Genomic DNA, 112,004 nt, shown 5'->3' with positions numbered 1-112,004 from the left:
ATCCGGGTCACCTCGAACTCACCTCGACTCGACCCAAAAATTAATTCAATAAAATAATACAAAATAAACTCAAATTAAAATTAATGTTGATTCGAATTGAATCAGGCTCGACGAGGCTCGATCAATGCAATCAAACGCGTCCGATGGCAATTCGGGAGAAAAACGAGGTCAACAACTGTTTGGTATTGATTGAAGACTATAGATAACTCTGGTAAGGTTTTAAATGGATAGATTGAATAATTCTTTCCAAGTTAGATCTTGGGGCGTTACACTATCAAACCCTAGTGAGTTGGGCTGGTTAGTTTTCTTCCTCAATTTTCATGTCTTGAAGGGTTGCACCTCTTGGGTTGGTTAATGTGTTTCTCTTTGTCATTTTTGTGTATGAAATGAAAAGTGAAGCAAAGAGAGACAAGGAGAGAGTGAGAGAAAGAGACATGCACAAATCTCTACCAAATTTCATAATGAATTTCTTGATGTGGTGTGTATCCCTTTTTTTACTGTTTATTGTTTTTCCATGTTAAATTATGGTGTTTTTTTTTTCTACTGCATTTTCTATGTCTTATTAATGTTCATTGTGTGGTTTTACTTACCCAACATATATTATTAAGCAAACCATTATAATCTCTTAGATTGAGTATTTTAGATTCTAACTACGATTAAAGAGCATGCCACTCTCAAAGCAATAAATTATTACTTTCTATATGAAGGGGAGCTTGACTATTGACTTGAGATTCAAGAGAACTAGAAGCTTCAAAAATCCCAATGCCATATCGAACCCTCGTTGTCCAACTATTGTTATCGAACCATCAACAACAAAGCACCAACATCATCTCGCTTATGTTTGACCATCATTATCAAACCACCAGTGTGGTATAGTCGTCATTAGACCATAATAATCACATGTGTCAGACAATCAATATTTGATCACAATCGTTCAACCTTGATCTCCCAACCATCGACGCTTGATATAGAACCTCTAATCAATATTGTCTAACTACGATTGTTTGACAACTATCACTGAATTATAATTCTCTGATTATCGTTAATTTACTACAATCATTCAATCAATATCATCTAACAGTATAAATATAAAATTAAGATAAAAAATATTTCATGCACTACTGTGAAAATTCTAGCATGCAAGTTTAAGTTAATCTCATCAATTCTGTCAATTTGATGTTGCCGAAGTGAATCCTAGAAGGCCCGAGACATCGCCGTCTGCTCTCCACGCGACCGCTATTCCACCGGTGGCGAGTGGTTTAGTAAAGGAAGAAAACCCTAGCTTTCCGCAGTAATGGAATCCCTCCCCTTCTCCAAAAGCCTCTATCACTCCATCCCCCATCACCCAATCTCTTCCCGGCCTGCTTCCTCCATTTCAACGAAATCCTATACCCTAAAACCCTTCTCCTCCAAAACCCTAACCCTAATCCGCGCCTCCCACCGACCGCCCACCCCCAAAACCTTACAAGCCATCTCCTTCCTTCTCAAACCCGTCATCCTCTCCGTCACCGCTGCTTCCGCTGTTTTCCTCTCCCGCTACTCCCTCCCCTCCCTCGCCGCCGTTGTCCACCCTCCCCCCGCAGCTCAATCCGAAACCCTCCCCTCCACTGAAGAATCCAGTGAACAAATCCTCGAGCAGCATCTTGCCTCCAACCCCGACGACGTCGACTCTCTCCGAGCCCTTGTCCAACTCAAAGTTAAGCACCAGAAGCTCCCCGAAGCCATTGCGGTTGTCGACCACCTCATCCTCCTCGAACCCAGTGATCCGGACCTCCATCTCTTGCGAGCCCACCTCCATACCTACAGCGGTGATACAGAAAAAGCCAGAGAAGGATTCGAAGAGATTTTGTCGGCGAATCCTTTGGTTGTTGAGGCTTATCATGGGCTTGTCATGGCTGCTTCTCGCTCCCGTGATGTGAAAGAGCTTGATGGGATTGTGGAAAGGGTTGAGGAAGTTATGCAGCGTTGCAAGCAAGAGAATAGGAGGAGGGAGTTGAGGGATTTGAAGCTTTTGGTGGCGCAGGTATGGATTATTGAGGGAAAGTATCAGGAGGCTCTGAAGATGTATCAGGAGATGGTGAAGGAGGAGCCTCGAGACTTCAGGCCTTATCTATGTCGGGGAATTGTCTATACTTTGATGAGGAGGATGGACGAGGCAGAGAAGAATTTTAAACAGTACAGGAAGCTTGTTCCTAAGAACCATCCTTATGCTCAATTGTTTGAGAATAACTTGAGTGGGATTAATGCTGCCATAAAGAAGAAGGATGACAATGTAAAGGTTAGTTCACTGCAGAGCTAAGATATGAAGAGGGGACCTTTTTGTGGAAATTTTTGTGTGTGATCCTTGCCTGAAAAGTTTGTTTAAACTTGATTATTGAAGCTGGCATTTTTTGCTTTCCAGATTTCATTGCTATACCTTGAAATTACTGGCAAGTTAGTGTTTGAATAGAGGATTCATTGTAGTCAGGAGATTTTTTTTGCTGTTTAAAAATATCAAAACCAAGTTTGTGATGAATATTAAAACTATCATTCTATGGGAGGTATTAGCCTGTGCTATATGCTTCATGTGTGATAGTTGCTTTAGGAAGCCATTGCCATATACTCAAATTTGCGAGGCCCAAACTTTCAGGTTGTTTGGCTGAGAATAACGCACAAATTATCAATCGTGTGGGAAATAGGCGACATAAATTTCCATTAAACATTTAGATACTCTTGATATATAACTAGGAGAACATGGTCTATGCCAGTCACTGATTAGAAAACTGAGCCTAGCTTTCTTTTTAAGTGGTTCAGAGATCTACTTTTAGATCATCTCCAACCGAACTGCATACCACCGTATTCCGTCCGTCATTCGCTGCATTCGAACTGCAAATTTCACGCCAAAATTTGGTAGGTGAACAGTTGCATTGTTCACCTGCACCAAAAAAATTGCTTTGCAAATTTGCCTAAGAAGAGAAAAGCGTGCGAAAGAGGAGAGAGATGGTTACCTTAGCAGGAAGAGCGCGAAAGAGGAGAGAAATGGAGTTCGATTGGAGATGAATTACACCATTTTAAAGTTTTATCGCATTTTAGAGTGGAAAAGGGTATTTCGGTTGGAGATGCCCTTAGCCCAAAGTGTCTAGGAAAGATTATTTTTTTGACATTGAACTAATTTACCATGATACGGGTAAGTTTTTGTTTGTCCAGTAATGAATTAATAGCTTGGTGATAGAGAGATTAGAATATTTCAAATTTGATGTTATTTAGTTGGTGATGCTATGTTTTTCAGTGTAATTAAGAAATTTCCACTAAATAAGTTTGGAAAGTCTCCAAAACTTTTAATTTGTATCTCACTTTTTTCTACTCCATATTAAAGGAGCCTTTTAATTTTTATTTTAGCAAGTGATGGATCTTTGAGGTCTCAACCTCTTGGCAAAATGCCTTGTAGTTTATACACCTTACCTTGCATTCCTTAGGGTTCATTCCCTTTGGGTGAGCTTATCCTTAGTTTCGACTACTAAACTGGCTATGCCAATGCTTATGACTTTGAGACAATCACGTATCAAGACCTATTGTACTCAACCTTGCACCGTACTTCTAAGCCAAGATTAGTATGAATTGGTTGAGGTTACTCTGGTTGGCAGGCCCTCGGGCCTTTGAAGCACACATACTAGTCCCCTCATGCTTGTTTTGTTTAAGGCAAACTTTAATTCTCACTTTGACGAAACATAGCCCTTTCATATATTATGCTCTTCATTTATTCAGAATGTTTAATAAAAGACATGCTGTAGCTATTAATTAGACTCTCTGGATGGCGTAACATTCCGACTCTTTTTTGTTGGTAGACTGGGCTTAATGGCTTGATTATGGACAATGAAAACATGGATCTTGGTGGGGTTGATAATCTCTCTCATTGATTCCTCTTACATAAATGTGTCATTGAACCCCCAATTTAGAGTGCATTGATATTCTTAATTGGGAGTCAAACATTGGGCTCGAGATTTAATTAATTATATGGGCTTGTACTCGTGGGAAACATTGATACTCCATAATTTTCCTTTAAAACTTGGAAATTATGTTCAGTATCACTCTATACGGAGGAATTTCTTTGATTAAATATGTCTAAATAGCTGATGAGAGGTATATTGTTTCTTTCAAAATCTAGAATGTCATATCTCAGCTATGATATGGCTTCAAAAAACCCTTTTGCAATGGATACTCGAGGTCAACAAGATAATATTAACCTAAATATAAAAAAAAATGATAGCAAGTGGTAGTTAAATCATAATAATTTTCATTGTCAAAGTGGAAGCACTTGTTAAATTCCCGTACAACAACCATCAGATATATTGCGTGCCCTCACATTGACTAATTTACCTCACCTTGTTTGAAGAGGCTACCTGGGCATCAACTTTGTACCATTTATCACACATGCAATACTGAGGACATTTTGCATCAATGTGGAGGATAAAGTCTTGCCTTACATATAATTACTTAATGTGAAATCGACTGTTAAGTTGAAAATTTTGCGTACATCAGATATCGTTTGAGATTTTTTATGGAATACTTGCAATTTGTCTTTTCATAGGAGTTATCATTTCCAAGCAAGTTAAAGAAAATTTGTTGCTGCATGGCAGAACATGAACATGTTATGAAACCGTTAAGGTTGCCCATTTAGCAATTCAGACAACCATTTGACATCCGTGTATTCTGCTGTTATATAGAGTCTGTCATAAATACTTATAATACACAATAGTCGTGATGAGATAGCTGCAACATTTTTGCTTAAAATGTTCTATGTTTCACTCTTCTTGTTCCTCCATTCTAATACCATGTTGAATAGAATTTTATGAGTAACACTTCCTTCACTTCTCATTTCAAAGCTGCAAGAAATAGAAATATGTTGCTTTGCTAAACTTGGGGCACACTAAATTTTATCAATTAATGGCAAAGCATGAAATATAAACCATGTCCAACATCCATGAATATCTGTTTGCAGAACTTAGGATAGCAGAAACTAAACAAACAACCACAAAGAACTACCTTATATTAAAAGCTAAGATATGCACAAACATTAAGAAGTTTTTCATTAATGAAATACAAGTCTTTGCCACCTACAAAGAAACTTAAGCATCTTTTAAGCCATTATGCTTATTAGCCAGCTCTCTTTTAGAAACCATAACTTATTATCATCAAGTGTCAGAAATATCAATTGGTTCATCCTGTCAACTGTAAAGCTATAGAGCGAAATGTCTTTGTAAATAACATGATCAGTCGGTGACATGATTGAGCTCCCATCCCAAGCTATTCTCTCTGTTTTCAGCCCTTTCTACAGTTCCCACTTGTTTTTATGCTAGCTCATTTAGGCTTCGTTTGGAACGGCTTTCTTACTTCTTTATAAAGCTACTTATTAATACAAAAATATCTTAAAAGTAGGAAAAAAACAATGATTTAAAGCTGTACCAAATGAAACCTTAGTCTTTATTTGATCTTTTTCATATTCCTTCCTCATCAGGTGTGCAAAGTGTTTCATAGAAAATTTCTAGCATTTTTTATCGAATTATGCAGTTGGACGATTCCCACGTTCCTGGAACATAGATATTGCAAATCTTGAGGGTTTCTTTTTCAACCAATCCCAATATTTTGACAGGGCCATTCCCTTGGCTACTTTATCTGATTTCATAAAAAAAACTATAAAAAACAGCATTTCAACACAACGTAGATGTAGAATCATGAAAGGAATTCGCATAGAGAGAATTATTTGTCATAAATACAACAAAATGACACATGGTGAAATTATAAATTGCTATGAACAATTTTCGTTAAGGCACATATTTTCCTTTTTAAAGTCACATAAACCATATTATAAATATTTTTACATTAAGAGAAATGTTATAAATACATACAAATAGCACCTTGAGTGCAAATGGACATTATATATTTAGTGGGACAAAGGCTTGATGTTGTTGTTGTTGTTGTATAAAAGCGATATTTTGCAAATGATGGGCAGAAAGCACAGCAAAAAAATTTCATTATAAGAGCAAATTAGGTGAAAGTCGCAGCAAAATCTAGAGAGGCAATGTTGATGCATTACCAAAAAAGAATCTAGTAGCCTTTCATTCTTTGTGATTTTAAAAAGATATAAAAAAAGAAAAAAAAGTTCAAGCAAAGACTATCCGCATGCATATTTGGCTTAACCTTTGTTGATATTTATGGAAGCTCTTTCAATTTTTTGATTTGAGGCATCTGTTTCCTTAGATAATTTTTTGATTAAAATACTCTACAATTGATAAATGGCACAGTTGGAACATATCAGGAATTTCCCCATCATGTATGTGATAGAAATTAAGTTCTTTTATAACTTTTCCTTCTGCTCTGCAAGTAAATGAATGCGCTATTTTCAATTTTCGATTCTGCTTCTAGTTTGGATGAGTGAAAGATTTTAAGCTTTAGCAAAATATTCATTTTCCTTCATTTTTTTTACAATCAATTAACTGTTATTATCACCGCTTATACTGGAGCCCAGCATCATTGTTGTATGAGATGCTGTAAGAGCGTCCTGGTATAAACGATATTCTGCTGTTACAGTTTTTTTTTTTTTTTATTTAATGGAAATTATGATCAATAAATCACAATGTGGCTCGAATTTTTTATATCAGAACAATAATATTCTTTTTAATCAATGATCCATGAATTCTTTCACCCATCATTACAGATTCTTTCTCATGTCGGTTTGTTTATTAGTTATCCTTCGCAACTGCTGCAGTATTAGTAATTTGTTTTTTCAAAAGCTGAGAAGGATCTCCTATAGACTGCTTTGTTTGGGACGGCTTTCTTGTTATTTTTTAAAATAGCTTTTTAGTACAAAAATAAAAAATATTTTATTAAAAAGCTGCTTTAAAAAGCAGTAATAAAATCATCTCAAACGAAACCTTAAATGGCATGATGCTGCTTCTGCTGCAGGTTTTCTCTGTACTCACTAAGGTTTCGTTTGAAACGGCTTTTTTACTGTTTAAATCAGCTTTCTAGTATAAAAGTAAGAAAACTGTTTCAAAAGAAGTCTAAATTAATAACAGGGACAGAAGTTTACTAAGAGTTCCATCAATTTTCTTGCTTCTGGTACTGCCAAAATATTAGTTTGACAAGGCTGAGTCTTTCTTGTAAGTTGAACTTGTTTCTATGCTAAGGAATAGTTCTCTTCATGAGAAGTTATTTCTTAACACCCAATTTTCATGGTCAATAATGATTGAAGGATCATGATCGGGCGACGATTGTTAAATGATCTAGTTTGGCTATGTGGTCAGAGGTTCATAATTTGGTAATGATGGTTAGGATATCATAGTCGAGTTATAGTGGTTGAAGACTACAGTGGCTAATGTGGTCATCAAGTAGTGGTCTAACGGTAGTAGTCTAGTGATGATTCAATGCTAACAATCAAGTGGTGGTCTAATGATGGTGCTTAATTGGAGCTCCAAAATTCTTCAAGACGAAGTCCCAACACTTCTTCATGTAGAGGTGGCTATTTATAGATTTTTGAGAGTTGCATGTTATGTAAATTTAATCAAAATCCGGAACATTTCATGGAATGGTTCATATTAATTTGCTCAATCATTGATTTTTTTTTCAACATTTAAGTACTTTAATGATATCAGAATTAGATGATTTTTTGCTTGTTGGATTCTCATTTCATCCAGACACTTGATTTAGCTTTGAGCATGCAATATTTGGATATTGTTTGATTGTTCAATTAATATATTGAAGTTTATAGTTTCGCTTCAAATGCTTGTTTTGTGGTCATGTGGAGTCGGATCAAATCACATCTGGTGTTTGATGGATTCGTCTCACTGAGTCGTTTAATTTTGACTATCAGTTTGTTGAAATCAAAATTCATATGATCTTAAAATAAACTCCGAAACATTTTAATTTAAATATATATGAAGATTCATGCCTAATTAAACTGAATTTTTTATGAAGAATCAATTGTGTTTTGTAATTGTGATAATTTAAACAATTACATATTGATGCTCCCCCAATTCAAAGTTCACAACATTGTCTATTTAAACAATCCTATGAACCTATTGGTATTAGAATTGATATAGCTAAGATTTTGTTTGGGATAATTTCCTTATTGCTTTTTAAAGAAATTTTTACTACAAAAATTTCTTAAATTAAAAGTTTTTGTACCAGAAAGTTTCTTTTGAAAGCACTAAAAAGTTTTTCCAAATGAATCCTTAGAAACAACTTTTTAGTAAAATTTTTTAATTTAATTAATTAATAAATCAAAACACTAATTAAAATTTGATTAAATTCAAAATTATAATTATTAATTAAATTGATATTTTAACAACTTAATTAAATTAATCAAATAAGATCAATCCAATTCGGTTGTTGTAATTTTATTTTAACAACACAGACCCCTACCGTTGGATTTTATAATTAGCTCCGATTGGATTGATGTGATCACTACAGATTTAATAAAGGAATTAACTATGAATTAACTATTAAAAAGGAAAAAAATATACCGATTATAAAATCTTTATATGAAAATAATTTTATTTTTCTTTAAGTTAAATAAAATAATTTGGGGAGGCATTTATAAGAAAAAAAATAAAATGTTTATGGTACCATGGAGCAAGCAATTATAACAAAAAATAAGATTATGCCTATAAGAGTAGAAAAAAGGATTTGATTCAGTATCATTATTCATAACTTTTATTTAGGATTTATGATAGTTTTTTTTTTTTAAGTCTCTCTCTTAAAGAAATACTATTAAGTTTGCAACAAATCATTACTCGAAGATAAATCCTAATCTCCTATGCTACATGGCATTATTTATAACCAATGACAAACATTAATAGAATCATTTCAGGCAGATCAGGCCTCTAGGTTTTTTCATTTAGTACATTTTCACATAAAATTTTGGACGTCTTTTACAACTCCTCTATTATCTTTATGTGTGTTGAAACTTCGTACAAATACTCTGATAAAAACTCTATTATCAGTCGACCATCATGAATATCTTAACACTCAACAATAATGTAAGTTATCACATCACTAAATTTAAATGTTTGCATTAAAAGAAACGTCAAATGCTCAAATCTTTTATGATAAATCAAAGTGCAACATTCCAAGAGTGCAAATGATAAAAGAGGATTAAATTGAAAACTATCCATCAAATAAGTAATAAATCAAAAACATAAAAGCACTTACAAATCAGTTTGGTTTACTAATAAAAGCAATTAAATTTTATTCATTTAATATTAATTACTCTTTCATTAAATATTAATATTATTAGAAAAGATCTTTTTTTTTAATTAGATTTAAGGCAGAATACATTTGAGTCTTAATAGGATACAATAAAGATAAATGATTTAGGTAGCCAATCTCATGTAGTGAGATAAAAATTAGTTGTTATTGTTATTGTATTAATTATTGTTTGTGTTGGCTTTCCCTAGATCAATTACTAATTTCTATACTATTCTTTCTACTTTGTCATTGAAGTTGTCACATTTTGTTTCATTGACTTTATTAATAACTTTGCATGTATGAGGGGTTTTGGCTCCTAATTGACATATATTTTATTTGTGCATATTATATTTCGACACATTATTCTCAAAAAAAAAAAAAAAGAGGAGGAAAAGTGTATGCAAATTTCAATGATCATGACCAATATTTATTGTTGATTCCTCCATGATAAATGTGCATTATGCAATTACAATAAAATGTTGTGTGCTAGAAAATTTGAGTCGGTCGAGTCTGTGTTTTACGTCTTAGTAGTATATAAAGATTTAACACGTAAAGATGAAAGCTGTTGGAGCAGAAAATTTTTTATCCTCAACAACAGGGCTTTAGTTTTCCAATAGAGATTATAGAAATGGATGTCAATAGGCGAATAAATATACCTAAAAGCAGGGTCAATTTTTGTCAGTATTCTGGAGATGGTGGTGATTTCTGATGATAGTCATAGATGGCGATGATGGTTGTTGGCGGCGATAGCTCTTGGTGCTCGTTGGCGGCGTTGACTGGAAAATGTATGAGAGTTCTCTCTATAGCTCTCTCTCTCCTCCTATCTCTCCCTCTTATGTGAAGCCTAAAAGCCTATTTATAGGTTTTTTGGGAGTGACATGCTCCGTAAATATAGAAAAAATATAGGGCAAAGTCGGGGTGTTTCATCAAACGATCTATATTGATCATTTGATTATAGAACTTTCGTCAACCATTTAAATGCCTTAATGATGTTAGAATTAAGTGATTTTAGCTAGTTCGATTCATATCGTCTAGCCGCTCGATTCGACTATAAGCATGTCATATTAGGAGATTATTTGGTTACTCAATTAATGCTTAAAAGCTTCCAAATATGCTTCAGTCTCTTGGTTCGAGCCCATTTGGACTTCGATTGGGCCGATTTTGGTGTCATTAGGTTCATCTTATTGAGATGTTCAGTTTGACTGTAAGGTTGCTGTGATCGTAGTTTGGATTGTTCCAAATTTTAATTTTGAAAGTTTTTAGTTTAAGTATGCTCCTAGATTAGCGCCTGATAAGATTATTTTTGGTAATGTATCAAAAAAATAAGTGCAGACACTAATATATCCCCCTTCAAAAGGAAAAATGATTGTTGAAAGACTGTAATATAACTACCTCTGATATCAGATGGATCTGTTCAATAGCCTTCGAAGGATTACTTCTTCATTCTCTTTTGTTCTTAAGCTAAGCAAAGTAGCAATCTAAGATGCTTAGAATGATGTAATAAGCATTCTATTCTAAGAAAAATCCATAGCAGATATATTATTTTAATTTATAACATTTTTTTTCCAAATTCCTTTTTGTAAATTTCTTTCAACTTCTGCTGAAGTCTTCAAACTTATGTGCAGTATGTTAAATACAGCTGCATCTAATTCATAAGAAATTCAATTTGTTAGTACAATGTTATCATTTAAACTAACCTTTTTTAAGTGATTTGATCTTCATTTTTGTTCATAGTGAGAGAGACAAATAGCTATAGGAAACAGCCTTCCTTTCATGAATGGCCATTTGGAACCAGCTGGTCTTGAGCTCACTACAGGTAATGATATCTTTAGACCTTGCATTGAATAATATTATAATTTAAAGGAAAAAAATTGGCACTTTATATCTCCACATAAATTTATTGATGACTGATGATGAATTTTATAGTCATTGAATTTATTTTAAAATAAATTTAATATATAAATATAATGGTTAGAAAATTTTGGGCTTAGCTGGGCTGGGTTGATGGGCGAGAGTGGTTGGGAAACCCGTGGTTGGGAAACCCCAACCCATTTTTAATTCCTCTGGGGCGCAACTCCTTAAATTGGGAGAAAATAAGTGAGTGGTTTGGCACCTGTGGGGATGGTTGCCGCTAGGCCCGCCGAGAGATTAGTTGCTCCGCCAAGCACCTCCTCTATGGGGTGGCAGTGGGTAGATACCCCTGTTCAAAAAAAAAGAAAAAATCATCTTGATCAAATTCAAGTAAAGATAGTCAAGAAAAATCATTAAGTATTCCCATATTTTCTTGAAAGATTTATTCAATGTCTTCGAGCCCATAATTCTTCAACTGTTAGTCTGATAGCTGTAAATTGTTGAATTGCATAACATCACATCATTTTTTTTAATATATACTTTGCTTGAACATTAAGGCATCATTTGGGATGATTTTTTTTCTTGCTTCTTAAAGCGGCTTTCTAGTAGAAAAATTAAAATCTATGTACTTGAAAGCCGCTTTAAGAAGCAGAAAAAAAGCTGTCCCAAATGAACGTTAAGTTTTCTTCCATGCAAGCAAGCATCCTTAGTAAGTTCCATGCATACCCCCATGGAGATGCCTTAATTACTTTTGCATCAATATTCTCTTTATCCTCTTGTGATAAACCAAGAGCATAAAAACATCTTTGAAAGCAACATGCTTTATTTTTATTGTCTTGATTTCTTTTATTTAAAGAATTGGTCATCTAACTATATTTAATTATTTTTTTGTCGAAAGTTGATTGGAGCTATATTAGAGTTTGTGATCTGAATTTTGTTAAGATTGGGTTGGAAAGCTCGTGGGATATGTGGGGGTAGAAAAGGGATGCAATCACAATATGCGCCTTTGTTACTTTTCACAAATATTTCTATACTTGAAATTAGAGTTTTATGCTTATAGCTAGTGAGCTTTCAATTTTCTCTTGTATTTGTTTTTGATAGAGTGAATTCTTCTCTGTTTTTCGTGATTTTTTATTTGTCTAGAATTTTTCATGTAGTTTGCGTGTTTTTTTGCTTTATGTTTTGTTGTCTTTTTTTAATATTAATCTTACAGACATGTATAAAAGACAAATTGATATTGATTTTGGTAACTAGGGTTGTAAACGAATCGAGCTGAGTCGAGCATGTACTTGTTCATGTTGGTGTTCGTTTATTACTTGCTTGTTCATGTTCGTTTGAGTTCAATTCGAGCTTGATTCATTTAAGTTGATGAATGTTCATATTTGGTTTATGTTTGGTTCATGTTTGATTTGTTTTGTGCTTATCGAACTTTAAACAAATGAGCTCTATCAAGCTATAAACTAGTTCTACTTTTAAATATTCATTAGCTTAATGAACAAACATTTTATTTTCATTATTATGCTTATTATCTAACTAGAATCAAGAATCAAGCTTCTTATCAAACAAGAATTGAGCTTCTTATTGAGTTCCTAATGAGCTTCTTATCGAGCATGTTCACGAGCTTCAGACAATATTGTTCATGAACATAATGGGCCGAACACATAGTTGGTCAACCTTGTTTATTCAAGTCTAGAGTTCCATCTTGGGGAGTTGCTAGTTACATCTTGACTATCAAAAATTTTTGTTTTTTTTGAAAAGTTAGGGTGTTATTCTTGAAGCAAACGATTGATGTGTTGTCTTTGTTCAACTAGTGGAAGACTATGATTGAGAAAGAAACAAGGAAGCAGGTTAAACATCTCTTCATTTATAATGTCTTGGAGTTTTTTTTTAATGAGTTTAATACTCTAAGTCAGCAAGGATTGCTAGACAACTAAAATTTTTTTTGGATTATAAAATGTTGAGGCATCTTTTTGTGTAACGGTTGAAATTTCATTTGAAATTTTTCATACATAAATACTCCTAGGATGGGAGAGCCCCCCTCCCCTTCATGCGACGGGAATTAACACAAAGAAGATAAAATCGTGAATCTATTCGACCAAAGCGGATAATATCTCAATAATTAAAAGTTCAAGCTATTACAACAAAGTATTCATTGGATATTTCATGGGTGGAGATGATTGTGGTGGTACTTTAATGCATCTATAGTCACTTTCAAAGATGATATGTGCAATGTTCATCAAAGGGTGCCTCGTTGTAAGATAAAATATTGAAATATAAACTAAAGCGCTTTGGATAAAACTAATTAACATGAGGGACTAGAAGAAGAGCGTTAAATAAAACAATTACAATAAGCTTTGCATCTCATATATTACTTAATGAGAATGGATGAAAAACATTCATAAAACCAATATAAAAATAATTATAATTTTAAGTTGTAATCTAAATTTTGACCATAATTTTTGTGCGTGTATCACTGTTCTATTAAAAACACTAAATAATTTTTCTCATCTTGCCATTTGTCTCTATTGATTTCAAACAAATAGCTCTGATTCAATGGGTTAATGCTTATAATAGTTGACTTTTGATAGACTCTGATTTTGTTTCCATTGAACAGCTAATGAATAGCAGAGTTCTATATGCTGGTTGAATACTTGGATTATAATGATTAATGAATAGTCGGTTGTGCAAACACAATTGAAAATCAAATAAAAAATCACACAACCAACACAAAGAATATGATGATTTATGTGGTTCGGCGAAGATGCCTACGTCCACAGGGAGGGGATGACGATTTCACTATATTGAAGAATAAAAGGATTACAATTTGACTATCTCTAGCTCTCATACCCTTTACAATAGCCCTCAAATCCCATTATATAGATTTGAGGCAAGACAAAAAAAGGAAACCTTCCTAATCAAAGCATCAATTAAATCTTCTAATTTTGGTAGTAATTAGGATTTTAATTAATGCAATAATCAGCAACTTAAAAGCTTTCCACAATTTAGAAAGATTTTTAAAATCAAATCTAAATCAACAATACCCACCTCATTTTTCACTTCAAAAAGTGGAAGATGATAAACAGGCTCTAATATTAGAATGACTGCACCTAAATGGTTGCCTATGTACCCTACCTCCCAGAGGATCAAGTTGAGCGTAGTTTTTCAAAACAAGTGGACAATCAATCATGAGCTCTAATGTTCACTAGACTCATACAATAGGTGAACTTCTGAACTGATAGTACCTTTGTGAACATTTATGCTGGATTCTTTTTAGTATTTATCTACTTCAACTGGAAATTGTGTTAAGTAATCAAGTCTCAAACAAAATGGTACCTCACATCAATATGCTTGGTACAAGTAACAAGCATGAAAAACTAAATTTGTGGCTAAAAATAGTACTTTGACCATCACAAAATATTGTTAGAGACTTCTATCAACTACCAAATCTTCCAGTAAGCCCTACATCCATATTGCTTCCTTCATCGCCTTTGTGATTTCCATGTGCTCACAAAAATAGGCAAAACAACAATAGACTGAGTCTCCAACTGATTAGACCTCTTGCAAGTGTGAATAAGTAACCAATCGCAGACCTATGCTTATCAATGTCACCAATGTCATATGAGTTAGTATAGCCTACACATAAATCAGCAACAGACAATAAGTCTATATCAACTACACCCTTCATATATTTCAATATAATCTTCACAGCCTGCCAATGACTACTTCCTTGATCATGTATTAAATTGCTCACAACATCAACTGCTTGTGTTATGTTTGGCCTAGTGTAACAGTCCAAACTCTTAACTATCAATATATTGTCTGTTTTGGCTTAAGGACAGCACGATTTTATTTTATAAGTGCAACTTCCTAGAATGTCACCCATCCTATGATTTCTCCGAGATGAATACGCTTAACTATGAAGTTTCTTAAATGAAATTCCAATATTTACACCAAAAGGTGCCTCGTTGTTTAAGAGTTTAGCTTTTTTTACTTAAGAGATTTCACACCTAGCATAAACCTTGATGCACATCAAACTACTAACTACACTAGCATACGAAATCGATCGCATATCTTTTCTCTCTTGATCATTCTTATGACACTGATTTGATTTTGTACTCTTCTCTATTCATGAACTGATCAAACTTCTTGTACCACTGTCGTGGTGACTGCTTCAACTTATAAAAAGATTTGTCCAATCTACAAACCAATCTTTTGAGACACTATATCCAAGTGGTTGTAACATGTAGATCTCTTCCTAGAATTCTTCGTGTAAGAGCATAATTTTTCACATCGAGTTGCTCTAAAATCAGACCATAGTGTGATATAAGTGCTAAGAGAATATGGATCGAGGGATGCTTGACCACTAGGGAGAATACCACATCATAATCAATTCCTTCTCGTTGCACAAAGTCTTTTGACAAAAAATTAGCCGGTACTCAGCTCGTAAACTTGCGCTACACACGCGAATGGCCTGCACGCTTGTAGCTTCTTCATGCATAAACACATATGCATGCAAGAACCATTCTTACATGGAACCCTCCCGCGATCTGCCTGATACACGGGCTACGCTCTTGCACCATTCTTACTTCGCTTGAATGAACCACACCAATAGATTAATCTTCTATTCTTTATGCAGTCACCGAAATTCTATTGAACTCTAGCTCTGATACGAATTGTTGTGAAAAGACAGTGGAAAACCAAACCAGAAATCGCACAACCAACACAATGAATACGGCGATTTATGTGGTTCGGCGAAGATGTCTACGTCCACGGGGAGGAGATGATGATTTCACAATATTGGAGAAATGAAGGATTACAATTTGTCTCTCTCTAGCTCCCATATCCTTTACCACAGTCTTCAAACCCCATTATATAGATTTGAGGCAAGACACAAAAAAGGGAGCCTTCCTAATCAAAGCATCAATAAATTCTCCTAATTTTTGACAATAATCAGGATTTTAATTAATGCAATAATCAGCCACTTAAAAGCTTTAAAAAAAAAGAGCTTTTCACGATTTGGAAAGATTTCCAAAATCAATTCCAAATCAACAGTCATATAGCCAATCATTTTTTTTAATCTTAGGGCATCTTCAACCGGACTCCAAACGCCTGAATGGTGTCGCTCGCGAGTTCCAGCTGAACGGTAAAATTCCGCTATTTGGTTGCGGGTGAACAGTGGAACGTCAATATTGACGTTGCACTGTCATCTACTCTATTTTTCTGTCTCTACCGAACTTGCCCGAAGAAACGTGTGAAATGAAGAAAGACCGTTACCTTTGAAAAGGGGGAAAAATGGAGTTTGATTGAAGATGAATCACATCATTTTTTAGTTTCACGGCATTTTGAAGTAAAAAATGAGATTTTCGGTTGGAGATGGTCTTATATGGCCAATCACTTCATGATTATGCAAAACCCAATTTTGATGACGATGGACTTTCACCTCATTTCTCCTTTTTTTTTAAAAAAAAAGAACGCGTTTTGGTTTGATTATTTAAACTGGATATATTTATTCATTGGTTGAACAAACATCAGCAGAACTTCTAGCACTGCCATTTGTCAAATTATCATTTCTGTGCCAACTGTTGCATTGGCCTGTCTGTTTTGCAATCTCATTTTCGTTCCTTTCTATATCTTGCTTTGTTCTTTTCTTTAGCGGTTGACCAATTTCTCAAACACCACTGCCATTTGTCAAATGCCTCATGCGTATGTGTTGCTTAAACATTTCAATTTTGTCTCTCCAACATTTTAATAAAAGTTCATATATGACTATTTGGTCGTCATTGTGAAAATTCTATGATTTAAAACCTCAGAGAAGTTCATTATGACGTTGCTAGAACATAACAGCACAATACAACATAATCAAAGATGTTTAAGAATTCATTTGGATGACTTTTTTATTGTTTCTTAAAACAAAATTTTAGTAAAAAATTATAACTCCATTTTAAGAAACAATAAAAAACCCTACCAAAAGAAGCTTAAATCATGGAATTCGACTGAGAGAATAATCAGCTTGCATTTTGTTGACAAATGTCAAAACATCCTCTTTATAACACCAACATAAAAATGCTTCCTGCATCAACGCATCTTTGGTGCCCCTGTTCTCACAGATTTCGGAAGTTTCACCCTTTGTTTGTCATAACCAGGCTTGTTTTCCATCTCTGATACCGAGCTTATTTTCATTGATCTCTCATCAAGCCATGCCAGAATGTCAGAGAAGACGAGATGGAGATTCTGCTGAGACTCTGCAGATGTCAGTGCATGCCACATTCCTGGATATAATTTGAAGGTTTTGTCTTTGCTCTCGGCGGTGTCGTACAAGGCTTGGCTTACTGTCGGATCTGTCACCGTATCATCGCCACCATGAATTACCAGGAAAGGCAATGAGACCTGAGGAAATGAACATATTGAAATATGTTGGTCATTTTTTTCTAGACAATGAGAGATCTGTTACTTGACAGAAGGAATAAGAGGAGGATACTTGATGAAGGTTCTTCTCAATGTCTATGCTGATCATGAGAAGCTCTTTGGCAGTTTGTAGGCGAGGCTTCCCCTTGTAGCAAAAAGGATTACTTCTAATCTGCAGATTTGAATTGTCATAAAAAGTAACATAAGAAGATTAGTCATTTGCAGTCAATTTAGTCCTAGAATATTATATCGCTCCAATTTAGCCTCTCCGTTATACAAAATTAGTCCAATTTAGTATAAAATTGATCAGAATTTAATCCCAAAAGGTCATTTTAAATTATTTAATGGATTAATTACCTCATCTCTCCAATCTGGATTCTTGAATGCGCTCTCTGTGATGTCTTTGGAAGGAACTATCTTCCATTTTGGAATAACACTGCTCAGTTTTGTTAAGGTTTTGATGACCAGTGGATGTGGTTTCATCTCTTCAGCAATCTGTAAATATGCCAAATCAGTACAATAATACCTTCAAATTTAGAACTGTCATGTAGTTAAATTCTTGCTTCCTCTGCAAATTTCTACTAAGATGTACTCAGTTATCCTTTTTTGTTGAATAAAAATATTGGTTTACAAATGGAGAAAATAAGGATTATGATTGCAACTATTAACAAAAGTAGTTGCAAAATCATTATGAGAAAGCAACTTTTTTTAAAGCATCTATTAAAAAAACAGATTTCTTATACCTACTGTACAATAACATCTTTGATTGTGAAAACATGAAAAAAATAACAAGAAAATAATGACCAAATAACAATGCGACAGAAGAATAAAATAGCTAGGAAGTTGTCCCAAATGGATTCTTAGACTTTTCTCGCATTGAAGAAGCAAAGGGTTCTAAAGAGGAGAAAAGACCTTGCACATAGGAGCAACCAGAACCGCACCATGCCAGAAGGATGGTTTCTTCCTATGCAACATAAGAGCAACAGCTCCTCCCATGGATTCACCAAGTAGAAATCTCATCTTATTCCTGTTTACCATCATCTCTGAAAGTAGAAAACAACATCAAATTGGATTATTGCTTCAAGGAAAATAAGCCTATTAGTAGGAAACAGTAATTCTTACCACAAACAGATGTAAAATATTTAGAGCAATCATTGACAAGCTCATCAAAGCTTGGAATATAGCCCTGCAAGCCAGTGGACTTGCCATGTCCTCTGTAATCGATTCCATAGACGGCGAAACCAGCTTTCGCCAATCGAGTACCGGTGACTGAGCACAGAAAGAGAATTGTTAGCTCTTTAAGCAATCAGGCAACAAAACCTGAACTGTTTGAGCTAGAAAAACCATCCTCACCTCTCATTGAGATGCTACACTCCATGCCATATCCTTGTAACAAAATGAAAGCAATATATCAGAAGAAGAGAACATGAAGAAAAGATTACAAACTAAGCTTCTGTTAACAAACAGGATACCATGGCAGAGAAAAACCAGAGATTTCGGATCTCGTTTCTCCGGCAGCCATCGACAAGTAAACAGCCTCACCCCTTGTGAACCTGTTGTGAACTCCTATGAATTAGAAAAAAAAAAAAAACATTAGAGCTCTCTTAATTTCACTACCATTCAGCAAGTATAAAACTTTTTCTTTACAGTTTTACTTCTTTTCTCACCTCATCATACCTCGCACTTCCAATGCCTCCTGCCTGCAAATTTGACATCAGAAGCAAACAAAGCTATGAACTTCAGTTGAGAGTTGGATTAAGAGATCTTAAAAATCAAACAAAAGATATGTTGATTTGGTTTCTTTACTAGTACTAGTAGTACATACCATAGGTTTAAGCCTCCTTTGATGAAAAGAACAGGAAGACTAAAGGAGATTGCTTGAATATTGATCTTTAGTGTTTGCTAAGAGCTTGAGAGATGCTCTTTATAACGCATTAGGCATTAAAAAATTAATTAATTAATTAATTAATTAATACCTCCATTTGTTCTTATCAATGGTGAGGATAATGTCTGTAGAATTTTAAATTTGAGCGAGTCATAGTTTTTATAAACCTTTTGTCAGCTTCCTAATTGATCACCTCTTTGAGAAAATAGTTAGGTTCTACTCATAGAAGCAATTTTGATAGAAAAAAAAATAATTTTTAATCTTTCGACCAAATTTTAGTTTTTTTTTTGAGATAAAATTTTAATGCCCCATATATATACATGCATTAATATATTTAGATACAAATATGTTTATAATATCAATGTGTAATGACTGTTGCTATAGGAGTGGGTCAACCCGATTCAAACATTGAAAGAAATTCATGCATGCCTCTGTGTATATTAAGTGTTTAGGAATTTTCAAATTATTAAGTATTTATTTAAAATCTAGAAGAGTCTGGGAGACTGGGATGGAATTAAGAAAGAATAGAAAAGTCAATGGCAGAAAGCTCCTAACGGTACTGCGACAAGATGTGGTAGCGCTGTCCTATTTGATTGAAAGAATTTGGCTGAGGGAGTGTGTGGCGATGTAGCACTAAACTTTCTATTTGGAAGGAAAATGAGAGGCACTGAGAGTGCTGGAAAATATGAATGTTGTCGTACCGTTTTTTGTTTAGGAGCATTTGTAGTATTTAGGCCTAGCTCAATGGTGTTGCCTTGGAGAGCTGTGACGCTAAACACTCAAATGAGTTTTAATATATAAAATATCTAAATTCATTTTCATTCCTCACCTCACCACACACTCTGTTGTTGGATCGAGGAGAAGAGAAGAAAAGAGGGAGAAGAAGGAAGAGAGAGTAAGAAGAGGGAGAGATTCATAGGCCAAAATGCGAGATTTGTCTGTCGGGTATGTTGAAAGCGTTCATCTTGAGGTATGCTCCCAATACCCTATTTATGATTTCAATTTCAATGTTTGTATAAAAAGTTACGAGATAAAATATGATTTTAATGATTTTGAGAGATTTTTCACTATGTAAATTTTGATATGTTATAGAATGTTATATTCTGATAGTTTTGATTGTAAGATGTCAATTTTTTACTAGTTAGTTTTGCATGTATATAAATTATTGATTATTTTATGTTAAATATAATATTCCTAGCATTGACTATTGTTCATTAAAAGTCTTACAATAATATTTTAAAGGTCCTTATGAATTATTTTTCAAATGATAAATGACATGTGTTTATGGGAATTATACATGTATTACCTGTTGAAATGTCTTATTGGTGGCAAATAATGCATTTTCGTGTTCATTGTTAGTGTTATAATTTCGTATTAAACATACAAATTTTGCATGTGTATATCATGTTATGGTGGAAGTTCTATAATGGGAGATATCAAGGAGCACTACTAGAAATGTTATAAGGCCCTCTCTATTATATTATATTCTGTTATGTTTTGTTTATGTTTCCATCTACCTTGTGCATGTGTGAGAGGATCAAGAGAGATATACATGAAAGTGGAGCTATATGAGGAATGAGGCATGGGTCAGCTCCATTTGCTTTGTGCCTGTAGACTAATCAAGAGAAACATAAGTCATAGTAGAGTAATTAGTAGACATCATGACACATATATATCATAATTCATATGTTTCATGCAATGTTAAGTGAAATAACTTCAAATGCAAGTAATGTTCATATTGATAAGTACATATTGACACTCAAATGAAAGAACATGTTAATGTTTATAATATTTAGTTCAAACTACAAGTTATGAAATGTTATTTCTATGTATGTTCAAGTTCAAGTCATGTCTATGTTATTCTTCTGATAATGTTAAACACTAAGCATGAGTAAACTGATGTTATTGTTTTATGAGTGTTAAAGTTATTTTTTTGTTGCATTTATAAAAGTCATCCGAATTATTTATTTGTAAAACTACAAATATGAACATTGATCTCTATGATAGGATTTTTGGGATAGCCTACTGAGCATATCGTTGCTCACTCTGTGAAGAATTTGCTATTTTAGGAAATGGAAAATAAGTGGGTTGAGTATGAGTTGGTCAAATTGGAGTCTGTTAGGAGCTAGCGTAGTCAAGGTATTCTTTTCATAATCCAATATTGTTTATACATTTTGATGTTTAATAATTGTTCTCGACTATTGTAAATAATTCTTTTTGAAAAAAATATCGATTGCAATTATATATATCTTTTATTTTATTATAATTTATGATGTTTAGTGGCTTTGATATATTTTGCTTTGATGATGAGATAATTAGGATTAAGATTTAATTCTTCTAATAGATCATAGGATATGACACAATGTATATGCATATATGCTTTAATACAAATATAAATGTCTACATGATTGCAAGTATACATTTGTTTAGATATGAATTGAATATAATTAAGGTTTGAAGTATTTTTTAACTTTTAAATATCATTTCAGGGTTGAAAAAGAACATCATTTATTATGTTATTTGATGAAGTAGAATGGTATAATGTACGTTAGGAATAGTGAGTAATTCTACTCACTATCCATGTGTGTTTACGTACATGTCTACTTTGTTTCACAACCATCTGTCTGCTCTATCTCTATAGCTTCCCTCCCTATGCACATTCTCATGTGCCTGATTTTGTCGAGCTTCCTCTTAGCTGCCCGCCTCTTCATCACACATGTCTGGCTGACTTGATTAATAAAAAATATAAAATTAAGTGCTATGAATGTTAATGCCCTTTTTTATTATATAAATAAGTTAAAAATCAAGGTAGGTTGAAATTCTTTATTTTTTTTTAATTTTTTTATTCAAGCCGCATTGAGTTCAATGTGATTGATCATTTTTAGTTAAGTAATTATTAACCATATTTGAACAAATAAATTCTCGAGTTTAGTCGAGTCAGACTTAATTAAGATGGGTTCGAATCAAAGTTTCTATCTGAATGATAATTGAGTTCAATTTCGATCTATAATAATCGAGTTTGATCTTTTTCGTATAAGACATGAATCACATATTAACAAATCTTATTTTCATCATATTCATTTTAAGAGATTATAATGATAAATATATGACTAATATTAAAGTTCATTTGACCAAATTAATATTTAATCATGTATATTTATAAATCTTATACTTCAAAAAATTAATTATTTAACTTGTACGTTTGAGCAAGCGACTATCAACTCGTTGAGAACATATAAATTGAAGAGAAACATATTAGTTTTTTATGAACAAAATTCTACATCCTTCTTCATAAAAGCCTTTTTAATCTTTTGATCTTGGGCTAGTAGACGGCCCATTTATGAGATTTAATAAGGCTTTTTATGGGCTTCTACGATGATCCATTTCTAGACTTTTAATGTTGGGCTGCTCGGCTACTTGAACGCCAACCTTTGAAATGATTATTACTCTGCAACCTTTGAAATGATTATTACATGCAGAGTTTGGAGGGAAGAATCATTCGAATTCTGTGAGGGTACACATATATAGTTTTATTTTTTGCTGTATATTTTGTTGTATACTCACACGGAATTTGGATGATTTTCCTGTCCGAACTACAAACGTAATAATTTCTGCAATCTTTTACTGATGCGATAAAATAAACTTCCAGCAATGAAGCTACTCATTTGAAGGAGAATCCAATGACATATAATTTTCTACAATGTCTTATGTATTTATCACACATTTTTGCTTTTTTTGCCCTTCAATATTTACTCTAATGTGACTAAAAAAGATGTATTAAAGGATCGAGAGAAATTTTATTAGAGAATGAAAAAAAATTAGGACTCTTAGATCAGAAAGAGAACTCTTAGAAGTTAAAAAGGTACAATGCATGATCAATTATAATTGAAGGATATCATATTATTATTATTTTTGGAACAGGGTATTCACCCGTTGTCATCCCTGAAAGGGCGTTTGGTGGCATGACTAATTCTCGGCTGACCAACAAGAGGCACCCACTCCAAAAACCTTTTGGCATGCTCTTGTTGAGCTCCACTTAAGAGGCGCTACCGCTCGAGGGGAATCAAGAACGGGTTATGGGGTTCCCAACCGTACTCACCCATCAACCAAGCTAAGCAATGATGGGTATCTTATTGTAAGCTAACATAGGGGCGTCAATTACTTATCTAAATGTGTTTCATAAAATATTTGGCATATCACATGATTTAGGATTGCATTAAAGATGTTTGTTATTAGATAATTGAAATAGATATGAACGCGCCTAGAATTTCAATGGCTTGAAGAGATTTGGCTCAAGACTTCTTAAGAAGATTCATTCGGCACATTGTAAAATCGAAGCTAATGTAAAAAGACTCTCTTAGACCAGCAGCGAAAGACTCTCCCCCAAAAAAATTGATGAGTTCAAGCTCTGTTCAACTTTGAGCTTCACAAATTTAAGCTTCATTTGAGACAGTTTTCTTAATATTTTTTAAAATAATTTTTTTTATAAGAATATCTAATTAAAAAAATTATTAAAAAATGATTTTAAAATGCAGTAAGAAAACTGTTCCGAACAAAAAACAATTAAAAATAATCATTTGATCAATTTGACAAAACTAAATAAATTTCAATATTAATAGTTTATGATTTCTTTTGGAACAGCCTTTTAAATCAAAATTTTTAGTAAAAAAAATAAGGGAGATTTACATACATACCACTTAATACTATTCTATTTACATATTTAACACCTAAAATTTTAATATTACATACATACCACTCATAGTTCATTTTCATATCAAATATGAGCGATAGAAATGAAATATATGAGTGGACGGAAAGAAATATAAGTGGTATATTTGATATTAAAATAAATATAGGGTGTATGCATGTATATTAAAGTTTTAGGGTTAGATATGTAAATATGATGTTTATAAATGGATGTTATGTAAATTTCCAAAAAGAAATAAAAATATTGTTCTTAAATTTTACAAACCCAGTGCAATCAAATGTCCGACAGCAAGTGGCGGCCCTCAGTTGACTGATAGTTAATATTCTAATACCTCATTAAATACTAATGATTTTCATTAATTATTAACGCATTGATTAATTAAATTACGCAAGTAAATACCGTACATATTCAGAAAACTAACAACAAACGGCTCGATGGGCCAATCGTCGGCTTCCCTCTCTCCCAGTTCCAGTCATCTTCCAAAGCCCACTTTTCCCAATAAACGAGTTTTTTTCAAGATATTGTATAAGACTTTTTTTTTTTATTTGAACCATCACTTGTATATATAATAAATTTAATTTTATCAAATACTTTATAAATAATATTGTTGCGAGGCTAGAATATCAGCGGCGGTAGAGTTGTAATTTCACGTTCGAGCGTTGTACGAATATTCAACACACACAAACAGAAAATAAAAGAACACTATGATTTTTCGTGGAAAACTGAAAAGGTGAAAAACACGGGCCACCCCCAGTTGAAAAGTTTCACAGTGTTGCGTTAATTACAAGAACCTGATTCGTCCCACAAGTTGGAACATCAGATTACACTAGTTTCTCCTGAATAAAAACAAAGTTATGTAAAATCCCGGCGTTCGCCGAATTATCGGCAGAATTGCGGCGTATGAGGCGGCGGGAAGAACTCCGGCGGTGGTCATGGAGGAGCTGATGTCCTGCTTCTTTGCTTCTCTCTCTTCTCACTTGAATCCTGTGGAAAGACGAGGGCTCTATTTATAGGTAATTTTCTGGAGTACGTGACTTAGTAAATAAGTGTGAGATCAGGGAACAGAATAGGGAGTGGTCAAATGGACAGGTTGATGTTGAATCCTTCGATCGTGCGCATAGTTATGTGACATATTTGAAGGACCTATAGTGATGTCGGATTCGCAATCTTGGGCTCGTTTGTGATTCGTCTCGTCGAGACCGTTCGATTCGAGTATAAGCTGTTAAAATCGGAGACCGTTTGGTAACTCAAATTGTGATTTGAACCTTCCAACAACACTTCGAGTCTTCGATTCAGACTCATTTGGACTCGGATTGAGTTGAATTTGGTGTCATTGGGTTCGTATCTCCGAGACGCTTAGTTTGACTGTAAGGTCGCTGAAATAGAAGTTCATGTGCTTCTGGATTTAATTTTTTATTATAATCATATTTAATTATAATCAAATTTGATTCATTAACGTGTTTTGACATCATTAAATTATTTTAAATTTTTATAATGCCTGTAGAATACAATTAAATGAATGAGAATGTGTATTTATATTATTAGATTATTATATATATATATATTATAATCTAAATTTTTTCTTATTTATTTTTATAACTAATTATACTAAATATCTATTCATAAATATATATTTAATTAACGTTAATGAAAATTTTAAAGTGTTTAATGTTAGGATAATATATAAATAAATATGGAAAATTAAATTTAAAATATTAAATATAAAAACTTATTGATATGTATTCTTCTTAAATTTATTATATTACAGATAATAATATTAATAATATTATGCATAAGACATAAATATATAATTTTTATTTTTTATAAAATGGATTAAATTTTATATTATTATCTTCTTTTACAACGTTTTATGATATGATAAGTTTTCTGCAGATAGCCCAACTTTTGCTTTACGTTTCTGTCTTTTCCCCGTCCTATCTGCTCCGCCACCTGCTGCCCCGCTCCTTCCCCGATCCTTCCCCGCCATGCCTTCTCACCTTTTCCCTCCTCTTGCCTTTCCTTGATAGACCCCAACCCCTGCTGCTGCCGCAGCTTGCGATAGTGCTACGTGTACGCCTCCTCCGCCTACCATCATGGGGCTTGAGTCGTTTCAAGGTTCGTTCTTTTGATGATTTAGGATTTTGATTTCGAAATTAATGGATTGGTGGTTTCTATCTTGCAGCAGGAGGAGAAGGAGATCCGGAAATCACCCCAGAAACGCAATCAACTGGAACTCACATCGGCTCGCCGCTGCCGTCGCCCGGTCCTTCACCGAGAGCCGCGGCTCCAGCACTGGTGCTGTCGAATTCGGGAAACAGGATAGACCAAGCAGCGTGGAAGAAGAAGTACGTGAGACAGGTGACGGGGAGGCACAATGATACGGAGCTCCATTTGGCGGCGCAGCGCGGTGACGTGGGCGCGGTGCGGCAGATCCTTAGCGCGATTGATGCGTTGATGACGGGGACGTCGTCAGGGGCTGATTTCGATGCTGAGGTGGCGGAGATTCGGTCGGCGATGGTGAACGAGGTCAACGAGGTCGGAGAGACGGCTCTGTTCGTGGCGGCGGAGAAGGGGCACCTTGACATCGTCGTTGAACTGCTGAAATATACTGACAAGGAGGGCGTCACGAGGAAGAATCGTTCTGGGTTCGATGTGCTGCATGTGGCAAGCCGAGAAGGGCACCAGGGTTAGTATTGCTTTCTGTATTTATCATCTTTATCGCGGGTTTAAAGTTTAAGCCCTTTGTTTTTTTCAAGGAAAGCTGCTCTTTTTGTTAGTTTCTGCTATCAGTTTTGCTGTTTGCATTGAATTTTTTGTGGAAATTGGAGTTCTGGCGGTTCTCTTCTTCTATTGCATTTAGTTGCTGTTTGCAGTAGCGATTATTTTCCTTATATTTGATGCAGTCAAGAACAGAAGTGCATGATTGAAAGGAAGGAGGATTTTATTATTATGATAGAAAAACTTGAATGAGATATGGAAATATTCACTCGCCCAAAATTATGAGTACTCGTTCACCCATAAAACATAACAAAAATATTTTGATATTTAGATCAGTTGTAGACTCAAACATGACTACTTCATCCTGATTTTCTTCAGTTTTTTTGGTTATTTTAGAATTTGATCTTGTACTCTATTTCTAATCATAGCTCAGAATTAGTGAAAAATCAGTGTTCTAGAGCTGTCATATAAGGAAGAGAAACAAATAAATGGAATATTCTACACAAGAATGAGAAAGCTATGATTTGAAAGAACTTTTGTATGAGTGACAATCTGACAACTTGGGCCTCACGAAGTACACTTCAGTTACAACGAAAAGTTATTTTGTGTGGATGTCGAATGCCGGAGACCAGTCAGACTGCGTCACATTACTTCTTCCCTCGGTACTGCGGCTCGGTACTGCTTGGTACCGCACGGTACCACAGCTCGTACCGTTGATGTGGCTGCACCTGATTCGCCAATAATTTCTCAGTTACAAGGTCATTAATCACTACAAACTACAAAGTGAGGGAACCTAGATGCCCTTTTCTTTTTTTGTTTATTTTGTTTTTGGACTTTTGAGTGAATTTAATTTCAAATTTACATATATGTGCAATATCTCAAATCTAAACCTCTTGGATAGAAGTCTAAGCTCTTAATTAATAGGTTAAAATGAGCTGCCTTTCATACTACTTTGACCCTTTCATAGACAAAGCACACGCATGGCTTATTAGTTCTTTCTTTGTTTTAATTTGATTATGGAAGCATTTAGTTTCCGTAAAGAAAAGGAGATTCAAAATCATGCATGTTAGATTTTTGCTTAAACATTAATCCTTTTATTATTATTGAGTTCTGATGGAGGAGTCAGTATAACTTCCTCTTCATGCCGAACTTATGTTAGAAACGGTTCAAAATTTGCTTGTAGTACAGTACTTGCTTTCAAATTAATTTTTTGTTTAGACTTTTTGACTGTAAGATGACTCGGTAGATTGGGGTTCCAAAGTTGCTTAATTAATACTATTTAACATTGACTGGTTGAACCTTTTGGAAATATTCATGCACAGATTATCTTCCCTTGTTCTCTTTTCCTTTTATTCTCTACTTAGGATGAAATTAGTTGTATTTTTACCGGTTTATAACCTTAAAATTTTTTTTACTATAAACTAACAGTTAGGAAATATGACAATGAATTTTTGTACCATAATAGCCTCAACCACTAGTATTTGCCTGTATACAGTAACTGGAAGTATATATGTTCACTTTACAGTTATGAATATGTTAGTTTTGTGTGAAATTTGATTGCGATCAATTGAGCTGTAATGTTGCCTTAGACCTCAATTCCATCGATTGAGCTCGCTAGGGGTTTGTGAGGGGTCCTCCTTGAATTTTTTTTTTTGTACAACAGAACTATGCCATGGTTCTATGTACCCAAGTGCTGCGGTGCTGTATAGTTTGCTTGGAGATAGACAAAGAGTGGAGCATTGTGACGCTTCAAACCTGGGTGCTTTAGCATTGCTAGGGAGCACTGCGGCATTTCAGATCCTGGCGCTGCGGTGCTGTCAGACAGACTGTAGACAGAGTTGAGCGCCGCGACGCACAAAACTTAGCACTGTGGCCCTATGAGGCGAGCTGGGGAATTTTCTTTCTTGTTTTTCATGAAAAGTTGCATCCCTTGGTGGTTTAGGTGGGTTTCTCTTTATTTCTTCATGTAAGAGAGTGGTGCAAGAGTGAAGAGAGATAAGAGAGAGTCAAAGAGAAAAGAGTTCTATATAATTTCTCCTAAATTTTTATAGTAAATTTCTTGGTATGATGTGGCTCTATAATATTTTTAATATTTGGATTTGTCCACATTAGGTGTTCTCTCTTTCGGATGCAATTTTTTATTTATTGTTTGTTTCTCAACATGATTTTACTTCTCCAACAGAATAAATGTTACAACAGCGATATCACTAATTAATGTTCATACAGCTATTGTGCAGGCACTTTTGGACCTTGATCCTAAACTCAGCAGAACTTTTGGCCCCTCAAATACAACTCCCCTTATATCTGCTGCAACAAGGGGTCACAAGGAAGTATTACAAATGCTCTTGGCTCAGGATTCTGGTATGGTTGAGTTGGCCAAGACAAATGGCAAAAATGCATTACATTTTTCTGCTCGACAAGGGCATGTTGATGTTGTAAAAGCATTATTGGATAAAGACCCACAACTTGCCCGAAGGACTGATAAGAAAGGCCAAACTGCTTTGCACATGGCAGTGAAAGGAACAAACTGTGATGTGGTCAAAGCTCTAGTTGATGCTGACCCAGCAATTGTTATGCTACCGGACAAATTTGGTAACACAGCACTACATGTGGCCACGAGGAAAAAGCGAGCTGAGGTATTGCTTTACCATGTTCTGAAATTTTTTTTTATATTTTTGAGCTCATTAAGGTAATCGTTAACCGGCCCAAGGGCCGGCTCAGCTTTTCTACAGGAGGCGGAAGCAATCTGCCTCCCTTGGTTTTGTCCGCCCAAAGTGTGGGCCCCACTTGTCTACTTGAATTCAAATTAAAAAGTAGGGGACAACTAGGGCTTGGGAGTGAAATTAGATTAGGAAAGCTTTTGTATTAAAGAGCATGAGAGTATTATGAGGGATTATGTTTTTGATTGATTGGAATTAGGGCGACTTGGGCTCTAGACTCTCTTGTCTAGAGATTTGGGAGAGACGATCCTCCTCTCGAATTGATGATCAATTGTATCTTGCTTTGAGTTTTACTTTTCTTTGTTTCCACTATCACAATCTATCTTTTGTAGATTGATTTGTCCAATTTTTTTTTTTCTTTCTCTCGCTGTTTTGAACCAATTATTGCTAGGATTGCTTGCAAACCCAAGTAAATCCGATAGGATTACTTGCCAACTCAAGTATTTCCTATCAGTAAACTCAAGCACACATCACATACGTAAACATTGAATCCAATATGTTTTTGTTGGTATTTAAAGCTCCTAACTAATAGATCAAGATGAGCTGCGTTTGTGTTTTGAACTGATTGTTTCTGTTATTGTTGGAGAAATCATTATGTTGAATTCTTTTTGCAGATTGTAAATGCTCTATTGCTACTCCCAGACACCCATGTAAATGCATTGACCAGAGATCACAAGACTGCTTTCGATATTGCTGAAAACTTACCTCTTTCAGAAGAAGCTGAAGTTATTAAGGAATGCTTATCGCAGCATGGTGCAGTTAGAGCCAATGACTTAAACCAACCCAGAGACGAGCTTCGGAAGACTGTCACAGAGATAAAAAAAGATGTTCACACGCAGCTAGAGCAGACCAGAAAAACCAACAAAAATGTCCATGGAATTGCAAAAGAGATCAGGAAACTGCACCGGGAGGGAATTAACAATGCCACAAACTCTGTCACGGTTGTTGCAGTGTTGTTTGCTACAGTTGCATTTGCTGCAATCTTTACTGTTCCTGGAGGAGATGACAACGATGGAGTTGCAGTAGCTGTTCTCACCGTCTCTTTTAAGATTTTTTTCATCTTCAATGCCGTAGCACTCTTCACTTCGCTTGCTGTGGTGGTGGTGCAGATCACATTGGTCCGGGGGGAAACAAAGTCAGAAAGGAGAGTCGTTGGAGTCATAAACAAGCTTATGTGGTTGGCATCAGTGTGCACAACAGTCGCTTTCATAGCCTCATCTTTTATTGTCGTTGGTCGTCATTTCCAGTGGGCAGCCATACTTGTTACTGTAATCGGTGGGGTTATAATGGCTGGAGTTCTCGGTACAATGACTTACTATGTGGTGAAGTCGAAGAAGACCCGAAAGCTCCGGAAAAAAGAGAAATCTTCAAGGAGAAGCGCCGGGTCCAGTTCATGGCATTTTAACTCCTCTGAATCAGAGATCAATCCAATATATGCTATCTGAGAGAGAAGTGAGGGGTTATTGTGTGGGAGCTTTCTTTGTGTTTTGGATATCTGCTGCCATTGTTGTTGTATCTCTTATTCATGAAATTTTCAGAACTTGAAGTTTGAAGCTCCCCTTTCTGTGTAAATGTTTCCCCTTCCCATAATTCTGGGAGAAATTTTTTGTATGCATGGCATGGTTGAAATGATATTGATAGCAGTAAACTGTGCAGTCAATGATAGAATCTACACTGATGATTTACTACTTTGTTGATGATTCTTAAACGCCAATAGAACTGAATGAGAATGACTATTGTTTATTTATTTATTTATTTTGTTTGATGAGTGTCATATAAAGATGATTATATTAGGTTTATCTAAAAATAGAGTTAAAATTTTTAAATTTTGATAGGATATCTTGCATAAATTTTTTTTCTCCCTTTGTAAATTTAATGGATGAAGTTGAATCAAACAAATATATATGATATGTTATCAAAAAAGTTATCTTGGTCAGGCATGAATTTTGATGCAAATATGAATAAGAAATTTTTTAAATTAAATTTATGACTATATGAACTCTTATAAACTTATAGTTAAACTAAATGTCCTGAAGAGACGAACCTAATGACACCAAAATCGGTTCAATCCTAACCTCAATGGGCCCACATTGAGAGCCCAAAGCCTATTTGGAAGGTTTAAATCATAAATTAGATAATCAAATTATCTCCAAATGTGACATGCTTATAGTCGAATCGAGTGGCTCGACGAGACGAATCCAATGAGCTCAAGACAGTAGAATTCTGTCAACATTAAGATACTTAAATACTTGATAGATGGTCCATTGTCATGGGAGTCTATGTCGGCCGTCCATTTGAAACACTCCCAACTTCTCTCTATTTAGTGGTCATGTCATTCCCAAAAAATTATAAAGAGTGGAGATGAAAAGAAATATAAGAGCTCTATTACCACCAGACTCCTCCTCGACCACCGATTGTCGCTAGAATTCTGCTCGGCCACTAATTGTTACCTGATTACGATCTTTTCAATCTTCGTCGCCCGTTGAGTACGGTCTCTAAGACCAACATCTCCAGACTATGTTGTCCCCGACCGCTGTGGCTCGAGAATGATTCTTCTGACCACTATCATCTATCTAACTACGATTTTTCTGAATTCTGTCGCCCGCTGATTACGATCCTTCTGATCACTATCACCTGACTACGTATTTCCGACTTCCATCGCCCCCGACTATTGTTCTTTCAACATCTGTTGCCCATCGACCATGATCCTTCTGACCATCGTCACCCGACTACTGTCGCTTTGACCTCTATTGCCCGCCAATTACACATTCCGACCGCTATCACCCGACGACAGTCCGACTTCGGTCACCTGCCAACTATGGTCCTGTCGACCAAACAAATATGTCAACACTGATTATTCCAACTCCCACCATGTAATGCACTCTCTATAATGCATATTAGCTACATCGAGCCGAGGCCTTCCCCTCAAAGGAAGGGCATCATGTGTAATCAACTAAAAACACTAGTGAATTCATTTAAACTGGGCAATGTCATATGATCTTTCTCCTATTCAGAAGCTTTCATAGAAGAACTCTGATGTGTCATATGAACGTTGTATATCTTAATCTTCCATTTGTTTGTGTGCTGAATTTTTGTATATAACTAACCAGTTAAACTTTATATTTCTATACCGCCATGAGTATTTTAGGACGGAACAATATAAATAAAAAAACACCTAACAAAATTTGATATTGCAATTTGCCTATTTCCACTATAAATTTGCGCATTTAAATTCTGCAAAAATAATTATTTTATGTTTATGTAGCTTTATGACAAAGAAATCGCTGGGAAGGTCGCTCAAATGTTCTCTTCTCATGATTGGCAGCCACGTGCGGAAATACTTTTTTTTTTATCTATTTACAACACGTGTGCTTATCCCGACAAATTAATCTTCCATTGGAGGAATTTCAAGAAGGATCTTCATTAGCGATTAAATTAGAAGAAGGATCATAAGAAAAATAAAATTAAAAACGACTGTATAATTTAATTTGCGTTTTTAGACAAACTAAAAAAAATTAAAAATTGCATTTTCAGCCGAAAATATAGTTTATTTTTGCGTTTTTCATTTTAAACGCAATTCTCAGTTCCGTTTTAAGTGAAAAAGATTTTTTTTTTTAATTTTTGTTTTATTTACTGTTTTAAAAGACCAGAGGTAATTTTTTTTGCTTGTTAGGCTAAAATTTTACGTTTTTTTCACTTTATTTTTTATTACGGGTAAATAGTAATTATTTTCATTTTTAAACTTTTTTTTTTACGTTTTTTCTTGTTACATTTTTTTATTACGTATTTTCCTAAAAACGTACTTTTTTTTTCAAGCTTACAAAATTTTATTTTTCTGGTGATCCTTCTCCTAATTTAAGCGCTAATCAGGATCCTTCTTATAATTCCCCCTCTTCCATTTGGTTTGTGCTATGCAGAGCCCTACACGGGGTCCTGGTTGGGTACCCATTCGCTCTGCGCTAGTGGGCTTTGCCCACCCATGCCCACCCATGATGACTTTCGGGATGTCACACCCACCCACTTTTTACGCTTCTTGAATGCAGTCTGCCACGGATTAATGGCCTTGAGTTTTTAGTCATTTTCTCTGACTGCAAACTTTTAAGTCACATATCAAAATTTATCGTGGTCAAGACGCGGTTCAATATTGCGCACTATATAGTAAGGATTATTGTAATATATTGCATGCTTATGATAATTAGTAATGTAAATTAATTTGTCCTTTGATGTTGAGTATCCACCCATATCCAATCACGAGGTCATGAGCATATCCATACCCACCCATACCCATTGGGTATGGGTGGATACGTGGGTGGGTGGGTATGGGCACGCTCTGTTGCTATGCTTTGATCGCGAAGTAGCCGAGAGTTATCCTATTCCTGCATGCAAACCAACCGAGGTGGGTGGGTGCCGCCACTATTTAACTTTGGAAGAAGAAAACAAAAAAAGTAGAAAAGCTAACAAATAAAATGCCGAATTTGGTACTTCGGTTAGAAGCAATTTCCTGCTTGCTTCCTCTTTTCCTTTCGTGTGCTACTTTTTCTGTCAAGGAAATGCTGGCGTCATCTCAACCACTTGGTTTGCTCAGTTGTATCGCGAAGGAGAGGCGTTGCTTCCTTCTTTGCCCTAATGTGATCCTCGCTGCTTTTGAGTGGTTTGATTTGGGGGGGCTGAGATTGATTTCGGACTCGGAGCTTTGTCAGAAGAAGGAAGGTGCGATCTTTGTCTGCTTGCTCTCTTATTCTTAGATTATACCGCACATTCGGGTCTTTTTCTCACAGAAATTCCCTTCCTTGATACCTTTTCCTGGACGGATTTCTGCTTGCAGATCTGGATCCCAGTGAATTATAGAATAATTATAAATTTGAAGTATTTTACTCATGTTTCGGACGGTTGTGGCCTGGTGTACGTTTCTTAGGTGTGGAGACTAAAAAATCCCATGCACGATAGCTGTTTGTTAGAATGTCCGTGTCAGTTTTGCTCACCTGAATTTCATAAATGCACGCCATTGTAGTCACTTTTTTATTGACATCTACAATCATAGATGCAAAGTTTAAGTGAAAGAAGAAATATTGGGTAAGGATGGAAATGAAAGAGTGGGTGGACTTTGAAAAGTTGTTATGTTTATGCTTTGCTGGTCTCTAACTGTGCCAATGCGTTGAAATCACTAAGTGCTTCCAGTGGTTTAAAGTTCATGTTTAGTATCAAAAGGTTTTCTTCATGGTTTCAGATGATTTTGTGCTGTAGATTTTGATACTGGCGGGCTATTATCCAAGGAGATAATTTGGAATAAGTGCTCCATTTAGTAACTAGGACAACGGCATGGAGTCTACAACCGAACATGAGAGCTGCAACTGGAGTCAAAAGAAGACAAGAAGGCAGTTCACCGCTAAACGGGATGATGGCTCTCTGCATTCAGCTGCAAGAGCTGGAAATTTAGCTTTGGTGAAGGAGATCCTTATGGGTTTGAAGGATGAGGAGTTGCGGGAGGAGTTGTTGAAGCAAAACCAAGTTGGAGAGACCGCATTGTACGTCGCTGCTGAGTATGGATTTCAGGATATTGTCAGTGAGATGATGAAATACCATGACACTAAGATTGCTGGAATCAAAGCTAAGAATGGTTATGATCCATTGCATATTGCAGCCAAACTAGGTGATTTTGGTATGATCCATGTTGAATTCCTATCGCTTTTAAAAAAAAATGGTTTTCCTTTTTATTGTATATCATATGTTTTAGCTGTTTAAGATGTTACTAAATCATAGATAAAGCAAAACCGTTTTGTAGGATTTTGTAGATTTGATTGTCTTAGTTCTTTATTGGTGTAGCTTATATAGCACTGTTAATAGAGAGAAAATCCATATATTATTGGCAAAAAGTTGATGCCTATGTATAGGAATCCAAGGCTAGTACAAAAGGAAGAAAACAATGAGGTGAAGATAGTACAGAGAATGTGAAACATGATAGAATTGTTTCTCCTAATATAACGCTTTCCAAAGATAGCATCTTCCGATCTTGTTATTTTCCTATAATGCTCCAAACATGATAAAATTGTTTCTCCTGAAATTTATATTTAGCTTTTGTTAAAGCATATGTGAAGCAAAATTATTGTTTAGAAGTGCATGTATTTGAATTGTTTTAGTTCTTTATAAGTGTGGCTTACAGTCCTCCGCCTACTTTTGCACATAACCAAATGCTTAACTTGCTCGTCAAATTTATAAAAAAAATCTGAACAAAATTAACATATGTGCATGACAAATTGTGCAATTTTAGGAAGATAACTGTATTTTTTTCAGTTTGCCATAATGTGTGTTTACCATGTTACCCATGAATTGTCTTGGTTATTTGTGTCTTTGCATCGACCTACTTGCTGAATCATCTGTAGTATTTGTAAATTTAGTCTTTGTTTGGACCAACCTGAATGAAACTTGAAAATTTATGTCTGGAAGCTACAGTGATAATGATTTCAAACTGCATGAATAAAAGGAAAATAAAAAACAAGCATTGAAAGAACCCCTTCCACCATTCCTAATTTAAATTTTCCTTAATTAGTTATTTACTCCATATTGTTACCTTCCAGTAGGAGGGGTGGATGCATCAGCTCCTTGAATGAATCCCAACTAAGATCCATCAAGTCAATATTACCTTAATAAGTTTTTTTTTTTGTTTTGAAAAGAATAAGTTTTTTCTTTTAGCTCGTATTAATAATGCAAGATGTGCATGCATTATTTCTACTGTCATATTTTTAGTATGTTTATCAAATTGAACTACTTTAATCTTTCATGCAAAAACTAAATGGTTGCTAAAACATTTTGTAGAAAGAATTTGTTTCTCATCAAATATTTTCATGTTATAACATCATCAAATCATCAGTAGTAGGACATTTTCTATGCTGAATAGTAATTGTTTTTTCTCCACTCAGCCAATTGTTTAAGTGAATTCACTTGGCTAATGAAGTAATTCTTCTTGCAAGATGTTTTAAAGGAGCTGCTGAAGTCTTTTCCAGAACTTGCCATGACAGCGGACTTGTCAAACACAACGCCATTACATACTGCTGCATCTCAAGGCCATCTTGAGATCGTAAATCTTCTTCTGGAAGTGGATAAGGGTTTGACAAAGATCACAAGAAGTAATGGGAAAACAGCTCTGCATTCTGCTGCAAGGAATGGGCATCTGGAAGTTGTGAAGCTTCTATTAGATAATGATCCTGGAATTGCCTGCAGGCATGATAAAAAGGGACAAACTGCTCTACATATGGCAGTGAAGGGACATAATCTGGAGGTTGTAGAGGAGCTTCTCAAGTATCAGCCCACCCTGGTGAACGTGGTGGACATGAAGGGAAATTCAGCATTGCATATGGCAACTAGAAAGGGGCGTCCACAGGTAAATCTTTTTTGGCTCAACTTGATTATCAGTTTCTGGGAGAAGAAAAACTTACTCGTTTTCACAAATTTTTATTTGGAGATAAAATGGCGTACTTAGTGCGTAAAGCCCATTCGTGTTGGATCTAAGGGAGGGGCTGATGTAGGCAGATCTAGCCCTGCTTTTGTAGGGTGACTATTTTTGCAATTCAAGCTTAAGACATCTTGGTTAAATTAGATGCAACTTAACCACTGATCAAGGCCAGCCCCTACTTTTCTAGAGGCAACTTAACTACTACACAATTTTCTTTGGGAGAGTCCCATCAGACAGAAATGTTATGCATTATCTATCATTAGTAGTTCAAGATCAGTTGTGAATGATAGAAGTGTGATGCATAGAATGAATTTCATTTTAAATACCAAATAATTGGGTTACATCGTTGGCACCTATTTTGATGAATACCTTTCTTAAATGACCACCTTTAGCGAGTTAAAGTGAGTTAATCCTAAGAACATTGATAATTTTAGGTAGGTTATTGTGTTATTCAGTAATCAGCAATAATTGTATGTTGTTAATAGCCGATCGATAGATTCTTATGTTATTTGATGATTTTTACAAGAGTTTTGTCTGCCATTGCAGGATGTACACGAGTCACTTAATGCTTACTAACATACTTTCTAGAACTTCATGACATTCTATTTTGAGTTTGATTAAATGATTATTTGCTCCTTTTTTTAAATTGCTTTCTTATGTCTTTTTTATTCTTCGCTCTTTCACGATTATGAAGCCCTTTATATACATTCCTTCTTATGCCACTTTCTATGGTTCACAACGCATCATCATGCCTTGCTAATTGTCGACCTATCTAAAGTTTTTAAGTTTGAATGACTAATGGTGATGCCATCAATGCGGTTGGCTCACCCATTGACAATGAGGATGTAATTCTTTACACTCTCAATGATTTACCTTTGGCTTTAATGTCTTTAAAACAATCATTCGGACAAAAATTCACACTATTAGTCTAGATGACTAGTACGCCTTGCTGTGCAGTGAGGAAACAAATATATCTACCAAGCAAACCACTAAACCCACTGCCGATTCTACTTTTTCCCTCACTGCATTTTGTGGTTCCTCGTGGCTTAGCTCGTGGACATTCTTCAACACCTCACGGTGGTCGTTGTTCATTCAACACAGTGGTTTGCCAAAGCTGCGACAAATAAGGACACTTTGCCTTCTCTTGTTTGCATCATACAAATATCTCCTATCAACCCGCACCACTAGCTCTGATGGCGCAAGAAGACGTGGACCTTCCGCAGACTGGTTCTTGGACTTCGGGACTTCCACTCATCTTACATCTGATCCTTCTTAGCTCCAAACCATCCAACCGTATTCTGGCAACTCTCATGTTGAAGTCAGCAATGGCACAAATCTTCCAATTGCACACTCTGGTAAAGGCATTCTGCTTACACCTGCTCGTAAGCTCCTCTTTCATACCTCAAGTTCTTCATGTCCCAAACCTTACTCACAATCTTCTTTCTGTTGATTGCCTCCTTAATGATAACACTTGTTATATCTTGTTTGGCAATGCTAGATTTGCCATCAAGGACTCCAAGACACATCATATTCTTCTTCGGGGGCCCATCCTCATGGTGATGCGGACATTAGATCATGAAAGGTCTTTCAGAGACATGACCGATATTTTTTTTTTCAAACAAAATTAAGAGATGTTATACCCTTTTCTACCTTATTCATAGTGATATCTAGGGACCCTAAAACATTTCTAACATCTTGGGGGCCTAATGGTTTGTATCCTTCATTGATGACTACACTCTAGTCTCTTGGATCTTTCTCTTCAAAAATAAATCCGATGTGAGCACTATCCTTACCATTTTTCACAGAATGATCCATAATCAATTCGGGGTAAAAATAAGAAAATTTTATTCCGACAATTCCTAATATTATTTTAACCACACTCTATCTTCCTACTTTCAAAAGGAAAGTATCATTCATGAGTCTTTCTGCATTCATTTCCCACAAAAAAAAAACGGAGTTGTAGAAAGAAAAATATCATTTTCTGGCCTCTACTCATGCACTTCTATTCCACCACAATGTATCCAAATCCTATTGCGGGAAGCACTTCTGACTGCCACATATCTCATAAACCGACAACCTTCAACAACCTTGGGACTAAAAACACCAATGAATATTTTATCCTCTGGAACAGTTGGATGTAAAAAATGCATTCCTACATGGAGATTTGGAGGAAAAAATATTTATGGAGTTTCCACCAGGATTCAAGCAACAATTTGGGGGTAACAAAGCGTGTAGGTTAAAAAAGACTCTATATGGGCTAAAGCAGACACCTAGAGTTTGGTTTGGAAGATTCTCAAAAATCATGCTACTTAATAGTTATCGGCAGAGCCAAGGAGATCATACATTATTCTTCAAGCACTCAGACTCAGGGGAAGTCATAATTTTATTAGTTTATGTGGATGATATTATCTTGACTATAAATGATGAAAATGAAAAAGTAATTCTAAAAAAATGTCTTGCAAAGGAACTTGAAATAAAAAAATCTTGGTAGATTAAAATATTTTCTTGGAATTGAAGTGGTACAGTCGAGCAAAGGAACATTCATTTCACAATAAAAATACATTAATGATGTTCTTAAAGAAACATGTAAACAAGCTTATAAACCGACACCAACATTAGCAGAACCAAATCTCGAATTGGGGGAAGCTAAAGAAGATCCAAATGTAGATAAAGGAGCTTACCAGAGACTTATGGGGGAATTGATTTACCTTTCCCATATCAGACTAGATATAGCATTTACTGTAAGCATGGTCATCCAATTCATGCAAAATCCAAAGAAGACTCACATGCAAGCTGTATACAAATCATTGCACTATCTTAAGGGGAACCTAGGAAAAGGGATTCTCTTCAGAAGAGATTGTGGAATAACCTTTGAAGCATATACTGATGCAGATTATGTAGGATCATCATTAGATAGATGATCTACCTCAGGATACCGCACATTCCTTAGAGGAAATCTTATTACATGGAGACATAAGAAACTGAATGTAGTGCCAAGATCAAGTACAAAAGTAGAATACAGAGCTATGGCCTTAGGAATATGTGATCTATTGTGGATCAAGATAATTCTAAAAGGTCTAAGGATCAAGTGGGAAGGACCCATGAAGCTACATTGTGACAACAAATCAACATAGCTTACAATCTGGTTCAACATGATTGGACCAAGCACATAGAAGTGGACAAACATTTCATAAATGATAAATTAGACAATGATTTTATATGTATAGATCATATCTCATCAAAAGATCATCTTGCAGATATTTTTACCAAGGGACTCGATAACTTTACATTTCTGGGACTGATTACCAAGCTGGGAATGACGGTTCTATATTCCCCAGGTTGAGGGGAAGTGTTAAATCCTAGCCGTCCCTTGGCATTTTAATCGCATGGCTAGGATGGGAATTCGTGGGAGGCTCACCTATTAAATCCTAGCCGTCCCTTAGCATTTTGATCCCACGGCTAAGATGGGAATCCGTAGGAGGCTCACATGGGTCATGCTGATCTCCTTTCATATTTAGATGACTGATTTAGGAAGGATTTTATTAGAGCAATTATGTATTATTCTTTAATTATTTATTTCTTTATTTAGATATTTTGTATGGATCTATAAATAGGGACAAGTTTGTGCAATAAAATTAAGCATTTTCCCTCTCCAATTCTCTAAATTTAACATTAACCTCATTTATTAACTTTACCTTCAATTTTTGCAACTTCTGATTGCGGGATTTTTTAGTTGATATTTAAAGAATCAAAATCAATGGATTAAATTAGATGTTTTATATAGTTTAAGACTAAAATAGCTTTCCATAAATTGTCGCAGGACTATTTTGCAATTTTCTCGAGATTTATCTGATAATACTTTATTATATACTTGCCATAATCAATTGAATATTCAAATAAGCATTCTAAAAATAACTCAAAGAAACAGAAAAGAGGTACACTGTTAATTCAGATTAAGTGTTGCGACCATCTTGTCACTTAACATTCTAACTTGCTTAAGCTGAATTGGAGCCTTGCTTCAAATGTTCCTGAGAAAGCTGACTCCCTATAATGTGTCCGATTTTCACTTGTAGCCTTGATGTAGCCATCACCCTTGTGTTGCCTTCTATGTGACATTGGAGTGACCTTTGGAGTAGTCGCATCGCGCGAGCTTGATGAACTTGCCCAAATTTTTGATTTGGTTGAAAACATAGCTTTGGTATGATCAACTCAACTTCCTAGAGAGTAACTTGGATGAGTCAGTGCTATATATATATAACACATTTCTCTCCACAAGATCAATAGAAAGCACATGAAAGTACTTTAATTCCTCTCAATATTTTGATAATTTGATTTCGCAGAGCATTAATCACTTCTGATAATTAATTTTGTTGAAGTATCACAAGTCTAAAGCTTCTTTTTGTCAGTTGTTATATACATCATGGTTGCCACAACTTCGTTAAATAAACCACATTTTTCTCACAAAGAACACTGCTCGCAGATTGTCATGAAACTGCTAAGCTTCAAGGAAACTGATACAAGGGCAATCAACAGATCAGGAGAAACTGCTCTAGACACTGCAGAAAGAGCTGGAAACTCAGAAGTCGTCACCATATTAAAAAAACATGGTGTACAAAGTGCAGGGACCATCAGACCCGCCCACCCCGCCAACGAACTAAAACAAACAGTTAGTGACATTAAACATGGCGTCCATTCTCAGCTCCATCACACACAACAGACAAGGAAGCATGTATTAGGAATCGCCAAAAGACTCAAAAAACTCCATAGAGAAGGCCTCAACAATGCAATCAACTCCACCACTGTGGTTGCTGTTTTGATAGCCACCGTTGCTTTTGCTGCCATTTTCAGTGTTCCTGGCCAATATTCTGACTCTGTAAGCCCAGGCATTTCTGTGGGGGAAGCCAACATTGCCCACCAAACAGCTTTCATGATCTTCTTCATTTTCGACTCAGTGGCGCTCTTCATATCTCTTGCTGTTGTGGTGGTTCAGACATCTTTAGTGGTTATAGAGAGCAAGGCGAAGAAGATGATGATGGCTATCATCAACAAGTTGATGTGGCTTGCCTGTGTGCTTATGTCAGTTTCGTTTCTTGCACTTTCTTTTGTTGTGGTTGGGAGAAATGGGATTTGGTTGGCTGTTGGAGTTACAGTTATGGGGACTGTTATTTTGGCAGCAACTTTGGGTACTTTGACATATTGGGTGATTGTGAACCGAATTGAAGCGAAAAAGATGAGCAGTAATAGGAAATCATCACTAAGCAGGTCGGGGTCGCGGTCATTGTCAAGGTTTTCTGATACAGATTTGTTGTATGGTGAGAAGAAGAAAATATATGCAATTTAAAGTTCTGCAAAGTATTAGTTTTATTTGTTATTGTGAAGAAATGAGAATCTCTTGTTGCAACCTTTGATGATAACTTAGTTACTGATCTAAGTTTTTGGACATTAGTGTTATAATGCTTATCACATTTTGCTTTCTTTTAAGCCAAATTATCAGAAGCTTGAGTTACTATTGGCGGCATGTATCAGCCTTATTGAAAATGACATATATCAACATTGTAAGCAATGTAAAGTGATAAATTCAGCTAGCATTAACATTGATTTTGATGACATAAATCAGTCTTATATGATATGTCCATAGCATTCATCAACCTTATAGGATATAGAGTTATATCCAATAGATTATTTGTAGTATATTTTGGTATTCTCCATTGAAGAGAAGAGATTAGAGACCCAGAAGCTTAGTATAAACAATATTCTTTTTTGGCAAGAGTTTAAGTTGGTGTTGATGGTAGCCATATTGGTGATGACGTGCGTTAATATTATAAGCGATGACAAGCATTGGTATTATTGTTGACAACATGCATCACCCTTATAGATGATGACATGCATCGATGATATGCATAAGCTTTATAAACAATGGCATGCATTGACATTGTTGGCGACCATGGCAATGATTGGTTGATGGCTATAATCATTAGCGTTGAATGTCAAATAAAATTTTATAGTTCTTTAAATCTTCAAGTTTTACTTGTAATAGTCGAACCTTGACCGATCGGTCTAGGTCTTTCGTGCGATGAATAGGCTACTTGACCCCTTCCTCTCGCTATTGTGTTAAATCGAGCAAACCAAGCTTCCATACGTGAGTGAACCATACGAGCAGTCTCTCTCTCTCTCTCTCTCTCTCTCTCTCTCTCTCTCTCTTTCTCTCTCTCTCTCTCGTATTTGAGATTCTCTCCAATCATGAAAATTATGCGATTCTCTCGTCTCCTCTCGTGATTTTCCCGCTCCTGACCTTTCCTCTCGCTATTTAAAACAAAAGGGAGGCTAGGACATCACTTATTCTCCTCGCCTCTCTACAACCATTAAACATCCCTCTCTTCTCCCTCGTAACCGCCATTAGATTCTTTGGCTATAATAACAAGTATCTTCTTTAATTTTTCTCCTTCAATAATAAGCTTTTTAATCTTCTTTACTCTTCTCCCACTTCCCTTTCTTCTTCATATTTATCAAATTATATAATCATGCATTCTCTTATAATGTTTAACTAGATTCGATTAGTGGAGATTTTTGTTTGTCTTATCATTTCATTGGTTTAACTTGCTTTGGAGTAAAGTCTTATTTTAGTTTGATGTTTGAATTGATCTATATAAATATAATTTTGTAGGCTTGATTTGTAATATTCGATGTATATATTTAGGTTCGAGTTATGCATGATTTATATTTCAAGCATTTGACTCCTTTAATGTTATTTTGAATATTAAATTAGAATTTTTATTTGTAGGACCTTTGATTTATTATCCAGCTGGTGTTGTCAATTGAACATCTTTTTGGCTCAGGGTTTTGCGTCACTGGCCTAGAGGTAAGTAATTGTTATTTATTAAGGGATAAACACACCCTTCTTTGTTGGGCATTTTCCTTATTTCTTGAGCTAGGTTGCTAGATATTGCGTTGCCAGTCATTTATTAAATTCAACAATATTGATACATCACAAAATATCACCTTGATTTAGCACGAATATCGAGGCATATTGAATTCAATTTTCGATCATCCAAACACCAATCTTAGCAAACTTACAATTAAACTGAACATTTCAATAAGGAACCTAATGACACAATAATTGGTCTAATTTAAGTTCAAATGGGCTCAAATCAAGGGACTGGAGCTTATTTGAGAACTTCAAAGCATTAATTAGGTAACCATATAATCTCCAAATATGACATGCTTATAGTCGAATCGAGCGACTCGATGAGCCTAAGATCACTTAATTCTGACATCATTAAGGAACTTAAATGCTTGATAAAAGCTCTATGATCGAAGGAATCATTATGAGCTGGCTGATAGAACACTCATAATTTATCATGGATCTTCTCCATATTTATTGAGCACACCACTCTGAAAAAATTATAAATAGACTCCAATTTTTTACATGAAGGGGGGGGATGAAGAAGGAAAAGCATAGAAAGAACTAGTGAGAGCTCTCTTGCATTTTTTTACCATTGCCACCGACGATTACCACCAGTTATTGCCACTAACAGTCACCGACGATCAACTTCAATAATCATCACTTTCTCCAGAATACTAAAAGAAGATTTAACCTTGCTGTTGAGTATATTTGTCTGTATGTAAACATCAGTTTTCTAAATCCCTCCTGGGAAAATTGATCCTTGTTGTTGGGTATAGATTATCCATCTGTGAAAATTTGATCTTTGTACTCTTCATTTTCTTCAACATTGAAGAAATGAGGATATTTGTATCATTTACTATATAGTAAATTTTCTAATTAGGCTAGGCCCCGTAATATTTTCCCTTTTCAGATTTTCTACGCAAAAAATTCTCTAGACTTATTATTTTTATTTGTTCGCGCTGAATTTTTGTAAAATACTAAGACGTGAGACATAACAAGTATGATTGCACACATGTAGTAAATCTTATTTGTTGTTCATAATGAAATCAATATGTTATAGAACGAAGTCTTCCTTGATTTATTATTCACTAGTTCTTATTTATTTAAGTTGAAATCATGTGATGGAAAATTTTAATTCACGCACCTTAGTTTTGTTAAATAAAATAAATATTTTTCTTGCAAATCATATTAGTTATACAAATCTTTGGCATGTTGATTTAGATAATGCCTATGAAAATTATTGCAACAGCATATGCACAATATGCTTGTATGTAGATTGGTAGATTATATTGGATATTAGTTAGCCGAGCCGACGGACCCATAGTAATGACTCTATAAGAAATCATTAGATTTCTTTGGTTGATATTTATTTTCCTAGTGAAGGGTACTTGACACACAATATATATATATATATATATATATATATATATATATATGTATGATATATATATGTATGTATATGTATGTATATGTATGTATATGTATATATGTGTGTATATACGTGTGTATATATGTGTGTGTATACGTGTGTATATATGTGTGTGTATATATATATATACTTGAGATAAAAAATAATAAATGAAAAATAGTTGATTTGGGGTATGATGATACCCAGTGTGATTTTATTAGAATTATATTACATGTGTTGCGGTTAGATATATGCATTGGTTACATTAGCATATTTAAATCTATCATAGGAAACATGATATATCACATGACATCTCGTAGATCGCTACTCCGATCTTTTAGTTGTTATAATGCTTACCACATTCCTTTGATGTTTATGTTTTGACAGACAAGAGTTACTTGCTGGGTTTGATTTATAAAACTCATTTATTGTTGTCTCTTTACATTATGTCCTGTCGGTTGATTAGTGGACAACTACCTTGGGAGCAGATTTATTAGTAGTAGACTATATTTGTTATTTTATATTATGTAGTAGATTATTGTGCATTTTGATTTTGAGAGTTGGATAGTTTCATTCTTGTTATTATTTCTTTCTGACTTATTTTGCTTGTAATAGTCATATTACTTTTGGTGTATTATTATTTGAATCCATATTAATGAAATGACTATTTAATTTCTTTTTCATAATTTATTATGATATAATTGATTATATTATTAGATTATGTACTTTTTCTTCTTGTGAGTACAAAACATCATATTTTATCCCTTCTTCGCGTCTCATGTTGTCCGGATGTATCGCCTTCTATTCCCGGGATGTGACATTATCTAATTTCAATTTAAGGTTTCCTCTCATTCATGTATAGAATAGTCATATATTTATAATTTTTTTGAATGATTTTTTGATAGATTTAGTCAAAATTTTTGAAACACTCAATTTTATTTAAGTACTTTAATGATTTTAGAATTGAATGATTTAGACTTGTTAGATTCCTTTCTTTTTTGAGACACTTATATTAGTTAAGACAAACATAAACAATTCATATACATAAGGCTCGAACTTCAGGTCTAGCCAAAACTCTCAACCAACCGGCCAAGATGAGCTGCTAGATTAGTTTAATCGACTTGCTTTATTTGACATCTATGAACTAATGATATAAAGTTTTCAATTGCACTGAAAATATTTCATTTTGGGCTTATTTTGAGTCAAATTAGAATTTGTTTCGTTTTACTGATCTCATTGAAACATTTAATTTGATGATAAATTTATTAAAATCAAATTATAATGATCCAAAATTTAATTCTAAAAACTTTTAATAAAAAATTTATACTGAGATTTGTATTTTATCATATGAATTATCTTATGACTCCGTCACATAAAATTCTAGGAGAGCAGCTCTTCTGAAATTAATGCATCAAATCCTAGCCATTTATTAACTTTGAACGGCAGAGATTCAATTTAATCAGATCAAAATCCATTTTAATATATATTTAAATATTAGATTTAAGAGCTGGAGCACGACAGGCATTTTATTCCATTTCCCTCTGCTCCGATCAAGCCGATACCTCACCTCGCCGGCCAGGCCCGGCTTCTCAATTTCTTCGGTCCATAAAAGATCGCCGGAGGAGCACCAAATACTCCACCTCCACCGTCGTATTTACTGTCTTTTCGTCATGGACCGGGCCTCTGTTGTCCACCTCCTGCTCCTCCTATCCCTGATCTACGCCTGCGTGGCGGAGATAAAAGACCTAAAGATCACAACAGACTCCCGCTCTATCATCCTGTTCGAGAAATTTGGCTTCACTCGGCGCGGATTCGTTGATATTACTGTCTCCGACGTCTCTGTCTCGTCCTCCGTTTCTTCCCCTGACCCGTCGCTCTTCGGTTTTTTCCTCCTCTCCGATGAGAAACTCATTCAGGCCATCTACGGATCCCAGCAAGAAATATCCAACTCGAACGCTAACCCTGATGGAGATGCCTCCTGCATCCTCTCCAACCTCTACGTCAACCCGCTCTTCACTTTCCGTGATCTCTCGCAATCGCCGCCCAAGTCATACAACCGCTCATTCCCGATCATCCACCCCGATGAGTACAGTCTTTACTTTGCCAACTGCGCCGCTGGGAGCCAGGTTAGCATGTCCGTCCTCACCAAGATGTATAATGTTCACCCCGACGGTTTCCGTGACTACCTCTCCGTGGGTTGGGCTTCCGTCCCATCGATTTACTTTTGCTTCGCCGTCGTTTACGTTATCTTCTTCGCCGTGTGGGTCTACTTCTCTCTTTGGAAGAGTCGCTTATCTGCCCATCGAATCCACCAGATAATGTCTGGTCTCCTTCTAGCCAAGGCTCTTAATCTCATCTGTGCCGCTGAGGACCAGCACTATATCCGGGTCACAGGCACTCCCCACGGCTGGGACGTCCTCTTCTACCTTTTCCAGTTCCTCAAGGGCGTTCTCCTCTTTACGGTCATCATCCTCATAGGGACCGGATGGTCTTTCCTGAAACCCTTCCTCCAGGAGCGAGAGAAGAAGGTTCTCATGATTGTGATCCCCCTCCAAGTTGTCGCTAACATTGCGTCTGTTGTGATCGGGGAGACTGGACCGTTCATCCAGGAATGGGTTACCTGGAACCAGCTCTTCCTCTTCATTGACATCATCTGCTGCTGTGCAATTATGCTCCCCATACTATGGTCAATCCGAACGCTGAGGGAGACTTCGAAGACTGATGGAAAGGCTGCGAGAACTCTAGCCAAGCTTACTCTTTTCAGGCAGTTCTACATAGTATTGGTGGGGTACTTGTACTTCACTAGGATCGTGGTATATGCGCTTAAGACAATTGCTGCTTATAAGTACCGGTGGGTGAGCGTGGCGGCTGAGGAAATCGCCAGCTTCGCATTCTACATCTTCATTTTCTATACGTTTAGGCCAGTGGAGAGGAACCAGTACTTCGTTCTTGATGACGAGGAGGAAGAGGCAGCAGAGGTTGCTCTCAGAGAGGTGGAGTTTGAGCTCTGAATACTTAGAAGATAGAAAATGATTAATTTGACGTCGGTTTTGCTTCCTTCACCTTAGTATGTGTTACTTTAATGATCATTTTCTGTCTCCTCAAAATTTTGTTATTTGTTTGGCTATTGGAATTTGGAACTTTGAAAACTAGGTCAAATACCTCTCCTAAGGTAAGCTATACATTGTTTCTCTTTCTTCTGTATAATTAATTAACGAGGAATGTTGATTGGATTGTTCTTGCTTTTATTTGTCTGTGAACCCAGGTCAGCTGATCTTTTCCTTTTTTTTTTTTTGCTTTGTTATGATGAAGTATAACTAGCGTTCCTATGGTGGAAATAAATTGAAAAAAACTAAAAAGAAAAAAACTTTGCAAGTGACATTCAAATTCAATTTATTTTCAGAAGCTATCCAAACTAGTGTGCTGTAGTTCTTGTGGGACATTTTAACCCAAAAGAAATATAGAAAATGGTATGTTAATGGTAGCGAATATTTGTAGTCTTGCATAATTAGTTAGAAAAACTGCTTCTTCATATTTGCTATAAATCAAAAGAGTATTTTTTCTAAATTGCTTCAGAACAGGCTCTCGTTGAAGGAAAAAAGTGGATTACTGATATCTTTCATTGTTTTCTTTATACTTGATTCATTAGTGGTCTTGTGAGTAATTTTTATTTTTTTTGTCAAATATATTACAATTGGGTTTTCAGTTGCAGTTTTAATTCCAAAGGAATTGCAGAGTTTTGGTGATTTTCAATTTATAGCTAATTTCCTTTTTTTAATCGTTCATTAAATTATTATTTGGTGTAAATGCTTATATTTCGGTTTACATTAAAAGAAAACGGGCTTTATATTTAATGGGTGGTTTTTTTAATTGTGAAACCCAAATATATTAATTTATTTTGTTTGATTTTCATCATTTGCATCATTTTATTGCATTAGAAACTTTAGATGATAAAATATTCTACATCAATTTAGTATTAGAGCCAAACTTCTCGTCATATTAGTGCTGAATGATCAAATTGATTTTTATTTAATTTTTGCTTCTTGATGCATATTAGTGTTTTTATATATTCATTATCCGCTTCATATCATATTTATCATTTACATGGTTTAGATAAACACATTCACAAGATATTGACTATTAATTATTACATCCAAAATTACTTGTCGATGTGAACAAGAGATATGTCAAGTTTAAATCAGGTGATAAGTTAATGACACATTAGTCCTGAAGTATTTTCTAAGGCATCTGTCTAATACAAGAAAGATAGAACCATTTAATTAATATCATACATTGTATTAGGAAAACTCTTATAAATTAGAAATTCCAGAAAGTTTTGACATTAAATTCTGAAGACCATAATATTGTTTGAATGGTTATTGTAGACACTGGATATGTCCATTCCTAATTATTTGGCAACAAGATCTATTTGTTAAGGATTTTATGTATTTTTCTTAAATCAAAGTTCTGGGAACCTTATTTCATCCAAGACCTTGCAGGCATGTTATTCTATGATATATGCTCTCTAGCTTTCCTTTACTCGTTCAGAAACTTTTCCCTTGAGGAATATTCCATTGTCTCATTTAGTACAATTTAGCAAGCTTTTTTTCTACTTTTATTTTTAAACATCAGCCTTCCGATGATGCATTTAGGAGAGTAGATGTATTAGATTTTGTTTATGTTAAGAAAGGTTGAGGTAGACCTAAAAAGACCCCCGTTAAAAAAATATTAGATGTGACTTTTTTCTATTAGATTTAAATAAGAATTTGACTCATAACATGATACAATGTAGAAATAGATTCATGTAACCGCCCCCACGTAGTGGGATAAAGGCTTGATGATGATGTTGTTGTTGTTGTTCTACTTTTCTTTGACTGTACATGGAAATATTTAAATTATCCTACTATTGTTTAAATAGCAATAGTACTAAGGCCTTGCAGCAGCTAATTAATGATTTTAATGAGCATATTTCATGTGTCTGCAAAGTAATTTAGGCTTTGTTTGGGAGCAACTTTTTAGTACAAAAATTTGTTGAATTAAAATTTTTCTGCTATTGAAAAACTATTCACTTTGGCCTATTAGATTAGGGGATCCACTACTAGTGAGAAAAAACTACATCTGATTGCTTGGAAAAATACCTGCCGTCCTAAGCATTTAGGCATTCTGGGTATCCCTTCGATTCAGTCTTTATACCATGGATTTGGTTGCTCTTTCATTTGACGTATGCTCACTACAGATTCATTGCTTGCTGATTGGTTAAGGGTTAAATTTTCCTTTCCCTGGAAACCGCCGACCCTTAAAGCATCTAAAATTTGAAAATTTATATGCCATATTTCTAGCAATACTAAAGATAACTTTTACTTTAATGTCTCTTCTAAGGGCTGTAAGTTTTCTATGTTTTGGGGCCCTTGGTGTAACAAACAAGCGATATCTGACCTTATGCAGCCGCCCTTACCCTCTCATACTTCGGTTGAAACATTCATTGCTCAGGGTGCCTGGTAACCAAATACTTGGTTTCATACAATTTTTGATATAGAGATTTCTTCCCTCTTCCTTTTGATACAACTTTGATAGTACTTGTAATTTTTTTTTCTTTGAGTTTTTTAGGTTTTAGATTTGTAATTTTTTGTCTTTTTCAATGGTATAGGCTCCGCCCAAAATCTTCAAATTATATTGAAGTAAGAAAGCCATTTCAAATGAAGCCTTTGCTTGCCAAAATAATTACATTCGATGTCTGAAAATCTTAGTTATATATACAAATTTCCCCTACAGCTGTGTATCTCTGTTTTCGCTGTGTTTGATTAAACTTATTTATGAAAAATATAGCTGTCTAGAGCTGTATTTTTTAGCAGTGTTTCGCAGGCACTTTGTTGGACTGCTGTGTAGGTTTCTGACAAAATCTTGTGCGCATCGGTCTCAGATTTACCTTCATGAAAAACTCTTGTGAGAAAGTGGTTGTTAAGCTGCATATGTAATTTATTCATTTAATTTTTTTTAAATGATTTGGTAAGCCAATTTCATTGTATCTATGTACATTTTCTTAATTATTAATGGAAGTTGGTATAAATGTAAATATTCTATTTTGTGGATGGTATTTTATTGTTCTGAATAGGGCTGCAAATGAACTGAGCGTTCGACGAGTTGCTTGTGACTCGGCTCGATAAGAGCTCGTTTATGTTCGTTGGATAAACGAGCTTGAACAATGATACGTTATCGAAAATTATTTTGATCGAGCATAAATCTCGAGGCATTTTTAAGTTGGGAACTTTCAAAATTAAATTCGAGATTATCTTAATTCCAATTTCAGTAAACTTAAAGTCAAACTGAATATCTCAAAGAGACGAACCAAACAACACCAAAATTGGTCCAACCCAAGCCCAAATGAGTCCGAATCGAGGGCATGGACCACATTTGAAAGGGTCAAAGTATTATTTGGACGAAAAAATGATATCCAAATATGGCATGCTTATAGTCAAATCGAGCGGCTCAGTGAGACAAATCCAATGAGTCTAAGATCTCTGAATTCTGACATCGTTAAGGCACTTAAACTGTTGAAAAACTCTACGATCGGGGGAATCAATACAAGCCATTCGATGGAGCACTTCGAACCTGCCCCGAATCTTCTCTAAATTTACGGGGTGTGTCACTCATGAAAATCTATAAATAGATCACCACTCTCTACATGAAGGGGACTTTTGAGCTAGAGATTGGAGAGAGCTTTGAAGCTTCAAGAGCTATAGCACCTCCTTCGCCCGACCGATGACTGTCGTCGGACTTCAGCTCGACCATCGTCAGACCACCGCTCGGTCGCCGATCGCCGTCGGACCTTCGCCTTGTTGATGACTGCCGCAGGACTTCAACCCAACCATCGTCAGACCATCGCAAAGCCGCTATCGGACTTCTGCCTGGCCGTCGACCGCCGCCGGACTTCCACCCTGATGCTGACCGTCACCGGACTTCTGCCCGGCAGCCGACTGCCGTCAGACTTTAACTCGACCTTTGTCAGACCATCACCTGGCCAATGACCGCCGTCGGACTTTAGCCCAACCTTCGTTGGACCACCGCCTAACTGCCGACCGCCGTTGGACCTCCTATCGCAACCAACCATTATTGGTCTTCCACCGGGCTACCAAGTACAATCCTTCCGACCTCCCTTGCCAGACAACGGTCTTTCTGGCCCCAGTCTCCTACCGACTTCAGTCCTTCCGATCTTCGTTTCCTATTACGGTCATTCTGACCTCCATCATCAGACAATGATCTTTCTAATCTAGTCCTTTGCCAACTATGGTCCTTCCGACCTCCCTCGTCAGACAACGGTCTTTCTGACCCATGTCTCTTACCGACTACAATCCTTCCGACCTCCGTCGCCTACTACGATCTTCCTGACTTTTATCCTATCGACTATGGTCCTGCCGACTAAACAAACATGTCTATGTTGATTAATGTAACTTCCACCATATAATGCGCTCTAAATGATGTACATTTGTGAATTCAAGCCAAGGCTTTTTCCCAAGGAAGGGTCTTATTTGTAATCGACTGCAAATACTAGTGGATTTATTCAAATAGGGACAAGCCTCGTGGTTTTCCCCCTTTTCAGGAGTTTCCATGTAAATACTCTGGTGTCTCTTATGAGCGTTACACTATCTTTTTCATCTGCTTGTGTGCTAGATCTTTGTATAATGCTAAGACGTTAAACTATATATTTCTCTACCGTCGCAAATATTCCTAGACACAACAAATAGCTTATTGTTCGGTTCATTTATATTCACGAACACTAACATTTAAAACTCATGAACAAGCTCGTTAAGAAGCTTGATTATGCAAAACTTAAAAAATAAAAAGTAAAAAGTGGAGCATTTGTAGTTTAGAGCACATCTGTCTCCTGGGCGAATTATTACGTGACAGGATGTTTGGATATTTAATTTAGACGCGTCACGCCATCTAAATACACTGGATCCAGTGTATTTGGATGACGTGACCCGTCTGGATTGATATCCGGACGAATTCGGACACAGAATGTAATAATTTTTCCCTCCGCTGTGAGTGTTTGCTTTGTTCCTGGTGTTTAACGAGATGCGCTGGATTAAAGTGTCCTATTTTGTTGAAGGCTCGGTTAAGTTGAATTGTTTTATTAAATGAGCGGTTAACAGGCCGGTCATTAATAAGCTCAACAAGCTTAAAAATGAATCAAACACAAACATGAGCTAGAGCCGAGCTCAAACAGGATTTTGTCAAATAAGCTCGAGCACGGTTCAAAAAAGCTCGGCTCTAATTGAGCCGAGCTTGAATAGGGTTTTGCCAAATGAGTTTGAATTCGAACATGTAGAAGCTCGGCTCGACTCGATTCGTTTGGAACTCTAGTTCTGAATCCCTCACAATGGCATAAATGTAATTCAAATTCTAAGTGATACTCTTGATCAAATTTTTAATTATGATATATTTTAAATATTTAAATTGTCTATTAGATATATAATATTAATTATTTATATATTATCCTTATTTTAAAGTAGATTTAAAGATTTTAAAGATTATTTTGATTTTTTTTTTGGCTAGGATATTATTTCTTTAAAAAAATTTCATTAAAAACGATCAGAATTCAAGTCTTATAGCATGATACAGACTAAATGTTAATTTAAGATGATCATATAATTTGAACATAATTAAGAAAGTCTTAGAGAACAAAAAAGAGACTTTGATAGAGAATTAAGGAAAGCTATAATGTTTATGTTATGAACTAATATTATTTGAGGATATAATAAGAGATTATGGGATTTGGGTAGGGATGTCAATTATTGACATGACTCGACAATTCTTTAAGAACCAATCGAATACGCCTGAAAAATCTGGGTTAGGATTGACCAGTTTAACTAACGGGTCGGATTCGAGTTTCAATTTTCTTACTGTTTAAAAAATGGGTCGGGTATGAATCAACTCGGTAACCCGAAATTGACCCGGCTACCAAGTGCCAACTCGCATAGTCGCAGCCTTGCCCTAGCCCTCGCGTCAAACGGTTGAAACGTGGAGCCGCACTGGTCGCCCCACCTAGTGTAGTAGAAGCCGCATCCGTGTTGCCCACTCCTAGTCGGGGCTCGGCCCAGTCGCTGGTCTCGCCATCTCGCGTCGAACCGGGAGCAAGATAGCTTGAAGCCTCGCATGCACACCCTGACACGTCGCAAGCTCGCTTAACTCTCGCGACCTCGCCCTCGCTGGAACCACACCCAATTCTCGATCTCTATATCTTGTTCGCGGGTTGGGAAAGCTAAACTGTTTGAAAAAATGAGTCGGTTTGAGCTGACCCGTTATGACTGGTTCAAATCGAATTCGATCAGAACCCGATCCGTTAACCCAAATTGACACCCCTTTTATTGCGTCCTCCCACCTGACGTAGAGATACGTCCTCCCACCGCCAAAAAACCCGGTTTTTGCTCTGTATTGCTAGGTATTATTTGATAATAACGAGGAATATCATTATGTGAAGACCAATACCGAGCTGTACCGAGCATTACCGAGTAATACAAAAAAATACCGAGTTCTTTCTAGGAAAAACTAGGTATTTTTTTGTATTGCTCGGTATTGCTCGGTATAGCTCGGTATAACTCGGTATTGGTCTTCACATGATGATATTCCTCGTTATTGCTCGGTATTGCTCGGTATTTGCTCGGTATTTCTCGGTTTTTAGCGCGAATTTAGCTCTGGGAGGACGTATATCTACGTCAGATGGGAGTACGCAATGAAAATTCCTAGATTTGGGTTGATTTTTAGGAGGTTGATTTTGTATGTAGTTTAGTATGGATTTAAACAAATACTTTTGTTGCCAACTCATTGAAACAATTTTTGATGCCTTCTGTCCTCTGCCACTCTTTTCTTCGGCTGGACCGGGTTCATTTAGGGCACAACTGGACCGGCTATCTCCGCATCAACCGCTCCGCCTCAGGTTCCCCCTTCCGTCCCGGAGAAGCCGAGGACATCTGTTTGTCTCCCTCCATGCCTCACATTTTCCTTGCCCAGACAAGCAAACCTATTCCTCTCTATTTTATCTTCTTCCTCTTCTCCTTCTCTCCCTTCTCCTCATTCGATTTTTTCCATACGATCCTTCGTGCTTTGCGCCACATTGAAGTCTGCAGAGCTGGAGAAGAGAGAAAGAGAGATAGAGAGAGGGGAGGGAGAAATGCTGCAGCGAGCAGCAAGCAACGCTTACTCTTGGTGGTGGGCGAGTAACATCCGGACCAAGCAATCTAAGTGGCTTGACAGCAACCTCCAAGGTCATCTTTTCTTCCATTTTTTATTTTTTTTTCTTGTTAAATTAGTTTCTGCATTTTTTATGCTTCTTGTCGGATTTGCGGATGGAGACGTCATGTTTATTGCAAATGTTTATTGATAGCTAATTCATTTAACTTGCTAAGACATGGCACTGAGACTAATTGCTTATAAATTCGGTCCAATGGGGTTTTTGTGTGCTCTATTAAATTATTGTTTGATCATTGAGTTTGGCGACATTCATTGGCATTGCCATTTATTCACGTTTGGTATTCAAAATGCAACTTTATCCTATGTATTAGATTTTTCCAATAATTCATTGTGCCAAATTATGTAGGGGCATTTTGGTTTGCTAAAAAAGTATTGCAATTTATTCTAAATGTAGGATTATTTGAAAATTTGGTGCTTGATTTGATGAAAAAATAACACTGTAAAATTTTGATAAATCCCTTTTTCACATTAACAACAACAACAACAACAACATCAAGCCTTTATCCCACTACGTGGGGTCGGCTACATGAATCCTTTTTCACATTGTAGTTCATTTTTTATGTATTCTAAATTCGTCTATTTTATGCCAAATTTCAAAATACACAGCAAGATAATTCTACTATTGCCATTTGCCACCATTAGCCGTCGGCTGCCATCCACTGCCACTGCTAGTTGGTGTCCACCAGCCACACCATCATTATTGATATTTACACTATTTATTTTAAACTCATCTAAACAGCTTCAAATATTTCAAATATATTACATTCATTTTATATTGTATATTATTTTACTCTACATTTTTTTTTCAGGAAAACAAACATTCTTGTAAATAGGTTGATTAATACTAACTATAGTAAATGATTAAATGTCAAGAAGATGCTTGTTTTGTTGTCTATGTACATATTTTTTTTTTCAATGAGATAATTAATTGCCATATAGAATGAAAAATTTTCTTTTTCGTCCTCTTTTGTTAATTTTTTATTTTCTGACATGCTAAAAAGGCATGGTGTGATCGCTATGTTTTGGGACATTTATTTATTTTTAGACTAAACTTCTTATGTATTTGGGTATCTGTTGTATTTCTTCCTAAAGATGTGTGCTATAATTCAAATGTCTACGATAACAACTTTCTGGCTTGTATTTTATGCTTGTTAAAATTATTTCTCTCATTATCATTCATAGCAATAATTTTGAATGCTTTTCTTTCAGTTGTTCTATTTGAGATCAATGAGATGCATGCATGTTTTGATTTCCTTGAGCATAATTATTTATCTGTTCTCAATCTGAATTGCAATTACTCTAAAGTGGTGGAGTCAGAAACTTTTTATTGCATCCAAGATGAGTTCGAGCGACTCGGGCTTAAAGCAAACTCCAAATCTTTCAAATTTCATTTGAATCAAAATTGACTTGAATTTAAATTTAAATTTAAGCCGAGCTAACAATTACTGAAATAAACCAATTTAGAGGCAACGCAAAATTAGTCCAACTTAAAATTTTACTGCATAATTTGCTTAATATTATTCAATCGAATTTGAAACAGATCAAAAAAACTCAAAATTAAACAACAAAAAAATTTTTTAACAAAAACTTTGAACTTCTATCAAATATATATAAAGAATACAAAACTAACATAGAATTAATTTGGGTGCGTGTATACTATTAATATTGATTTGAAAAATATTTTGGGCAAGTCACCTAAGCTTAGAATTGATCTAAGTGGGTTCCAACCCCCCCACTCTCCTTCCCCCTTGTGGAACCTCCTAGTTTTCACTTATCTATCACAATTTTATAGTAAAGAAGAGTTTGGCTCCTGTATGTTTGCAGAAATGGAGGAGAAGGTGAAAGCCATGATCATGCTTATAGAAGTGGATGCTGACTCCTTCGCTAAAAAGGCAGAGATGTACTACCAGAGGAGACCAGAACTAATAAAATTTGTTGAAGAGACTTACAAGGCTTATAAAGCTTTGGCCGACCGATATGATCACATATCTGGAGAACTGCATAAGGCCAACCACACCATTGCGTCAGCTTTCCCTGATCAAGTCCAGTTTGCAATGCAAGATGACGATGAAGATGGTTCCCCAACGGCTTTCACAGGCGTAGATATCAGTAAGTTTCGCAAGCTCCTACCCGGGGAGGTGCCACAGATCAATTTCAGAAACAAAAGCAGAGATGCGTTGACTGCCTTAAAGAAGCACCATAAGAAAGTTTGTTCTCATATCACCAAGGAGAATGCGCAAAATGAAATAGACAAGCTTCAGAAAGAAATCCTTGTTCTCCAGACTGAGAAAGAATTTGTCAAGAGTTCCTATGAAAGTAGCCTTGCAAAGTTCTGGGAGATTGAGAGCAAGATATCTGATTTACAAGACGAGGTCTGCACCTTTCAGGATGAGTACAGTGCAAGTTCTATCATTGAAGATAATGAAGCCAGGGCCTTGATGGCAGCCACAGCAATCAAATCATGCGAAGAAAGCCTAGTCAGCTTACAGAAGCAACAGAAGAAATCAGGTGAAGAGGCAGAGATAGAATATAAAAGAATCAGGGAAGTCAAAGACAGGCTGAAGTTTCTCAAGGGTGAAAAATGCTCGCCAGAAATAGAGGAAACCTTTAACCAAGAAAGAAGTAATGAAGAGGGAGAAGATTTTATCCTAAAAAATGAGCGGCTAGACCTGTTCTCTGTATGTGCACGGGTGAAACAGCACTTCCAGATGGACTCTGACACTTCAGTTGTGAACCTTGCTGAGAAAATTGATGAACTTGTGGAGAAAGTCATTAGTTTGGAGGTAGCAGTCTCATCGCAAACAGCGCAAATACACACACTAAGGTCAGAGACTGACATGCTTGAGAAGCACCTCCGATGCCTGGAAGAAGATAAAGTTAATTTGATAATTGACTCAAACAGCTCAAATGTGAGGCTGAGGCAGGCAGAAGATGAGTTGCATGGAGTTCAGGATCTTGAGAAAATCGTGCATCATGAGAAAGGGATCTTTCAAACTCATTTTATAGAGGCCTGCAATAGTCTTAATGATATATCAGAAAAACTTCAATCTACTAGCCCTAAGGAGAAGGATAGAAGTTTAGCTTCTTCAAATATTGAAAACTTGGAGCAGGACAAAGAAATAAAAGAGGATGTCAAAAATGAGAGAAGTGATGCAACAGCTGAGGAGAATGAGGTTCTTGTGAAGCATCAGATTGAGCCCAACGCTGAAGATACAAAGGATCAGACTGAGTTGTTTAATAGTTCATCGATGGTAAAGGGAGAACATCTCAGTGCAATGTTTTCATCTTTATTGAAGGATTTGGAGCCTGATGACAATGATAATATTCCAGACTTGCAGCATCTATTGAATAGTGGGCCAGAAGGCAGAGAGAAATTGCTGCTGTGTGGATATTCATCAATTCTCCACAACTACAAAGACACAAAGAAAAAACTAGCCGAGATGGAGAAGAAGAACCAAGAGAACCATTTTGAGATGATGGCTCAGATTCAGGAGCTGAAGAGTGTGAATGCTGTCAAGGACCAAGAGATCAGAGTTTTGAGGAGTAAATTGCTCTATCACACTTCTTCCAAGGGTGCAACAAGCACTTATAAAGAAACTCATATACAGAACATAGAAGAGCATGGAAGCTCCATTGAAATGCTCGCAGTAAAACCAGAATCTCCTATCGAGATCATTGAAGCTGAAGAGCAGATCAAATTATGCCATTTAGATCAGCAGCACTCAACTTCACCGATTGAGGAAAAGTTCAGAGCTGAACTAGACACTCTTCTAGATGAGAACCTCAACTTCTGGCTAAGATTCAGCACCTCATATCATCAAATACAGAAGTTTGCAGCATCATTCAAGGAGTTGGAAGCTGCTGGCCTGGATAAGACGAAGGATCCCAAGGAAGGTGGATCAGCTCCTGCATCCCCAAAGCATTCATCAAAACAGGACACCTGGCCACTCGATAAGAAGCTAAGGGAGCTCCATACAGAGCTCCAAGTTTGGTTAGAACAAAACGACTTGCTGAAGGGAGAGCTTCAATACCGGTTTACATCCCTCTGCAACATCCAGGAAGAGATTTCCAAAGCCTCAATCGATACCGAGGGAGAGCATTCCAAGATCACACCATACCAAGCAGCAAAGTTCCAGGGTGAACTGCTCAACATGCAACAAGAGAACAACAAAGTTGCAATGGAGTTGCAAACCGGTCTGGACCATGTGAAGGCTCTTCAGTCTCAGGTTGCCAAGTCTCTCTCCAAGCTGAGGGAGAGCTTCGATCTCTCAGTTTCAAATGGGTATCAACAATACCAAAACTTCAGACACTGTTCTACAAGGTCTAAGGTTCCACTCAGAACTTTCTTATTCGGGCAGAGACGAAAGAAGCCTTACATATTCTCATGCATTACCCCACCAATGCACAAGCATCACAGCCAAAGGAAGTCTGGGTTTTCTTTATGATGAGCAGAGATGTGCTGGTGCTAGTGGTCCAGTTACATTGTAAGCTGATTTGGCATATTTTATACTGGAGAAGTTGAAGGTGAAAATTAACAGTGGAGGGCTTGCTTTCCAAGCTGCTTGTTGTGTGAATCTAAAGGATTTGTAAGAATTGGTAAGTTTTAGTGTAGTTAAACTATAAGAATACTGTTGTTGTCATCATCTTTTGTTCAAAAGGACTCTAGGGTACAGCTACAATCCAAATAAATTGGTGCCAGAAGGCAGAGAGAATTCCTCTTAAAACTTCATAGATTTTCATTTTTTTTCTATATATGTTTCTGTCAACAATAGCGACCTACTGAACATAAAAGTTATGTGGAATTAAGAGCGCTGAGAATTTTTCCAAGGAATTTTTTTTAGGAGTTCATTATAGGATTTCTGTGCTGATCTTAGGAATACTCACGCAATCTTGCTCTTCATATGAGGTCTTGTTTATGGTAATACCAATCATATGTTTGATTTTATGATTTTATCATCTAAGAATTTATTAGGCTGGTTGTAATCTAAAGAAGTAGGAAGCTTTTGCTCTTCAACAACAACGTCAAGCCTTTATCCACTACGTGGGTTCGGCTACATGAATCATTTTTTTTATATGTTGTGTCTTGTTAAGAGTTAAATTCTCATTTTAATCTAATATAGAAAGGTTGGTTTTAATATTTTCTAACCAAGTCTTTTTAGATACATCACTATCTTTTTTAACATAAATCAAATATAGTAGATCTACTCTCATAACTGGGTCATCAGAAGTCTGCTGTTTTATGCGACCAAACCATAAAGCGTTGTAGGTCTTATCACAGAACAAGCCTGATGCATTCATTCACTTCAACCATCCAACTTGAATTCTACTAATAATATCCCTATACATTTCACCGTCACTTTGAACAAAAAATTCAAAATATCTAAAACGTGTACTCTTATTAATGACTTGATAGCCCAAAGTCACAATCCCCATACTAGATCTATTACTACTAAAATTTTACTTCATATATTTGATTTTAGATCTACTCAAATAAAAACCTTTAGACTTGAAGGTTGACATCCTTAATTCAAGTTTACCTTCAACTCCTCTTTAGTCTTATCAACAAGAAGAATTTAGTATTTCTCTATGCCTTTTTTTTATCAAGATATTTTGAACCTTAGAAGAAAGTTTATTGGCGCCTTAGTAAGATTATGCCTTTAAATTTTAGGACATCACACAAACATTGAAGTTGATTGATTTTATGCTATTAGTTATAGTTTAATATTTCAATTTGTTTAATTATACATGTTTAACTAACCTCAATAATTAACTTCAAAATCAAATAGATTAAAAGGATCTAGTTTAATGTGCAATATTTTATCATGGAAAAAGTTAAGTTATAAGGTTCATGACATTTGATTTCATAAGTTTAAAGTAATAAAATTTACTTTTTTATCAAAATAAAAATGATAAATTTTTGTCAATTTTTTTTTTTTGGTAAAAGAGTTTATTGGCTTCTCTATGTCATGACCAAATAAGGAGAAACCTAGAGTGATACAACCATGCCTCTTCAACATGTTCATTGATGTTCAAAAATCTTGATAGAGGCATGAGTGGATTAGGTAAGCTGTATGTGTTTGATTATGTTTTAGTGGTGAAGTCTCGAGTATGTAAGGATGAGCGAAGAACAAATAAAAACATGTTTATGACTATAGAGGTATTGACACCTTGCTTCATATCAACAACAACTTAATTTCACGCGTAGAACATTTCTTCACACATTGGCTCATGTCATGCACATCATTTCTTCATTAACTTATCACATGATCTACCCATCAAAACCACCCTAGCTCCATTAGGTCCTTATCATCACAAAGTTGTGAGCCTCGATCTTCAAAATTGTTATAAATACCTCGTAATTGTTATAAGACTTCGATCATAAAAAAACCACCCTAGCTCCATTTTTTAGGGTTGTCAATGGCAAAGTCCATTGTTATTTTTGTAGTGAAAATGAGCTACAATGTTCCTATTGGATCTTCTACCAACAATGTTTTTTTTTTTACTTACGGCTAGTTCAACTCATGCAGGACATTCATTGGTAAATCGCGAAACTCATTGAGAATTCACATGACTTCTTCACCTATGAAGCTTCTTGTCTTATCAAGATACCATAAAACCTGAAAGGTAAAAACCAACCGATATAAATTGAATAATTTTTGAAGGGGTTATGAGTCTATAGATCTGTAAGTCTGATTAACTATTTAAAAGAGTTATATTGACATACATTTATTGCAAGCACACATATAAATTGTATACATTATAAATAAGTTATCAATGGCTATTGTTTATTTGATATGAACAATGATAATTCTATAATAAAAACATGATTTTTCAGGATGAAATATATCATATACAAATAAGGAAATGTCCTTGAATAAAATTACTAGTATAGGAATAAATTCAATGTACAAAAATTTTAGCAACAATAACTCAAGATAAAATTATCTATTCTACTTGACAATTTATTATAGATATTGAAGAAAATAGACTAAAATATGCATAGGATTTAATGAGTAATAAATATAGAATTGGCAACCTACAAAATATTTAGGACTCTATTATAAGTCTCATGGATAATGCTACTAATTAGGATTTGTATGTTTATCCTCAAATAAATAAAAGTTACTTACCACAACGTGAATGAAATGAAAACTCCACGTTAAATTGAGATCCAATTAATCACACTATGAAAATAATTAGCTCGAAGATGCTACATAGTAATAATCTAGAAGCCCATGTACGCATTAAACATTAGAAGTTAACTAAGATAGGTGCAACGTAGTCCACCTATTTTATCTCAAAGTCGACTAAATTATTATGATAAATATTATGAGTTTAAACTCATGATTTTAAGCATATGATGCACTGAAATTTCTCCTCAAAGAGATAGGCTATCACTATCCAACCCAATATGACCCATAAATGTAGGTGACATCGTGTTGGGTGGTGACAGACAAGTGGCGGGATATAACATACCATGGTCTTTTATTTGGAGAAGTAACATATTTCTTTTCAGGTAATAGATACCAAAGCCTTTAAATTTCTTTCCACTATACATAAATTTACTCATCCACAAAATTTATTTCTTTCTATTTATCCACAAAATATATAATACACATTCTTGTTATAAAAGTCCTAGGCAATAGATAGAAATAGGGCAGAAAATGTCAAGACTATTTCTAAAAGAAAAATCTAAAAGGTAACTATGCTCCGGACAACCCAGAAAATTGGCCTCAGCTATTCAACCAACCCTTTTACCCTGCCTTATTCTGAAATGATATGTAGAATTTAGAATAAGCTAACACATCAGTAGTTTTTATTACTCAAATTATTTTTTAATAATTGCAAAAATCAATAACATCAAATAAAGTAGTTATTATAATCTTATTAACGTACGTACTTATAATAGAGTGGCGTTAGAACATTACAAAGTTTTGTAGATTACTAAGCATGTTACCTAAGTCAAAGCATAGTATGCTACACAAATTGTAAAGTATGCTGAAAAAAATATAAATAAATATACAATGCAGCGCTGAGAGTAATAGAACTCCAACCCTTATGTCTCCTATTTATAACTATAGACCATATGCCTCCCATTCAGAACGCCTCACTCTCAGATCTACTAGTGCTCTCAACAAATTTAGAATATTCGTAGCATAACTATGTGGATCTATAACATAACCACTTTAACTCCTCATATTCATTATGAGATGCACACATCCATAATTAAACATAAATGAAACTATTTGCAAAACTTCAGAGATTTGCCCCAGGGGCAACATTGTAGCAGTCAGACCCAATTCAATATAGATAAAATTATTGACTCAGAATTCCATCAAATTATCATAAATTGTATGTGTGTGTGTCTATATATATAGTTAATTATTATACAAGACTATTTTTCAAAGTCTAAATATTTTTTTTTATAATTTTAGAAAAGCAGCGTTTCAAAAATATTAGGCAAAAATTTTACCAAAAAAAATTTAGATGTCCAAAACTATGAAGATAATTTTTTGATGATATATCAAGTATACTAATTAGTTATTTTTCTTTATGAAGTTTTAAAAGTACTAATATTTTCAATTAATTTTTTTAAATAATGAAATTTATATAACTATCTCTGACAATGTGAATAATTCATTTAAATAAGGTAAAATTTCTTTAAAAAAAGGGTAAAATTTCTTATATATTTAATTCAATGCATAATTACTTATCAAACAAAGCTTTGAGATTTACATACATACCACTTTATTTCATGTTATTTACATATCTAATACTCAAAACATTAATATTACATGCTTACCATCCATAGAATAAATTTTGATGCATGGAATGAAATATTAAAGTTTATAGGATGATATGAATGATAGAAAAGAATTATATGAGTGATATATTTGATATTAAAGTTTAATATTTTGAGTATTAGACATGTAAATAGCATGAAATAAAATAGTATTTATGTAATTTTTTTTTCTGCAATCCAAAACCTAACCGGTAAAGGGTTTGGGGCCGAAAAACCCATATCGCAGCCGTGGCATTCCAATCGGACGGCAAACAAAGCTTTGTTCACGCGGGCCGTTCTTCCTCACCATCACACTTCCAACTTCCCGTCCCTTCCCGCCGGCTACCGCCGGTGCATCCCGCAATGTCATTTTTCGATCTAAGTATCCCATACGTCGAGAAAACTGGCGCTTCTGCGCTTGATAGTTGCAGCCGCCGCGATTGTCGTTTGCGAACAGTCGCTCGTACTATGGAGCTCGGCTACACCGCCATCGCTTACGATCGCCCCTTTCGCGGAGTTCTCTCCGACGCTGATAGATGCCAGATCGCGCCTTTCCCAGCTCAATCTTTCCTCGACTCAGTCGCCGGCTGTTCTCCCGCTGCCTTCACAGCCTCCGTCGCGCTCCATCGAGACCTTCTTGGCGTCCCCCGGGCCTCCCAATTCCGGCAATACACCCGCATAACGGTCTCCGTCGACAGCGCCGCCGCCGCATCAGCCCTCAACAGTGGGAACCGCCTCTTGAGGAGTTATGATCTAGTGGCGGCGCGGCCGTTGAACCAGATGGCTTTCGATCAGGCGTGCAATGCTTCGGAGGTAAGTTTTTGTACTTTTTTTTGGGTGATTGTACCGTAGGTAAAGAAAAGGAGATATTCTATTACTGGGGACGACGAAATAGAGCCATTAACAAAGAAGGGGGGGAATAATAACTCTATTCTTCTGAAGTTGATGTTGATAAAGGCAAGACTGCAGTATTGGTCTATGAAGAGCTAATGGCTTAGGAATTAAAGCTCTACCAAAGAGTTTACATGAACAATGAACAATTGACCATATTTTTGTACGCTTGATCCACAAATCAATAGAGATGCATTTTAATAAAGTAATTATCTAATGCTAATTACTGTGATGAAAAAAAATTTCAAAGCATTGTGAAGAAAAAAAAAATCAATTGGAATGGATGCATTCGAAATGATGTTACTTACATGAACCAGGCTTATAAATCTTCACGTTATGAAATAATATTGAAATGGAAGAATTTGAAGAACCTGAAAAATCGGTTTAAAAAGACTGGCAAAAGTGACTTTTTGACCCTATGTTACCAAATATCGATAGAAGTGGAGTGTCTACTTATGCCTCTGTGAGATTATAATGTAGAAGCAGAAAGCGTTGGGTTCTTGCTCTGCTATATTTTGCTTGGCGAGTATTTCTGTATGATTTGAACTAAATAGGTATGTTTTTTTTTTCTTTTTTGCACAGGTTGATATAATTTCGTTAGACTTTTCTCAGAAACTACCCTTCCGGTTGAAGCTTGCAATGGTTCAAGCTGCAGTTAAGGTCTGCAATGGGCTTTATGGTGATTTGATTATCAAGAATTATGATTTTTGGATTCGTGTTGGTTTCGTTTCTTTGAGTAAATCCATTCTCTAATTTTCTGTGCAGCGTGGGGTGCATTTTGAGATATCCTATTCTCATATTATTGCTGGTGGTCATGCAAGGCGGCAAATATTGTCAGAAGCCAAGGTAGTTGGAGAGTAAAAAAAATTGCATGTTTCTTACAGGATTAGATTTAAGCGGAGCTAACCTTATGTCATTATATATGTGTGATTTCTGTTCTATTAGGTAAAAATCTTCTTATGTGCTAGATTATGACTTACGTTTCCTATAATAGTTATATGCTTGTTTCTCGTTATATGGGCACACTCGTACTTACAATGGGACAATCATATTTGGTAGGGCTGCAAGCAAACCAAACGCTTGACGAGCTACTCGTTGCACGGTTCAATTAAAGCTTGTTTGTGATCGTTCAATTAACTAAACAAACAAACTTGAATAATATTTTAAATCCTCGATCCTTAAATAAACAAGCTTGAACACTAATTTGTTTGACTCATTTATGTTCATGAACAACATCATTTGAAGCTCGTGAACAAGTTCGACATTAAGTCAATAAGAAGCTCGATTCATGTTCGATTTAAAACTCGTGAATAAGCTCGATAAAAACTCAATTAATATTTAATTATAAAAATAATGAATATACATAATATAAATATTATATATTTATTATAACTATATAATTTTTGTTAAATAAGAAAATTTAAAAGTAATGAAATATTATAATGGAGAAGTCTTTCTATGAATGCAGAAGATAATCTTTTAGCTGTTGTACGGTTGTACCAATTGGTGAGAAATGCAACAAGTAAGTTTCATTTGAAAATGTATTCATATAGATTAATCTTATTTTCATTTTACATAGACAACTGCTTTTATTATAAATTTAATTTAGTTATATTTTATACTTTCAATAGAATGAATTTGTTCATGAAAAAGAGACATTTCACATTTGTCCATGTTTACTAGATTGTTTGTTTAAAATGTTCATGAATAAATATAAGATGAATCATAGATCACTTGTTCGTGAATGAGTCCATTTGGTAGCTCAAAAAATTTAGTTATATATGTTCATGAGCTTGCTCATTTATAGCTTAAGAATACTCGTTAGATATGTTCATGAACTTGCTTGTTTGATAATTTAAAAAAAATCGCTAAATATGTTCACAAACATGCTCGATATAATTGTTTGTTAGGAGGCTCGAGAACTTGTTTGTTAAGTTATTGAACATCTAGAAGTAGAGCTTATTTATAGCTCATTAAGGCTTGTTTGTTTAAAGCTCGATAAACACTAAACGAATCGAACATGAACCGAACATGAACACTTATTAATTTAAATAAACCAAACATGAACACAAACAATAAAGATCGAATCAAACACGAACCAAACTTGAACAAGCTGATAATAAATGAACTCAAACATTAACACTCATATACTCAACTCGACTCGGTTCGTTTGCAGCCCTAATATTTGGGCTCTACATGAGATAACTTTCTATCAATTTTGTTTTTTAAACTGTAATTATATTGGCGTTTAACTAATAACTTTTATATTGCGTTTGAGGAAGTTTTGGACAACTGCCTTTTGTCACCATGCTCATCATCTAACATTCTACCATACAACTGCGTTCTGTGATTGTTCAATTCAATGTCTTATGATTCTATATTTTAAATAAATTGCATGATAACTTCAATTTTTTTTTTCTGCATAGTTTTATAACCAATTTTATAGACAATTGTAGCCGCTTCAAACAAATCATTAATGGCATTAATCCTTTATTTTGTGGCAGGTTCTGTCAAATGTATTTGATGGATCAAGCTAGTTAAGTGATTGACCAATTCATGAAGTAGATGGACTATAATTAATTTTACAAAATTGCCACTTGATCTAAATTGTTTTTAGTGTTGATTTTTATTGAAATAGGAACACTCAGGCCATTTTTTAGGTCTAATTGGTTTGGTAAAGTTTGTTAACATTGATTCATGTGTTGATATATTATAATCTATATCATTTATATTTTATTAACTTTCTATAAGGCAAGTACTATACGACTAATTGCATGTGTGTGCGTGTGCACATACACTTGCTATATCTCTTGCATGAAAAGCTTTAAGCTTAGCATATTCTCTTTATTTAATATTTAGAGTAGTGTTGTGGGACACTTGGTTCACACAAGTGTTGTTAAACGAGATTTAGGCGCTAACCTAGGTGCTCAGGCAAGATAAGGCAGGGTCATAGGTCCGCATAACTTTCTTGGTGAGTGCTCATGCTAAATTGTGCCTTGGTGAGCGCCTTGCCTTATTGACCTAGCAATGACTTGGGTTCTTTGTTTTATTGACCAAGTGGGTGCTAATATTTCAAATGAAGAAGATAAATTAGCTTTTCATGATGGTAGTTGACTTGAGATGACGTGAAAAGATAATCATCTTATTCAGGCTCTTATTCCTACATTTTGTTTAAATTATTTTCTACTACACATCCTTGTTTCTCCTACTCTAATCTTATTTTAAGGAGATAGAGGATGAAATGGCATAGAGAAATCCAATGAAAAAAGAGAGTATGAATCATTACAATTAGAATTGATAGTAATAAAGATGAAATGTTCCTTGGTTTTAATTGCTACAAACTTAAATATTTTATCATACTTGTTTAAGAAAATTCTATCTATCTAGAATTTTGAAATTTTAATTTCAATCGAACTTACAGAACTATATTTTTTTCCTTTAGGAAATTTATACATATATTTCCTTTTGAGTTCCTCATTATGCTTGATCTAGCATTTATGATGGCGCATATTGCATCAAGCATTGGGCATCCATACATCCTTTGGGAGTGCCTGAAAACATTATGGATGATTCTTGAAAATTTCAGAAATCCTTACCGTAGCCTTTGGGATATGTTACAAGTTTTACTAATCATTTGACAAACATACAGTCGCTAACTTTCCTTCGGGATATGTTACAAGTTTTACTAATCATTTGCTCAGTGTTATTTAAAGAGATGGAGGAAAATTAATGACAGAGAACAAAGGAAAACTGAATTAGGGAAGTAGTTCTACATTTTGCTTCAGCAATATGACTGAATGAGGGATGTATACTTAGGTCTTGCTTCAGCTTTCATGTTCGAACATAGATCTTGCTGATAGTGATTAATTTCTGTAAAAAAATTGAGTGTTTGTGTCATGCATTTGACTTATTTATATAAGTAGATATTGACCTTCTTTGGGACTGAGTTACTGAGTTTTTGTAAGGTTTATTTATTTAAAAGCTAACATGGTTAAAAGAGATTCAATGGCCCTAGCTGAACTATATTATAATATCTTAACGGCAAAAATACTTGAATCATAATCTGGAAAGCCTGATCCCAACTGGTAGGTATTGGTGACTGCTCTTGCCACTGTTATTGCTAATTGTGCGATTATGACATATTGAAAATTATCATGATGTGGCAGTTATTATCAATAGAACTTTTGCCTAGTTCTAGTTCATTTCATTGTATTTACTTGAGTACTTTTTTAAGTTGTCTTTGTATCGAAGTTTTTTTTTTTGAAATTGAATTTTGATTGTCAATCACCTGATTTTTTCCAAATTAATGTAGCGACTGGGGGGATGGACCCGTGGGAAGAACCTGATTATCTCAGGTTCTGCTGTGAGTTTAAATGAAGTCAGAGGTCCTCGTGATGTAGCGAATTTATCAGCAATTTTGCTTGGCCTAACTATGGAGCGAGCTAAAGCAGCTATATCTGGAAATTGCAGGTTTATAGAACTTATTGTTATTCTATTCAATACTAACATGTGTCCCTAAAAGCATGCCTTCTTCCTTAACCAAGTAGTTTGTTTCTTGGCAAAGGCAGGTCCTTGGTCTCTAATGCCTTGAGAAAGAAAAATTGCTATTTCAAGGAGGCTATCAGAATAGAAAGGATATTACCAGAAGGAAAAATGGACTCTCATGGTGACTGGTTTAAGGAATGGAATGATTGGGATCCTATATCCAGTGGGGAGAATGATCTCCCCTCACCAGATGATATGGCTAAACTTTTTTCTGCTGCCAGCAAACATTCTAAAAGTCAAAATGCAGTTGATTTTACATCCTCCATCAATGGAATGGCTCCCAATGCATCCATTTTCTCTAGTACTTATAATCTTGAACTTGATTCTGCTGATGGAAATCATCCTTCTGATGAAATTGAACAACGGCATAACGTCGATCATGTTTATGCGGAAAAAGTGGTGGCAATGGTTGATAAGCCTGTTCTCCATACTACAAATGAAGAGATGAAGCCATGTTTGGATGAAAATGGCATGGGCATCAATGTTTTTGAGAATCCTTCTTGGTCGATCTCGGATGACTCGTCTTTGACAGGTTCAGGTCCGACCGGTGTTTATGGTGCTGGGATGATCAACACATCCAATATGGTTAAGGAAGATGTGGAAATTACAGAGCAGGTGGAAATTACAGAGCAGGTGGATGCTGTTTCTGTTTTCACAGAGTTCCCTATGAATGTTATCAACTCTCTGGATTGCTCTTTTGTTGGTTCTAGGGAACAGATTTCCACGGTTTATGATGACACAATCATCGCCGTGGAGGAGCATTATTTAGAAAAAATGGAGATCGAGGAGAAAATTTCATCATTAGGTGATGTGCAACTTAATGGTTCCCCTAATAAATTGGAAGCCTATGAGCAATTACTGGTACCAATTGAACCTAGCACCTCAAAGGATCCTAACAAACTGGGAGGGCAGGAGCAATTAACTGTACTGTTAGAACCAAGAATATCTGATGATGCTCAGGTTAAATTAGAACAGGACAATCAGCAAGATTTTGCTTCAGCCGCTGCATCAACTTGTGTGATCTTGTCAAATAGTTCAGCGAAATTGGAAATGCAGGAGAAGGAAAATGTTTTTGGCAAAAGAAATAATTCGAAGGGATTTGCAACTAAAACCAAAGCCAAAAAGAAGCATTTTTCTACTGCAGAAATTCCAGTGGGTGATCTGTTTTCAGAGGAACTTTCTATTCCAATGAAAGATGATAAGTTTTTTATGCCAGAAAATGATTCTCTACTGAGTAAAATAGAAGAGAGAAATATACAGCGGCCTGCAAGCACAAATGGAATTACTAATAGACATCTTCATAAATCAGGTAAGACGTTTGCTATTAAGTTTTATTTCTAACTAGCCAGTAGGAGGGATGCTATTTGTTACAAATAGTTTATGGTTATTTTTTCTTTTTAGAAGAATTGCTCACAAAGTAAGACAACATATCTGTTTGGTGTTCATTCGATTTTAGAGCTGGGGGAATTTTAAGTCTCAGAGTATTTAAAATGTCTTATTTAGTTATTCGACTCTTGAAGTATGATCTAAAATAGCCGAAAGTTAAAATTGCCATCTAATTTGATGAAATTGTTGTGCAAAGTTCATTAATGAGGTTTAAATTGAAGTTTTTATACATCTTATTTATGTGAAGTATCATCATTCCCCACATCATTCATAAATTTTATTAGAAATTTTCATCAAATTAAACTGAGATTCTAACTGCGGGAGTTTGGATCGTATTTGAGACTTCTTTTTGTGCGATAGAAAAGTCCCCCTCAAACTTAAAGGAAAATTCTATAAGATGGTGGTGAGACCTGCAATGCTTTATGGTGCCGAATGTTGGTCATTAAAAGAGAAGCATAATACTAAGTTAAGTGTTGCAGAGATGAGGATGCTTAGGTGGATGAGTGGCTTGACCCTTAGAAATATGATACGAAATGAGCATATACGTGAAAAGGTTGGAGTAGCTCCAGTGGAAGATAAGATTAGGGAGAGTCGCCTTAGATGGTTTGGTCACATTAAACGGAGGCCTTCTGATGACACAATTAAGAAAGTTGAGGTAATATATTCGACTTATGTTAAGAAAGGTAGAGGTAGACCTAAAAAGACTTTGTTATAAAATATTAGAAATAATCTTTCTTTATTAGATTTAAATGAGAAATTGACTTTTAACCGGACACAATGGCGAAAAAGGATTCATGTATCCGACCCCACAGTGGGACAAAGGCTTGATGTTGTTGTTGTTGTTGTTGTATACTAAAAAATCGTTTTGAGAAACAGTAAGAAAGCCGTCCCCCAAACGAGGCCTGAGGAGTCGACTAACTGAATTGAGCACTTGAAGTAATATGAGATTAAAATGACTCCCATGACCAGGCTTGGGATTATTTTGCCTATTATCTCTTTTATTTTGTATTTATAATAATATGCTCAATATAGATATTGAACTATACAACTTCAAAACCTTGCTTCTTTGTTCTTCCTGATCATATCAAATGCATGTGGATATGATATTATGTAAACTTTACATTTTTTATTGCGTTTCGATAAGCTAAAGAAGTTCATCTTAACTTTTTTTTTTTTTTTTGGGTATCTAGAGGCTTCTAATGCATGGTCTCTTTATCTTTACAGGAAAACAAAGACTCAGAAGAAGATCACACCATAGGGGTTATCTATTAACTGCCAGAAATCTTTGTAAGACCGTGCTTTTCAAGAAGAATACAGGTCGATTAAGACGAATGCGCAAGTTTTGTAAGTTAGAACCGTAATTGTAATCCATCCAGGTTTTTTTTTTTGGTTTGAATGTGCTCTCATTTTTATGTTATTGATCATAGTTTTATTTATTTTTCCCTCAGTACTTCCATTATATGGTTTTATCAAGCAAAAAAGCTACTTTATCAAAAGCCGCCTCATCATTCCCTATATTTGTTTCTACTTAATGGTTATGAATATGTTGAGATTATTTTTTGAGAGATGTTTATATGTGCGGATTAAGATTTTGTTTGAGATAACTTTCTTACTCTTTTCAACTTTCAGCTTCAGCTTTCTTACTGTTTTTATTTTTATATTAGAAAACTGCTTTTTACAATAATAAGAAAGTAGTTCAAAATATGTGAAGTGTCTCTCCAGAAATTATTCTATGCTGATGTTGGGCTCAGTTCACCGTCCGGTGAATTGAGGTAGAGTTGACTGATGATCCTGCACCAACCAGAATGCACCACGTCTGCAGTATCGAGCACGGTACTGAGAGGGGAGTGACGTGGCGTATTTTGGTTGGCTCTGAACTACGTTTGGCGTCCGCACAGAATAATTTGCCCTCTCCTAAGCCTTCTTGAAATATGGCATTTCCATTTGGAGATTTTCATAAATATCACAAAACTCTTCTGCATTTATATATTTAAAACTTCAATATTTATATTTTCTTATATAATATTTCAATTTTTAAATTGTATTAGAAATAACACTAATATTAATTTATATTAAGTGAAATATATTTATCATGCAATATTTTATTATGGTTTAGACATCAAAATATTATATAAATAAATTTAAAGATTTAAACACTTCAAATCTTTAGGGTTTGCGAAGTTCAAATCCTATTTCAGTTTACTACCTATGAAGGATCTATGCCTATTTTCTTTCCTCAGTAATCATGTAAAAATTTCTGAACTTTATATCATCCCAAATAAAATTTATGACAATTTTATTACTATTTTATGAAAAAACTTTTGAATACAAAATTTTTAATTCAAATAAAAATATACTAAATAATTGTCTTAAATCAGTAAAAAAAATTGTCTCAAACAAAATTCAATTAAAAATCATAGAAAACAATTTTCTTAGTATTTATAAAATTGTTATAGAAAAAAAAATTTAAAAGTTATAGAAAATAATTTTTCGGTTCTTTTTTAAAACAGTAAAAAAATAATAATAAAATAGTAAAAAAATTATCCCAAATTAAACATTAACCTCCTATCAAATAAATTAAAATAAAAATTTCAAGTAATTTGCACTTTTTTATAATTTAAATTTTGTAATGGAAAATAAGTTTGATCACTTATTTAAATTACAGTTCCTAATAAATAATGTTAGAGCCGCTGCAGATTGGCTCTTGATGTTAGCAGTCTCCATAGATCTTCTGATGTGTCTATCATAGCTGAGCAAAATTCAAAATCATATAAGATTGTTATACTTCAAAACAAAATTTTAATGACTATTAATAATTTTAATAATCATTATATATTTTTTTAGCAAAATAGCATTTAACTAAAACCCTGCATTTAATAGATTAAAATGCCATTTAAATACATCATTACCTTAAGAATATTATTATTCAAATAACACTGAACAAAATAACGGCTAAATTAACTTAGGGTTCATTTGATCCCTTCAAATTACAAAACCTGTAATAAAAAAACACTGTACATCAAATAAGGAAAGTACTGTACTACATGAAAATAAGCTGCTACAAAGAGTTATCAAAAAAGAACTTAAAAACAGTTTATTTTGTTCAGATGTGAACAGAATCAGATCCTTCATCCACTCACTTTGAACAAGCTTTCAGGAACAGAAAACCTCCTTAGATACTCTCTGGGAAATATGTTTTTCCAACTTTTTGGTCTACATAGATTAGAAGGTAAGATTATAAAACCTTCACCAGCATTCAATAAAGAACAGTTGATTAATCTGTAAAATGTTTCTTTGAAAAAACTATTCAATCAGTCAGCTGAAAGAGGAAATAACTGTGCAAAACTTTCTTGAATGTGTTTGAGGAATGCGACTACTTGATCATGAATCTCCATATTTTCCTCATGTAGACTGCTAATGACCATAAAGCAAGACCAGCTGAAATGTAAAGGAGAAATACTCCAGTAGATACTAGAAAGCCTGGTCCTGTTAGACTGTATAAGATATAGCAAATCAACAAAACAGAATGAGAACCAGGATATTACAGCCAAAATCAGGAATTAGGTCAAAAGAAAGCAATGGAAACCTGGGGTCTCTGGTAAGGAGGAGGATTGTTAGTGCAGTCATTTGAGTTGCTGTCTTCCACTTCCCCAGGTTATTCACTGCCACTGCCTGACATCAGGGATCCATTTTAGTAAATGCTTGAGCATGAGTTACACCTGTGATTGGAGAAGCTGGAGAGTTGTAATTATCCCCTTAACAATCATTTCATCCATTTTGGACTGCCAAGATTCAATCCACTTGAGCGGATTGAATTCGGACAGTTTAAAATGGGAGAAATTATTCTGTGTGGATTCTGGACCGTCCGGAGGCGAATCATAGCGCACCACATCATCCGGTACCCAGCAATTGAGTGATGTGACATGCTGTGATTCGCCTCCGGACGACGTCTGGAATCCGCACATAATAATTAATTCTAAAATGGATTGGAAATTTTGAACAAGACAACGTCACCTCTCCAATTACAGGTATAAAATGTAGAGGATTTGCATCCCATAATGACTCAGTCATTGAACTTGAGAATTTTGGTAGTAAAAGCATAAGAAAGGAGAGCAGCTAGAGACTAGGAAAATGAACCTCAAGAACCCTGCTGTTTTGAGAAGCAGCCCACTCTCTGACAGCTGACATTGTTATCTGCGATAATAGAGGAATTTTTTTTATGATGTCTCTATGCAAAACAAAGATAAGTCATTGATAATCAACTTCAGCCGAAATTAAAATGTTAACATGAAAGAACTGAAATTACGAAAGATGATGAAGAATAATTATATTAAAGAGATGAGAGGATTAACACTTAATGAAAATAAACAAATGATTTGGGCATATATATTAAAAAATAAAAGCCGCATCATCAATATGACAAATAGATAGAATTAGAACACATGTAATATGGTAAAAGTTGCACAAACAAATATTTGCAAGTTAGAGTTATCAGGATAAGACTTGAATATATATGATGACAACCTGTTTACTTGGCAATTACCTCTCTACCAATGATGGCAATTGCAGGAACCGTCAAAATCCATGAAACCACTCCGAAGAAAGCCACTTCCAGAGGTTTAGTGCATAGTAAAACCAATGTTGCAGCTACCATAAGCTGTATTTTGGTTAAGTATCAGATCAGAATAGCGCATGCTATAGAATACGCTAAATAATGGAGCCCGCATCTATTTAGAATGAAACGACGTGTTGCAAAATCATAAAGCATTAAAGAAAAGTGAGCAGAAACCTTATCAGCTACAGGGTCCAAAAAGGCACCAAATGCTGTACCTAGTTGCATCTGTTATGCAGGCAACGTTAAAAAACAAGTCATTCATATTTGCCACTAGTGAAGCAGATGGTTGACATAGATGTAAAGAAAATGAAAAATAAATTATACACCTTACGAGCAAGATAACCATCTAACCAGTCTGTGACTGCTGCTACAAGAAAGATACCAGTAGTTGTACTTGTTGCCCATGAACCGTTCATGTGATAAGCTAGATAAAAAAAAGAGTAACCTGTTAAACTCTCATTGATAAAAAGTGTTTCCAGTAAATGATTCAGAAATGTAGATTAGAAAAAAAAAAAAGTTTATCTTCATCACCATTTCAACAAAATAGAAGGCACAAAATAATCAACATCATCATGATCATTTTGCATGCTTACAATATTCAAAGAAATGTAGATTATCTGTTGTTTTAAGCCTGACAATAGATGGCTGCGGTCTATGCATTATTAGGGACGATATTCTTGTTACTCGTATTAGCTTTCTAGATATTAAACGTTGGCAATCCTGCTATCAATACTTATTTATTGTTATACATGTGTAGCAAATCTTATTTATTGTGCACAATAAAATTATCAAGTAATAGGGCCAATGTTTACTTGATTTATTATGCATGGAATCTTATCCATTGAATTTGAAATGCAATACATAATATTCTTGTAAATCATAATGGTTGTAGAATCACAATTCCCATATTGATTATATAATCCATATTGAAAACTTGCTTGAAATATGAAATTATATGCATGTGTGTAAGGATATGTAGGTCGATTGAATCCTTCTGGATATTGGCTAGTCGGGTTAATGGGTCCATAAAGTAACGACTCTATAGAAAATTATTAGATGTTCTTGAGTTGATGTTTATTTTTTGGTGCAGAGAGAGAGAGTATATATATAACTGAAAACAATGATTGACTGATAAATCATATTGAGCTACGATGATACGTAGCATAATTCCCTATGAATACATTTGAATAAAATTACATTGAAGATAGTTTGACATACACATTTGTAATATTATCATACTAACATCTAACATAAAATTCATGACATTTTGAGTGCCAATCCATGCAAACTTAATTGGCTGAACCAGAGTTGCATCCCTAACAATTATCTCAATCTTGAAGTTTAGTATATGCATTGCCTAAAATAATTTCTTATCGGTACTAATAAATTGTGTGCATCAATTTAAACAAAATTTAAATTCTCTTAAAGGAAAAGAACGGTTTAAAGCTGTAGTAGATGATAGAAGAATAAGATGGTGCGGATCATGCTGCAAAGAGGCTGAAGAATTGAAGGATTTATAAAAGAGACTCGTCAAAAAGAGTTCTCCATATTAGTCCTTAAAAAATAGAACCCATAGAATGGCAAATGCTAAACACTGCCAATCACCAAGATTTGATAACTGGTGAGGAGCTTGGCTTTCAAATAGAATGAAAAACATTTGAGGAACAAAAAAGATTCTCCAAAATTAACATCAAGATTTTCTATCTCAAACCATGGAATGCTTAATCAAGCTCGGTTTTCTGACATATTATACATAAGTGAAAGATTACACACTAAAGGAGGTCAATGTATCACTGGAGGGTTGCTAACTACTCAATTCTGAGGATGGTGAACACTTAAAAACCTAATTTTTAGGACATAGCATTGGTATTCAACCTTTTATCCATCTTGAGAGGCACAAGCTTTGATTATTGATGGGCATCTACTATTGATGATGATGAATTCAAACTCTTATCAATCCTGACAAGCATCTACAATTACTCATCGGCATCTACTAGATTAATGATGATGATCATTCTCATTATCATTATCATTATTATTCCATTATTTGGACATTGCGGACTTGTTGAATGTTCTTTTGAGTATTTTAGACTTAAATTATGAACGGTCTTTCACATACAAGGGTTCCTTATGGTTTATATTTGATGAAATATTATTACTATTATTCCATGCCCATACCATCCATCTATTCCTCTTCCATCCCATTTCTCTCTTATCTTCCTACTCTACCCAATAACTCCCCCTTCCTCTCCTAGTTCCTCCAAAACAACCTATGACATTTTCTATGTTACAAGGAGATTCCAATTGCTACACAAGTTTCCATCACTTGAGGCTCATTTGAGAAAAAAAGAAGAAGAAATGAGCCTAATCTAGTCTCTCTTAAATTTTGGTAAGGTAAACTCTAAATAAGGGTTAACTTAGATTAGGGCTATAAATGAATCCAGTGGAGTCAAGTACTATATTGTTCAAGTCCGTTCATTTATTTTTCTCAATTTTGAGTTGAGATTCAACATGATTCTGAGTTTTTAAAATCTTCTTCAAATTTGTTTGTCAGTTTTCTTATCAAGTTCAAGTCGCAATTAAGCTTTAATCAAGCCTAACTAATTATATATTTGTGCACATAAAATATATCACTTATCTTCAAACAACTTCAGCCTTACTAAAAAAATTGAGAAACATCAACAACAACAACAAAAATTCAAAATGTTGTTGTTGAGAAACATCAAAAATTCAAAATGCATAGCAGCTAAAAAACATTCAAAATCAAAGCTAATTAAACCTACTGCTCACGAGAAGAGGGACGGCGGCAACTCTCCCGAGCGTGAGCACAGTCGGCAGCGTAAGTAACCTCGAATAAGAAACACCTCGTTCCTGCTGCAACAGCTGCTTATAACCGACATCCATCTCCTCCTCCACTCCCTCGGTCTTATACCGATGATGATGACAAGAATCTATCTCCTGTCCTCTTCCTTCCCTTTTTCCTTCCTCCGCCACTCCTCCCTCCACCCATTTTCCCTCCGCGCGACTCGAGCGGATCCCCGCCGGCCTGCTTTCGCTCCTTGATATAGCCGTGCCGTTACTTCCCACTCTACGCCTATACATAGCAAAGGTTATTGTGAAATTCGGCGAAGCAATGCGTCGGAGACCAGCATCGGCGGGTTTGCGCACGGATCCGTAGAGAAAATGGTAGGGATCTTTCTTGGATTGTAGAAAAGGAGAGCGGAGATGGGAGGGGAAGGATATGGCACGGAAAACGGCGGCAGAGAAGGGAGAAGGCATTGGGCTCGGATATAGCGGAAAGAACAGCTAGGTGTTCGACGATTTGTCCTTAGGTTTTGGATGATCGCAGTGGCGAGAAAGCTAAGACCTAACTGTTTCACGAGGGAAACAGAAGAATAGTGCAAAAAGTATTATAATAAAAAAAATCTGTCATAAGCAAAAAAAATATTTTTTTTTTTTGGGAATTTTTTTTTTCTTTTATTTAAATTTATTTTTCAAAAAAAAAAATCCTTAAACTAATTATTTAAAAATATACATATAATACTATTTTCTTTAAATTAAATATTTAAAAATATACCTATCTGTGTTAAACATTTCATATATATTTTTTAAATTTTATCTAAGTTTTAAAAATCCTGCTTAAGTTTTAAAAATCCCGCCTAATTTTTCAAATTTTTAAAAATCCCGCCTAAATTTAAAAATTCCCGCCCATGGCTGTCGAGCCAGCTCGCGAGCCGGCTCGAGCTCGCTTTCCATTTTAACGAGCCAAGCTCGATAAGGGTATAAACTTGACTCGACTCGACCCGTTTACACCCCTGATTTGGTTGGTGGGCGAGCCCATTGGGTACCTCCCAACCCGCATTCGATTCCCTTAGGCGCCAGTGCCCCTTTCGAGAGGACCTAATAAGCGTTGGCCACGAGTTCTAATGGATGTGAGTAGCTTGTCTAGGCTGATCAGGATTTACGCATCGACAAGCGCTCTTGGCTAGCCCGGTGGCGGCAACGGACGGTTCTTTGTCAACAAAAAAAAAAATATAAAAAACTAAAAAAAAAGAGAAATTTCATTGCAAAATGACATTTTTATTTTTCATAGCTTTATAATTTTTCCAATGAGAGATTTTTTCCTCACTTTGTGCCTTAAAAAATAAGCTAGAAATCTTCTGAATCAACAAAAGACAGCTTCTTTCCACTTAGCAGACTAATCCAAATAGAAATGAACAGATTTGATGAATGTACAGCAGCTAAAATCTACAACAACAAAAGAACCATCACCTTTCAAGACTTTCAATTGCTGTTATCTTCAAATGATACAAAACTAGATAACAGTTTGTTCTGTGAAGGATATACAATAATTTCACTATTTGTTTGCTGAAGAAATGCTCTCAGCAGACTGGCTCTCTGGGTCATAGATCTGCGAAGAAAGGAAAGTTAGCGCAGTTACCACGTTGGAAATGAGAGGCCTTGTGGTGGGTTCCTCCTGGACACACATGGCTGCCACAGAGAGTGCTTGGTAGAAACCTTTTACTGGATACTGACCCTGAAGCATTGGGTCAGCCATCTGAGCAAACTTCCTTCTTTCTCTGAATAGAGGTCGCGCCTGCAAATGAGAGAACATTTCAACAAATTTTAGTATTTTTCATCCCTTTTCATAAACTTCATGATTATTATCTCAAATTTCATGATTACATGAACAAATTCGGGAAGAAAGCTTATTCCTGGTACATTGAAAGACTTAGGCTCCATTTGGGACGGTTTTCTTCATGCCTCTTAAAACGGTTTTTTAGTACAAAAATTATTTTGTACTAGAAAGCCGCTTTAAGAAGCAAGAAGAAAACCGTCCCAAACGAAGCCTTAGGCTCCTTTTGGGACCGTTTTCTTACTACTTCATAAAACAATTTTTTAGTACAAAAATTAAAAATTTTATGTTAAAAAGCTGCTTTAAGAAGCATAAAGAAAGTCGTCCCAAATGAAACCTTAGATTTAGGCTTCGTTTGGGACGGTTTTTTTACTGCTTCTTAAAACAGTTTTCTAATACAAAAAGTTTATTTTTGTACTAGAAAGCTGCTTTAAGAAGCAATAAGAAAGCCGTTTGGGACGAAACCATAATAAATTTGAGAGGGCGGCAAAGCTGCTTACCCATGCAACAAGATTCTGCGCCCCAGCTCCTCTGGAATTATCAATAGCCTTCTTTCCTGTGATTATCTCCAACAGCACAACTCCAAAACTATAAATATCTGATTTTACTGTGAGCTGCCCAGTCATTGCATACTCAGGAGCGCAATATCCATATGTACCCATCACTCTAGTAGATACATGAGTGTTATCACCAATAGGACCAAGCTTTGCCAAGCCAAAATCAGACAACTTAGGATGATATCCGTTATCCAGTAAGATATTGGAGCATTTCAGATCACGGTATATAACGGGAGGACTGGCTTTATCATGCAAATATTCGAGTCCCTTTGCCGCACCAGCAGCAATTTTCATTCTTGTATTCCAATCCAGTGGTCGTGTTTCTGGAGCAAGATCTATAGCAGTAGATGCATGACATACAGATTAGCTTCCTGGAAGGAACATATGAAAGCTCTAAGTTCAATTTTATCTAGATAGAAGTGTTGTCTGTAGCCTGTGGATCAAAGAGGGACTAATGGACGCACTTTATAGATCTAGTTATAAAAAATTACTTCTCAAGGTAGAAAATTCTGAAAAACAGCTATATAATAGTAGTCAAACAACAACAACAACATCAAGCTTTTGTCCCACTACTTAGGTCGGCTACAAGAATTATTTTTCGCCATTGTGTCTGGTTAAAAGTCAAAATCTCATTTAAATCTAATAAAGAAAGATCATTTCTAATATTTTCTAACTAAGTTTTTTTAGGTCTACATCTACCTTTCTTAACATAAGTCAAATCTAATACCTCAACTTTTCTAACTGAGTCATCAGAAGGCCTCCGTTTAATATAGACAAAGAAAACTACAATTGTTCTCTAGACAACAAAATAATAAAAAAGCTGCCCCAAAACAATTCGTTTGGGATGAATTTCTTACTGCTACTTAAACTAATTTTTTAGTATAAAAAATTTATTTGTTATACTAAAAAGCTTCTTTAAGAAGCAGTAAGAAAGTAGTCCCAAACGAAATCTTAAACACTGGCAATCAAACTCAATTTCAACCCAAAGTTCAAGTCTATGATAGAAAACAAACCACTCCGTATTTTTACACCAAAATAGTTTTCACCTATACTATGTGGGATTAAATCCAATACTCTCAATATCATAACACCATGTTACTTATCAAATATAATGTGTTTAGTCTATGTTAACTAGGATGTTTAACATGTATTGCGATATTTATTTTTATTGGCATTTATTTTCACTATCACATGATGTAGCATCTATTAGTTAGGACATGTCATTGACAAAACTACTATTTTAATGACATAAAATTACATGGCAGATGTCAACAAACCAAACCCCCTAAATGCACACAAGATTTATCAGAGACATATTGCAATATACACTAAAGAGGCATCTAATAGCATACCATGAAGATGGACATCCAAGGATCCCAGCGGCATGTATTCATAAACCATAAGCCTTTGGTCGCCATCCGCACAATAACCAATTAAGTTAACAAGATTAGGATGGTGCAATAAACTTAGCATCAATACTTCAACAAGGAACTCCCGATTTCCTTGCAAACCGTCTCGATCAAGTTGTTTTACAGCTACAATCTGAAGGACAAATCACCACAGTAGAATAAGACTTAGAAACGGCTTGAATAGGATAGGAATACAAAGCAATTAGTTGTCCCGTCTTAATTTTCCAGTAAATCTAAGAATTTTGGGCAGGACCATAATAGTTTTGCTAGTAAATTTATTAGAAGAATATATACTTTAAACATAATGTAAAGAGAGTTTGGAAAGGCAAAACATCTCACCGTTAAATAACATGATTTTTTAACATAGAAAGCATTTTGAACGGTATCACTAAAGTACATTAATAGTAATTTTATTGAAGGAAAAAAGAACTATGAGAACAATTGATGTAAAAGTTGGTGCTGTGGAACTCCTTCCCTTCTGTGACTCGCAGCTTCCTGCAACTCTTTGTCGGGCAATAAGTGTCATACTGCTGCCCTTTGATGCTGGATGGTTAGGGTTCCTCATACAACCTAGGATGAGATCTAAGATGAAAACACCAAAAAAAAAAAAACAATCCACATATTATAAACTTATAATTTTAGGTAAAACTCATAATTTCTAATGTAAGGACAATATACAGTTTGATCATCCCAAACGATAATTTATAACAACAAGTTTTTATTTCACTATGTGGAGTTGTCTACATGAATCATTTTTCTTCATTGTGCCCTGTAGTCAAATTCTTATTTAAAGCTAATAAAAAAATGTCGTTTTTAATACTTTCTAACCAAATCCTTTTAGGTCTACCTCTACATTTTCTAACATAGATCAGATCTAATACATCTACACACCTAACATGATCATCAGAAGACAAGAGTTTTATGTGACCAAACCATCTAAGGCAAATCCCTCTAATCTTTTTTGCCACTAGAGTTACTCCAATCTTATCATTTATATACTCATTTCGTATTATATTTTAAGTGTAAAACCACTCATCCACCTAAGCATCCTCATCCCTACAACATGTAATTTTATACTTCTGTTTTAATGGCCAACATTCTGCGCCATAAAGCATTGCAGATCTCACCACCATTTGATAAAATTTTCCTTTAAGTTTGAGGGATACTTTTCTATCACACAATAACACCTATGCATTCCTCTATCTTGTTGATAAGACTAGAGATGGAGTTGAAGGTACACTTGAATTTGGAGGTCAACCTTAGAGTCTAAAGGATTTCGTTTGAGTATATCTAAAATCGAATACATGGAGTATAATTTTAGTAGTAATAGATCTAATGGGGGGATTGTGACTTTGGGCGATCAAGTCATTAATAAGATTACAGGTTTTAGGTATCGTGGATCTATTGTCTAGAGTCATAGTGAAATAGATGGGGATAATATTAGTAGAATTCAAGTTGGATAGTTGAAGTGGAGAAATGCATCTGGCATGTTCTTATTTTTTTGATTATGTATAGTCACGACTATTTTTTACTCTTTTTTTGTAGCTATGTAATGTATTGTAGAGATTTTATTGTATATATATTTTAAAGATAAATGAGAGAAGAGGCTGTCGATGAATATATTTGATCACTATAAGTTAATTAGTAGCTCTATTGTCTGTTAATAATTAAAGAAATTTGAAAAGTTCTCCAAATTATATCTTAGACTTGGTCTGTCATCATCCAACATAGTATCTATTGGATAAGTTACCCGAGTTGGCTTTTGGGGAAGCCCGTTCCCATTGCGCTCATAGCCCAGCTGGCCTGCAGCAATATATTGGCTTAAGTTGTGATAGTGTGAGCGTCAAGCTAATCTCAACCAAGGCTTTTAAAACCGGACCAGACCGGACTGAAGTTTTTCTTTAATAATAGTTACTGATAATGCAGCTAATTACAAAAAGGCAGGTCAACTATTACATGACAGATTCAATAATATTTACTGGTCTCCTTGTACCGCCCATTGTATGAATTTAATTTTGAAAGATATTGGCAGTATGCCGCTCATAGAGGACCTAGCAAAAAAAGCATCAAAGTTGACAATTTTTTGTTATAATCACATATTCATACTTGCATGGCTTAGGAAAAGGCCAGATTGGAAGGAGATCGTACGTCCTGGAGCAACCTATTTTGCAACAACATTTATAACTTTGAAAAGTGTGCATGAGCATCATCATGACCTACAAGCACTAATCACAAGCAAGATCTTTGTGGATTCAAAGATATCCAAAACTTCCAAGGGAAAAGAGGGTAGTTTCAATTCATTTTGACTTGGAAGTTTTGGGATAACTGTTATATTATTTCAAAGATAGCATGCCCCTTTGATTAGATGTTGCGCTATTGTTGACTCTGATGAAATACAGTCTCATTGGATATCTATATGATGAGCAAATGTATAGAAGCAGAAAAGCATAATAAGCTAATGTTCACGAAATGTAAAGAGATCATATAAGCCTTTTACTATAATAAAAAGAAGATGGGATACTCAATTAAGACAAGGCATCCATGCAGCAGCATATTTTCTCAATCCTCATTTTCAATATGATAGAGAGGACTATTGTTAAAAGCCAGAATTTACAGGTTTAGTTGATTAATTGGAAATAAAGACATTTGCTCTAGCCACACCATTGCAATGAATGAAGTTAGATTATTTCGTGATGCTTTGAAAGCTTTGGAAAACCAATTGCATGACAATGCGAAAGAAATGCAACCTTGTATTATTCTTTTTTACTTTTAACATTGTATATACTTATATAAATATGCTTATTCCTAAACTCTCAAACTTGATAATATGTAGATGAGTGGTGGAAGATATTTGGATCATGTTCCAAACTTGCAAAAGTTGCTATAAGAGATTCTCAGCCAACATCATCTTCATCAGGATGCGAAAGAAATTGGTGTGTTTTTTGAACAGACTCACTCAAAGAGCGGAATTATTTGGCAGCATCACGACTCAACGTTTGTATATGTTCGATATAATTGAATTTAAAGAATAGGTATGATCTACATTAAATTAATGTACAAGTGTCAATTTAAGTAGTATGTATAATCTTAACATAAAATTATTTATTTATATAATTAGGTATTCAACTTAAAAAAAGACATTATGACCTCTGGACTACACTTGTGTTGAAATGGTTGTTTTTGGATACTTGAAGATGAAACAACTCCAGAACTTGACTTACAGGATTTGGAAAATAAGATATACAAAGAGGATGCAATTCCAGTTGTTGAAGAACAAAATATATCATTTGATCAACCAGGACATTGTAAGTTGACAATGAAATTTGAATATATTATTTAATTGAAAGCAAAAATAATATCTTATTTTATTTCTTTATTTGTTTGGTGAAGGTGATTTAGAGAATGAAGGAGATGTAGGAGACATAACCGGGCTCGATCAATCGATGCATTTGAGTTTGATATTTTGGTGAAGCGATTACCTGGAGACTCAACTTATATAGATAGATTTGATGATGCTAATTTAGGAGATCTTTGAAACTATTGAATTGAGAAAGTGAAACTTTGATTTTAATTATGAATATGTTATGTTTTTGTTATCACTTGGTATAAAGTAATTTTGCATCTTTTTATGATTGGTTGTGTCTTAGATAAGTAAAAGTATTATAATTTTCTTCAAATTTTGCTATATATTTATAAATATTTGTGTCATTATTATAATATTTAAATATAATATATATTTATTACGTCATCCGGTTCGACCCAGGTCGAACCATCAAACCTCTAACCCCTCCTTCCGGTTCATTGACCGGTCCGATTTTAAAAGCCTTCATCTCAACTACATTGCTCCTACAACTCCACAATAGACCTTCATTGCAATTTGCAACTCAGGCTTTTGCAACTCCTCAATGGTAATTAAATTCATGTTCCATGGCTTACGTCACATCTGATATAAATAAGCTACAACAAGTTCAATAATATGAAGGCTCTAACCAAGTATTAATCAGTAATGGATAGTCTCCAGTCCTTGTGAATTCTGTTCAAGGCATTCTTCCTACTCTTCATAAGCTCATCCTCTGCAATCGTCATCGGATTGTTTAGTGTTCTATGCTTTATTCGGATTGTTTAGTGGCTATTGGATTTCGTACTGAGTTTCTATATAGATTTTGGTTTTCCAAATGCTTGGAATTTATTTTTTTCTGGTTTCCTTTGCTGGCCGTTCCCCTTCCCTATGCTTTTTTGGACTGCTTTTTGCTAATTTCCTATGTTGGTCATTCCCCTTCCCTATGCTATTTCCTAAGTTTTGTGTTGGCTCCTATTGGATGTTTGGGGTGGCTCATTAATGTGAGTGGTTGGCTGTTTTTTCTTTATAAATGGGGCTATTTTACTGCAGTTTTTAGAAGAGAATGGAATGATTTTTTGTTTACAAACCTGCGAGTTTTTCTAGCTTGCGAGTTAGCCTCCTTTCTCCTTTCCCACTACAATTTCGTCTCGGTTTTCTACCTCTTCTTCCCTCTCCACGGTTCCCGCCTCATCTATATTTTTCTTTTCTTAAATTATTGTAAGTCTTAAGTTGTGTCGTGTCTTATTCTAATATAACTTGTAAGTGATTTCTATTAGAAGTTGAAAACTTTGTTGAGTTCTGTTTAGTGTTTGTATTTGTCATATTGAAATGAATGTCTTTTTTTTTTCAATTCTAGTTTGGTGTTTTTTTCCTTTGCATACCTAGTGTTCTCTTACTTAGATTAGGATTCTTAGGTTGCACCAGATAATATTGGGGAATTTTATTTGTTAATTGAACCTTGTCGATTCTGTTTACTTGCCAACAAATGATCGGATTCTTCACCAGCTTTATGCCTTTGTTAGTGAATTTTTATTGTTATCGGCCTTAAAGGCATAATATGAACATATTAAAATAAATATTTCGGTCGACGTCGTGACCATATATTTATTTGATAATTCGAGTCATGTTAACTCCTATCCACTCATATAGAAGAATCAGACTCGAACTTAAATTTATCATTTGACCTGCACAGTATCCTTAGAAGTCACGTGTGTTTCCAGTTCTCGTAATACATTCGTCGGGGCCCATGCAAGTATTTGGGTGACATTTTGAATATTTGAAATTAACTCATTCGGTTGAGATCTACGTTTAACATGGTCATCATCAGGGCATTTACAGGAATTTCATTTTATTGATTGAACCTTGTCGACTTGTCCATAGAGGATTGGGTCTTTTGTGGGCTTTATGCCTTTGTTGGTGAATTTTCATTGTTTACGGGCCTTGAAGGCCTAATATGAACGTATAAAATCAAATATCCCGATCGATGCCGCGACCTTATATTTGTTCATTGGTTTAAGTCGTGTCAACTTCCGTCCTATCACGGAGAAAGATTGGAATTGAACTTAAGTTCATTTCTTGACCGTGCAATATCCTCAAATGTCATGTGTGTAAATACGACACGCTCATCAGGGCTTGTGGCTTAGTTCGACAGGATGAAGGGTTGAGGAGATTTAGGTCAGGTTTGTGTGGACTTGTGGCTTGGTTCGACGGGATGAAGGCGATGGGATCGAGGAAAATTTACGATAGGAGAAAGCTCGGATCGCAGCTAAAAGCATAGACGGAAGTGGAGGGGATGTGTTCGACCTTAGGTTTGGGAAGAAGAAGCATAGAAAATGGTTGGATTGGCGTGGGATGTGATCGGACAAGGCTGTGGGGTCGGGTCGATTAGGTCGAAGAGGCATGAGTTCGGCTCCGTGCACATGCGGAAGATCAGAAAGAGAAGTTGCGGCTGTTTGGGGTTTACGTGCGTGAGAAAAGAAGTGAAAAAGTAGTGAAATGGGAAAGAAGGCGAGAGCAATTCGATTGGAGTCGTGAGGAAGAATGGGATCGGGGCTTGAGGTCATGTGGGTTCGACCTGGTGGAGGGAGATCAGACAGGTCTCACGTGAGGCTTGCGGGATTTGGGAAGAAGAAACGAAGAGGAGGAAGTGGCTAGAACTCGACTGTGGAAGAACCGAAGAAGGTGTGAGTTCGCTCTCGTTTTAACGCCGCGAACAAGTAATCGCACACGGGGCATGAAGCGACACCATTTGCAGGAGATGGGCGACTGTAGCGAGCGGCTGATGCGGGCAGGGTTTTAGACAGGTATGATTCAAGCAATTTTTTTTTTTCTCTTGGCTATCTGAGCAGAGGTCAACACATAACAATCCAATTTGTGTCTTCGACAAGTTATGAAAGATAACTTGCCAACTTAGATAAAGTGAGAATTCATTTAAATAAAACTGTCTGCTCATAGAAAAGTAAAGCATCCAAATTACATAAAGAAAAAAAAAACACGTAGCAGCTCCTTCTAAGTTTAAACTTTCATGTTCCTTCCAAAAAAAAAAAAAAAATCTAGAGCTTTCTAGCAACAACAAAAAAAAGATAAACACCAAGAAACAGAATTATAAACTGACCTGATTAGAGCTCTCCAGCAAACCTTTATAAACTTTTCCAAACCCTCCCTCTCCTAGAAAGCAATCAGCTCTAAAATTCTTGGTTGCAGTTAGCAGCTCCGGGAAAGTAAATATCTGAGCGGAAACATGTTGAGACCCATTTCTCAGCACCCCCATGTCTTTCAAAGGACCATTATTTTCATCATCCGGATGGCTTTCCTTTGTCGACTTCTTTGCTAAGCAAATTAACAAGAAATGAAGATCAGATGTTGTTTCACTAATGAAGGGCAAGTATACGTTTATTAAAGGTCATCAATAATAAAAAAAACAAAGGAAAAAAAAGTTCCCACATACATGAATACTGTGTTCAGTAGAAATTCACCCAAATGATGAGTGAATGAAGGGATCACCAAGCATACTAATTAGCGATCAAGAAATTCACCCGAGGGCTTATTTGGTTGCTTGAAGTTGGAATAAATGTTATGAAAAACAATGAGTTTGCTAGATTCCATCATTTGGTTAGATGTAACTAGAAAACAATATGAAATTTAAGCTTTACAAACACTTTCAAAATTTCTCAGAAATGAGAACTTCAATTTCACATACAAAACAAGTGAAAATAATGTCGCCACTTTCTAATGATTTTTTCCATCTGCAAGAAATCAAATGAGACTTAAACAATAAATTATCCTAGTGTTTAAGCTGCCAATGATCCTTTTTAAATGTAGGAGCATGGAATAAATTATAAAAATCTACACATTCTACTTAGGTTCAACGTGAGAATTCAGTTTTCAGTCATAAAAATTGTTTAAGGATTTATACAATAATTCTGAAGTTGAGGGCACATGAGCTGCCATGCTAGCTACAATAGTTTCTTAGCAGAATCACCATCATACTCCCTATTAGATTTTGATATTAGTACTTTGAAGTGCAAGATCAAAACATTCCATTTTCTTTAACATCATTACACTAGTAGCTGTTAGGAAGTGCTTGCAGAAATTTAGGAAAATCCTTGGCTGAAATCTGATTTCAACAATTTCAGAAAACCAACGACAAGAAAATCAGGAATAAAACAAACAAACACTTTTTTTATTGAAGGTTTTATGAAAGAAATGACAATATACTAGTGGATCTTCAATTGGAGAGGAAGATCCGGCTCTCCCAAATCCCTAGCCGCCAGCTAGAGCCCAAACACCCTAAGAACAATCTAATTTCAGCAAACAACACCTCCTCCTAACCCTAGGAAAATAAAGTATTTAAAGAAAACAATAAACAGTAAATACCCAAACATATCTCCCCCATTTCCCTCCTATTTTCCCTCCCAAAACAGCACTCAAAGCATCCCCTAAATCTCTTCTTCAATTAGGAAACATTTCCTAATTAATACCCTCCAAATCAGCCCACAAATCTGCCCTCTTCAATTATGAAATATTTCCTAATTAATTAGCCCCCAAATATGCTCTCTTTAATTAGGAAACATCTCCTAATTAATTTCCTTTGATTAAGAACTTTTCTAAATAGCTCTCTCTTGATTAGGAAACTTCTTAATTCCCTCACAATCAAATAAACTGATCTATCAGTAGCATCAAGGTTTAAATAATATTTAAGATCATTTGATCATCAATCGGAAGCATCAAATTTTTAAGAATGAATAGTTAAATTTACATGATAAGATAATTGTGATTTCAAAGGTTGGATACTTGCAAATGGTTTAGACTAATATCGTGCTTGCACTAAAAAAATTTGATTGGTGAAATACATAAGTAAATTTTGCCCTTTAAAAAAGCATCTATATGTTGTTCAATTATCTTTGTATCTTTTCTATGCTTGATGAGTAGTTAAATTATCATGACAATTAATGAAGCTCGATCCACACAAAATTCTTATGTTATGGATCAAGATCAAAAGTGGTTACCTTGAGTTTGAAAATCATATAAAATGGTAGATGCAAGGTAAAATTGGGAGGAGAATATAGTCATTCTCCTCACAGAAGAAGAAAATTCAAAAATTGTCTTTTTGGATCAAGATGTCATAAGCAAAATTCCTATCAGAAGGGATTAAATCACTACTGAAGGTGTTTTAGATGAGTGAAATGCAAATCTTGATTGATTTTAAGCATATTTTCATGCAATTCACTCATCCCAAAACATCTTCAATGTTGATTTACTCCTCCAAATAGCAGTTAGCAAATTTTTGTCTCAGAACATTCCCTCTCTCTTAAGTAAAACCTGTTGCTTGTGCAGAATGCTAATGGAGAAGCTAAGTGGCCTGACATGTGAAGCACTTAATGAAGCTGATTTAAAAGGAGTCATATCCCAATCGTTCACTAAAACTAAAATAATTAAACCTGCAACAATCTAGTAGAAAGAAAAAAAGAAAAATCCAACAACAACCAAAACAAGTGGAAACAGCCAAACCATATACATCAATAAAACCCAACGCAATCATTTCAACTCGAAGCAAAGAAAAGCCACCACAAAATATGTGTAGCCTAAAAAAGTATCAGAACCTAGCAGCAAATGAAAACCAATCAAAACCAAAAACTGTTTCATTTGATCAAAAGAACACTCGAAGCTCAATCCAAATCAATCCAAACTGGAATCGATGTAATCTGAAGACAAAAACCTCGCCAAAGTTCCCAACATTTCGGCTTCAAGCAGAATAAAATCCAAGAACTATGTCAAAATGGATTAAGATGAAGAGAAATTCTAATACCCGATGGCTGTAAGATGTGATCCTTCTTACTCTCCTTGCAGCTAACTTCGCAACAAAGAAAACAACCCGTCCTTCCCACACCAAACATCTCTCCCCTCGGCTTCTTCTCGGTTCTCACAGCAGAGTCGAGAATCAGAGAAAGGAAGCTAGCGAGAGAGAAAGAAACAGGAAGCAAAGAAAGGCCATACGAAAGGACAAGAAGACGCGGATGGAGAAAGAGAAAGGAGGCATTGGGATCTCCGATCTCCGTCTTCTGACGCTGCATGATTGGAAGTTCCCGATGCTACATGAAATTGAAATAATATTTTGAATTAAGATAATGTTCTAACTAATGTTTGCATCAGCAAAAATCTTTAAAATAATTAAATTGAAAGTCTCTATACATATTTTTTTTCCAATTTGAGCTTACGCTTGACTTGATCTACTTCGATTTTGAACGGTAATATAGAAAAAAAATAGGATTTTTTTAATAAAGTCGACACTTGGAATTAAAAAAATTGAGACTTTTTTTTAATCTTGGGAGTAAATCCAACCACAAGAAGTTCACAATCACCGGCGACGACATCTTTGCCCCATATTGTCCTGAAAAATCCATAGGGACAGACCTCGCTTATGCCAACCTCCAGCAATTTATACAACGACATTGACGAGAATCTGAGGGAGCTGACAAATGGTGATCCTTACACGGATGACTAACTAGTTGGGGATTCAACCATCCTGTTGGCGACCTCGTAATGCGACTTGTAAGCCTGCAATTAGAGGTTTTTGACTTTTAGGGATTCAGGCCTGAGACTGCTATACTGGGCTCCCCATCGGGGATTCAGGCGATGAGGGATTGAGGGATTCCTGAGGCTAGTGGGGATTTGGTTTTATTTTAAAATAATATATATAAAAAGAGTTATAAGATATTCATAAGATGATTTTTTTTTTGTACTAAAAAATATCAAGAGTAAAATATATAAAAGAAATTTAGTAGGAGTCATAATTAAATTGAATGCTAAAGATAAGTCATATGGGTTCATAATTAAATTTTATCTTGATTAATTAATTAAAATTTGGATGAAAAATAAATTAAACTTTCTTTATGAAAAATATATGTATTCAAATAAAAATATATTATATACAAAAGCATCTTCATTTTTTTTAAATGAGAGGTTGAGCGTTTTTTGAAAACCCTTAATTTTTTAAGAATATTTTTTATCTATAATAAACAAAAATTATTTCATGAATCATTATAAGTTCAAATAAAAAATCATCCTAATCATAGCATACATAGTATTGTGCTTTAACTTTCCTAATTTTTTTCATAATTTTTCGGCAATGGTGAAATTCTTTAAGAATTTGACACCTGTCGGTACAACTATCAATTTTGAGACCGTCAAGTGCCCATTTTACAAATTGATTTCATCATAATTTTTTAAACAAAATAAGTTATTTTATAAATATTTTTTTTATAATTTTTGAATTTCAAAACAATTTCTATCAAAAGAATTTCTAAGAATTTTATACTAAAAATATTATAAATAATATTATTATATTATTATTATATTATAAAATTTAAATCCATTACAAGCCATTTCATTAAATAAGCTTTTTATTCTTTTACCCTATTCATTTTAGCTAACAATGAGGGAATTAAAAAGTTTCTGAGAAAAAGTTATAAGAGAGAAAATATAACCTTTGATTTTTAGGCCGTAGAGCATAGTTTCATTCCGGGATATGAGTATATATTATGATTCTCTTTCTAATGTCCCAGCAGTATGAGATTTTTCATATGTATTTCATAAGGAGTTAGTTAGTTTACCTCCAGAGACAGAGTTCTATATTGATATATTTTTTGGTATGACCCTGATATCTAAAGCTCTATATAGGATGGCACCTAAAGAGTTTCAGGAGTTGAAGGTTCAGCTTCAGGATAGAGTTGGTTGACTAGGAATTTATTCATCCTAGTGTGTATTTGTGGGGAGCACCTATTTTATTTGTGAAGAAAAAAGATAATACAATGCGTATGTGTATTGACTACAGGAAGTTAAACAAAGTCACTATTAAGAATAAGTATCCTTTATCACAGATTATTGATCTATACAATCAGCTTTGTTGAATCTTCAGTATTTTAAAATTTTGATATGCGATTAGGATATTATCAAGTGAATGTGAGAGAGGTTGATGTGATGAATACATCTTTCAGTATGTGGTACAAACACTATGAGTGCTTAGCTATGCCATTGGGGTGACGAATACATCATTCGTCTTTATGGATCTGATGAATAGAGTGTTTAGATATTTTTTGTATCAGTTTGTTATTATTTTCATGGATGATATTTTGGAATATTTTGCTTTAAAGGAAGATCATGTCAGATATTTGAGGATTATTTTGGAGACTTTGAGGCATCATCAAGTATATGCAAAATTCTCCAAATATGAGTTCTGGTTGAAGAGTATTACTTTTATGGGGCATGTGATGAGTAGTGCTGATATCTCTGTAGATCTCCAAAAATTTCAGACAACCACTGATTTGGTGAGACTTATTACTGTGTTTAAGGTACGCAATTTTCTAGATATGGCTATATATTACAAGAAGTTTTTGAATTGATTTTCTCAAATTTTTGTATCTCTGATGAAACTGACATAAAAGTTAGTGGCTTTTATTTAGACACTAGAGTGTGAGGCTAGCTTCCAAAGATTGAAAGATTTTTTGACTTCTACTCTAATTTTGGCTCTTTCATCAGTTGAAGAATAATTTTAGGTATTTAGTGACACTTCATTGAGAGGGTTGGGGTGTATTTTGATGTAACATGATAGAGTTATAGCTTATGCTTCAAAATAATTGAAGCCAAATGAGAGGAACTATCTTATGCATGATCTGAAACTTGCTATTGTAGTTTTTACTTAAAAATCTAGAGATATTATTTGTAAGGTGTTAGGGGTGAGATTTTTACTAATCATCAGAGTCTAAAGTATATATTCACGTAGAAGGATCTGAATCTGAGGCAAAGAATGTAGCTTGAGTTGATCAAAAGACTATAATATGACTATTTAGTATCAGCTTGGTAAAACTGATGTGGTGGCATACGCTTTAAGCAAGAAATCTTCTTGAGCTTTATTTCTTCAGCTCACTTGTGATGAGTACTTAAAACGAGATATGAAAAGATTATAGTTTGAGGTGATTTCTTTTATTGATTAGGATTCCTGTATATTGGCACAAATAATCATTCAGTGTTCTTTGTAAGAAAAATTTCAGAAAGCTCAGAAGTCAGATTTAGAATATCCTAAGTTGATTGATCAAATTATATCTGATACAAATTTTGAATTAAGAGTTGTTTTATTTTAGTATTACTTTCTACAAGGATAGACTTTCATATCTTATTTAAGGCGGGAGATTCTCCATGAGGCTCTCTATTCAGACTATACTATTCATCTTGGAAGTAACAAAATTTATGGAGATTTTAAGGGTATATTTTGATGGCCATGATTGAAGAATGATATAATGGAGATTATTTTAAGGTGTGAGGAATGTCAGTTAGTTAACGTTGAGCATTAGCGACCGGGTGATTTTCTGCAGTCGTTGCCTATTCCAGAGTGGAAATGGGAAGAGGTGACGATTGATTTTGCTATGGGTTTTTCCAGATTGAGGCAGGGGCATGATGCTATCTGTGTTGTCGTTGATAAACTAATAAAGTATGCTCATTTCATTTCGATTCGATAGATTGATCTAGTAGACATGTCAGCATGAATATATATCAAATATACTATCATATTATACGGTGTGCTGAAATTGATTGTATCTTGGAATGACAAAATTATCTTCATATATGAAGTGGTATTCAACAGGGATTGAGTACGAAGTTGCACTTATGTACGTCTTTTCATCTGTAAAGACGATTAGTCTGAAAAGACTATTTAGGCACTGGAGGATCTTCTATAACTGTATGTTCTTGATTTTGGGGTTAGTTTGGAGGATCGTATCTCATTGGTAAAGTTTTTTGTTCTAAATTCTTTATCATTTTTCTGAAACTAATCCCTCTATCATAAACATTTCTTTGACCTCCATAACCTAACATCTTGTTGAACAACATAGAACTATTTTATTATGAAGCCCATGAGATTTCCTTATACCATGACATAGCTTTAGAGGCATAGAAAAAAAAAAAAAACAAATAAAAACTCAATAGCCATATTATATTCATGTCGATAATATTTCAACACAACTAGTAGATTATCCATTTACAATATAGAATATAGTGAACTATTTATTGAACTCTATTATCCAAGCATTAGAAAAATTGCAGAACACATTGACACTAGGAAATCCAAATATATTTGTCCAACATCCTAAACTCTTTCTTTGTTCTCTCCTTTCCGCTTTGACTCTGCAGAAGCATTTTCTCATCAACGTGTAAAATACCATGTGCCAAATTTATAAAATCTAGAGTTTCAGGAAGAATGACACATCCCTATTATCTGGAACATTTTCTAGCAATTCTCCAAAATTTTCAAATTATCCTTGTCTTTTTAGTCATGCAAAATTCACTGGGTTAAGGTTCTATATAAGTTCATATAAAAATAACGCAGGATAAAGCATGAAAATCTTTTTCAAAACTTATAGATTTATTTTGAGATGGATGTAATTCATAGATTAATTAATCAACCTTTATATTACTCTCATCACAAAACAAATTCAAAAATCTTAGAACCCATCATGATTAATCAAGACATTCTCACCCTTTTGTTTTTCTTTTTGTTGCTCTTTTTAGATGATGGTAAAACATACTAGTTATGCCTCATCCTATAATCTTTAAACTTCTCAATCTCTACAATAATAAGTAAATGAAAAAAAAAAAAAATCTAAAGTACACTTGACAAATGTAAAGTGAGGATTTGAAGCTTTGGTGTTGATTGAATATAGGGAGCAAAAATGTAATCAATGAGGGAGATAATTTGAGCTAGAGGTGATCGATGGCATGAGCTGGGAGCTCAATTTAATGTTATTATTTCGAGAGTGCTTGCAACCATTATAGCCACCACTATTGTGGCAGTTAAAATCATTGCTTATCATAGCTACGACATTGTGATGGTTAAAATTATTTCCATTTAAAGGTAAAAAAAATCATTGTAATTTGGTGATATTTACATTTGTTTTTAAATTGGTGTAGAAAATACAAGTACTACTTTAAGGAAGTTATTTAATATTTTGTTTGATATTTTTGTCAATGCCCATAGTATCTTTATAATTATAATTTTCAGCTAACATATTCCATCACTAGTCTTATTACAATAATGACTAATGTGAAGAGACATCATGAAATGAAAAGATCATTAAAGTACATGGAGTAACAACATTTAGTCTCACATTGAATAATTCAAAAGTGCTCTATTTTTACAAGTTATTGGCTCTTACTCATGAGAAATTATTATGTGCAGACGCCAAATGCCGTCTGGAGACCAATCATAATATGTCACGTCACCCCTTCGCTATGTACTGCGGCTCGGTACAGCTGATGTGGCTGTACCTGATTCGCCTCCAAACGTAGAGCTGCATCCGACAGAATAATTTCTCCTTACTCATGGCCAGACATGCTTTTGGATTGAAAATATATTTTGCCAGAATACTCCCGCACACTGCGTTGTCTATCCTCCTTAAACATATCTATCTCGTTCTTGTATTGCAGTCTTGCTAATCTCCATCAAATCCTAGCCTTTCAAGAAAATTGAGTTTCAGAACGTTAAAATCATCATCTCCTCCAGCTTTGGGGATATGTGGTTCTTTCTTCTTATTACCTATTTCATTGTGTCTTATCCACACTTCTCTGTAGTCAATAATCGATTAGCAATTTGTTCACCTTCATGATAAACTATCTCCCCATGCCACTCGTTGTATATTCTTTGATTATTATACATATTTTTTCCAAGTAATTTTTCATCCTGGACAGAAAATTCGACTCCAATTCCAGAGGCTTTATTTAGGCCGTTCAAACTTTTTTGCTTGAATTTCAGTATTAATACGGAGCCAGAGGAACCTTCAGGCTATTAGTATACTTTTGGTGTCAAGAACAAACATCTCATCTCTATCCTTTAGTATAATGATTAGGCTAAAATAGGATTGCACCAGCTGATGAAGTACTCAAGTAATGAGGAACAAATTAAAAAGAATTAACAAACCAAGCCACAAAACTTTTGAGATATGGTTAGTATGAATGATCGATGTTGAAGAGGAATACCAAAACAAATTTTTATATGTTTTTGATCCTCTAGCTTGTTCAGTTTCAGTCAGTCTTCCCAGTGCAAGCTGGAGCAGTGTAGTGGAAGTCTATTTGCAGCAGGCGGTGCAGAAGCTCTTCTTTTGCCCGTTCACTCTTAATATCCTGCTGAAGTTCTCTTATTGGAATTGCTGAGAGGAATCCTTTAATATATTCTTTACAACTTGCAATTCCTTCACTTACTAAATCCTTTGAACTCCTTTCCTTATCATCTTTATTATGCCTGTAAATTGAAGTTTCTGCATCAAACTTCAAAATGTATGCGTGGTTGCATCCCTCCGATAGCCGCTCTCCTAACGTGTCGAGCAGATAAATGGCGTCACTTTCTACCTTCAGAACGAAGAAATGGTCATTCCAACTTACAATATATATTCTTTCCTCTGATACATCAGTGCATAGGATGTTATTCCATATGTTGTCGAAAGACATATCTCCTTGCAACCAGTCAAAACCTTCAGGCATTTCGTCCATGGTAAAGAAACCTACATAAGACTTCTCTGTGGCTACTGTCAAAGACCTGACTTTTGCTTCTAAAACTGTGTCGAGATCAAAATGCTTGTCTGAGAACTTCACCTTGTGATTCTCTTCTGAACATAGATTTCTCCATTCCAGTGATCCTTTGAGTACCAGTTCATCAAATTGGCGCTGCAATGGTAGAGACTTTGGATTGTTGTGCAACCAGTCTGCAATGACTGCTGCAAGAACAGTGCAGGCACTCCCACCTGCAGCTCTTTTACTGCGCTGATCGATGGATGCAAGAAACACTTCAGTGGCAAGCTCGAATTTTTCGTCTCTGCTTACTAATTTTGTCCTCTCCCATTTACCAACTTCAAATTTAGGTCTTAAATTTTCTTCTGGTCTCACCTTCACTTTCTTGAACGCTGTTAAAAACTGAATACATGATTGGTGGTGCCATTCATTATCAATGTCGTCTCCATCTTCTGCACATCCATTGGCTAGAAGAGGTGGACCTTTGGGCTTGATTATTCCTTCCTGGTCTAGCTTTTTGGTGCTCAAACTAAGTAGCCTAGCAAAAGATGTTTTTTTTTGCTTCATGGTTTTGGTCGATGAGTCCAGGATGCTTTTCGTTTTTCTGCTTGAGTTCAGTTGAAATCTGCGCGAAACGAAGCATAGACTGAGAGCAGGTGTTGGGGTTACTCGCCTTCTATCTTTTGATTCTACTTTGATAAGCTGCAGTTTGACCTGAAACATGAATTGGAATGATAGACTAATTAGATTCATGGAGCTGGAAGGATTTGCAGAGTTGTGTATACAGAACTTTGGTTTTTTTATTTTACCATTAGCATGGCCTCGGAAATATGGCCACCGATGCTGCAGTCGATTGGAATCATGATGATTTTATCATTCTCAACGTTTGAGATAAATTCAACAACATCCACCTTTGCTTTGCCTATATTTTTCCTCTTTCCTCTTTCCTGAACTTCCTGTATGAAGATCATAGATACTGTAAGGCTCTGTTTGACTTCAATTAGGATTTAATTTAAGTAAGAATTTAGTAAATATTGTGAATCCATATTTAACAAATCCTGGAGATGATTGATTCTGAAAATTGTTTGGCATGATACAGATCAAATCCATTAAATTCTATCAAATTATTTGATGACAGTTCAAGATTTAGGATTTAAAGGAAGAAGAAGAAGAAAAATATGAGAAGTGATGTAAATCTCTCAAATTCTAACAACTCCAGGATTTACTAAATTCAAAATTTTGACAACCAAATAAAAACTTGAAAAGTATTTGCAAGGTAAAATAAATTTTGCCCCGTTGACTTATATTTAGTGGAACTATCAATGATTGATCATCTTACCTCAATTTGAATGGCAATAAACCAACTCCTATAAATCCCAGATCTTTCTCTCTTAAACTTGCAAGTATGATCAAATCCTTCATTCCAGATCACAATGCCCTTTTCCTGTACTTTCTGCTGACTTGTATATTTCCTTTCAAACCCTCTTGCCAAAAATCCAGCTTTCCTTTCGTTCCCTCTCCATTCCACCTTTGCAATCACGTTGCAGTCATGGCTATCCACAGGTAAATCCTCCATATGTTCAACCACTAAGTGCAGTTTGAAATCCATTGAAGAAGGAAGAGCAGGCTAAGCTTTGGCTCTGGAACTTTGTAGGAAAAGTGATTCTGAAGCTAAAAACAACTATAAATTTTGTTATGATCTCATCAGGACCAAGAAGAGATGAAGAACTTGTAGGTTCTCTTACAATTGGAATGCAAAGTTTCTTGAATTTAACATCGAAGGAGAGATATAAATATCTTTTAAAGGCAGTGAGGAGAGTTTGAATGACTCATTCAATGAATTCCATTCCCATTTTATCTGCCAGTTATTGCATACAGCGTGGTCTAATGATGCCAAATGAGTTTGTCCACTTTGTGCTGAAATTTTATATTTGACAGTTCCTCCAATTGCTATTTGAACCTTTTCTTTTGGGTTAGTGGTTCCAACTTGGATTTCTATATAATATGCCTTTAGCTTGAAGGATCAGCTGGCTGATCTGTGTGAAGCAGATAAATAACTTTTTTATTCTAATAAGCATCAACATGAATAAGGTTTCGTTTGAGACGGCTTTCTTATTGTTTCTCAAAACAGCTTTTTAGTACAATAAAAACAATAAAAAAGTCGTCTCAAATGAAGCCTAAAATTGCCTCGAAACTTAAGTCATAAGGAAAGGGGGTATACTCTGAAAGAAGAGTGAAGAGCAGGGAGACAGAGGAAGCCGTAGGGAAGAGACACAGAGAAAGTAGAAATGAAAATGTTTTTGTTATCTTGCAAATGTGTACAGTGCTATGTATATATAGAGGCTATTAGCCGGTTACGGAGTAAATAGAAAATGCATCATTTAATTACATTCTAATAATATTCACTAATTGCGGTAGAAGATTCATAGTAATGGAGAGGGGATGTGGGGAAATTTACCAAGTACCTTCATATATTTTAATTTTTTTTTTTTGGCATTTTAAAATCATATTATACATGTATATCTGAAGCCAGAGGTTGCAAATGTATAATAGATTGTTATCAATAAAAAAGTCACTTGTCGGTATAATGCAGGAAAACCGTCGGAAAAAGTTCCGACAAAACTTATTCCAATCTGAAATCATTTTCCTATGCGTTTTTGAACGACGAAAAAAATTCCGTCGAAAATTAGCCGGAATTTGTAATTTTTGATGAAAAAATAGGCCAAAAATCGACTTTTTTCCTTATGGTACATAAGCTACACATATTCTAATTGACTCTAAGGGCTTGCTTGGGATAGTTCACTACTTTTCTTTTCACACAATAAACAGATTTTGTTTGATTACTACTTTATTTATTTATTTTCATTGCTTTTCAAAAATTTCTGTCATGGAATGCTATTTTTTCAATCAAAATAACTAAAATCTATTTTCCCCACTATAACTTCATAATCAATTTTATAAAAAAAGCGTAGTTGGTCCAAACATACCTTAAGTCCAATTTAATTTTTTTAAAAAAAAGTTTAAGTTATTCTCTCTAATTCTTTGTTTCTCTCTCCCCTCTCTGAATAATTATTAGGTTCGGACACCTGACGTAGCTCTACATTCGGACGCCAATAACATGTCGCCACGTGCTCTTACTCTTTACCGCGCGGCCCGACGACCCGGACCCGGTATTGCTATGTATTGGCTGATTTGTGTATTGCTAGGTATTGCTCGACAATAATGATAAATACCACTCCATTAAGTTCAATACCTAGCAATTAATACCGAGCAATATCTAACAATACCTAGCAATACCCCGATTTTGCTAGGTATTGCTCAGTATTGCTATGTATTGTTAGGTATTGCTCGGTATTGTTCTTGAATGAGCGGTATTTCTCATTATTGTCAAGCAATACCTAGCAATACCGAACAATACCTAGCAATACCTAGCAATTCCCAAACATAGCAATACTGGTTTCCAGTCTGGGTCGGCTCGTCGGGCTGCGCGGTAAAAAGTAAGAGCACGTGGCGACATATTATTAGCCTCCGAATGTATGTAGAGCTACGTCAGGTGTCCGGACCTAATAATTATTCCTCTTTAACCGTCTCACTTTGTGTTTGCCAGTAATATTTTAATTATTTATAGATAAATTTGAATTCAAAGTTTCAATATTTAATTATGCTTAAAAAATTTTTGGCAGTTAAATAAATTTTAATTCAACATATTTAATTATGTTTAATATTTATCTACTTCTCAATCAAATGTACAGATGAGTGATTATCCAACTCGCAACTGAAGCTGAACGACAACGTTATAAATATGGCTAAGCTTCTCACTTGCTTCGCAGGAGCACGCCTCTTTAGAATCTGCATGAGACGTAATGCTTTAGTTATACAGGATCACCTTCTCTATTGGAGTTTTGTTTCTTTTTTCATTCTATTTTATATTTATATTTGTTGATATGACTTTTTTTTGGTACATTAAGCAGAATTTTAATTTTGAATTTGAATCAACTCGATTTGATTGAATTCATGCTAGGAGTGTAAACGAGTTGAGCCGAGTTCGAGTCAGGCTTAACTTGAGCTCGAACTCGAGTCGAGCTCAAAAGTTGAGCTTGAGCTCGACTCACCACGAAATCAAGCTCGTCGTCCGCCGCGAACGCTTCAGATTCGGCCCCTACCGCGAACGCTTCAGATTCGGCACGCGCGACACCTGCTTCGAATTCGCCGCTTGCCGCTCCGCCTCCACTAGCCCCCATTCCGCCTTCCGTGAGCTTCTCGATGAGTAATCGAGCCGAGTGGACGACTATTCGAACTCGAGCTCGATAAGCCCAACGAGCTCAAAATCCTGCTTAAGCTCTTCCTAATAATATATAATAAATCTTAATTACTGCATGCGCTCCAACTTTTCGTGTTTTTTTTAAATAAATTCCCTTTAGATAATGAGTCTTTTTATAATTTTTGTTTAAAAATATTTGTGCCTATTTTTTCTTAATCTCTATGTAAGGATAGTGAAACTTATTATTATTATTATTTTTTCATATTTCAACCTGTTATGATTTTATCCTTCATGAATTTTTAATAAAAAAATAACAAAAATTAGAATAAAACTTGTTATTTAATCCTCTCCATCTTTTATTTAATGGGTTGATTCATATATTACTTAGACAATTAGCGTAATAATTTGAACAATTTAAATTTTTTGGCCCTATTTGTTTATGCTACATTTTTTTTTTCATTTTGCATTTTAGGATATAAAAAATAATAATTTTATAGAGTTTCATACCGTAAGAAGAAAGAAAAGAAGTTTTGTTTATAAAGGTTAATATGTTCGTTTGTTTTGAAAATGCGTCGACTAATTGATTAATTAAGATTTAATTGTAATTAAGTATTAAATTAAGCATATTAATGTTCAGTTAAAAATTTGGTAGGCTAATCAATTAGATGCTCATTAATGGTTTTGATCTTAAATTGATTTAATTAATTAGACTAAGTAGGAAGGATTAAGCTAAAGAAATTATTTTGTTTAAATAATTAGGAAGTAATTAGTGAATGCGTTATTGTATTAGCCTTTTGATTATTTTAAGATAGGAATAAAAGGAGTTAAAATGAAAAAGAATTAGCCTTTTGATTCATTAAGATAAGTTGCGGGGCCAATTTTTTTTTTTTTTTTTTTGAATTTTAAATAATCATTAATATTGTTCAGGATATTTTTTAATTCAAAATCCTAAAAATTTAGAGAGATATTAATTCAATATTTTTTAAAAAATTCTATTTATATAAATAAAATATATGATATATAAAAATATTTTAAAACATTCAAAGAGGCAATGCCCTTGTAAGGCACTCTCCTTAATTATGGTTTATTTGGTCCGGTGAACGTACGTAGAGCTACGTTTGGCCGGCACTAAGATTCGCAGGCCACAAAACGAAGAAAATACGCAGCAATACCGAAGCAATAATACAAGAAATATCATTATGTGGAAGACAAAATACTGAGTAATACCGAGTAATACCAAAAATACGAGTTTTTTTCTAGGAAAAACTGGGTGTTTTTTTGATAATACTCGGTATTGCTCGGTATTTCGGTATTGGTCTTTCCCAGAATGGTATTCCTCGCTATTATCAAACATACTAGCAAAACCGACCAAATAATCGAGCAAAAATCGAGTTTAATTACGTCCTCTGACGGACGTAGATCTACGTTCGGTCAAAGGATTGTTACTCATTTTTGCTTCGAATTTGGTCGGTATTGCTAGGTATGTTTGATAATAGAGGAATTACCACTCTGGGAAGACCAATACGAGTAATACGAGCAATACTGAGCAATACCGAGTAAAATACAATAAAAATACCGAGTTTTCTAGAGAAACTCGCGATATTTTTTGTATTACTCGGTATGCTCGGTATTACTCGTTATTTTGTCTTCACATAATGATATTTCTCGTTATTATTGGTATTGCTCGGTATTTGCTCGGATTTCTCTTTTTGTACTTGCGATCTTAGTGCGGTTGAACGTAGCTCTACGTACGTTCACCGCGATCAAATAAAAGTTCTTAATTATGCTTTGATTAAGATTTATTTTTTAATGATATGTTGTTATGATATTAAATTGTTTAAAACAGTTTAAGAGAATAATTAAAAATTAATAATGTAGTTCAGTAAATATTGTCGTAATATTGTGATATTAAATTAGCCTAACAAGCATGATAACACACAATAAACTCTTGCCTACTTTATGATCTTCCATGTGTAGAATTCCAATGCAATGGGATAACTTTCTCAAGAAAAAAAATTGTGTTATAATTGTCTTACTTGTTTTTAGGCGATGTGTCAAAACGGTTAGATGGGTCGAGTTCAGATTCCGACCCGAAATTCAGTCAACTCAAACCACAACCTGTTTTAAAAATAGCGTCAAAAATACATACTCGAACTCGACCGTAATAATCGAATGACTAGATTCCAACCTGTTAACCGTTTTGATTTTAAAACTTATATATATTTATACTATATCTATATATATATATATATATATATATATATATATATATATATATATATATATATATATATTATATATATATATGTATATATATATAAAACAATAGATTTTTAGATTAATTAATAAAAAATAAGACAATGCATACCAATGTAGGGAAAATAAATCACCACAAATTTGATGTTTATCCTTATTTTGAAATCAAAATATTATATTAGAATATATATATATATATATATATACTATATATATATTATTATATTATATTATATATATATATTATATATATATATATATATATATATATATATATATATATATATATAACAATAGATTTTAGATTAATTAATAAAAAATAAGACAATCATACCAATGTAGGGAAAAAAATGTCACGCAGATTCGATGTTTTCCTATTTTGAAATCAAATATTATATTAAGAATAAAGTACATTGTCTTGGGAGACTGAAACTATATTATACAATGGCTTCAATATCAAAATAGAGTTTTAGGAAAATATTATTTTTATGGTCAAACACAATTCAAATAATAATATATCATCCAGAAAGATGAACATTGAATTATATAGAAAGTATTTGAAAAGAGAAATGAGTTTTGAAAATTTAGTCATTTCTATAATCAGAGGTAACAAGGAGAATAATATATTATCTCGAAAGATGAATATAATATTATATAAGGCATTTAAAAATACGAAAGTGTTTTATAACATTCATCATTATAAGGTCAAATATAACAAAGAGAATATTATATCATCTGGGGAGATGATAATGATATTCTACAAGTATATTTAAAATAGAAATGAGTTTGAAAAGACAATATGCATTCCCTTAGATTTTTCCCTGCTATTGTAAGAATAAAACATCGTTTATTTTAATTTAGACTTTTCAATTCTATATAAAGTCAAGTCCTTATAGTTAATTACATCATAAGAGAAGTACTCCTAAGAGAACTCTCGATTAAAGCAGTGATTTCATACCATTTGATTACAAGATTAAAGGAAACGATAAAAAAATTGAATTTTTCAAGGAGTCAAAGAAGAAAAGTATGAGGTGCTAGATTCTGAAAGGCTCAGAAGCAACCCCAATCTATTTTATGTTGGGCTTTATATTTTAAGAGATGTTATTATTCAAGTTGGTATGTTATTAGAAAGGTGAGATTATATTTTTGGATGGTGAGGACTTATGATTTTTTATCTACCTTAGAACCTAGATCTAAGTTGAGTATTATAATGAAGTAACCTGAACCTATCTAAAGAAGTGCAATCTGGACTTACATCTTATCTGAAAAAGAAAGCCAGCTAAATCTCCTAATCATCTCAAAATTAAGTTGTCCAGTCATATGAAAGACGGGTAAGCTATTGTTTAAGTTTTTGAAACTTAGGGCTAACATCTAGAAAAAATCACAAGTGACCCTATACGTATGAATGATATATGCTTTTAGAACTGATGCAATTTTATTTTTAATTTGATTATAATGTAATGCATGCTAGTTGAAATGTCACAAATCATGATTGCTTAATTTTTTTGAAAATTGATTAAAAATATAATTTTCTTAGAATATTAGACTTCCATAAGTTCAACACATCATCCTCATAGGTCGGATTATATGAACTCTAGTCTCAGAGGGGGAAGTGTCTAAAATAAGGATAGAAGAAAATGCTTTAATATGCATGCAAGCTATATATTCTTTGGTTTTTTTTTCTATGTTATTTACACCTAAATTTTTTTTTTAATTATGAGTAGAAAAGTTTTTATTTTTGAGAGACTAAACAAAATTCGAGCGCAAGCACATGAATGAAAGAAACTTATAAAAAAACAAATAATCTATATTGTGCAACTAATGTAAACAAGAAATCAATCAATCACAGAGAAAAGTATAATGTCCAAAGTCCATGTGGCAAATGCCACTTAATATACAACCCAGAATCTGCTGAAAGTACAAGTGACTAGGCTCCACCAAAAACAACTTGAATTTCTAAACTTATGAATGACGCAAGTCTTTTTAACAAAGATAAATTGGTTTGTTTATTAGTCTTCAAGTTTTATATCCCCAATCATCCTCCAGAAAGATTTCCAAAAGAAAGAAATCTCCTATGTGAGGAAGATATTTTTTTGCTTTTTGTTCCTTTATCCTTGAATAAACAAATCAGTTTTTAAAGACTTTCACAACTTTTTTATTTAAATTATATTTAAAAATGAAAAGGACTATAAACTCCCTACATGATAAAATCAATTGTCATTTTGCTCATTTATGAGCAACCTATATATAGGCTATGCATTCAATAATTGGGGGCTAAAATAGCATAAGCACATACACAAATTTTGATTAGATATATATCATGATTAATTTTTAGTCCCCTTTTAATAATAGCTCTACATAAACCTATAAAAAATCTGATTAGTAATAAATATGCAGAGCGCTCCTATCCTAAGAAAATCTAAACACATATCATCAAAGAGAGAATTGAAACATAGGCATCACAGTAAATTATAACAACCATCACTTGTTCACATGCAAGTTTTTTACATCTCAAAAATGGTATATGAAATAGCATCGACCTAACCTAAAGCTTGAGTTGGTGTCCTAGCAAACAATACTAAGTGTATGTGACAGGCTGGGTCATTCAGTCGTTCGGTTATGTCCTAGGTTTATTATTATTTAAAATTTTCTTACAATTGAATTTTGTTTGTTTAAAGCCAATGGATATTTAGTTTGAATACAAGTTCTAAAGTTTTAATATGTTGTGCTTTACATTTTAAAAGAGATTTTTTTTTTTTTTTTGAATTTATTTCAATGAATGTAGATTTATTTTTTCGTTATTATTTTAGGAGTTCATAGAAACTTATTTCCATTTTTAATATTTCTTGGATTTTTAATGACTTTTATGAAATCTAAGTTATATAAACTATCGAATTATTCTTTTCTTTATGTTTTCTCTCTATTCTATTCTTTCGACTTTATTTTTAGTTTTTATTCTAAAAAAATATTTAATTTTAAAGTATTTTTATATTTCAATTTGATTTTATAATTAATTTGTCTTCCAATTATAACTTTTGAGTTTGATTATACTATTTAATCCATTACATATATTATGAATTGATTTGAATTCATATGTGCATTAATTATTAGGTTGAATTTTTTACTTTAAACCTTGCATCTCAAATTTGACTTAAAGAAATATTTATTTTTCATTATTTTCTTAAATCAAATTTTATATTTACCTTATGCACTTCATTATATTTGTGAGATCAAATGAATATAATTAATATATATTTAAACTTTTTATTCAATTTGTTTAAATGGATGTAATTCATTATTTTTTAGTTAAACTTTGACTTATATGCATTTTGTAATTGACTAATTGTTTGATTTATGATTTATTAAATGGATTATTTCTAAATAATTAAAGTTTTATATTTAATAATCTACATAGGGATGTGAACTAAGTCCAAAAATCAAATCTAAACGCTCGTAAAGCTAACACAAGGGCCTAAGGTTATAAATTAAAATAATAATGGAATAAAAGTAGGAGTTTCTAGCTAATTACATATCAAATCTAAATTTTTATGTTTGTTGCTGTAATGGAAATTTATCTGAAATTGCAAGAAACATCTAATTTACATAATTAAAGTTTAGAAAAATCAAATTATTTCAAAATAGATTGGAAAAGACATTTTAGCAATTTACACATTGAGACCTATATGATGTTAGCTATGAAAATTAATATATAAATATAAAATAAATTGATTTGGAGACGGTACCTTTATCATATTTGAACGGAATGCAAGGCTGTCTATTTGTCTCTCTCATTTTCTAGACTGAATGTTTCAGCCAGAAACCGAATGGATGGAAGAGAAGGAACAACAATTGCACAAAACGACGGACGCCAGTTCAAAGATGTAAGGGCACTTGAAAAAAAAAAAAAACTAGGATAGAAATAAAAAAGGGCATAAAGCCTGTCAGACTCATAAGCGTCACCCGGTTTGATAGGCAAGGACCATCCATTGAAGGCATAAAATGAAGTAGCAATAAGATCCAAGAAACATAAGAGCTGCGACATCATTGTCTGACTCAAACAACCACCCAACAGATCCCAAATGAACTTAGAAACAAAAACAACTGACCACCAATTACCTCATCAACAAAACCGAAAAATAAAGGAAATCCAGATAAGACAAAGAGCCCCACCAAAACACAAGCCCCAGCCATTAGACGAACCAACACCAATCCCAAATCGGAGAGGACAAGAAGACCAACAGCAAAAAAAAATCCATTGCAAACAAAACAATTACCTTCTTTTGACTTTTATCATACCCTGTTTGCCACCTCCACGACAAAAGGCTTTTCGAACAATTCGTCCAACATTCAAACTATATATATCATCCGCTGGATCATTCAATTCTTACTCGATACCCTCGCAAGGAGAGGAAGCACCCCCATCCAGCCAATCAGAGTTATCTAAAGATGAATCCTTCATGTTCAATGGCAATTGAGCTTTCAAAGCATCGATTGAGATTAAAGAGATCAGAACATTTATAAAGGATACAATTTCATTTGGTTTTGCAAAAATAGGCGACAAGTCCATATCAAGAGACTCATCGTTCAAATTACTAGAAGATCCATTAAACACTGCTAAGTTAACAAGGCAAAAATCCTTCTCAACAACGATACGTGAAGTAGGTGGTTGAAAATCAGTATGAATTAAAGCCATGTCATCAATCCCTAGGGTGACAGTATGATCCAAAACATACATAGGACCAATAGGAGGAAGGTCAACAAGACCCCCATAACCATCATCCATATTGTTAACAGTAGTAGCATCCACCCCACAATTCATGATAGGCTCCAAATCAACATAAGGACAAACATTCATAGAGTTATTATGGGTTTTAACAACAACCTCAGATGGAACATCTAAAGCAACCACAATAGAACCCACATCCCCCATAAGGCTGGTAGGGGGCATGGAAGAACAAGCATTCAGTTGAATCGAACGATTATTGGCGCCCAAAATGTCAACAGCATCTGCTCTGATACCACTAAGGAAAAACAGGAGGCAACGGATTGGGCAACACCACAACAATCTTATAAGGGCCAGATAAGGCATTTACTTAATTCACAGCACGAGGAGGGTACAAACTATGACATTCCGAAGAAGAATGTCCAAGGGACTTGCACTAACCCCAATAATGAGGAAAGGCCTCCATATCCACCAAACTTCTCTGGACCAACCCAAACTTTATCAGGATAACTTTTGGTTATGTTTAACTAGACAAGGACACGAGCAAACGAAAGGCGCGACCCACACGCAGTAGCATTATCAATTTTAAGGGGTTTACCAAATAACGACCCCAATCTGACGAGAATGCAAGGGGAAAGAAGATGAGGCCACAAGTTTGGGAAAGAAATCATGGAGGATTCAACATTTACATCAAAAAGAGTTAACCACTTAGATATTTTCATAAAGCAATTGTTCACAAAGTAAGACCGATGAGCAAAAATACAACTATAATATAAATCCTTAACCAGCTTAATCAAGACATGCTTAGCATTTAACAAAGTAACATAGAATGAATCGATGAGCTTAAGGTTGAAAAAGAATTTACAAATTGCATCAATTGAAGGTCTAAGATCATGAAAAGTTTCAATCAACGAAAACTGAAAAAAAGCTGCCATACCAAAAACTCCTCTTCTGAAATCCACAAGGAGGGTCATGATAAACTTCTATTCAATTATTAAAAATTAAACTTATTTTTCTTGAACACATGAAACATGGCTAGAAGTTATTTATGACAAATTCATTTGGATACTGATCTAACCAAAATGACCAGACAATTTGGTGTTTTGTTGATTCCTCAAGATTTGTGTTCAAGTTAGAGATGACAGTCGATTAGGTGAGGAGTTTTTTTATCCTAAAAAAATGAAGAAAAAAGAAAGTTCACTTGCATTAGTGATTAGTCTATTCACAAATTAGTATAGTTTTAATTATGCATTATTTATGATTAGGATGATAAAATAACTTTATATTAATTTTATGATAGCATCATTTTAGTCACTCAAACTTTATTCTTATAATATTTTGAACAACAATAATATTACAACATAATATAAAATAAGGGCAATTTTTTTATGTTGCAGTTGAATTTTGGCTATTCATAAAATTGATATCCAACTAATTGTTTTTGCAACAAGTCTAAGATTAGTGTTAGATATACTTATTTTACAAATTATCAACTTTCATGGTATATATGTAATTTTCCTATAAATTAAAAAATAAAGTGTAACATAACACATGACAATAGTTTCTCACACACACAGTCTTAGGCTTCATCTAGAATAAATTTTAAATATTATTTTTTTCATTTTTTTCAAAAAAAAAATTATACTAAAAAGTTAATTTAGAAAGCAGTAAGAAAAATATGAATTTATTACATCAACCCTCTAAATAACTAAGTACAACTAATAATTAAGATTTTGAAAATTGAATCGATATTGAATCAGAAGAGAGGAAGGTTTCAAGAGGTTAAAAAAAATATTTAAATTTTATATTTTATTTTAATGATATAATAATGATGTAAATATGTGATAAAAATTAAAGAAAGTTATATTATGAAATATAATCTACAATAAAAAACTAACTTTTATAATTTTTTATTTGAGCTCATTATATATTTAAGTGATTAATCTCATCTCTTATAGCAATAAGTGAAATTCAAAGGTGAAATCAAAAGTTTGAAGAGTTGAGAATTAGGGCACGAAAAAATTAAATAATTTTATTTAGTTAAAGTTCTTTATTTCTAGCAATATAATTTTTAAAAAAATGGTTAAATTGATCAAAATAGAAACCATGCAGATCTTCAAAATTAGAAATGATTCGCTTGTTCGATCACCAGAAGTCCTATGATAAGGCGATTTTGATACACGACCGAACTTATAGGGAACCAAATGAACTTATCGATCCGGCTGGCCACTTATCCAATTTGAATTTTAAAGCATTACTATGTATTACTGATTCACATGAGCTTGTTTTATCTTAGGATTTGTTCAACATTTTTTTTCTAAACAATTGATTTACATAGACAATGTTTGTCTTTTTTACAAACAAAATATATATTATGTGTAATAATAATAAATACCTATAGGTCTTAAAACAAAATGTAAGCTAATAAGCAAAAAATTAACTCCCGCATCACTTATATAATATATATATATAATTATATATATATATAATATATATATATAAAATATATATATATATATATATATA

The 112,004-nt window shown here is 34.5% G+C and overlaps 9 protein-coding genes and 1 long non-coding RNA gene across 12 annotated transcripts; 6 read left to right on the top strand and 4 right to left on the bottom strand.

The window, feature by feature from the left end:
• The first annotated feature begins 1,294 nt into the window (after positions 1 to 1,294).
• Positions 1,295 to 2,299, top strand: LOC110098155 (protein SLOW GREEN 1, chloroplastic-like). Its single transcript, XM_020824890.1, has one exon. It carries the CDS (start codon positions 1,295 to 1,297, stop codon positions 2,297 to 2,299), a length of 1,005 nt encoding a protein of 334 aa, XP_020680549.1.
• A 14,608-nt stretch (positions 2,300 to 16,907) lies between these two features.
• Positions 16,908 to 19,377, bottom strand: LOC110098237 (caffeoylshikimate esterase-like). Its single transcript, XM_020824997.2, has 9 exons — positions 19,307 to 19,377; positions 19,149 to 19,181; positions 18,954 to 19,047; positions 18,835 to 18,867; positions 18,604 to 18,750; positions 18,394 to 18,524; positions 17,839 to 17,976; positions 17,555 to 17,653; positions 16,908 to 17,463 (listed from the first exon to the last, which is right to left on the bottom strand). Exons 1-9 carry the CDS (start codon positions 19,307 to 19,309, stop codon positions 17,152 to 17,154), a joined length of 990 nt encoding a protein of 329 aa, XP_020680656.2. The 5' UTR covers positions 19,310 to 19,377; the 3' UTR covers positions 16,908 to 17,151.
• Positions 19,378 to 25,955: 6,578 nt separating this feature from the next.
• Positions 25,956 to 43,814, top strand: LOC110098163. Its single transcript, XM_028693091.1, has 10 exons — positions 25,956 to 26,189; positions 26,257 to 26,760; positions 29,019 to 29,428; positions 30,127 to 30,948; positions 34,060 to 34,222; positions 34,291 to 34,349; positions 34,823 to 35,171; positions 36,481 to 36,890; positions 41,443 to 42,274; positions 43,744 to 43,814. The coding sequence occupies exons 1-10, from the start codon at positions 26,168 to 26,170 to the stop codon at positions 43,779 to 43,781; spliced, it is 3,609 nt and encodes a 1,202-aa protein (XP_028548924.1). The 5' UTR covers positions 25,956 to 26,167; the 3' UTR covers positions 43,782 to 43,814.
• Positions 43,815 to 46,771: 2,957 nt separating this feature from the next.
• On the top strand, positions 46,772 to 48,522 carry LOC110097848 (protein GPR107). The gene has a single exon (XM_020824464.2). The coding sequence runs from the start codon at positions 46,945 to 46,947 to the stop codon at positions 48,283 to 48,285; it is 1,341 nt and encodes a 446-aa protein (XP_020680123.1). The 5' UTR covers positions 46,772 to 46,944; the 3' UTR covers positions 48,286 to 48,522.
• A 6,621-nt stretch (positions 48,523 to 55,143) lies between these two features.
• LOC110097855 (protein NETWORKED 2A) lies at positions 55,144 to 60,331 on the top strand. Its single transcript, XM_020824476.2, has 2 exons — positions 55,144 to 55,536; positions 57,347 to 60,331. Exons 1-2 carry the CDS (start codon positions 55,443 to 55,445, stop codon positions 59,965 to 59,967), a joined length of 2,715 nt encoding a protein of 904 aa, XP_020680135.1. The 5' UTR covers positions 55,144 to 55,442; the 3' UTR covers positions 59,968 to 60,331.
• A 4,191-nt stretch (positions 60,332 to 64,522) lies between these two features.
• On the top strand, positions 64,523 to 72,691 carry LOC110097862. Its single transcript, XM_020824487.2, has 6 exons — positions 64,523 to 65,117; positions 65,778 to 65,855; positions 65,961 to 66,041; positions 69,508 to 69,665; positions 69,764 to 71,049; positions 72,351 to 72,691. The coding sequence occupies exons 1-6, from the start codon at positions 64,668 to 64,670 to the stop codon at positions 72,485 to 72,487; spliced, it is 2,190 nt and encodes a 729-aa protein (XP_020680146.1). The 5' UTR covers positions 64,523 to 64,667; the 3' UTR covers positions 72,488 to 72,691.
• A 1,372-nt stretch (positions 72,692 to 74,063) lies between these two features.
• On the bottom strand, positions 74,064 to 79,122 carry LOC110097878 (CDP-diacylglycerol--glycerol-3-phosphate 3-phosphatidyltransferase 1, chloroplastic-like). 3 transcript variants are annotated; one of them, XM_028693121.1, is made up of 8 exons: positions 78,525 to 79,122; positions 76,068 to 76,165; positions 75,916 to 75,966; positions 75,670 to 75,783; positions 75,264 to 75,320; positions 74,713 to 74,798; positions 74,463 to 74,620; positions 74,064 to 74,339 (listed from the first exon to the last, which is right to left on the bottom strand). In XM_028693121.1, exons 1-7 carry the CDS (start codon positions 79,018 to 79,020, stop codon positions 74,500 to 74,502), a joined length of 1,023 nt encoding a protein of 340 aa, XP_028548954.1. In that variant the 5' UTR covers positions 79,021 to 79,122; the 3' UTR covers positions 74,064 to 74,339; positions 74,463 to 74,499. The 3 variants fall into 3 exon arrangements, with proteins under 3 accessions (XP_028548954.1, XP_020680173.1, XP_028548955.1); XM_020824514.2 differs by having other exon boundaries at positions 74,064 to 74,620; XM_028693122.1 differs by lacking the exons at positions 74,064 to 74,339; positions 74,463 to 74,620 and having other exon boundaries at positions 74,713 to 74,845.
• An 818-nt stretch (positions 79,123 to 79,940) lies between these two features.
• On the bottom strand, positions 79,941 to 92,302 carry LOC110097869 (probable serine/threonine-protein kinase PBL7). The gene is made up of 5 exons (XM_020824500.2): positions 91,493 to 92,302; positions 88,799 to 89,013; positions 82,287 to 82,476; positions 80,878 to 81,269; positions 79,941 to 80,338 (listed from the first exon to the last, which is right to left on the bottom strand). Exons 1-5 carry the CDS (start codon positions 91,755 to 91,757, stop codon positions 80,099 to 80,101), a joined length of 1,302 nt encoding a protein of 433 aa, XP_020680159.1. The 5' UTR covers positions 91,758 to 92,302; the 3' UTR covers positions 79,941 to 80,098.
• LOC114579193 lies at positions 87,851 to 97,344 on the top strand. Its single transcript, XR_003700112.1, has 2 exons — positions 87,851 to 88,487; positions 96,914 to 97,344. It is a non-coding gene; the product is annotated as an uncharacterized LOC114579193 (long non-coding RNA).
• Positions 97,345 to 97,480: 136 nt separating this feature from the next.
• LOC110097888 lies at positions 97,481 to 100,236 on the bottom strand. The gene is made up of 3 exons (XM_020824529.2): positions 99,578 to 100,236; positions 99,048 to 99,194; positions 97,481 to 98,952 (listed from the first exon to the last, which is right to left on the bottom strand). Exons 1-3 carry the CDS (start codon positions 99,845 to 99,847, stop codon positions 97,756 to 97,758), a joined length of 1,614 nt encoding a protein of 537 aa, XP_020680188.1. The 5' UTR covers positions 99,848 to 100,236; the 3' UTR covers positions 97,481 to 97,755.
• Positions 100,237 to 112,004: the final 11,768 nt, after the last annotated feature.

Source organism: Dendrobium catenatum, unplaced genomic scaffold (genome assembly GCF_001605985.2).
Source record: "Dendrobium catenatum unplaced genomic scaffold, ASM160598v2 fragScaff_scaffold_231, whole genome shotgun sequence".
Taxonomy (NCBI): domain Eukaryota; kingdom Viridiplantae; phylum Streptophyta; class Magnoliopsida; order Asparagales; family Orchidaceae; genus Dendrobium; species Dendrobium catenatum.
The sequence above is the reverse complement of the archived record's forward strand: the minus strand, read 5'-3'. Positions and strand labels throughout refer to the sequence as shown.

Bases quoted from the DNA above. Each gene is read 5' to 3' on its own strand.
- LOC110097855 (XM_020824476.2), top strand. From the start codon at position 55,443: ATGCTGCAGCGAGCAGCAAGCAACGCTTACTCTTGGTGGTGGGCGAGT. The intron at 55,537-57,346 runs GTCATCTTTTCT...GTATGTTTGCAG, and splicing joins GCTTGACAGCAACCTCCAAG to AAATGGAGGAGAAGGTGAAA.
- LOC110097869 (XM_020824500.2), bottom strand. From the start codon at position 91,757: ATGCAGCGTCAGAAGACGGAGATCGGAGATCCCAATGCCTCCTTTCTC. The intron at 82,477-88,798 runs GTCAGTTTATAA...TTTGTCCTTCAG, and splicing joins TGCTGGAGAGCTCTAATCAG to ATTGTAGCTGTAAAACAACT. The intron at 80,339-80,877 runs GTAAGCAGCTTT...TCTCATTTGCAG, and splicing joins CGCAGAATCTTGTTGCATGG to GCGCGACCTCTATTCAGAGA.
- LOC110097878 (XM_020824514.2), bottom strand. From the start codon at position 79,020: ATGCCTTCTCCCTTCTCTGCCGCCGTTTTCCGTGCCATATCCTTCCCC. The intron at 75,321-75,669 runs GTAATTGCCAAG...CTATTATCGCAG, and splicing joins TTGCCATCATTGGTAGAGAG to ATAACAATGTCAGCTGTCAG. The intron at 74,799-75,263 runs GTTCATTTTCCT...CCCTGATGTCAG, and splicing joins AAAACAGCAGGGTTCTTGAG to GCAGTGGCAGTGAATAACCT.
- LOC110097862 (XM_020824487.2), top strand. From the start codon at position 64,668: ATGTCATTTTTCGATCTAAGTATCCCATACGTCGAGAAAACTGGCGCT. The intron at 65,118-65,777 runs GTAAGTTTTTGT...TTTTTTGCACAG, and splicing joins AGGCGTGCAATGCTTCGGAG to GTTGATATAATTTCGTTAGA. The intron at 69,666-69,763 runs GTTTATAGAACT...TGGCAAAGGCAG, and splicing joins GCTATATCTGGAAATTGCAG to GTCCTTGGTCTCTAATGCCT.
- LOC110097848 (XM_020824464.2), top strand. From the start codon at position 46,945: ATGGACCGGGCCTCTGTTGTCCACCTCCTGCTCCTCCTATCCCTGATC.
- LOC110098237 (XM_020824997.2), bottom strand. The intron at 19,048-19,148 runs GTGAGAAAAGAA...TCTAATTCATAG, and splicing joins GAAGTGCGAGGTATGATGAG to GAGTTCACAACAGGTTCACA. The intron at 18,868-18,953 runs GTATCCTGTTTG...TTTTGTTACAAG, and splicing joins TCTGGTTTTTCTCTGCCATG to GATATGGCATGGAGTGTAGC.
- LOC110098163 (XM_028693091.1), top strand. From the start codon at position 26,168: ATGGGGCTTGAGTCGTTTCAAG. The intron at 29,429-30,126 runs GTATTGCTTTAC...TTCTTTTTGCAG, and splicing joins CGAGGAAAAAGCGAGCTGAG to ATTGTAAATGCTCTATTGCT. The intron at 42,275-43,743 runs GTGAGAAGAAGA...TTTTATTTGTAG, and splicing joins TGATACAGATTTGTTGTATG to GACCTTTGATTTATTATCCA.
- LOC110097888 (XM_020824529.2), bottom strand. From the start codon at position 99,847: ATGGATTTCAAACTGCACTTAGTGGTTGAACATATGGAGGATTTACCT. The intron at 99,195-99,577 runs GTAAGATGATCA...ATCTTCATACAG, and splicing joins TTATTGCCATTCAAATTGAG to GAAGTTCAGGAAAGAGGAAA. The intron at 98,953-99,047 runs GTAAAATAAAAA...TTCATGTTTCAG, and splicing joins TTTCCGAGGCCATGCTAATG to GTCAAACTGCAGCTTATCAA.
- LOC110098155 (XM_020824890.1), top strand. From the start codon at position 1,295: ATGGAATCCCTCCCCTTCTCCAAAAGCCTCTATCACTCCATCCCCCAT.